This window comes from Anser brachyrhynchus, assembly GCF_964034855.1.
Source record: "Anser brachyrhynchus genome assembly, chromosome: 8".
Taxonomy (NCBI): Eukaryota; Metazoa; Chordata; class Aves; order Anseriformes; family Anatidae; genus Anser; species Anser brachyrhynchus.
The window spans coordinates 6,814,950-6,923,800 of NC_137702.1; the positions used below are offsets into that span (position 1 = coordinate 6,814,950).

The 108,851-nt window shown below is 39.1% G+C and overlaps 2 protein-coding genes across 9 annotated transcripts; both read left to right on the forward strand.

The window, feature by feature from the left end:
• The first annotated feature begins 5,715 nt into the window (after positions 1 to 5,715).
• On the forward strand, positions 5,716 to 53,378 carry EPS15 (epidermal growth factor receptor pathway substrate 15). Of its 7 annotated transcripts, none has more exons than XM_080603276.1 (26): positions 5,716 to 5,964; positions 13,550 to 13,591; positions 17,255 to 17,344; positions 17,691 to 17,738; positions 18,735 to 18,830; positions 19,247 to 19,312; positions 19,765 to 19,890; positions 20,322 to 20,381; positions 21,434 to 21,634; positions 23,038 to 23,183; positions 24,033 to 24,192; positions 27,802 to 27,887; positions 32,892 to 32,964; positions 37,713 to 37,874; positions 38,485 to 38,682; positions 40,570 to 40,767; positions 41,327 to 41,404; positions 41,767 to 41,857; positions 43,833 to 43,868; positions 44,374 to 44,510; positions 45,562 to 45,631; positions 46,281 to 46,357; positions 46,880 to 47,042; positions 49,421 to 49,521; positions 50,091 to 50,141; positions 51,429 to 53,378. In XM_080603276.1, exons 1-26 carry the CDS (start codon positions 5,938 to 5,940, stop codon positions 51,573 to 51,575), a joined length of 2,730 nt encoding a protein of 909 aa, XP_080459402.1. In that variant the 5' UTR covers positions 5,716 to 5,937; the 3' UTR covers positions 51,576 to 53,378. The 7 variants fall into 7 exon arrangements, with proteins under 7 accessions (XP_080459402.1, XP_080459400.1, XP_080459405.1 ...); XM_080603274.1 differs by having other exon boundaries at positions 5,719 to 5,964; positions 49,343 to 49,521; XM_080603279.1 differs by having other exon boundaries at positions 5,719 to 5,964; positions 50,105 to 50,141.
• A 5,033-nt stretch (positions 53,379 to 58,411) lies between these two features.
• On the forward strand, positions 58,412 to 104,640 carry TTC39A (tetratricopeptide repeat domain 39A). 2 transcript variants are annotated; one of them, XM_080603306.1, is made up of 18 exons: positions 58,412 to 58,651; positions 69,166 to 69,270; positions 75,461 to 75,592; positions 76,261 to 76,337; positions 76,831 to 76,898; positions 79,844 to 79,908; positions 82,318 to 82,417; positions 83,166 to 83,231; positions 89,559 to 89,667; positions 90,326 to 90,393; positions 90,524 to 90,583; positions 91,357 to 91,518; positions 93,230 to 93,321; positions 94,363 to 94,483; positions 96,791 to 96,902; positions 98,822 to 98,936; positions 99,625 to 99,741; positions 102,736 to 104,640. In XM_080603306.1, the coding sequence occupies exons 1-18, from the start codon at positions 58,626 to 58,628 to the stop codon at positions 102,854 to 102,856; spliced, it is 1,716 nt and encodes a 571-aa protein (XP_080459432.1). In that variant the 5' UTR covers positions 58,412 to 58,625; the 3' UTR covers positions 102,857 to 104,640. The 2 variants fall into 2 exon arrangements, with proteins under 2 accessions (XP_080459432.1, XP_080459433.1); XM_080603307.1 differs by lacking the exon at positions 58,412 to 58,651 and adding an exon at positions 58,768 to 58,876.
• Positions 104,641 to 108,851: the final 4,211 nt, after the last annotated feature.

Consider the following 108,851-nt stretch of genomic DNA (forward strand, 5'->3'; position numbering starts at 1 on the left):
ATAATTCTGAAATGAAATAATTATCTTTCTGATGTGCAGAGTGAATTAGTTTTATGTTAGGAGAATGCTGGGAATTCAGTGTGTAGATTTTAAGAAGATACTTCATATTTATTTAAACATAATAGACTTGTAATTGTTTTAGAAAGGCAACTCATGCATTCCCTGGACTTACAGTATAGACAATATGCCTCAGGAAAAAGAGAACAAAAGAAACTGTTGGCACAAGCCTTTCTGCTTGTTACTTTGTAAACATATTAGTTTTCAATCCTCATTTTTGTTGAATATACAATACACATTACAATATTGATGTGTTTAATTTATAATGAAGACTGTTGCTGTTTCATCAGTGGTATTGCTTTTTCTATTTTTGTCTGAGCATATATTAAGCTGTACAAGGAGTGGCTACATCTCCAACTGCTATACTAGCTGGGCATCATGTCAAATTAATACTTGTTGGAGATTTTTCTGGTGTTCAAATATGATCTTGAATGAAAAACTAAATCTTGTGTGAAAAATGTCATTCTGCTCTGTGTCATCCATCTAGTTTATAAGAGAACAAATTAACCTCTTTTATATATCCACATTTTGTTTAATTTTCTGGGAGCATGAGGTATAGCCCCATAAGATTGACTCACACAAATTAGAGAAAATATGCCTACAGTCTTAATGAAAAGATAACTTGTGTATATTTTTAATGGTGTAGATGAGTCTGTAGTGTTGCTGCATTTTAAGTTTGCTGATTTTCCCATCAAACATAATTGTTTTGAAGAGATTCACTCAGGCCTTATTTGGGTTTTTATCAACTGTAACATTCCTGTCTCTTAATAAAAATTCTAGTTCAAAAATAATTTTTTTTTGGGGGGGGGGGGGGAGATACTGAATATTTGCAATACAAATTACATCATTTTCCAAAAACAAAGAGGTAAAAACAATCATTCCATCCTGTACTCTATTCCTATGTGACATAAAACTACCAGTTCAGAAAACACTGTCTGGATGAGTACATTTGCAAAGATATAAATTTGCAAAGATACCTTAACATCGTAGTCTGTGCTTCTTTAATATGCCATGGTTTTGTATAAATTTGATCATCCCACAACCCCTTTTAAAACATTTTCGAAGCAGCTATGAGTTTGAAAGCCTGCAAACTGCCACGAGGAATCAAGAGCACAGCACAAGAGGAATTAGCAGATTAGTCATTTGTATGCAGTTTTCATAATGATTGCTGTACCTTTGCTAGTAACTAGGCATCTCCCTAGAAGATACACTGAAGGACTCATGAGCTTTGTACAAAAAATTAACAGATACCCGTGGAAAATCTTATAAAGAAGGACAAACCAGCTATTTTAATGGTTCCCTGTAGACTTAAAACATACCAGCCTATCAGAAATCCTACGTCCAGGAAACTTGTAGCTGCATATAATGTAAAGAGCACATAAAGCTGGGGCGTATTACTAGTTAGAGACACACCTGTAGCTGGGATTTCCTAAAGCAACTTGTGTCACTAGTCCTGGAAAGTACTTGAGATTTCTGATAAAAGATACCTTCAGTCCAAAAGGTCACTGAAGTTCTGTGCTGATCTTCCTCATTTCTCAGGAGGGAACTCTTGATACCAGAAGTGTGGTTAACTGCTGGTGTGTGTCAGGAGTCCAGCTGTGGCTTGGCTTTCTGAAACCTGGTCAACCTAAGGCAGTTTTTGCTTACCTATAAGTAGTTCTCTTTCATTTCCACTCTTTGATATGAGGATTGTAATACTCTTTTTGCCAGGATGCTGTGTGTTTGTGCATATGGTTCCTTTTGCCCTGTGAAAATCCAAATGGTTTAAACCTTCTGCTAGTTAGATCCTTCATTTGGTATTTGCAATACTGGAGCTAATCTGCTTTGCACTGAAATTCCAGAAAGCTGGCTAAGTCATTTCATGTTTGGGTATGCAGGAGGCAGGAGTGAGTCACTCCTCTAGTCAGCCTCCTGAGTGTTCATGGGCTGTAATAATACTTTTCCTGGAACAAGCAGAACAGGTCACACTGAATACCTATGTGTTGTTTTGAAAGAAAAAAAAATAAAAAGTGCTTCCTGTGTACTGAGCCATAAAATAAACAAAGCTATGATAAAGGAAGATAAAGGAAGGCATGGCCACTTAAGATGTTATTTCCAGGAGACCAGTGGATCTGATTAAAATGTTATTAGCCTTACTAAAAGTATTTGGTGACTGTAAGAGGTGCATAAAACACAGAGGTCATTAGTGTCTGATTCTCACTTGTGTAAAAGCCTTTTTAAACTGTCTAGCTCGGGTTTCAAATTCAAGTCAACTGTTCTAGAACAAGTCACTTTATATACATACACTGTGTCTTACAAAAAGGGATTTGCACTGAAGCAGTTATGCTGTTGCTATTGTAGCTATGTTGGTGCAAGGCCCATCCTCCACAAACCATTTGCCTGGTTTTGATTTATTAGTAGTCACTTGTTTGTCCCATGTAGATTTAACCTTGGGCATTTTGCTTTTAAAGAAACAATAAAGAACACTGAGATCTGGTATCCATTTGCCAAAATGTCAATACCTACAATACCCATACAAAATCCTGTTATACTTACAAATAACAGCATGCTAATACTGTTTGTCGTGTTCTTTTGATATCAAGTGTCCTATACTAGGGGATCTTATGGCAAGTAGATCAACATTTAGCAGTTATTACATTTATTACAGAGCAGATTACACATAAACAGATTTCCTGCAGCAGAATTCTTATTGAAGGTGACAATGTATAAAATGAAACAGTTAATTTTAGTTTTTACATTGTTCATTGGCCTTTTGACTTTCTGACGTTCTTTACAAGCTTTCCCCAAAACCCAGCACAATCTCACCACCCCCTTCCACACTACACAATTCTCAGAGTAGGAGATACTGCAAAAGGCTGTAAGATTCATGGGGTCAGCAAAGGGAGAAACAGGAAAACAGGGTTTCCATGTTTAGAAACTCTCCCAGCCCCAGATTTCCACCCTAGCCAAGCCCTGGTGAGCTGCTCTTGGTTCAGCCAAAGAAGTAGTCGGAATGTGTTGTTTTGCAAACCTGCAAAAGGTTTGGGATAGATTTTAATAATTGTTCTCTCTATAGAAAATAATCAGTAACAAGTTACTACTACTTTCACAGTATGAAGTCTGTTTTTATGAGCCTGTATCAGGACATGAAATTTTTATTACAGCATAGAAACAGATAGCTGTTTCCTCCCGAGAGCTGTCATTCCAGGTTCACAAATATCTGCCATACAGCGGTGGATTGGCATCAAGCTGCCAAGTGCTGTAGCAATTGTTACAGAGATGTCTGAGGCCATGAGCGAGCTGCTTTAACTCAGGTGCTTGGAGGCCTCCAGGACAGTATTTGCCTGCAGGAGGCACACAACATTCAACACCAGCAAAGACCTACGTGACCGCACCAATCCGGTGTTGACTGAATGGAACTCATTATTATTTTAATTTGCAGAGGCCACAGTGATTACCTTGAGCAATTCTCGCACTCTGACTCTGGACAGAACAGCCATGAGTGATCACTGTGTGTTTTGAAAGGCTGTCCACCCCTCAGAAGAACCAAACGTGCCATATACATGGCCAGGGCGCGAAGGGCCGTAGGCACGTCCCCAGCACTGCCCGCTAGCTCCTATCCTCACTGGGGGAGCAGCGAGGGCAGCCCGTATTGCTGATGCTGCCCAGGAGAGCTCAGCAGCAGTATGAAAACCCTCGCTGGATCAGCAGGCTGCCGTGCTTGCCTAACGTAGAGGTTTCTGGAAGGTCAGGCCCTCACAGACGTACCTGCTGGACAGCATGTTGTGCCCAGAGGGGACCTGTGACTTTTAATTGTGCTCTGGGTGAGGCTGCTCTGCGTGAAGGGCTGTGCAGGGAGAGCTGAGTGCCCGTGCAAGTCCCCGGTGTTCCTTCCCAACCCACCCTGCACCCTCATTTCGACAGCAGCAGTGGGTCTAGGCCTGCACCAGCTGGGAGACTCCTGATGCAGGACCCAGTAAAGAGCCGGGGACCAGCAGCAGGGACACATCTGCCGAGTCAGACAGCCTGCCCACAGAGTCCTACTGGCAACAGCCTCCAACGTTAAGCCTGTAACCCCAGTGCCAGCTCCCGTTACCCTGTTTTACGCTTTCCTTCCATTTGCAGTGACAAGATGTCAGCCTCAGCATGACTGGCCCCCTCCTGAGGGGCTGCCAGTCCGCTGCTGAGTTGTAGCCGCTCTCAGGTGGGGAGAGGAGACCAAGATGGGGAAAACAACACAGAGAGCAAAGGGCATCCACAAGAGGTTGTGGCAATTAACAGGAACCCAGGCCCTCTGGTTCTCTTCTGTGGGCCCCTCAAAAATGCTGACAGGCTCCAATGCTGCTGTCCCCTGGAGACACAGCTGTGGTTTGTAATCTCCTGATTTAATTTCCAGATAATATTATTGTGGGATAGTATTCCTATTTTAATCAAAGAAGAAAAAAAAATCAACCTAGAGAGGTAATAGCCTCTGCTGTTTTCTAGGGTTTTTCTTTAGGAGGAAATGAGTGTGAGGTGGAGTAGAGGTGTGACCGTCAGTGTGAATGGTGTGAATATTTTTATTTTTATACTATTTGCTTTCTGTATTCTTCTCTTTTGTATCTTTTTTTCTTGCAGAAATGATGACTGAGAAAGAGGTCAGTAACGTAGAGCTTCTAGAAAACCTTTGTTAGAGAATAGGTGGGTGAGATCCCACATGTATCATGACAGATGTGAATAGCAGCTAACAATGACTGCTGGCTGAGGAATGACGGGATGCAGAGGTGGGGCGTGAACATCAGCATAAGCATGAAACTGAGCTGAAGATTAAAAAAAACAGCAGTGGTAGGAGAGAATGAAGAAAGGAAGAAGAAAACAACGCACGCTGTGAAACCTTTCCAGTCAGCGTGACTCCTGATAATTTATTGGTCTGAATGTGTAATGCAAGGTTAGATTCATGCCTGGTCCACCTTTGGCTAAAGCACAGAAACAGGGATGTTTTCCCTCCACCCTTGGTGGCTGATGTATAAGGTGGTAGGGCAAAGCGGTGAGGGAAGCAGCCGAAATAGCCAGCGTGTGGGAGCGAGCAGGTACAGGAGGGGCAGCTCCCGCTCGCTGCTGCCTGGCTGTTCTGTGCCAGGGCCAGAAGGGCCACAGGCAGTGACAACCGGTGACATAAATGTTGCTTTCAGCCAGTTTGCATGCAGGTGTTTCTTGAAGGTTCGATCGTGGTGCTGTTGGCTCTCCACTCCCGCCTGCTCCTCTTTGTCTTGCTGTGATGTTTCCTCACCATTTTTTTCTCCCGTGAGGATTTTTCGCCCCCCTGCTTGTGCTTTCTCCCCCGTAGGAGAAAGCATGGAGAGCCTCAGGGAGCGACAGGCTCCTTGGCCGGCATTTCCCTTCCTGCAGGACCAGAGGCAGGAGGCCGGGGCTGACCCTGGCCATGTGGAGCCATGAGAGGACGCGTTGGCTCAGCTCATCCTGCCGGCCTCACGCGGCTTCCTCTGGGCCCCGTTCCCAATTCTGTCACAACCAAAGCCCCACAGCCATATAGTTTGGGAGCTCCCCACCTGGCTGATGACTAAACCAGGGGGATGTAACACTTCGGCATGCGCGAAGCACCCGCAAGACCCCACACGGGAAAGGCAGGCAGCCTCCGATCCGTACCAAACCCCCACCCGGCTCCGCCTTTTCACTGCAGCTTCCTCCCGCGCGCTCCGGCTCCAGCCAGCCGCCTCCACCGCCCGGTTTTCCTCTCGGGGCGGGCTCCGGCTCCGACGACTCCGGGCGGGCGGGCGCGGATCCGGCGCCGGGTTTTGACCGGGGCCCGGCCGGGGAAGTTGCCGAAGTTGGGCAGCGGGCGGCGGGCGGCGGCGGCGGCGCGTCCTTCCTGCGGCCCGGCCGGTGCATGATGGAAGCAGCATGGCCGCCCACCTCTCCCTCACGCAGGTACCGCCCGCCTCCCTCCGCCCCGGGCCGGAGGGTGAAGGCCAGGGGCAGGGCCCCGGGGGAGCGGGGAGCGGAGCGGCTCGCTGCTGCCCCGGCCGCCCCTCAGCCTGCCCCGCCGCCTAACGGGCGCCTAACGGCCGCCGGCGCTGTCAGGTGGCGGCTGGGGGGGGTGTGGGGGAGGTTGGGACCCCCCGTGTGAGGGAGGGAAGGCAGGGGGAGGTCCCCCGGGATCGCCGCGATCCCCGCCCGGCCGCAGGTGCCTCTGCCCCGGGGACAGCCCGCAGAGCTCGGGGCCGCGGCTGGCAGCGCCCTCGGTCTTTTGTCTCGGGGAAAGGCAGCGGGCGCCGGGCTCAGATAAAACAAAACAACAGGAAAAAAAAAACCCAAAACCTGCCCCGCGCGTGTGGGAGGCGGGTGGTGAAGTGGGTGTGGGGGGCGCCGTGGCTGTGCCCGAGGAGCTTTCGGGCAGGAGCCGGGGTTAGGGGGTGCTGGGGTTGCTCTGGGTGCAGAAGAGCTGCGAGGATGTCGCTCAAAGGCCTGTTGCAGCGGTGTCTTAGCTCCAGAGATACCGCCTTGGAAGTCATTTTACTTCTTTTTTTGTTAGCTGTGTGATGTGGGGGTACCCCTTTCACCCACTGGCTTTACAGGTGCCTGATGATGAAGGACTTTGCAGGCCCTTACGATGAAGGACCTTGCATGGTCTTAAAGCTTGGACAATTTTGGCATCTTTAGTGTCCAGGTGATCTCTTTGCCTAAACCTCTTTGTTGCTTGAATTTTTTTCCTTGATGGCAGTAGAATTCCTCCATACGTGTGCTCGTACACTGTTGAGGCTGCTTCGTGTTCCCTAGAGATTTGGTAGGTAATGAACTGTACTTCTGGTACTGTTTTGTTTCATGTAGCAGGAACATGAGAAGTTTTCATTCCTACCTGACATGAGCCTGAGGCAGGCCTGTCAGTGCACATGCTCCTTGCTTGGAATGCTTCAATCTGATCGTCAGGTGTCACACGTATGTAAAAGCTGGTAAAGAAGTGTGACTCACTTACGCATGCATGAGGAAACCAAAAAGTTCGGAGCCAGACTACTCAGTTGGCAGTTATTCCGTTCTGTAGTTGACTTGTGAGGAAATCCTCAACCATTTTAAGGAAAGAAAGGGTGGTTCATTAAAAACATGAACTCCAAATACGTGGAGAAAACGTGTCTTTAAAGGTCTAAAGAAATAAAAGGAATATACTTGTGAAGGTAATAGTACCCTCTGTGAAAGCATGCTTTGATAGTCAAAAATGTTAGGTTAGCATTTTCTGTGTCTCTTTCAACAGTCTTCAAGCAAAAGAAAAACGTTTAAAGCATGCCTTTGTTGAAGGACAAAGTTTTCCTAGACCAGTGATTTAATTCTATGGGCTATTCTGTGGGCATGGGCTCTTCTGGCCCTTTTATGGGGAGAGGGGAGGAGTGCCTGCTACAGTATGTTCTGCAGGCGTACAGGCTGTGTAATCCTTTCATTGTAGAGTTTACGTACTTTTTTTTTTGGTCACATGGAACAGGGACTAAATAGAAATGTGATAACGTTGACAGGAGCAGAAAAACTGCCAGTGTCCTTAAAACCGCTGTGACTACAACTTGCACCAGTGGTTAAATTGAGGAAGCTAGTTCTGTTGTTGTTGACCATTTGTGTGGGGAGTTCTTTTTTGGGGAGTGGGGACAGGAGGAGCGTGCTTTGAATAAAAATAATCTTAGAAAGTCAAGCAAGCCTAAAGATCATTTCTTCAACGTAGGCTCTAATTTCAGGCATTTTAGAGTTATGGAAAGTCCGAAGTGTTCTGAATCCATTCTGATGTAGTGTGAGGAAGTGAAAGTGAGTACGGTGGTGGGAGGGGATGGTTGCTGGCTGCAGTTAGATTGATTACTAACACCAGCGAGACAAACTGTGCAGGCTGGTGCTTTCTGCTGTAAACATGCAGAGAATAAGAGGCAGTTCTGCTTGACCTGCAGTCGAGCTCACAGTTGTCTCAGATTTTCTTTTTCCCCTTCTTATGTGGTTGTGACCGATTTAACACAATGAGGAAGTTGGGTGTTTCCAAAATCGGACTGGGGTATTTTCAGATGGCTTTGCAGCTGCGGTATCTGCGAGGGCTGAGCATTGTTTATTTGAATATTAAAGCTTCATTTAAGTAACGTGGAACTTTCTGTTGGTTGATAAGTAAAAATATTTTGGGCCTGTGTAGCTGTAGTGAAATTTATTACACCAAGTGTGCTTGAAGAGCGTTGCAAAATGAATATACTTAATCTGAAGTGTCCTGTTCTCCTAATTTTGAACCCCTTAAGCAATATCTTGTTGCCACTTGCATTTGCTCGGTAAGTGTCATGGTCTGAGCATAACTGAATTAAGTGTGGAACTTCTAAGAAAACTTGTACCAAGTGAATGTTTTGTTGTGGTTGCCTTCAGCTTGAAAACAGCATCGGTAAGAAGGAACTGTTCATATCTAGCAGTCTGTTGTTGGAAAACTCTAATAAAGCTATAGCCAATGAGAAGAATTTTATTTTTGATCTTCCAAATATGGCTGCTTAGCTGGTTTAATTAATTTACAGAGGAAGGAAATGAAGACAGAAGATGCAGAAAATACATGTTAAGAGTGTGGGCGATGTTTGAAGGCTCGTGCAATGTGGACATTCAAAAACTTCCTGTCGCCACTGAAAATTAAGGTGGTAGTTCAGTAAGAGAAACTGCTCATGTGTGTTTGAAGGTTCGGGGAAATTAAGATGGGAGCGTCCAGAAGTATTCAGGGAGAATAGTAAGATACCTTCTTGTTTTCCTGATATTATGAAATACATCTTTTGTGAAAAAGTGGTTGTCATCTTAAAAAGTAGCTTTGAGCTGCTTTAATAAACGAGACGGTCACGTAACAAGATTGTACCCCATGTCTCAGTTCAGACTTCAATATCTTGTCACAGGTCCAGAGCGCTGTGTTTTGTTGACTAAGGGATTCGCTGAATTACAGCTGACGCTAAGGTGGACACCTGTCTGATGCGTACATTGCCAGTTACTGGAGTATATAGGATGTAAACACAGTATGAATGAGTCTTGTAGTAACAGGTATGTTGTAATGCAGAGCCAAAAAGCAAAGCTCAGCAGTTACTTAATTCTTTTTCACCTGAGGTTTGTGGCAATCTTCAGACTTCTGTTAGGGATCAACACAATGGTAAAATCAGGATTTTAGTTTATTATAATTTTACAGGAGTGAGAAATGTGTCCTTCTGCATTGTCCTCTGTAAAAGATAAAGAAACCTGACTGTGTGTGTGCACGTGTATGTGTGTGTGTGTTTAAGCTTGTGCACGACCAGTCAGCCTCCCCTATAAAGCAGGTAGAACTAAATTTTTGATTGGTATTGCACCAGCCATGTTAGACAGTAGCTGAAAGGCGGTGGAGCTGCTTTTTCACATTTTACAGACTTTGTTCAGTACTGATTATAAGATGGTAGAGGCTTCCTGTAGTGATTTGAAAATGGAATTGAACCATATTTAATTACGCAGTGACAGCCATCTGCGCAAAGAGAAGGTGGCAGAGCCTCTGCGCATGCTTCAGCTGTTCAAGGGGAATGAAGGTTCTGACTCTGAAGTGCATGGCAATATATGTGCATATAAATTTGCTATAAATACTTTCTTATCTTGTGTTATTGCTGTAGGGGAAAACTTTAATCTCAAGGAAGCTTTCGCTCAAGAGCTCTGTTTAATGTCCTCAACATAAATGTAAGGGAAACAGTGTGATTGCACCAACGAATAGACCTCTTAAAGTACAAGCAAATAAATCTGGAGAGGGATGTCTGCTCTTGTTTAACAGTTTTGGGATATCTAACACTGTGTCATCAAATGATTGTAGAGGAGCAGCATGGATTTTTTTTCACCTAGGTGGGACGAAATTTCAGAAGACTGGATGGAAACAAGTGAATGTGCAGGATGTGCACCAATACTTGTCATTTTGGTCCTGTGTTGTACAGCCTGGAACAGTGACTCTGTAGCTCCCTCTGTCTGTGAGACTAATAGTGCTAATGTCAGTGTAGTAATAAAAAGACAGTACTTGGAGGAAGTTTTATAGTGTGTGTGGGGGGGGGGAAATAATACACAAAGGCTGGATTCAGATCCTTCTTTCAAGGGACGCATTGTGTGTGTGTGTATGTCCTATAACCAAGCGCATCAACTCCAAGCTGATGTTGAGTTGTTCTTGGTCATGGAACAGAAAGTGGTAGAAAGCTTTGCTGTGAGGCACTTCAAATAAGAGAGAAAAACAGTAGGAAAACATTTTGTTGTCCTTTGGAAAGGGCATCATAATAAAAACCAGCTTGCCTTAAACTTACCTGCTGTTTGGCCTTGTGCTCTTTTTTTTTTTTTCCTTACTTGTTTAGCTCTTGCTTGTATTCCTGCCAGTGCCGTGCCCAGGCTACACGCTGCTGTAGAAGGGATTCCAGGCAGAATGATCCCTGGATGTTACATTTGTCTTTTGGGGTTAATTTCATGCCATTCTCAGACTTGGAGGGAGCTGCATTTAGTGGTGGAAGAGTGCTGAGAGGAACTACTTGGAACTACTTGTACTTTATCCTTCCTTCCTTTTTTTTTTTTTCGGAAGTGGAGAGCTAGGCTCTGTGCTGCGTTTCAGAGGAACAGTTCTTTGCCACCCTGAGTCTGCCCGGGACCCAGGAAAGAGCAAGAGGACAGCTACGTGCAGGACACTTACTGCCAGATGGTGTCATTTGGCCTGGAAGCTGTTTTTCTCTGTAGACAGCCTCCCACCCTGGGCTCTTTAACTTTTTCTGCGCAAAGGAAGGCTGTGGATGGCGGGGTGGCCAGCCTGGCAGTAGTGTTGTGTTACATCTAAATGTGAGCGTGCCGGGGGTGAGAACCTGGGGGCACTGACACCTTGATTGGCACCACAAGATGAAAAGGCAGGTGTCCCTGAAGGTGGCTTCTGTTTCCTGGGTTAGCATTCTGAAGTTGGTTTTGTCACAAAGGCTGTAATTACTAGAGCAGGCATGACTCTTGTGAAGTGATTAACTTCTGAAGGGAATCGTAATAACGTAATTCTATTTTTGTGTGCAGTGGAATCTGACCTTTTCTCCCTCCTTCCTTTCTGCATTGAAAACAAGTTGAATTTACTCTCTGCAATTGCACATTATAAATCCCACAAAAAGAACGCTGACAAGAAAATTTTACAACAGCGCTTCAGAGGGTGTAGAACAGTGTTTTTCTTCTTCTCTCAGAAGATCAAGAATATCCCAGACATTTATATCTTTTATTTTATACTTCACGGGAAAAACAAGTCTGTTACTAGTAAAAAATAGTCTGGGAATTTTTTTGTTACTATTATTCTATTTGTCGTCACAGGAAATTCCAGTTATTGCAGCGATACTGATGGTCAAATGGGTATTGGAAACATTAATGAAATAAACAAGAATTACTGGCCTGCGCTCCAAGCGCTGAATGAAGAGATTGTTTTGCACTTAGTGTTTTCATGGCAGGACTCGATATTTCCAGGAGTGACAGTGATAGGTCTGGCTGTAAGAATGAAACTTTTGGCTGAACAAAGGGGGATATTGGGCAAGAGGGATGATGGATTGATGCTTCGAGAGTGCGCGCTGGCCAACGTTGTTCCAGTTATTTTGCTTGTAGCTTTAATTTGATTCTGTGTCTGTGCTGTTACATTACAATGAATTAATGAATTTTGGAAATATTTGAATGTTCGGGAGAGTTGCTCCTCTAGACTGCCACTGAAATTGTAGCCGAGTCAGTAAGCAGAGCACTTGTAGTTAAGAAAATGTAAGTATGCTTTGGGGCACGTTGAAAAGTGACAGAAAGTGGCGTTGGGTTGGCGCTGCGGTGGTCAGGTCTGGCAAAGCGTGAATGTATTTCGTCAGGCTGGTTTGAGGGATATGCAAATGCCCGCCTAGGTAGTGGCTGAAATAATAAACCTTCGTGTACTGACGGAGGTTTCCCAGCACGTGGAATTTTGTTACCACCACGACCCCAAAGAAGTAAACAAAAACCCCGAAAAGTAGAGACTGAGCAATGCTGTGAGGCTCTTAGAAACTGAGTGCCTCAGGGGCAGTGTTCTTGGTGAATATTCGGGTTTAAAGATCTGAAAGCAGGTGCTCCTGTTACCTCTGGCTGTTCTCTGTCATCTGCCTTGTGGGGTGCTCTGTTAATACAGCATGCTTTCTGTACTTGAACGGGATCATGCTAAAACCCCAATTTCTAAATAGTTTCTAAAACCAAACTTTCCCAGTAAACATTCTTCAATAATCGGCATGTGTGGAAGTCTGGCAACTTTATTAGCTGTTGCTGTAGGAAAATATGTGTTTTTTTTTAAATAGTCACTATTTACATGTGCTGTAGTGAAGTCTTTTCTCTAACTCTGTGATTGATGACAGCCTAGCATACTGTTGGTTTCTGTCTTTCAATGCAAATTTCTAAACTTTAAATCAGGAAAAAACTACCTTGTTTGGATTTAGTTCGTGCGAAGGTCTGTGTGTGCGACCCAGAAATTTAAGATCACATTCATCTTAAGGGGGAGGAAAATTCTAGTTTCTGGATCATATTCAAAATTAGTTTTTTATGACATGGAACTCACTTTAACTTCTGTTGTGCTTACGTTTTCCAACTGGGGTTGCAAAGGCACCCCATTGCAATGATTCTAGGCTTATCCTCCGCATAAATGCGCCCAGTCACGCACACAATCTTTGCTTCATGCAACGTGCGCTTCATGAAAACAGCATCTAATTTTGTGCCTCTTCTAACTTCAGGGAAAGTGAGGGAACCCTATCAGTACATTTTTGGGGAATCTCTTGACCAAAGGTCCTTGGTACAGGAACAGATACTAGTTTACTAGCTTCTGTGTGATTTCAGGCTTGTTTTTTTGTTTGGCTGAATAGAGTTTCTAAGAACGGTTCAATTTAAGAAAAAAAAAAAGCCTTTTCCAATGATGGCGTTTTATCCTTGCTCACCTAAGTTTAGGTGAGTACTAAGTGTCTGGTAAATGGCAGTGGAATTAAGGCAGAAGTGATGTCTGGCAATGATTCAAGTTGAAAAAAACTAACTTAAAATATTACTTTTTCTTGCATCATTGCTTTGGATTTAGTTGTCCATCCACAAACTAATTTGGATGTCTGCGAGTTTTGCAGACTAGTTGTGTATGGCACTAAATTCTAAGGAACAAGGCAGTAGATAATGAAATAAAACTGTCTGGCTTTGTATTCGTAAGTGAGCACTTCCTAGACTGTGTCACTTCAGGTTTCTTCTCGTTTGTCTGTATTTGATCTTGCTCAGGAATTGTTGTCTCATACTGCCCAGCCTGCTGACCCCCCTGATAGTAATCTGATAGCGGTTAGTATCGCTGCCTTCAAAAAAGAAGTCGTCTAAAAGTTACTGTATAAAGAGCTGTCGTAGTCCTAATTGTTTTGCCGAATAAATAGAATTATATAAATGCTTAATGTTTCTCTGAAGACCAGAAAAAGTGTTTTCTAGCTTTAGCTATATAGGCAGAAGACAGTTGAAATATGGATTTTGTTTAATTCTATCTTTTTTTCTTCTTGTATAGCTGTCAAGTGCAAATCCAGTGTATGAGAAATTCTACCGACAGGTATGTATATTCTTGTTGAGAAAATAAAATTTATTTTGTATAAAATAATATTATTTTGCTCTAGACTTCAGCGTGGCTAGCAATGTGTAAATGACTGAATTTCAAGGCAAACACTTCTACTTTACAATATATTTTTGTAGTCACTAACACTTGGGTCTGAGCTATATCAGAATAAATTTAGTTATAAGATGACTTATTTAATTTTCTAGCAAACTGTCGTATGTGTAACATACATTACTTTACAATTATACCAGACCGTTAGCTGTTGGAATGGAGTATACCCTTGCTAAATACTGTGGGGATATGTTTTTTTTCTTTTCCTTTTTACAAATGAAGCTGGTTTTCTTGTGTTTGTGGTCCAAGGTTCTTACCAGCTGCTGTAAGGAGTGAAATCTGGTTGGAAGGCCACTGAACGCTGAAAGAATATGTGTAGTTCTTGCAGCTCCCCTCAACAGATAAATCTTTTGACTTTGGAATTTTATACATAACTTATCTTTTATAGTTAGATCCAGCAACAGTAAGGTGTATTAATTTCTATAAATACAGCTTTTTTTCCGAAAAAAAGCTGTTTAAACTACTGTATTATATCAATATTTTGTATTTTGCATATCTGATTATGTAATGACAGATATATGATAACATTTAAAGAAACATCTAAATGAATTGTATAAAAAAAATGCCTATATATACATATATACAAAGACTTGTGAATAACTGTTGAACCTCTGAAGCAACCTAATAGGATGTTTTTCTCCTGTTGTGCAACTGTTAATGTTCCTGTTGGTTTGTTGTAAGACAGGATATCGTGTATACGATGACATTTTTATTTAGGAACTTCTTTTGGTTTTGGTTATCAACGTTAGAATGCAAGCTGCCCTGCTAGGGAAGAGAGAAGATCATGATTTCTATCAACACTCTCTTTTTGGTTTGTGCTTAGAGGATTAATCCCTTTCTCAAGTGCATAAAACAGTGTATCAGCCTGTGACGTCTCAAAAGTTTGAGCTCGCTCTTCTACTTTAAGAAGGCTTTTTCTCCACTGAAGGGGAGTAGCAGTTTGCTGAGCAGTAAGAGAGAGTTTGCCTTGATCAAAGTTAGGATGGCTCCTGAAGGTGGAAGGAGATAGTATCACCCTCACAAAATTGTCTTTCAATCTGATGAACAAGTCTGCTGTGCATCTGTCCCTAGGAATTAGATTTGAAGTCCTTAAGAGAATCCCTTATTGTGGTGAATGTTACAAGGTCACAAGGCAAGGAACTCACCTTTCTCCATGTTAGGTTTCCTAGCCCAATACTACTGACTCTTGTCACTGACTCGCATAATCTTTGTCAGGTACTTGTCCGTCTCTTCCTCTCAATTGTAATTGTTTAACCATTGAAGTGTGAAACCAAAAGGTGGGTACAGAAAGTGAATTTCCGCACAAGTGTGATCCTGGTTCTGAAGTCCCTTAACATCTTGCATTCATTGGCTTACGCAGCCTAGTGAAATCGGAGCACTGTTTGTTGTCTGGCAGTGTACAGTCACGGGGATTCCTTGAACCTGATGTTACTGCGAGTTATATTGTGCCAGTGGATTTGTTTTCCACAGGATTAGTCTTCTGACTTGCTCGGCCAAATGCTTTTTCTGCAAGCGTTTTTCCTAAAGAGTAGCTTTGGAATGTACTATGTCTAAATGCTTTCAGTTGCACTAGATAACTTTTTCCTTCTCCCTCTTTTATAAGGATATGTCAGCTTTTCAGAGTAGCTATGTGAGAAAGACATTTCCCTTTGTCTTCCAGTGCTAGTAGAGCATGTCTTGCTTCTTTCATACCAGAAACACTTAAGAGCATTCCATACAAATTGAGAATAAATTCATCACCTGAAATAGCTCTGATGCTTAGTACTCTGCCAGTTCTATCACAGAGTTAGTCATTCATTTTACATAATGTGTATTGTGAAATGGCAATTAAATCCCGCGCTTTGTACTTAGAATGCAGTTGAAACCTTAACCTGTCAATAGGGATGTTTCTCTTTGAATAAGTTTTTGTTTTTTCTTTTTTTGCTTGACCATACTTAGACTGACTCTCAAAGCAGCATGAGGTTAAAGGATACATTTAAATATGTATGATAAATTAGCAGGCGGTTACTTGTGCTGCATTGTAACAGGTAAGCAGTATGCCTGAGCTGCTGATGAATTCTTGATGAATCTGAATTGAAATTCACTGTTACCTTGTGACCTAAAGAGGTCACGTACATTTTAAAGTTTTAATCATTTCTGGCCCTATAAAAGACAACTTGCAGCAAGGTAGTTGTTGTCTGATACAGTTATGAAAAAAAAACCTGCTTTTTGCACACTGGGGTGGGAGGAGAGCTGTGTCAAGCTGATGATAAATACCAGCAATCTGCTCAGTGCAATGGTCAAACATAAGCCAATTTTCTGCATTGTTTTAATGCTTCGTAAGTACCTCCATCCCAGCATACAAGAGTCAAATAGTTTGTAAAGAAATTGAAATCAGACCTTTTTTTGAAAACAAACCAAAAAAAAAAAGAAAAAAACCCACCATCTTCATTTTCATTTTAGGGAATTATTTGCACAGAAAAGAAACTGTATCCGTATCAGATTAAGTAAGAAGCTTGCTTAAATCCCTCAAAATCTCCTTCCTCTGGGTTGGAAGTGAGGAAATTAAAAATAAACACAGCTGATATTGTATTGCTCTGACTTTCTTGAAAGCTAAGAAAAATCCTAGGTTAAAGGCTTTCTGAGTGGATGCTAAGAGTACTTGGCTTATGTAAAAGATGGGCTCCTCTAACTGAAAAGGGGACTTGTTGCAGTGACTTGGCAACTCCTTGCCTATATTATGAACAGCTCTCCCACACAAACTGAAATAGATGACTGGAAAATAATTAACAACCTCTCCTAATCAGTCATATTAGCTGTAAAAGTGAAAACATCTTTTGTTTTCAACCTATTAAATAATGTTTTCAGGATTGCTTTTGGAGTTTTTTGATGTATTTTAGAAGCAGAAGCAGGGAAGACAATCTTCAATCTTCATCCACTTCAGCATACTTTGCAAATAATAAATTCTCTGCAAGTCTTTTGCTTTCTAGTTCTAAACATGTCTTTGGGAGGTGTTTGCTTTGAGCACCTCATGTCTGCTGCGTGTGTGAACTTTGAAGGTTGGTTTTATGTTTGAAACATAATATTGAATATAGGCTTTGTTTAAAGAAAGCTGTGGGACTGTAGGTGTTGGCTTTGCATCACCACCAAGTGTTCTGCTGTATGTACCCGGTCTTGCTGTTCTGTGTGAAGCGTCTTTCACGCTAGTCATTCGCAGGCTAATCCAAAGACAGCCATGATGACTCAGTGGTCAGCAAGCATTCAGAAACCAATGGGCTTCACAAGGGGATACCGGCAAATCTAATGCTAGTATTAAGTTACTAGCATGTCCTTCAGTTTTCCATGCACGTTGATTTATTGGTACAATTTCAATTTTGGTTCTGTTTCTTCCTCTTTAGGAAGTGTAGAGAACATTCTCTCTTGCCTCTTTTCTGTCCTTTGAAGTGTTTATCATGTCTCAAATTCTACATAGTTTCAGTTCTTCGTGGGTAGAAAGACTGATTTTGAAGATTATATATATTTTTAATCTACAAAGCTGTTTTGTGACGTGAATTTTTTTTCTGCTCCCAGGTTGATTCTGCCAATACTGGAAGAGTGTTAGCTTCTGATGCAGCTGTTTTCTTGAAGAAGTCCGGATTGACAGATTTGGTACTTGGAAAGGTATTTAACAATTGTTTAACTCTATTGTCTCTTGCTTTAGTTAGTATCCTCTATAAATTAAAATACTTAGAATAGTAGTACAGGATACATGAATTTCCCTAATGCATTTTCAGTTGTGCTATCTAACGCTTTCACATTTCAGCAGCTATGCTTATTCTAACATGTACGTTGTTTGTGATGGAAATAAAAGCAATATGTAAATTTGTCACCATAAGTAACTACTATCATGAAAGTTAAGAACTAAACTTTCATCCAAGAATTATATCATTGTTAAATTGAGTGAGAACTTGCCAGATTCCTTTCAGTGTTGTGAAACACCTTTGTGAATATTGTTTTTATGTTTTAGATTTGGGACTTAGCTGATACTGATGGCAAAGGAATCCTGAACAAACAGGTATGGTTGTATGATGAATGAAGTTACTCTAACCATTAGCAAATCTTGAAAAAGGTAAACATTAACATTTCTGTTTCAGGAAAGCAGTTTTTATAGTGGGATTCTTTTCTGGTATGTACTCGCCATTTCATTGTAAGCTACAATAAATTAAGCAGCCTTCAGCTACTTCATTCGTTTCTCTTGAAGTCATAAAATGAGCTGCTATGTAGCTGTGCAGTACCACTGAGGAGTAATTTAAGGTCTAATGGTCTGTATTAAGGTAACTTTTCCTCTGAATCTTCGGGGGAAATGTAATGCAGAAATTAAAATTCTAGTAAAATCTTTAAAATTCCTCTTTATCTAATTTTGGTGGGTTTCACATCAGTTCATTCTGTTTGGAGTTGTTCTTTCAAAGCTGCAGCTATGAGCAGTATGTCAGTCAGACTTCCATATCAGTGGTGCATGTGGTGTGATCTGCTGAAAAGCTCTGATATGATGTTGCTGTTTGATGGTTTGAAGCAGTTACTTAAATAATGGCCTGCAGAGAGCTAGCTGCTTTATTCCATGGTAGGAAAAGATGATTGTAGGATCTATTAAACAAATCTTTCATCAGCCTTCTACTTCAGTTCACCTTTCTTGTACGCTGTATGTTTCTTTCCTCCTCCTCTGTCAACTGTCACCTTTGGGATTAGCTCAGTTCCTTCAAGATAAACAGCTGTAATTGCTACTTCAAATTTCACTGCTCTGTCATAGAAGAAGTTAGTGTGGAGAGCTGATTACACTAGCCAGGAAGCTACCAAATGCTTGGAGCTAGTAATTACAAGCTTTACTTCGCTGGAAGAATTAAGCAGTTTTTGACTGTTGCTTACTGTCGTCTTGTGACACATGCCACTCCTTCTCCCCCCCCAGCCATTTGTGGCCCTTGTTTACATAACAATACTAGAAAAACTCTTAACTCTTCATAAATTGGAGTATTTTCATGTAACAAAATTTTCACAATTTTTTTTTTTCCTGTAGGAGTTCTTTGTGGCTTTACGACTTGTAGCATGCGCACAGAATGGATTGGATGTTTCCCTGAGTAGTCTTAATTTGCCCGTTCCTCCACCAAGATTTGTAAGACTGATTTATTTATTTTAATTGAACATACCAACTCATTAATAAGAACTGCTTTGAAGATAACAATTAGGGTTTGGTATAAATACCAAATATTTTTGGAAGTGATGTTGTAGGGGAGGGGAAAACAGGACAATGCAGAATTAGAATAAGGTGCTACATATTCTGGTCAGGGACTTAAATATAAAATTTTGTAAAATTAGAATATATATATAGTATTTGTTCTATTGGTGTTGTCCTTAATGGAAGAAACACTTTAAATTTCTTATTCTAAATTTTGGTATCCTTCACATAAGATATGGATGACTAAAATGCAGTACAGACTTTGAGAAGCAGTCACTTCTCAAATAGGGGAGTTACTTTGAAAGGTCAGAACCAGTTCTCTTCTGATGTTTTTTTTCCTGTTTTTTCATTAGACTGATACTGGTAGTCCTTTGCTACTCAGTGGAACAGCATCAAGTGATGTACCATGGGCTGTTAAGGTAAACACAATATTGGGCTGTGATCTAGAACTATGATGTCATTTGCAAGGAAACAAAAATCTTGAAAAAAATATGATACTGATAACTAGAGTTCACTAAGTATGACAAATTGCTATTTCTGTCAAATCTGTAATTGGCCTAGTAGACCTAACTTGATTGGATGAGAGGGAGGGAATGGCACTTGGGAAACCCTGGGAAAAAATTCATTTATTTGGAATAGTTACCTGAAGCCATGAAAATAAATGAAAGACTAAATCTCAGTGGGTTTTGTGTGAGCCTATGAGTCAAAAGAAAATATGGAAAAAAAATCTGTACATCACGAACTTCAGTGTGTGTTTTTTCACTGTAACAAAAAAACAAAAAAAAAAAGCTTAATACTTTGGAAATAACGAGTGCTTCTTAAACTGTGAGTGGTTGTTTCCATAATTAGTATTTTTGTTCTGCTCCTGCAGCTGGAAGACAAGGCCAAGTACGATGCTATTTTTGACAGCCTAAACCCCATTAACGGACTATTGTCAGGGGATAAGGTGAAACCTGTACTCCTTAACTCAAAACTGCCAGTGGATATCTTAGGACGAGTAAGAATCTTTTTAATTAATCAATAATTTGAACATGATAACTGTGAAACACTCAGCATTGTCTGTTTCTCAGAGTGTTTGTAGTAATGCGCCTAACTTGTAACTACTGTCTTACAGAGTGAGAAAATGCAAAAATAATCTTTGATATTCTGATAGAGATCGCATCTTACTGTTAATGTACCAGTTTTGTGTATGCTTTAACACTTTGTTTAGGACAGGGTGTCATTAGTGCACTCTGTTTCCATCTTCAGATTCTCTTCCTTTGCATGGTTTATATGAATGTATATTGCTTACTGAGAACTAATGCTTTTAGGTTAATAGAACTTTGGATATACTCGGGGGAAGCTCTCACATTTGTTTTTAGTGAGGTTGTAAATAGGCAAACGCTACAGTTCAGGTAAAAATCCCTGTATTCTGCTTTTGATTGGTAGGTGTGGGAATTGAGTGATATTGACCGAGATGGAATGTTGGATCGTGATGAGTTTGCAGTGGTAAGTATGTCTCGGGATTTTGGAAGTCTAATGACGAGTTTAAAGTGGATGAGTTGTATGTTAACTTTTGCCTGTATGGTTTCATTTATTGCCTTTATTTAGGACCTTAATCAAGTCATAGTATTAAATTAATGTTTCTGTCGTTACTCAACACTAACTTCTCTCTGGGCTAAATGAACCATTAAAAACTTATACTTGTGATATGCGGTCCCACAAAGGACTGAGCCGTTTTCAACTGAATAATAAGTTTTAACTTAACCTTCAGTGTTCGTGGTACTTGATGCCTCAAGATACATTTGAGGATGTTTTTAAAAAAAAAATGTGTAGAAATTCTGTCAAGGTTCACAGCAAATTTAGAGTTTTAACACTATTAATGCCAGGACTGATGAAATAATGTAAGAAGCAGTAAATAAAGTTCGCTTCTTCCAGGAGATGGCAAGTGAGAAGTGGTCAATATCTTCTGAAACCAGTTCCTTTTAAAGCCTAGTAGTTAACTATTACTGTACTTGATTTTCCTGTACTTACGCTATAATTCTGCAGACTTTTAGCTTTGAGATCGGAGAATCAATATGATGTTCTAGGGAAGTGCTGGAGATTCACTTGACAGTCTGTAAAATACGGTATTTAAAATCTCTTTAAGATGCAGTTCTGTGTTGAACGGTAGTCACAAAATTATTAAAACATACAACCACAACAAAAGAGTAGTCATTAAGCAAAGTGACTCCTGGAAAAGCAATTAATACTTTAAAATTAAGAGCTTAAAGTATTTGATCAAATACAATTCTACCAGTGGTGGTTATAAGCTGGGTAATACCTGGGAGAATCATTTTACTGTTCTAAAAGATACTGAACTTCATTTGCTAAGCAGTGACACTCAAAAATAAGTAGTAATAAAAAACGCAGGTCGGAAGGCAATAAGCTGCAACTCAGTTCAAGGGGCTTGTAAAGGAGGAACATAACAGAAAACATAATGGAAAAGATGCTACAAATGTATTTCTTAACTAGTGTCCCCCCCCTTCCCCAGTATTCACACGGTTTGTTTTTGTGTTCAGGCGATGTTTTTGGTGTACTGTGCGTTGGAGAAAGAACCAGTGCCAATGTCCTTGCCTGCAGCTTTGGTGCCACTATCCAAGAGAAAACCTATTAGTGTTCCAGGAGCAATGCCATTAATTCCATCTTCAACGTCAACCAAAGATTCACATCAGTCCTTGCCACCTGTAGGCATTTTAGCTGCCAAAACACCATTATCACAGGTATAATTCTGAAGTGAATTGGGGTTAAAAGATTTGTTCTTAATGCTGTGCTTTGAGGTCTGCCTGTATGAAGTGTCTTGATATACGTTTTTAATTTCCTTCTCCTTGTCCTATTGATTTGTTGATAAAGTTGAGAAGGCCGATGGGAAAACCAGGTTAAGAGAAAAGCTAGCACAAAATTTATCTTGTTCTACTGCTTTTAGATGTCTTCAAATATAAATGATTGGATAAAAGAATATTATTTAGTAAAGATTTTGAAGATATTTAAAAAGTAAATTATTTCAAAACATAAAGCTCAACCCAAAGGTCAGAATACTAAGCAAACAGTTTTAAAACATAGTCCAGGTACACGTAGGCAGAACATACGTGTTCTGGCTGAAGACTGATTTGAATATGGACACTTTTTAAAACAAATGTGTCTTTACAAGTGGATTATAATTTACTGGTTATATTCAGAAGATGAAATTATTGAGAAGGGAATCTGAGGTAAGAACTGTAGTACTTTAATGCATAAGATGCTGTCTGGATATTTAGACACCTGTATTTGAGCGATCAATAAAAAAAATTAGCACTTTAATTCTGGAGGTTCCAAGGTTTTCATCTGTCAGGTTGCTTGACTGACTTAAGCCTGTGTACAATATGTATTACAAAGGAGTGCCATTCTGGATCAGTGTCTTGGTGTATGTTTTTTGTACAGTACCATTTGGGATTCATATATTAAGTGTGTTTATACACTGAAATTAATTAGCGTCCACGAGCATGCACGTAAGCAGAAGATGTAGTCATTTTCACTCAAAAAAAAAAAAAAAAAAAACAAAAAAAACCCCACACAACAAAACCAACCACCCTATCTTTATATAATAAATAGTATGGTATTTGGAAAAATTGCTTAAGTAAGATTTGTGGCTCTAGTTCCCATCTTTACCTTGTTGAGAGCTTCAGACCTACAATTTAGAATGTCCCAACTGTTAACTCCATGCTTGACCAGTTCTTCAGTCCCTCCAGCTAAAGCTCTCCAGCTGTAAAGAGGAATAAAATTGATGGAGCCAGACAGTAAGCAGGGCTGTGATACAGTGATGAGGGCACAACTCAGTGCTATGAGGAGATCTGGGCCTCAAGGAATACTTCTAATGCGTAGGCAAAGAGGTGGAGCAGTATCAACCAGCCATGGTGTTTCACTGATATAAATACTGCTTTCGGAGTTGCATGTGGATTTCTGTACAGGACTATTTGGGGCAGTAAAACTGGTTCATAAACTAGGCACCTATATCACTTTTAAAATCTGTGCTGTAGTCCTTGAATTATGTAACTTTGAAAGCAAATAACTATCTGAGAGAGCTGTCTTTATCTTAGCATTTTTTATTTTTTTTTCCCCTCTTCTACCCCCCCTCCCCTCCCCTCAGTGGGTTGTATCGCCTGCAGACAAAATTAAGTACGATGAGATCTTTGTGAAAACTGACAAGGACATGGATGGATTTGTGTCAGGTGTGGAAGCCAGAGAACTATTCTTGAAGACAGGACTGCCTTCTGCTCTCCTTGCACATATCTGGTAGGGATTATTTTTCCTTGACAGCTGTTTAGGCGACGGCATGGTTCTTGCTCTTTCCTAGCACTTTTCGTGAAAAGTGAAAGCTGTTATTTTTGTATATGATAGCGTGGCCTCTTTATTAACAGTGGTAACTTACGTGCTTCTAGTAATGGACAGAAATGGTGGGTGAGGAACAGGTTTATGCTATGAGTTATTTCCTAGCTGGAGGAGGTAAAGAGCCTGAACAGATGGTTACAAACAAATACTACGCTTTAGCTGAATACCTGATTTAAGGAGGCATAATGTTGCTGTGTATCTGAACGGTGATACTAGGCATCTGAGGATTATCTGTGTAAAATTCTTAGCATGTAATATTTATGGCCCATCTAATTCTGTGACTCGTTTGTCTTTCATTACAGTCAGTAATGACACCCGCTGTGTGGTGGTGTGTTTTCCTAAATTTTTCCCCACTATAAGCTATTGCATGGCACTCTGGTAGGAAAAATGTCATTTTTTTCAAGGTATGATTAGCATAACAATTTAGGAAAGTCAGAGAAATGAGATAAACTTGTGTTGGCTGTGAGAAGTGCTTCAGCTCAGCAGTAACTTCAGTTACAAATATTCAGGTGTTGTGACTCAGGCCTGATTCTGCTTTTTACGAGATGCAAAATTGCTCTAACAGAGCTGTGGAAATTGCACAACCACTTTCTCTTTTCATTCTATGTTTGCGTAATGTTTTCTATTTATTTCCGTGCCTTACTTATGTATTGCACTTTTTTAGGAGAGGAGATATACACTAGCAATTTTTACGTTTCTAAATAACAGCAAGTACAGGAAACCGTGATTTATTTCATGTGCATCTCTGTACAGGGCTCTCTGTGACACAAAGGACTGCGGGAAGCTTTCAAAGGAACAGTTTGCTTTGGCTTTCTATTTAATCAATCAGAAATTAACAAAGGGCATTGATCCACCTCAGGCTCTGACTCCAGAGATGATTCCACCTTCAGACAGAAGTGTCAGTTTACAGAAGGTAAGGATGGCTTTGGCACACTTGGTATACATTTCAAACAAAAAAGGTTAATTTCAAACACTACACAGGAAACAGCTCAAGTACTGGCAAACCTTAAGTATATCATAATATCAGGAAGAAAACAAGTCTTGATTGCAAAGAAGTGACAAAACACTGCTCCATTCATGTTTCGAAATGAAGCTGTCATTTATTACACCTGCCAACCAAGCGGAGAGATCTTATGTTGAGAAAGCATTATTTTCTATTTTGAAAGAATAATCCTTTTCCTGTCTAAAGAATCTTAGTTCGCATCTGAAGTAACATGCACAAGTTTAATGTTTTTGTCGTAATGTGTTCTCAATTACCTCTTTTGCGTTTCTCTTTCAAAAAGTCTCAAAACAATGTGAACTGAATAAAGTTTAAATATTTAAACTTTTAAAACTAAATGATCCACCATTTTATTCTTCACAGATAGTTTAAATGTCTTCATAGCCTGTTGATTGCCATCTATCTTAATCCAACAGTAGACTATACCTCAGCAGTTCAAGTTATATTTATCTGAATGGCAGAGGTTATTGCAAATTCTTACTTGTTTTACACATCATAAAGTCTTATGTTCGTTACCTTTTCTTGGTTGTGCAAAACATTGACCTAATTCTACAACTCTCTTGAACAGAATGAAAAATTTGCGCCTGAAAAAATTTAGAAACTCAAAATTTGGCACTACTTTTGAGTTTCTGTAACTGGTATCTTATTTCTTTTTACATTCTGTTTTTAAAAAGTAATTGCTTTATTTGCAACTCTACTAATCTTTTTTGTATGTTTGCTTTCCTTTCTATGTCTCTTTTCTAGTTTGGACTGTTTTTTCCATTCTGCACCACTCTGCTTTTCATCCTTATTATTCTGTCAGTTTGTTAACTCTGCTTTCTCAAGGTTAGAGAATCTTTGCTTTTCTAATATTTACTGTCTGTTGGTTTAATAATGAGCATCCTTCTAAGACTCTTAAATAATCACTGAAATAGCACAGCACTTTTCTGAAGTGTCACAACATGTTGCTGTCTCAGATTATTGCTGGTTTTCCAGTTTTCTTCATCTGGAAGAATCCCAAGGTGTTTTGCAAATCTGAACTGCCATATTGTACTTAATTCACTCCTGTGCAGAAAATGATTTGTGGGGTGGACCTCTGTGGCTGTTACGTGTTGGCAATGTGTGCTGCTTAAACTTAAGAGAAAACACTTTGTATTACTCTGTTGAAATTGCTGGGGAAGTGATGATGGAGTAGTAGCCCAATGTGACAGTTGACAGTTTCCATTAGGACCGATACCCATGTTTTTGCTGATTATGTTTCAGAAAATGTAGTGGTCAGAACACATTGGATGAGATCAGCATTGTTTACTGCTACTCTGTGTACATTGTCTTCACAGAACTCTTAGACGTCAGTTGAATTTTGCAGGGGTTTTGCGTTGCTAACATAAAAAAATAAGAGTAAGAATATTATGAAAGAAGGTAAGAGGTGTCTTTTAGCTTTGTAAATCCTTAGCAAGAATTCATTTTACTAGATTGAGCTGGAGGTTTAGCTCATTTTGAGATTTTTCCAAAGAGATGTTGCCTTCTTGGTTGATATGAAAGAACTTTTTTTGCAAGATTGTTGTTCAAGAACTGAACCAAAAGATAAGAGCAGTGTGCAGAAATAGGCTTTTTGCTTGTTTCCTTGAAGTGCTGTGGCTTAAATAGTAAAAACACTTAGGCTTTCTCTTCTGACTCGCCCATATAAGAGTAGTAGCAGAAATATCAGTAACTATGATGGTAATCCATTATATTTTTGAAGTATGGAAAGTTAACTTGCTATCCTTCTTGGTAGATATTCAACAGTATACATGCACATGAATTCTGTTCTCTGATGTTTGGTTTATTTACAGAATTTCATTACCCCAATAATGTAACTTTTATTTCAGTTCTGAAGCTTGAATGCAAATCCCATAAATGGGAAACAGAGCAGCAGTCTAGTATTTGTTGCTGTTTCTTTACCTAAAACTGTTTGTAGTCACAAAACATGAACTGGCATTACTAGCCATAAAACATAACTTTATGTGCAATTTCCTTTTCTGGAATTTTGACAGGAATTGACTTTTATTGCTATTTTGAGTTAAAAACTGAAGTGTTGCTTGCATGTATGTTGCAGTGTGGTAAATGGCAGCAAATAATTCCAATTCCTGTCTTTTTTTCACTTGTAAAATTAAAGCTAAAAATGGCTTTTGTGGACTGCCTCTCTCCCTGAAGTTCTTATGAAGAATTGAAAATGAGATTGTACTACATTTAGCTGAAGTTTGATGCTAGAATTATCGCGCAAGATTTCTTCAATTGACTAGAGAGAAAAGCCCAGAAAGAATTTGTACTTGTAGCTGATACCACCAAGTTTTCCTTCCTTATTCTTAGGAGAAAGAAAAACTTCCTCATTAGAACACCATGAGCAAATCAGCAAAACTCCTCTAATTTCTTCAGGATAGAATTGAACTTCATAGCTTTTTTGCCATTTTGAGAAGCTGTGCACTAACCAGCTTAAGAATAGCTGTATTTTTTCTTAACTCTCAACTCATGCCATTTGCTCTAGTAAAATATGCATGAATAATCTCTAGTTCTGCTGAATAATATTCTCTGCCACTATGTGCTCAGATTTACTGGTTAGGTCTTTCGTTGACTAAAGCTTTACTTTTTTCCCCAGTATAGGCTTGAATAAATATATAGTTAATAGCATCTTGATTTATCTTCAGAGAAATTTCAGAATTTAAAGACTTTTATTTGTGTTTTTCTTTCTTTTTGCGGTATCACCTGCCTCTTAACTGTATGTATATGCCTTTCCTCTGAACTTTGTGTTTGTCCCAGATAACTTTATTCAAAGCTTCAAGGAATGAATGTATTATAGAACACAGTTACAGTGACTATGGCTTCCTAAATATGTTCATGTTGTAGCAAGGCAGACTAGAACAATTACAGTATTTGCTAATTTGTGTCTTCAGAACTTGTTCTCTAGTCTTTTATATATACTTTTTTGAAATGGAAATAATTTGTATCATAGTAGTTGTCTTATTATAAAGATATTAAGGAAATAAGAACTCACGGGCTATGACTTTGTATTATTGATGTTTCAGTCAGTACTCTGGAGATTTGTGTTAACCTACATAGATACGACTTAAAGTATTGCAAATGAAGTGTCTATGCTCTGCAACAGGAGAATCACCAGGGTGAAGAAATATGTATATTAGTAGTAAACAAACCCGAACTGTTTTAAATGAATGGTAGTAAGCCACTGTTCTAAAATGAAATGTATTTTACAGTTAAGACCTTTTTGTATGATTAAATGTCCTTTTGTGGAAGACATGCTTTCAAGAGTTTACAGGAGACAAACTGTTTGAATTACTAGATGCGTTTGATGTATGGTGTTTTCTGTTAATTTAGCAATTTTTCTGTTAATTTAGACTTTTTAAACATTTTTTTGAAGATTAAAGATTTGCAAATTAATACTACGAACAGTTGCTACTTCTTGTGATAGTGCAAGCTATCTTTTAAAGTGCAGATAGCTGTCAAACTGCATAAACTATAAACTAACAGTATGTTTTCTTTATCTTTCAGGGTACTCAAGGACTCAATTCTGTAGCAGATTTTTCTGCAATTAAAGAACTTGATACTTTAAACAACGAAATAGTAGACCTGCAGAGGTAGGTAAAGGAGGGATAGTTATAGTTGCCTCAGATTTAGTTGTTATACTTACTGTTTTTTTTGTTTGTATTTGTTCTTGTTAAGCCAATTAAATACAGAAGAGAAAAAACGGAAGGTGATGTAGTCTGTTTTGCTAAAATCAGTGGTAAGCAGGTCTGTAAAATTATTCTAATATTGTTTAACACCTCAATTCTTTGTTAACTCAGATGGGTGCATTTATTAACAGCAAGACTGTGAAAGATCTGTCCATCATGCATTCTGGGCGTTTCAGGAAGCTGCATATCCTAGCATCCTGAGATCAAAATACTCTTTTGCTCATCTTTATTAGCAGATGAGCATACGGCAGATCTGTAGGGCATGGGAGCCATGATACAAATCGGCATTAGCTGTCTTGATTTATAGAGGGAATCTTAAGGGCTTTTTCCTAATGGAGGCAGGGAAGTGAGACAGGAAGGCTCAAGAAGGATACAGATACAGAGTGGCAAGATGAGAGTTTGCATGTGGACCTCAGCTAGGATTTCGATGGTGATAAAGATGGAAATCCTTCCCTTCTGTATGGTGAAAGGAATGGTTGCACTGAGAAAAATTGTTTTAATTAGAGGTCTGCAGATCTTTGGTTTCTAAAAATTATTTCTAATGTAATTAGGATAATGATTTCAAGTGACTAAGAAAATCAAGTTCATATATGCTGTATAGTCTTTGTCATATTCTCAAGACAGCAGATATTTTTCTTCAGTGATTTTTTGGTACTATTGTAAATTTACTGTAAATTCCTTCTGTCAAGAACAGTCAGTTAAGGCGCTTTGTCATGATGAAATCTGAGTGTCTTATTCATGTCACTTGTAGGAATGAATTAATTGTGCGATGTGTCAAAGCACAATCTGTTTCTAAATAGATAAATGTTTTTTTGCTTCAACTGCTTTTTACTCCCACTGCCTCCTTGCTTGTCCCTGCTCTGGCTTCCTCTGTTCTTCCTCGGGTAGTATTAATACTAATTTTGGACTCATACATTTATTAACCTAAAATTTGATTTACAACTATATATATTTGCTGGCAGTATCTTAGAGAGAGAATTTTCACTAGTGTCAATTTTTAAATTAAGTTGTTTTTACCATGTGTGTTTGCAGCCTAACATGCAAGCCAATGCATTTCTGAGAGACAGTAATAGAACTTGTCTATTTTTGAAGTGCGCATTTAAAACAAACAAAAAAAAAACAACCAGAGGATTTTCTTCAAAAGAATGACAATGTTTTGAAAATTTAGTTTTTTGAGAGACTGAACAACAAAATATAGAAGTGATGTGTTTGTGGCTCATCAGTGTGTGTGGGAAAATTTCTGGTGGCCAATAGCTTTTTAATCTAATGCAATAAAAACATAATATGTGGAAGACTGAGGTTTAGGATTAGATGAGGAAAAAATGCAGAATACTTATTAGTGAGGGTAAATCCCCTCTGGTACAGGGAATGACTTGTTTAGGGAAGTTGTGGAATCTGCATCGTTTTGAACCTGTCAGCAGTTCTGTTTTCTTCGGAAGGCCTCTAAGTTCCGTTTCAGTTGCACTATATTTTTGGAAGGCTATTTGTGAAGCTTTTTTGATCAGCATTGTGGGAGGCCAGACCAGATGTTCTTAATATTCTTTTTTGAACCATAGATCCTTTTTCTTCCCTCAGCAAAGCCTGCTTTGTTTTTGTGCTTTAAAGTTAGCTACAGCCCACAAACGAGTGGGATTCTTTCAAGCTTTACCAGTACCACATTGCTCTAAAAGTGTGAATAGTTGAACCTAACTTGGTGTGCCTCACCAGAGGTGCCATCCTCTGCACATTTTGGACAGCAGCAATTACATTGTCTTGAATACAAATCAGGTTAGAAGGACTGTATAGCTGGTAAGCTGGCCCCTCATAAGTGTGGAAATGGCAAAATGTCCCCAGAAAAACGGGGCAACCCCTCCCTTCCATATGTTCACATCAAGTCTTTGTTTTAAAGTTCAGAGATCTACAGCTTCATAGCAAATCAGTGGTAAGAATTTTAGGGTAGGCTAGATACTTTCTGCTGACCTCTGGTTTGGAAGTAAGTGAATTGTTATAGCTGAAAAGCTTGGGGAAAACAAAGGAGAGGAGAAACAAACACTGTGTTTTTTCTAGCATTCCTAAAATGAAATACTACTACTCTAGGAATTCCCAAAATTATGGATATACGTGAAAATAAGAAACGTAGGGCAACTGAGTGTAGATAATACTATCAACTCTATGAGCAGTCATCTATCACTTTTTATGAAAAAGAACTGATCTTTTTTCTGCATTTTTAACTAATGTGGGTTCTAATCAGTAGCCTCCAAGAAGCCTGGCCAGGGTGGTTTCTTATGTAGCTTAAAAATGCCTCTACTGACAAGGACTTCCTCAGTTGTCAGCTATCACAAATGTTTCCAATAGGCTGGCTCCCATTCATAAATACTCCTCCATTCACAAATTGTTATAAAGCTTCTGGATTTACTGACATTATTTGTTTTGTAAATCATGGAGTATGTGCATTAGAGAAACCATGTTTTTTTGTTTTTGTTTTTTGTTTTTTTTTTTTTTAAATAATTGCTTTTAATTTATTTGATAAAAGGGCCTCCTGACCTGGCTGCAATTAAGATATGTAGGGAAATTGTATTGCTTTCGTAAATTGACTTTAAGTTGGTTACAAATGTTATTGTCAAGACCACAGGTATTTTTGTTTGTTTTCAAGTGCTGCGGTATGGGACTTTAAGATCCAGGAAATCTTACATGTCCAATAAATCAATTTTGTTACTTGCTTTTGGTTCTTTCAGTTGCTGGGCGTTCCTACAGGCATATAGTAGATAATTTGGAAAAGAAACAGAGGCATTCAGAAGAATTAGTAAATTAAGTAGGTCTGTGGTATTATTTTTGAAACAAAGACACATTACTCCAAGTGGGAATGGGGAGGGTAGACACTCTTTTTTTAGACTATATACGCTCAATTTGTTTTGCTTTGCCTGAGGCTACTGCCTAAGCTTTTCTTATGCTGACTGACAATAGTTCTTCCACTTGATTTTTTTTTTTCCGATTCATTGTTTGTGTTATGATTTGGCCAGTGTAAGCTGGCTGTGAGTGGGTGTCATGGTCTGTTGCTTGCTTAGGGTCATCCAGATAGCAAGATGTAGGTACCTGAATTCCCTTGAAATAGAAGGGAAGTGAGCTTTATTTCTGGCAGTCTCCTCAGACAGATGAGTGACAGTGTATATTAAGGCATGCTCACCTGCTGGCATTTATTTCCTGCTCAGTTTTCATACCCAGGCTGGAAAAACAACCCAACAACTATTTGTTGTTTGTTTTTACCTAATCAATTATTCCATCTTTTATCTTTAATTAGCAATAATCTGCCTGAATGCCTGCTGTGCTTGATAAGCGTCTGAGGGCTCGATGGCATTTTTCAACTTGACTTGTGTTTAGATCTGTGGAAGTGCTCTGAGATTGAGCCCTTTTGTTTATGGAAAGTTACAGAAGGCAAAAATCAACAGAACTTTTTTCAACTCTGCGATGCTTCAAATATCTAAGTAAAACTACGCAATAAATACTGGTTTGTTTAGCTAGAGAGATGTGCTATAGCTTTGATGGAAATGGTAGATCTGTGTAGTATTTACATGATGCTTTCATTCTGATGAATTGGAGTGAGAAGTTATGTGAAACTTGAAGGTTCACGCTTAACAAAATAACTAGCCTTGTTCTTCAACGTCTCTCTTTCTGCAACTTGCATTTTCTCATCCGTGTAAGCCTTCCCTCTAGGCACAGTCATCAAATTAATCAGATACTGAGACAAACAGTAGTAGAACATAATATACAATAATAATCTTTTCAGAGCAAATGCTTATTTAAGATCTGTGACACCTGTTTTTTCATCTTCCATTGCGTATGGTTTGGCAGCAAACAACTATGGCTTAGCCTGAGTGAAGACAACTTTCTCAGAGCAGATACCCCCTTTACTTGGTGGACAAAAATATTTTATCCCTTATTGGAGAAGAGTAAACGATAAAATTAACTGTTTTGGATTGTTTACCAATCTGCTGCTATTAACAGATGAAGTTACCTTAATTTTAATATGCATTAGTAATATCATTTGATAGCTTTTCCATGTGGTAATTCATTTAGAGATGTTAGGTCTGTCATCGGTGCTCAAATTCTAACTTCAATATATGTCAGAATTTAATAACAATCTATAAAAGTGAGTATCTGTATAGAAAAGCTATTGTTAAATCTGTAAAGCCTAATGCTTTATTCTCTTAATTCTCTTAAACTTTTTTTTTAAACAAGCACTTCTGAGTTGTGTGGCTTTTTCCTTTATAAAGCTATTGTTATCTGACTGCCAAGAATTTATTGATGATAATTCCCCTGTCATCACCAGTCACTTTTAAGCTTGCATAAATGTCTGTAGGGACAGACTTGATATGACACAGCAAATAACTATACGGAGTCTCCTAAGCATACATGGATTACGGCAAGCTAACTTTTCTTCTTCTGACTGAGTTTACCAACAGATACATCTAAAATTTGATAGTCAAGGTTAATAATCCACCAGGTTGGCCTCCTGGAAATGTTTTCTAGCTGCTGTTAGTATAGGAATTACTGTGGTTGCAGGGGTTAACAGATGGAATCTGATGCAATCCCTCCCACTTTTCCCAGCAGTTTTCATTAGACAAGTGCTCCATAGCAACAGTGAGATCACTGAAGACAGTATTTCATTGATTTCTCCCTCCCGCCCCCTTCCGTTTTTGAGCCATTCTTATCACTAAAGTGCAGTTGGCTGAAAAGACATCTTTTTTTATGCAAAACGCTTATGTGGGCTTCTGTCTTGTAAATAATTTGGAAAGCAGAAATCCCTTGCATCTTTTGTGTTTAATGTTTCACTATGTATTTAAAGAGAGATACAGGTTTAGGAGGCTGGATAACTGTACCTGCTGTAGCTGATGTTCTTAAGTATTCTTGCATTGTTTGCTGGTCTTCTAGGGAAAAGAATAATGTAGAGCAAGACCTGAAGGAGAAAGAAGATACCATCAAACAGAGGACGAGTGAGGTCCAGGTAAGTAAGGCACAGAATTATTGCTCAGATATCTGTTAATGGCAATGGAATTACTGAATCTTTAGATCACATCACTTATTGAGTGGTGGCTAAGAAAATAAATGTACTTTGAAGTGTATTTGATATATGAATGATATGAATGTGGATTGGTGGGGGTCTGTGTATTTATATAAATGTGTATGCTTCTGGGATATATAGGCTACATGGAGTTTTAAATGAAAAATATTTCAAAAATAATACATATTTTAAAGCAGGACTATCTAATGTCTAATTAAAACTGAAGAACATGTTGTAGTACTGCAAATTAGTAAACTTAAGTAGCTGAATTAAAAGGACTTGTATAAGGGGCTGCTACTTAAGAGTCGTAATAATTACCGGCTCAAGAGGAATGTTGCCACAAGTTAATTTTGCCTAACATAATTGAATTCTAAAAAAATGTATTTGATTTTTATTTAAAAGAATTATATTGAACTTTTCATAATTGAATAGAAAATTTGATTTTTACAAGTGTTTTACGAATTAAAAATTACATAGTCAACATCAGTGTATAGGGTGCTAACAGTGTAAGCCCTGAATTAAATGCTGCAAAGCATATTTCAATTAATCATGAGATGCAAAAGCAGCTGGATTAGCTGCATTAAGAAAAAAACTTCAGTGTTATATCTGATCATTTACATTTATTTGTGCGTTTGTTTGAGGAATCTTTATTAGTTCAAATACTCGTTATTTGATTAAGACTAAATAATGCAAATTTTTGCATTTTACTTTGCCTTGGGGGTTGGGAGGTCAGGGAAGAAAGCCAATGTGTTACAACCATTGTGACTTTTGTGCTTGGCTATTTAATATCCTTAAAGCCTGGGTGATAATTAATAGTCTGACCTCTCAGAAGATGATCAGATTCTGGCCTGTTTGTCACAATGGCATCCAGATTCAGCAGCTGCTGGAATGCATGCAGAAGTTGACCCTGTCTGTGATTCTGTCTGTGCGTGCACTCATCATTCCTCTCTTCACCATGCAGATTACCTTTTCACAATGTTAAAAATTCTTATGGGCATTTCTGTTTGAGCACACAGGGTGATTTTGTTAGTTTGTTGTAGAACGTTTACCTTCATGTGAAGGTTGAGCTCTGTGGTGCCTTTGTACAAAGCTAAATTAAATCCCCACTTTTAATGTTAGAAGGCCTAAAGTGTAACAATATTAGTGTGATCTGCTTGTTTATTGTGTAGTGTTTGACAATCAGCAACATCACAGAATGAATGAAATCATTGTATCCAGAGCAGTCCTGTTGGAAGCAACTGTCTTAAGTCTTTAACCTCTTAGTGATCACATAAGCTATTTATATCTGGTTAAATGTAGAGCTAGAGTTCTGTCAGTCTGCAGAGGAGGAACGATCTATTACTGGCTTGTCAGAAAAATGGGAAACCATCAGGATCAAATGGGATGTGGCTGCAGCATTTATTCGAGCTGGTGGCCCCCTACCTCTGGTCTCCTCCTTGTTTCTGAATGCTGGAGAACCTGCATATTTCATGAAACTTTCTAGAACTTCACAGAATAGTGGTGACAGACTAAGAATATCTTTACATCATGTTCTCTTTACATCATGTTCTTCTGCTTTTATTCTAATGGTGATGTTTCTCAGATGGTGTTCACAAACACAGTGTTCCACAGTGTTCCAATCTGCCATCTTTGATAAAGCTAATTTAGTGGCATCACACTCTGGGTTTCATGATACCAGGGTTGTGTTCACATACATAAATTATAAGCTCACGAATAGCCAAGGTTTGTGACGGATTGAACAGATTTGTATGGGAGGAAGGAAATGTTAACTGTTTTTCTCTATTAAGTAGTTTAGACACTATGTAAATAGAGGCTAAGAGGCAAAAACGGAAAAAGAGTTGGAGGGAAATTAATTTTATTTTATTAAAATATCAGTTGTCTCTTAGCAAGGATTAATGGATGTGTTTTTTATAAGAAGCTATGGGCAGAGTAGCAAAGATCGTGAGAAACTGAGGCATTTCCCTCATTTATTCTGTGGTGTAGTTTATAACAAATAACATTTCAAATAACATTTGAAAGCGTCCCCTTGCAATCTGATCACCAAGCTGCTCTTCTAGACCCAGGTATTGGTTGGAGCACTGGGCACTGCCTCAAGCCATGGGCTTTTGGCCGCCTTCACAAGACTCAGATCCTCTGTCGAGCACTTCACATGTGTATGGTTTACCAGTCTACCTGCAAGGACTCTGAAATAAGTGGTGATTCTCCTGGCTTTCGCAACAATGTTTGTGTTCCTTAGAATTTTATTGACATGAAGTCAAAAGGTTTGTTTCCCATTTTAAATGGAACACTGAAACTTTGTAAAGAGATTTTTAGAACAAATGCATGCAACTCCTGAACAAAGGTTAGTTAATACAAGTTCACATCTATGGAGGAAAGAAAATGTATCTGCATGTGCAATGCTGTTTCTAGACGAAAAAAGGTAAAAGTATTTTGGGACTTCCAAGCAGTCTGGAATGTTTCTGGCCTTTTCTTTTAGCCTTTTGATTTCTTTGTTGGCCTGAGTTTTCATAAACAGATTTTTTTTTTTCTCTGAGTATCCCCCCCCAGCATTGGATTTTCCTTATTCTTGTTAAGTACAAGACTGGCAAGCTATTAAATCTGTTGTCTGCCTGTGGAAATACAGATCTCTACTCATTTCCTTGTCCGCCACTACAATGGAGAGTTACAAGGATCATAAACCTAACACAAGGATTACCAATAAAAATACCAGTTTGTACTCAAAAATGTGTTATGCTATGGGTAATACCCAGATCTTCATGAAGTAAACTGGGCTTCAATTAAACTTCAAAAAACACCTTCAATAGGAGAAACATCAAGCACTGAATGAGGTCCTACATTAAAACATTTGTTAAATTAAAACAGTGTGTGCAAAATTCAGTGCTTGGGTTGGGGCCTAGTTTACTTCATGAAGATGTTTGAGAATCACACCAGTTCTGTGTGTCGTGTCCACTCCGCCTTTACTTTTGGAGTGGCCATGTGATTGTGGTTTTGTTTATTATTTGTTTTTTTATTTTTTTTCTCCCACTTCTGGGAGGTAACAGCCTTAGTCAGGCCTTTTCAGAGCTGCTCCTCTCCTGCTATGGCTAGGACAGATACTGGGATTCAAGAAGCAGTAGCAAGGTTGGAGGTGATCTATATTTAGCTTGTGTGTATGTGAGTGTTTGCTTCCTTTAGAGGAAAAGAGACTGAAATCTCTTTAAGGTGTTACCTCCACCTCCAGATCCACCCCCTCTCGCCCTGGTTGCTTATGTTGTGTGTCAGCTGCTATTTGCTTTTCAAAGTGATGTGAAAAACAAATGCATCAGAACAGTTTGCCAATTATCCAAGTTGCTAGCTGCTGTCAGAGCCTTTTGTGCGTGTTGGTATGTCTTCCATAAATCAGAAATAACTAGTAAGTCATCTACTCTGACTGCTGTACATCAGTTGTGTAGCTATTAATCCTTTTACTTAACTTGAGACATTGATTTTTGAACTTTTTTTTGTAAATGCATCTATGAAGCTTCTTTAGGTAGTCTTCCAGTTGTCTTGAGGTTCCCCATTTGTCTAGCATCTGACTGCCTTTCTGTTCCTCTCAGTTTTTTGGTTTTTTTTTGTCCTGATTATCTGGAGGTGTTAACACATGTGGATTAACTGTCTCATCCACAGAATAAAAATAAATAAATAAAAATCACCTGAAAATGACAACGGGATCTGAGCTTAGAACAGCACACACATGCATGATCTAATCAGAAATTCATGTCAGCTTGTTTTCTTAGTGTCATTGATTTTCCTTCATCTCTGTTCTTTCTTTAGTGTTGTATACAATTCTTCTTTCAATTACCATATTTTCTTGGAAAGGCTGCAATCTTTTCATCTAATACTTTTGTATTAATCTTTTTTTGATCTCCCTGTATTACCTCTTCCTCTTGACTTTGACAGTTCTTTCTTCTTTCAAAATTCTTGTCTTGATTTTTCTTTTCAATGTTATCTCTGCAGTTTAACCATTAAATAACCAAGTCTAAACATTGCTGTTGCTCAAAAGTGAACTAATTATCGTATGATGCTACTTAATGTATTTGAAATGCAAGATACATAACTACAGCTGTTTCTTAAATTAAAAGATATCATATTTTCACATGTGGAATGTTCATTTCTTACAAGTACTGTTACCTGAAAACAAAATTTTGGTTGATTTGTGCAAAAAATAGGAGTTTGGGAAGATACTGAAGGAAGTGCATTTGAGTTAATAAGGCACTGGTTTTCTTCTTTACCATGCTAATAAAGCGAGTTTGTATTTTGGAATGGGTATTTCAAAGGGGAGAGGAGCAGAATAAAGGATTTCTGTTGTTAAGGAACTTGTTAAAATATATTCCTAAGATACCAGAGAGAGATAACATAGGCTAAACAAATACAACTTACAGATTTGAAATAGAACCCTCCCTCCCTGGGAGTAAAACACTTAATCTCTGTGTGGAGGTGTGGTCTTCAATATTGCAGTGAGATTATTTTTACAAAGAAAAAAAAAGCAAATAACGTGGTTATTTTTGTCTTAGAATTAAAACGAGAATATTTGCTTGCCTGAATACTAGTCTTTGAAAGATAACTTATTGATACTCTGAAATCTGACCAATCATTACCTCAATTTACACTTTAGAATTTAGTGGTAAGAAGGAGTGGGGAACAAATACAGAGCAAATCTTTTTTTATTACAGGATCTACAAGACGAAGTAAAGCGGGAGAGCAATAATCTGCAGAAGCTGCAAGCTCAGAAGCAGGAAGCCCAGGAAATCCTTAATGACCTTGATGAGCAGAAGGCCAAGTTGGAAGAGCAACTTAATGATATCAGGCAGAAGTGTGCAGAGGAGGCCCATTTGGTAAGGTCTAGTGGCCAAGGCCCTTGACAGAGAAAATGCCTCTTTTTGAAGAACGTAGCCATGCAGTGTGTTGCAGCTGTTGGGGAAGGAGAAAAAAATTTAAAGAATAATCAGCATGAGTTTCAGGATTTTGTGAACAATAGAGAATAGGAGATACATCTCTGATTTCAGCAATGTTTGTGATATTTGGTGGCACACCGATGCTACATGTATCTCACTAAAATAAGGCTGTGTGCAAACAAATGCTGCAAATTTATAATGCAATATAAGTGAAATTAGAAGGAGTAATTAATGGGACTGATTTCTTGAGAGTTTGAAAAAAAAAGTGGATTTTTTCTAATATAAATCTTTAGTATTTCTTTGCTGTCTAAAATGTTGTCTTCAATATTAGAAATACTGGTGTTGGGTAGGAGAACAGCTTGAATAGTACGATCTCATTGAGACCAATGGTGAGTTAACCTCTTGTTCAGGTATGATCTATAATATCTGCAATAGAGGTTTCATACCTTTTCTGGTCATAAATAATATTTGCTGGACATGTTTGGAGGTGTGTGGGTGTTTTTTTTTGTTTTGTTTTAATTTGGCTTTGAAATACTTGTTTATGCATTAGATTGCCATGCTGAAGGCTGAAATAACGAGCCAGGAGTCAAAGATTTCAGCGTATGAAGATGAACTGACCAAAGCTCAAGAGGAGCTGAGTCGTCTGCAGCAAGAAACTGCAGAGCTTGAGCATTGCATAGAGTCTGGGAAAGCACAGCTGGGACCTCTTCAGCAACATCTGCAGGATTCACAACAGGAAATCAATTCAGTAAGGCAGTGTGAAAAGATGAGGGGGAAAAAAAAAAAACAAAGGAACAAAACCCAAAATGTTTCAGCTGACAACCTTTAGTGTTTTTTCATAAGGGGAAGGCACTTGTTTTTTTTTTTTTTTCTTCACTGTTTGCTCATGTCTTTCCACTGCTTGCACAGGCTACGTCTGTATGGTAGTTAGGATTCTTAGAGGCTGACTCAAGTTGCTCAAGGTATTTAATGATATTTCTCCAAGTTTTGATAATAAAAGGGGAATTTATTATACTTCATGAATAATTTCTCTTAATGTAATGAATAACAAATGGCTAGTGCCTCTTTAGATTCCCTACTAGATGTGTAGGGAATTTAAGTTTTTGTCTTTAGCCATGGCCTGGGGCATGGTCTTGCTATTCTTTAATTGATGCGATGCTGGTATAACATTATTAATGACATAGTGTATTTTTGAAGGAGGAAAGTAAAGTGAACGTAAGAAAAAATTGTATTGAGACTAGATACTGAGAAACAGAGAGGTTGCTGTACTGATTTTGAGCACAGAACTGCGCTTTGTATGTGCGATCAATAATTTATTACTTCAGTGATGTTTAGCTTGAGCACCCTTTCGTTACCATTCTTCTCTCACATGCCCGCAGTCTGCTAATGTGAGCCAGAGCCATGTCATTATCAAGTTGAAAACAAAGCCTTTCTATTAACTTTGAACCCTAGATATGGCTGACTTCTGGATCAGTTCCTTCACGTGCTTCATGTCTAACTTCTTAAGTCTTTTTTTTTTTTTAAGACTTCCACTGCTAGGACACTTTCTTCTGTTGAAGGGGCTTATGACATACAGAAAACCAAGTATAAAAATTATGAATGACTTTTAGAAACTGAGGAGTAAAAAATGGATGTTGTTTTATCAGAGGTAGAAAGAAGGTAGTGCTATTTCAATATTATTAACTAATAATCATAGCAAGAGATGATTGTGATTAATGGATATGATGCGATTATGTAAGTGACTGGTTATGCCTGACTGTACTAAAAACCTGTATTTGTTGTAGGCTTGTTTTATATAAATACTCCTAAGTTCATTGCTCTTAGCTCAGAAAAAATGAACAAGAGGTCCTCTGATGCTTTAGGCAAGGGTATCTAATGGTTGATCTGAGATCAGTGTATTTGAAAGACGCCTTGGTGTTGTCATTGCTGCCACCTGATTTGTGATGTGCAAAGCAAGGAAAACACTATTAGGTGATTGACCTAGTAGAAATCAGTGGGATTTAGATACCTACATATCTGAACTGTGTTCATCCTTCTGCGTAATCTGCCACATTCAATAATTTCTTCAGAACTTGCAGATTGTTTGTAGATGTTTACTGTGAGGCACTGCATTATGCACGTTGTAGAAATAATGACATGGATGTAGCTGTCTGCTTAGGAAGATATATTATGGATTCTGTAGACGTCAAAAGTCATGTGAGAGAAGATAATGAATTTGTAATTTTCTTTGGAAGATGAGAATTCTTTTTAAGCAGCCTTTTTAATTTATGGAGTTTAAGGCAATTTCAAATGAGTAATTTAAAAGGAAAAAAAAAAAAGCTTTGCAACTCTTCTTGTGAGTTTGAGTGGGAAAAAAAGGAACAAGTCTTGATGTTTCCAGTGATTGCCAGCAATATGGTCTGCTTCCTCGGCAGAAGGTTCTCAGGTCTCTTTCAACCGTGTTATATATCTTCTAGATCTGATTTGTACTGCTTTCTCAAATATCACCCTTTGAAATAACATGATTTTATTATACTTGCTTAAGGAAAGTAAGAATTTTAGATACGTCCTTCCATTTTATATTTAAGAAGGTATGGTTATATTCTAGCTTTTGTAGGCTGCTGTACAATACATGTACATTTATTTCTGTTTACAGGTGCAAACAAAACTTCTTGAGCTAAAAGAATTGGAAAATAACCAATTTAGCTGGCACTCTCAGACACATAATGTACTTGTTAATGGAACTGCGGATCATTCTAGTCTTAGCAACAGCAGCAGTGAAACTGCGAACCTTAATGAGAATGCTGAAAGGGAGAGTATAGCAGAAGAAGAACAAATAAACAATGCATCTCCAGTGAGTAAAGTGTTTTGCCTGCTTGATCGTAATGCAATGCAGCTGTGAAGTTAAAATAAATGTAAATATATATTAAGATTGATTATGTTTTGTTTTTAAACACTTGTACAAGTGAACTTTCAGGATGTTATTCTGAGAGAGTATTTCAGGGATCTGAAAGTTGATAAGCAGAAAAAGAGGCAATGTTAGCTTGGCTGGAAAGTAGCAACAAAAATTTTTGTGCATTTGTTTCCAAAGCAAAATGTCTTAAATTGAAGAAGAGAATTAATGTTAAAGAAGAGCAGCTGTTTTCCAGTGGCGCAGCAGAAATGGAATGAGGAATAGGACAGAATATCTAAAGATCTCTTGCTTTCTAAATGTCCGTCTTTGTCTCAGTAGTTTTCTGATTTTTTTTTAATAACTTTCACAGGGTTTATGGAACACTTCAGTATGTTCTGTTATAGCTATGAACCTACTGAGGTATCTTTTAACATATTCTTACAGCTATGTGATACTTAAAATAGTACATGTAGTGTAGTCTTCCATTTATTTATACTGAATTGCTTTTATCCTTACATAGGCAAGGAATAGTCCTGAAACAACAGCTGCTGTTGTGGAAGAAGAGAAAGAGATCCCAGCTGCAACTATTACCAAAAAAGTGAGTTTGTTCAAATCTGAGGGAGGAAAAAATGAATGTAAAAAAAAAAACCACCAACAACAAAACAAACAACAAAACATAACCTAGTTAAATTGTTTGAGGTTTGCATCATGTCACTTACGTGATGGCTATGCAACAGTAGAGAAATAAAAAATGTCACTTGTTACTGTTTTTATTTAGAGTATGATGTCATGAAAGCATTCATCTTACATAGCAGGTTGATTTTTACTGAGGAATACTTTGAATCTGTTGATTAATTCTATAGAATTCAAACTCTCAGCTTGAAGAAACTAATAAATGGTAACAGAAGACAAGATAAGTGTCTTGAACTTCATACCTCTCTCTTCTTTCATGTTCTTCAGGAGGATCCATTTGATGCTGAGTCTCATCCATTGCCTGATCTAGTTTCTGAAGCCAGCTTAGAGTTCTTCCAGTCTGACCCTTTTGTTGGCAGTAAGTAAACTTCTTTCCAAGTGCAGATTTGCAGAAATGGGTTTTGTGTGAACACGTCTCGTCCAAATTCATCCTGCACTTTCTCGTTAATTGTGAAAATTGTAACTTTCCCTCACTGGTCTTCCTGAGGGCCTTTTTTTTTTTTTTCCTTTCCTGGGGGTTGCATTTTGGTATTAAAGGTGTGGGTGTACTTGTGATACGTGTGATGTCACTGATCTAGTTTGCAGTGCAGAGCCACAAACAGATCAACTGAGGGTTCAGCGAGCTGTAGTGTGGGGGGCGTGTGGGTGGCTGAGAGTGAATGGCTGTGGCCTACTTACGGTGAGTTTGGCACTCAAAAAAAGGTAATGTGGAACTGCACCATCTGTTCATCTTATGGAAGTGCCATGCTTTATTTTAAGAAGTTGCCACTTATGAATGCTGTTGCTCCGATTTTTTTCGTGTTGGAAAGAGTGATCTGTCTGTGATCTATGGAGACACTTGGAGTATGGGAGAAGGGGAGCTAATTTGGATTAGCAGTTGAAGCAGATGCTTTCAGCTACGTTAATATGATTTGACAGGCTTTTGGAGTCAACATGGTCTAACCAATTTAGTTCAGATTGCTTTGGAAGGAGAATAAACTAAATTTATTTCATATCGCTTGGCTTCTAAAAGAATATCAGTGCAGATTTTAATACATTTAAATGAGTAAATTAAACTAATTTAAAACAGCTTCAATGTTGCCTTGTAGATATAATTTCTTTTTTTGTTTATACTGAAGTGGTCTTACTTACAGGATATGACAACCTTTCTTTCAGAGGAGAAGGTATGTCTGCTGGTAGTCAACCTTTTGGACTTTGTGTGATCAGTATGTTTAGGGGTAGTTACCTGCAGCTAAGAGACCGTACATACATGAAATGAGGGAGTAAATTGATGCAATTGGAACCGTGCATCTAGTACAGAAAGGAACGCTTAAGAGCGGCCATCCATGGTGCTGTGAGAATTACCAAAACTAAGACTAAGCTGCTGTCAGTAGTTAGCTTGGATTACTGTGGCGGTAAATACTGCACAATGTGGATAACTCATAATAGCCAACAAAGAGGCATCTTTGAGAGACGGCTGCTTTTGTGTGCTTCATGTTGGTAATAAGCTACGTGATGAATATTTGCTTTGTCTATTACCAGCTCCTGTAGCTCCTCTGAAAACAATGAAATTATTCTTCTGAGTGTGAGAAATGGATAGAATGGATTGAGAGCAGCCCTGAGGAGAAGGACTTGGGGTTGTTGGTTGATGAGAAGCTCAACATGAGCAGAGTGCGCTTGCAGCCCAGAAAGCCAACCATATTCTGGGCTGCATAAAAGGGAGGTGATTCTCCCCCTCACTCCCCTCTCGCCCCTATATCCAGCTCCCCAACACAAGAAGAACACTGACCTATTGGAGTGAGCCCAGATCATCATCCAAGGATGATCAGAGGGCTGGAGCACCTCTCCTATATGAGGACAGGCTGCGGGAATTGGGGTTGTTCAGCCCAGAGAAGACAAGGCTCCAGGGAGACCTCATCGTGGCCTCTCAGTACCTAACGGGGACCTATTAGACAGCTAGAGAGGGACTTTTTACGAGGGCATGTAGTGATAAGACAAGGGATAATGGCTTTAAACTGCAAGAGTGTAGATTCAGATTAGATGTTAGGAAGAAATTCTTTCCCATGAGGGTGGTGAGGCCCTGGAACAGGCTGCCTGGAGCAGCTGTGGATACCCTATCCCTGGAGGTGTTCAAGGCCAGGTTGGATGGGACTTTGAGCAACCTGGTCTGGTGGAAGGTGTCCCTACTCATGGCAGGGGGCTTGGAATTAGATGATCTTTAAGGTCCCTTCCAACCCAAACCATTCTGTGATTGTGAAATTTTAGCTCTAGAAGTGATGTTGTATCCAGAAGACTGTGACTCAGGACATGCTTTCTGATTAAAAAGCTACAAGTCACTTTTTTTCTTTAAACAGGTGATCCCTTCAAAGATGATCCCTTTGGGAAAATTGGTAAGCAACTTTGTAACTTCTAATATGTCTTGTTTTTTTTTTTTTTTGTTAAGGATTCCTAGTAGAACAGTATGTGGGGAAAAGTGTTACCACTTTTAGGCTGAAAAAGGCCATGGGTAGTCTCTATTGAGACTGGCTGTATAGGCAATGTGCCTTGGGGAGTGATAAACTGTGCTTGGGGAGGAAGGTAGGAGAGTGGTAAAAAACATTATATTTTGTAAAATTCTTTTTAAGGGAGTTTGGTTAAAGAAACTATATACTTAAGTGATTCTGGAGCTGAACCATTGGTACGGTCCAGTTTTCATCATGTGCGGAAGATGTTGGCTTGTCTAATTTTTGAACCACAGAATGCAAATTATTCACAAATAAATTTGATGCTTCAGAAATCCTTAGACTTAAATGTGTCACCTTCTTGCAGTATGAAAGCAGCAATATAATGTTTCATTTTTAAAACACCAAGCTAAATAAAGCTAGCAGAAATGGTAACGAGATGTTTACTTTTTAGATCCCTTTGGTGGTGATCCCTTCAAAGGCTCAGATCCTTTTGCAGCTGACTGTTTTTTCAAACAATCCTCCACTGATCCTTTTGTGACTGCAGGCACTGATCCATTTACCACTGCTGGCAACAGTAATAATACCACAGTAAGTTTTGATAGCATACCTTTTACTTCTGTATATAATTTGGACAAAATGAACTATTTTGCGTGTTTGGACGTGCCTTCAAATGCTGATATTCAGAAGTGATGTAGGCTAAAGGTACCTCTCACCCCATGGCTCTGTCTTGTCTCTTTTTTTGTCCTGCTTTCTAGAAATAGGAACAGATAAAAATAAATAAAGAAAAAAAGTAAATGTTTCAGTGTGGAGCTTCATTTCTACACAAATTAGAACCTTTTGAGAATAGTGACCTAAGCTCCACTGCTAGCTGGTGAAACTTAATAAACATTGAAGGAAACCCAAGATTAATCTGACCAGGTTATATTGAGACATTTGACTACTTTGCTTCCAAAGCTTATAGGATCAGTATGTATGTTATAGCTTATTTAAAATCTGATGTGGTATAGGATTTTCCCCTCTGAGAAGTCAGCTTGTGCTTGATGTATGTTGCTTTGGGTTTTGTGGTCTTTTTTTTAATAAGACTCACTGAAACCTTGCCATAATGTGGAGATTATTACTGAATTGTGTGCTCTTCCAGAGGTATCTAGGTGTGACTTCTAGCTGTTCACAAGGTCATGTTACACACTACAGGCTACCCCTCCAACCTAAAAAAAAAAAAAAAAAATCTACAACCTTCAATACTTACTCTGCACACTATTGTTTCCCAAGTCACGATATTCTAATATAACTAATTCTTGGTCATACTACAATCTGACAATGAGAAGTATAGAGGAGCAAAAAAAAAAAAAAGTGGTCAGAGCTGTAGTGTGGGATTCACAGTCTGTAGCAGTCGGTTCTTGAGAGAATTGTATTTCTGTAGTTGCATTCATCCTAAATGCTTTACTGCACCTTTGTGTTACTGACATCCTGTAGTAATATCTTTATGAAGAAAACGGTATATTTCACTTTTTTTTGACTAACTTTTTTTGATGCTGGATTAACGTTTTAACTGAAATAAATTTTGATTGTATTCTTAGTATGAGGACTTCTTTAAGCTGAAAACCACATTTCCTTCTAAAGTTAGTTTTTTTTATTTTAGACGGAGACATTGAAGAAAAATGATCCTTTTGCTCCTGGTGGAACAACTGTTACTACATCAAATGATCTAGGTAAAAGTAGACTATACACATCAAACTTACTTTACTTGCTTTTGCTTATTTTTGTTTCTAGTCTCTCTTCCCAAGTTTTACCGAGAAATACTTAAATCCAAGAGACAAATCCATGTACTTCTGTATTGTAAACATATTTAATTTTAGGAAGAAAAACACACTTCTCTGGAGACACAGAAGTGAGTATTGGTAAAGATGGTGTATTTCTTGCTTTACAATAGAACAGCACTTTTTACTTGTTTTGTGGCACATAAGAATGAATTGTACTGTTGAATTACAGATTGAGATCATACAAGGTTTAAAAAATTTATTCCGCAAATGGGCTTACAGTTGGAAGTGAGCTCTTGTTTGTGGTCATATTCATGTGTGTACACAGCCACAGATGCACACACAAAATACATGTCTGTGTATATAGATATATCTCAGCTAAACCTGTTCAGGAAAATTACTATTCTTAGTCAGTTGTTAATATTTAGTTCTTGTAAAAACTTCTTAAATAGTAAGTGTCCCCCTCATTAAATATTTCACTTGACTTAGTCTATACTGCAAGATAAGTAACAGCTGCTTTTTTTGTTGTGGGATCTTTCGATGTTCTTTTCAATGTTTAATTTATAATCCCGTTCTGTTTGCTTGATTTGTGTGTATTTAGCTACAGACCCCTTTGCCTCTCTGTTTGGAAACGAATCCTTTGGAAGCGGTTTTGCTGACTTCAGCACACTGTCAAAGGTAATGTGGAACAACTGTCACTCAGAAAATGCATAGAACTCTACGGTGACAAGACAAAACATACTCTCTCTTCTGATGCTTTTATTGTTACAGTTTTGCCACTAGTAATAATTTATAATGGCTAACTTCCTTGAAAAAGAGTTTTTAACAGTAAAATATCTTGCAGTGTCACTGTGAAGAATGCAAAGTTTTGTGTTTTGTGTTTTCTCTGTATTTGAAGTGATTTTTTTTTCTTGAAAATCTGCTGAATGTAACAGCAAAAATGTTACTCTTGCACCTATAACTGTACTCAACTTCTTATTGCTGTACACACTAACCATTCCTGATTTTTCTGTAATTTTCATCAGTGTGGGGTTTTAGCATCTCCTGGAATAGTTGGATTATGTTTTTAAAACAAACAAAAGTATTTTTGTATTAGTCCAAACTTTCACTTCTAAATAAATATTGTAGTATTGGAAAAAAAAAAGGAAAGGATTAGTAGAATTGCACTGAAAGTGTCTGTTACTGTTTTCTTTGTTGAAGGCCAGCACCGAGGATCCTTTTAGCTCTTCCACATCAGGTTCCGGCAACAATGTGGTCATAACTAAAAACTTATTTGAAGAACCACCATCCAAAAATGAGGATGTTCCTCCTGCATTGCCCCCTAAAACAGGAACTCCCACGAGGCCCTGTCCACCACCACCTGGTAAGAGCTGAAACTGAGATGCTGTTAACAATTAGATTCTTCATACACAATTACAAGTACGACAATTGCGAGGGGATGGTGAAATACACTGAACTAAGAATGAATGAGGAAGGTATAGAACAAGTCTGTTCCTGATCTGTTGTTGTTTTCCTCAGAGTTAAATTTTGTGTGGCATTTAGGATCAGACCTTTAGTTTTTTGGTGGTTGTTTTGATTTTTGAAGGGGGGATGAGAAAAAGGATTTAGAAAATGGGAGAATATAGAGTTGTTACGCATATCTGCAAGAACACAGAGTGGCTACAGATTAAATGGTTGCTAATGTGACAGACCGAATAGTGCACTAAATTATGTTTCAAGTGAGAATTCATTGTATTTTACCCATTGCAAAACCTCTGGTTTTAATTCTGTCTTTAAAGAAATATTAAAACTATTTAGTGCTTACATGGCTGGAGTAAAATGAATTAACTAGGGATAACATGACTGCCTCAGATGTTCAGATTAAATGTTTTCCAGATGGCCTTGCGAGGTCCGTAGTAGTGAATCTAGCCAATGTAATAGTAATAAACCCAGGCTGTTTTCTGTTCAGTGATAACTGAATCCTCTGGTCTGATCCATGACACAAACCATTCTTTTCCAGAAAACACCATGATTGTCAAAGATAACACCTTCTTCTTATGGTTACAACAAGTTATGGTTATAACAAGGTTAAAACACACTACGTACTTTCAATAGGAAATTGGAAAATACATCAGTGTTCTTTTTTAACTTTACATCCTTTGTTTCATTCTCTTTAAAAAAATCTACTGCATCATATTTTTTTTCACTATTACATTATATGGTTGAATCTTAAGGTATTCGGAAAAATTAAATATGTATTCATCTTTTTCCCTCAAAAGTAGGGAGCACAGTAATTGTAGGAGTATTTAATAATAAGTTTAAAAACAGGTCTTAATTTCTAATGTTGCCATTAGGAGATCTGGCTCGTGCCTTGTAAATAATCAGTTGAATTGTAAATAATGTTAGAACAGTTGACTAGTCGTTATAATTTGGATGTTTTATAGTGTTTTGTTTTATGGAGGCCCCTCAAAAGGGGGTGTGGAGACTTCTGACTTCACTCTTTGGGAAGTGCCTACAAAGTGGCGTAGAGATGTGCTTTTAGAATGCAAGCACCGAGTGGCAGAGCAACAGCACCATTATTGATAGATGACTAGAAAAATAGCCTGTTTTGGTTTGCATATACTAAAAATGATACTGTGGGTACCTTGATAACCATTCCCAATAACTTTCTTTACGTAAGTCATAAATTGAGATAGTAAAGTGTATTTGTTTTTCGTAAATCTCTTGGTCTAATACAAAACAAGAAAATGCTTTTAGAGGAACTGCCTGTCCTTTTAATTCTACATGATACTGGGAAGTGTGCAGAAGGGTTATTTGCTTGTCTCTGAAATCTGCCGGCTTTCCAGATACTGATAAGTGCTCCCATTTCATGATTTTTTGGGTGGGTTTGGAGGTAGGATTAACATTTGTAAGAATATGAAGTATACTTTCGCTACAGAAATATTTTTTCTGGATGTTCAAAAATTCAAAAAAACTGCAATGAAACCTTTTCTGTAAGTAGTAACATCTGGAAAGAATGGTGGGAAGAAATTTAGCTCAACTGGTCTTGGAAGGATTTGGGTTAATGACCTGAAAGGTGTTGTAAGTTGACTGGGGTTAAGATGAAAAAAGAAAAAGGGGGGGCTCATGTCTGGTTCTGTTCTATCTGCAGCTACTTAGGCAAGGATTAACAAAATAGCTTGTGATTGCTGTATGGCTTCATTTTCTTAGTTTAAAAACTACAGAAATTCTAGGTGTTAGCATAGTGAGAACACGTATTTGCTGTTTTGAAGACATACAAGTATACTTCTGTCCTGAATCAAATTGTGTTATTTTGATCCAAACAAATAATAAAAAGAAGCTGGAATTAACATGGACAGTTTATAAACAGAAGAATAATAACTGTGCTAAGAGAATAGGGCTTCAAGACTTAAAAATTCACTTCCCCAAATACTGTTACATCAGTACATAATTGTGCTTTTGAATCATTAACATATATGTGTTCCGTTTTGATCAGATAATGCTTTAACAAACTGTGGACCGTACCCTCATTTTTTAAACTGGCAACCCTTCCTCTGAATTCATTACAACTCCACTAATTTTCCAGAAGAGGTTGCATTCCAAGTAGCTTTGGATTTTTTTAACTATTTTTGGCATGTTATTACCTGCTATCTTAAATTCATTTCAAATTCATTTTAATCTAAGGGAAAAGACCTATCAATCAAATAGACTCTTCAGATTCCTTTAAACCGAGCGATCCATTTCAGCCTTTCCCCACCCCAGACATTCCCAAAGAACAAGAAGCAGATCTATTCTGTGATCCATTTGCTCCCACCAGCGTCAGTAAAGAGGCTGACCCCAACAATTTTGCAAACTTCAGTACTGTGAGTAAACAATTTTTACATTTGTTTCAGTATACTGACAGCTTTGAATTGTTCACACTGAAGTCTTCAGTCTAATTAAAAAGATTGAAACATATCCCACATACAAAGGGGATATCGCTTCCAGTTAAAACTGTATTTATTTTTACTTTATAACTGAGGCTGTCCTAAAGTAAAACACTGCAGAATGATGTAGTTAATGTTTAAGTTGTATTGCCTTTGTGAGTTTATGAGGCTTTTCTCATGAAGGCCTCGTAACCTTTAGAAGATAGGACATTTTAAATACATGTTCTCAGAATTACTAGTTTTATCAATGCATGTAGCAGATATAAAATATAAATCTATATAAAGCACACTGTTATTTATCTTGTTAAAGATACAACCAAAGGTGTGACTTCAATTTTGTCACTGAACTGTTTAGTCATAATATTGAAATATGACTGAAATATTGATAAACAGCCTCGTAGTGGTGTATGTTAATGAGATCTAACTGGGCGAGTTTTGAATGGCTGCTGAATTCCAGACCTTATGTATGATGCAGTGAAAAGTAGTAAGTGTCTCTTTATAACCAGAATCCATTTCATAGAAGTCGTGGTGTCCAAGCAGTAGAAGCAAATCTAAAGGTTTGTGCATGCCTTTATTTATTTATTTATTTAGAGTTTTTGCAAATAGGAGTTTTGGAAGGCATTATTTCACTTTCAAGCTTGATACCTGTTAAATGCAATTTGCATTCACAGTAATGGAATTGCTTTTATTATTTTCAGGCATAATAAACTATTTGCTTAATTGAAGTAAACTGAGGATTGACAGGCTCTCAAAATTGTCTTGCACTGGTTGATGTGTCTTATAGCATGACAATTTCTGACATATTATTGATCACTTTAACTAGCTAAAGGGATTGAGAAGCTAGTTCAGAGGAGAGAATGTGAAATGTGGAGGGGAAAGACAAATGGTCATTATTTTCATAGAGGAAAAAGCATTCTTTTCCATCTGCAATTACCGAAAACACTAAGTAACCTATGGAGAAAACTCGAGCTTTTCTATGTTTATTCCTTAAAGAAGCAGTGCAAAAGCAGAAACTAACTGTAGTATATAGTGATAACCTTTTAGGACTTAACACTGGGACATTCATGAAGACGCCGGCTTCACCTACCTCTTAGCTTTCCTGCATGCTGAATAGAAACAAACTTTAGCATAATCTTTTGTGTTTTATGATAATACCCTAACTGTTTCTGACTTACAATCATTGTACCACAGCGATTCAATTCACATACTGTTCTCGTCTAAGTATGTAGAATGAATCTGATTTTTCTTTTCCTTGCGTCACACTCACCTTTCTCTGTGTTATTGCTAGGCTTCTAACTGTACAGTTACCTTAATATTCTGCTGCTTCTTGGCAGAAGTGTTTTTCAGCTGCACAAATAAAGAGTCGTTCTACAGCTAACTTTTACAGTCACTGTCATCTGGAATAATCATCCCTAATGAAAGTAGGATTCATCAGGATGTTCCATAGTGCTGGGATATGGGTTTATTTTGCAATATGTTCTCCTAATTTATTCAAATTTTTTTCTTGTATAGGCTGGCTTTTATCCAAATCGGTTTGCATTTAAATTATAGCACTTGTTTCTCCAGTAACTGTTTAGAAACTTAATACTGAATTTTGAAACACAGTGTATTTCGTTTTAAAAAAAAATATAATAAAATAATACAGCAATAGGATATCTTCAGTGCATTTCTTGATGGTTAAACCTTGAGCTAAGCTAATAGTAATAGCATGCTGAGAATAAAACACAAATAATTTGAGGACTAGAGTGTGTCCAGTATTTTGAAAAACTGTAACTGTCACTTAAACCAAGAACAGGATTTGTTATTGTATTATTAATCTGGTTATTTTGTCTTTTAAAATGCAGTATTCTACTGAGGAAGACATGATTGAATGGGCTAAGAGGGAAAGTGAGAGAGAAGAGAAAGAAAGATTGGCAAGACTAAAACAGCAAGAGCAAGAAGACTTGGAACTGGCTATTGCACTCAGTAAATCTGAAATATCAGAAGCATGAAGCTTAGAATAAGATTTGTCTTATGTCAACTGTTTTTGTCCCTATTCCTGAATACCTAACCTATTTAAATGTTAATCAGAAGATACGTATATACAGGAAAATAAGGAAGGTTTTAAACTTCTGAAAGTGGTGTGAATGTTTCTGCTAAATTCAATCCTTTTGTTTGTTTGTTTTTGTTTGAATAACTTGATTTTAGCATTCAATTCCGCTCAAGTTTTCAGGAGAACAAGGAACTTTTCCCAGTTGTAAGCAAATCAGTTTTAAATGCAGCAAATGAGATTGTAGTTTGACTGTAATCTGTCAGCAGTTGGTAATTGAGCATAAAGTGAACATAGCAATTATTTTGCCATGGCTGGCTGTCTCCCGTCAAGCAGTTAGCCATTTGAAACCTTTTATCCTTCTTCTAAAGATATTAGTAATGCCAGAGTTGTGGAGTGCTTCATTTTATATGTATGCATATAGATTTTTCTCTTCATTGAAGATTCTATGTTTGGACTTGCAATAACAATCTTCATAGAGTCTAAGTTTAAAAAAAAAAAAACGTGTGTGTCTTACTGAAACCTTTAATGCTTTTCTTGCATGGCCATAGGTTTTAAGACCAGTTATTTTGTTTTATAAAGAAATTAACGGAAGATTCATGTGCATTTGCTGTTGGCCAAGATGACTGTCAAATTACAAGAACCCACAGCTATTTGAGCCAGTTTTGCCTGTGAAATATGCAGCTGAACTGGCAAGGTGATAAATTGAAATGGGATTGAGAATAGAAAGAAAACATGTAGTCTGATTTTTTTTTTTTTAAACCACATTTTTTTTTCCTGTATGTATAATTTATTGAATGCCAACTGATAGTTGCACCTTAAACTGAATTTCTTTGTGGTCACTGAGTAGGATTGATAGAATGTTAATGGAAATAACTTAATGAAAATAACTTATTGTTCACTTTGGAAAGAACTCCATTCTGGAGAATCAATTTCATTAAAATTCCAAAAAGAATAATCTTTTGCCCTATCTTAGACAAATGGATGACAACAGCATAAGCATCAAGAGATTTTTTTTTTTTTGCACTTTTAACTTGTGGTATTTCTGTTGAGAAAATGGAGAAGTTTCAACGCACAGCACTGAGTAGGAGGGGAGAACTCAGCCATGCTTCAGTATATTTAAGCTCTTCCTATTACCTATCAATGCTGCTGTTGAAAGAGTTTGGTAGTTTTCAATTTTTCAGGAAAATGAGTAACCAGACTGAGATGTTTTTTCTTTTGCACTGGGAAATGAGCATTTAACCACCTGCTCAAAAAGGTAACTTAAAATTTTGCAAGGATTAAATCGTTATAACTTATCTATACATCTTTGTAATGAGTGTACACTAATCTTGCAAATCATATGCTTAACTGGATTACATAGTTTCTTATCTTTTGTTAAAAATGTATACTCAGTGGACCAACTCAATATTATTATGTATATATTATATATATATATTCCTGCTTTCCTTTATGGAATTTAAAGTTTTGAGTCATTTGATGTTACATTTCATGTTACTGACTCTGACTATAGTACTTTTACTCAGACTACCAACAAACCACTGCTGTGAGCTAAATGGCATTACTTATGAAGTTTTATCTGTTTTTTTTAAAAGAAACTTGTTCAGGTGGGATTAGCCTCTATTTATAGACTTTTGTTTAAAAATTCTAACAATAGCCTGTAATTATGAAGAAATAAAATTTAAGTACATAAGTGTGAAATGTTGGCCTGTTTTTTCAAAAGGGTGCTGTGAGCTGTAAAATAAAATGTAAATGTAATGTGAACGATACAAGGTGTTCTGTTTGTAGTCTGATGGGAGGTGGTTAATTTTCAGAGAAACAAATTGCTTGAATCTGGTGGTTAGCTGAAGTGCACATTAATCCCATCTGTCACTTGCTTCGTTAGGAGTTGAGGCAGCTTCAAAGAAAAATTCAGGCTACTTTTGCCCAAGGATTTTTGCCTGCACAAAGCTTGCAGTGCCCAAATGTTTACGTGTCTAGGATTCATTTGTGATGATATGTATGCATCTCCTACTGGCTGCTGGCAACATAAAGCAGATTCGTATGGTTTGGCAGATCTTTAGTTTGACCCAGAGTGTATCCTTTTCAATATGTCTGTCAGCATAAGGCCTCCTTCATGTCAAGGTCTGGACATAGACTGCTTGGTCAGAGGTTCTGGAGTTCCAGCAACTGTTTTACATCTGTCTTTGATTCTTTGATTTTTTTTTTTTTTTTGCTACAGCAATGATAGATTTAAATATTACTCATCTAAGTGGACCTAAATCTTTTTTTCTTGTTGTCTTTTAATGGTGTATCAGTTGGATTAGGTAATATAATACCTTCATTAATTTAATCAGGTTAATACATATTCTTGAGGCCATTTGACAACCTCTGCAGAATGTCCTTTTTTTTCCAAGTCCCTGTCCATTTGATTCTATCATGAAACTGAAAACAATTGCTATTCATCTTGAATAACTTGATATCCTCACCATCTTTGTCTAATTTACTGTATTATGAGGTTATGTCATGTAAAAGTTCATTGAGTTCACAGCAGACTGTTGCACTCTTTATGTAAGAGATTATCTAACGTCTAGCAGACAAATTGGCCATTTCCAATGCAAGGTAACTTTTAATTAGAAATTGTATCAGTGGCATGTGCTGGTGATTAATGTTAAAGATCTGTTACATCACTGCCAAGTATTGACATGGAATAAAGTGGTGATAAAAGTGCTTAATAAAGGACCTGACATACTGAGTTGAGTTGAGTTGTCTAGAAAGCTGTATGCTTCAGCACCGAGGACTTTAAGCCAGGAAATCTTATGTGACAAAGAATGCTAACCCTTCTGCTTAATAATTACAATCTGTTGTTAGATCTCAGTATTGGGCATAACGTTTTTTTTTGGTTTGTGGACTTCCATGCCATCCTTTGCCACCTGCCACTCCAGCTGTATGTCACTTCTTTGCATAAATAACATCAGCTTGCAGAACGATGTTGCCTACTGTTGTTTCCCCACTAGATTCTCAACAGTTTCATTTAGCTACTGAAATTTAAAATTCAGTTTCAGAATTTGAATTTTTAGCAAAACTACAACTTCAGTATTGGAATGCTTTAGTCAAGCTTTAGCCTGAATCTTCAAATGCATGGCATGGGCTACCTCATGTTTTGCTATACCGATAGAGTGGTATTTTTAGATGATTAGATGATGATATAGAGGGAACAGGGCTAATATACAAAAGGATAAAATGAGAAAAGTAACTTATGTGTTCAAAACATTGGCAATTCAAGACATGTCTTTTTGGAATTCCATAACATGTCAATGAATACTCTTGAATTCCATTGTTAGGGTAATGGCTGGCATTCCAATGTATCCATTCATTACTGTAAAATGGGAGAGGATTTACCTTGTGCAATTGTAAAAACACAGGAAAAAGCCAAAGCAAATTGTCAACAGTTAGTACACAAAGTAGACAGTAATCTTCCGCAAGTCTGAAATAGACTTCTTTGGTAAGTAGAGTGGAACTTTACCTATATGGGTGTTACTGACCTGTTGAACTCTGTGCTGGATAACTTGCATGTTGTCTTCCTTGTTGGCAGCATGATGTAAGTGTTAAAATTAAAAGGGCAGTGAGGGGAGGGCAAAACAAATCTTTTGAAGCAGAGGCTAAGGGCGCAATTTCCAGCTGGGCAGATACAGGTTTTCCAAGCTGTAACACCTAATGTTTGTGCAAACAAAGTCTTCACATCTTTCTGCCCTGGGGATATGTCTGGCATTTGATCTAGTCTAACTCTTAAGCTATCAAGAGAGGTAGAGAGCTCCTGTTTCCAGGGAGCTTTGCAGTTAGAGGACAGCCGCTGTCTGCATTCACTGCTCTGTACGAATGGAAACTCAAGCAGGGAGAGAGGACAGCACAATGTAAGGAATTCTATGTGCAGAAAAATCAGGGAGACAGACAAAGAAAAAAAAAAACACTACTTTTGTGTTTATATATTAATAGTTAAGCATGAGAATTGCTAATTCTGAATTTTTGTGAGAAGCCTCACAAAGAATTTTGGCTTGTATCTGTTATATCCCAGAAAGATGGGAACTTCCCATCTTCCCTGTTACTCATTCCCATCAGGAATTTGTCAAGCGATGGGCCATCAATAACAGCTGCATTGCCATTTCTTGCTCAGAACAGAAATCCTCTTGTGCAAAAATGAGACACATTGAACTGGCAGGACCTGACATGGGAAATGAAAAGCATTAGTTTTTAAAGAAGGTGATCAAGGAACTGATAGGGAAAATGCTGCGTTGTTTGGATGTGTATTTAAGAGGTCAGGATGTTGTTTCTACTTATCTCACTGAATTATTGAACGGTTTTGGACAAACCACTTTTTAATTTTAATCTCCTTCCTGTTTTCTAATTGACAAAGGGTCTGATAGTGTATTTATGTAACTGCTGGAATTAAGAAAGACATTCTTGTGCAGAGCAGAAACAATATAAACCTATTTTATTTCTGCGTATTCTACAGTTAAGAGAGATGGCATTTATTTTCTCTGTTAGTATATCAGCCAGTTGCACTCCAGGACTATACAAGCAAGTGGAATTAGATTAAGAATTTGGCAGAAATGCTTCTCTGAGCAAGATATTCTTGCTTGAGGATTTAGGTCGCTGATAATTCATGTTGAAATTCTTACCTTCACTTCAGAGGTCTGTCCCAGCTGCCATTGGCCAGCAAGAGATCCTTGTAAGGCCATTTACATACTGTCAGCTTTCTCACTTTTGTATCTGACAGTGCCCAAGTCAATAAAAGAATTAATTCTGATCCACTTATTCAGACTGATTTTCCTGTATGGACAGACTCAGTATTTATTCCTTTGAGACTGTAGCGTAAAACTTCTTGTATGCAACTTTGTCATTAAAAATGTACTACTTAAAGCCAAGAGGTCTTTAGGGTCACTTTCCACAGACTGCAGTCACACTTGAGATGTGACCACACCTGGTTTACGTAACTCGTAAACTAATTTTGAAAAGTTCAAAGGATCTTTAGGTAAAATCCATCTTGTAAGTGTTAAGAAAAACTACCCGAAGCTCTATCAACACCTCCTTGTTCTTAAATGCTCTTCTGAACGATAGATTCACGTCTCTGAGTTCTAAACTGTTCTGAGAAATTTGCAGTATGAAATCCCATTTTTAGGCCCACATTTAGTATTTATTTACTGAAAAAATAACTTGTTAGAGGCCTGAAAATTGTATGTAAAATATGTGCTGAATATTAGAGTTGGAGATGAAAAATCTCTATTTTTCTTTAATATGCTCTTCATTTTTGTGAAAATATATTCGTGTCAGATAATAATAAAAGCATAAATAAAAGCATAACTGGTCTGTTCGTGAACATACAACAATACACTCAGGAAAATAACTCATTTGAACTGCAGTTAATTTATTGATGCAACCTTGTTTTACTGTTTTAGCTTTTTTAACTTTGTCCCTACAACAATGAATTCCTAAAAGTTGGGGGAAAAATGTAATTACATGCTGGGGTGACTATTGATTTAAAAAAAAAAAAAAGTTTTTAGTTAAACGCAACTAGCTATTGAAAATGGGCTGTATCTACACAGTGCAGAACTGCTAGGGAATTGTCATTTATAGGAAAGCTGTGAGCTGCAATGTACTATTTTCACAATTCCAAAAACTTTGTGTGTGTTACAAGTATCCTATGCTGAAAAATGTGTTTTGTGCGTCTGTGCCAAATAGCTGTGAAGGTGTTTACCACCACTCCTTATAATATCCCTCATTTGTTTAAAGTGATTGATTTAGCTAAGTCTATTTTTTTCCCTGCTGTCGTCAGACTAAAGAATCATGTTCAAATTGATCAAATGCATTCTCTTCAATTTTCTTCTCTCAAAAATCTGTACCCTGTGCAATGGAGCTTGAGGCAGGGGTGCCACCTACCTCGTGTTTCACACATCATGAACCACATTGTCAGTGTTCAGCTAACAAACTCTTTTTCCTTTTAACCTTATACGCCCCCTGTTCTTATTAATGTGCCCATTGTTTCACTATGTCAACCACGTCCTTTCTGTTTGTCCTGCCACTCCCTCTTCTGCGTGCACCTTTCCCTTCTTTCCCCTGTTCATTTCCTTCCACAGACTGTTACCGCTGTGATTGCTGATTATAATATATGCAATTAATGGTAACAGTTGTGTCAGTATTCCATACTGGGCTGTAGTTTGTTGTCTTTTTTTTTCTTTTCACTTTGTTCTTGAAATTACTCTTAACTTGTTCATTAACTGATAAATTTGAGCTGTATGCGCTGCTGGGTGTTACTCGTTTTGTACAACCTGCTCACCTTGTGTTGGGGGCAGGAGGGCTACACCTTTACGAGAGCTCCCAGGGGTGCACGCTAACACGGTGTTGGTTGATTCAAAACTCTGGGAAATACGGATTATATTTTGCTCCCGTTTCTTCACAACAGGAATTAATGACTCCACTTCCACCATGGAATCAATAATGCAAGAACAAACTTAAAACCACTCTTTTAATTAGCCAAGAGTGTATTAAGTAATAGTGCATGATTTCTTAGCAGTTTGTGCTTGGAAATGCTTCATAACTTAGAGCTGAATTGAAAAGCTGGTAACGTGCCCTTGGGGGGAAGGGGCCGGTGCCACGTTCGCTCACCTGCCCACCTTCCCCCTTCCCAGCACTCAGAGCTCCCCCTGCCCCGCATTCACTCCTGCACCCTCCCGAGACCTCCCTCGGCTCCCCCAGCCCCTCAGCGGGAGGACGGCGCCTCCCCGGGGCGGGCGCTGCCTCAGCCGCTCACCTGCGGGGGCGGCCCCGCGACGGGGCCCGGCCCGGCCCGGCCCTGCCCGAACATGCGCCGAGCCTCCCGCCCGCCGCCGCTCCACACCATGCCAGCTGCCTGCGGCGGCCGCCCGCGCCGGGGAGCAGCAGCACCAGCGGGAGCAGCAGCACCAGCGGCGGCCGCCCTCGGCTCCGGCCTCCCTCTCTTACCATAGCGGCTGCAGCCGGGGCCGCCGCCGCCTCCATGGAGCCCCGCGCGGCGGGCGGCAGGTGCGGGGCTGAGGCGGGGCGCGGGAGCCGCCTTCACCGCGGCGCTGAGGGGGCCGGGGGGCGGCCGGGGGCGGCGCTGCGGGCTCGGGACGGCCCCGTGCCGGCTTAGGGGGGGGGATAAGGGGCGGCCGGGACGGGCTGTGGCATGGTTGGGGAATGAAGTTCTCCCTGCTGCTGCCCCCCTTCGAAGGGGACCACCGAAGGGGCAGAAGGCGGTTTGCTCTTGTAGGTACTTTTTTTTTTTTCTGCGTAGGAGGTCTAAGCAAATTACATACCTGCGCTTGCAGTCCTGCAGTAGCTGCATGCAAATTTAACTTTGTCTTCGCCGTCTTACTCAAGAGCGGGGCGATTTCGGCCTCTGAAGTCTGTGGGAGAGCCCGGAGGACCGAGTCACCCCGAGCCACCACAGAGCCCCCTGCCACCAACCCGCAGGAGCCAGCCGCAGGTGGATCCCTTCCCTCGGCCCTTCCACGTGTGCACTCCCGCTGCCCCTAAAACACATAAACTTCCATTGTGTGCCTTTGAGGGAGTTGTTCCTACACGGGCTGAATCAGTGTGCAAATAACGTTCTTCCTTGATGGTGACGACACGTTGAATTTTACAGGCAGGTGCATTAAGGCCTGTTCATGGCTTCCCTGTTTGACATGACTTCTGAAGCGATCTGCTTTATGGTCTGCGTGGGGTAAAACTTGAAGGGCTGCGGTTCTTGGAGAGCCTTTCTCTGCTCAGAAGGGCAGTAGAGGGTCCATTTGTGGCTCTTGGAGAAGTGTCGAAGAGGTCTTGTGCTCTGTCTCTTCCTGGGTGCTTTTCTCGTGTTTTAATGTTGCAAACAGCATCAGTCTGAGACTTTAATTGGTCTGCAGAAACCATGGCAGAAAACATTTCCTGCATTTTAGATTATATAAGCTATACAGTTGCGCTCGTTTTTTGTTGGCGTCCGTATTAACGTTAGTCAGAATTACTGCTGAGAGTGGCGGTAGCTGGTCTGCTGGCCCTTAGAGCAGCAAACTCCTGTAGGATTAAAAGCCACAGGCCGTCTTGGACCTGCTGTTGACCCAAAGTTGTACGTGTATGTATAAAAAGCTTTCTACAGCATTGGTGTCACGTTCTATCTCAACAACTCTTTAAAGGACCAATATTTATTTTTTTTTTATTCTCTGTGAGGAAAGCTAGGTCATACATATGGTTGCAGCGATGATATTAAATGACATTGTTGAAAGACTGCTGTGCTTCCAGGTCTTGTGCTTGTACTGATAATAGCAGGAGCAAAGACTGAGAGATTGCGACCCTGTCTTCATGGCACTTCAGGATGTTTTGAACGTGCAGAAGGATGTTTGCAAAAGTGCTCAGAAGCAGCAGCAGCTTGTTGAGTGGTGTTGGTTTGGGCAGGTTGTCCCAAAAGTCAGTCTGTGCTGGTGAAGCTGTGGAGAACTTGGTGCTGGGTCCTCATCTCCTTTCTGTAGCTCCATCTACTGGAATCAGCTGTCGTGTTCCAGCCTGGAATTGCACTGGGATGTCGAGTACTTCAGATGTTTCAGTTACTGTACTACAAAGTGCTGAAAACAAGTTGTATTACGTTTCAGGCATTTGCTAATTATTGGAAAAACATATTGCTATTTTCATATTATACTTCCCATTTTACTCAAAACTGCTCCTTTAAAACCACTCTGAAGATCCTAGAAAATACTTTTGTAGGGCTGAGCTTGTGGTTTCTTAGGTTTTGGACATGTTTTGGGAACAGAGTGAAATTATTAGGTCATGTTTGGAGGACGTGATGGTCTAGTGGACTGCTTGGAACTTAAAACAAAATGCCTTTTTTTTTTATAGGGGTGATGGAAAATGACCTCCCATTTGGCAAATTTTCAGCTTTTGTCTTCACTTTGATAATAAGCAAAATTTCGGTTGTCTTTTGTGGACAAGCAATAGTGAAAAGATAATCTGAATATCAGGGTGGCCATTCAGATATACCTGGCTTAATGGCTTAAATCTTGAATTTAAATCAGAACACGCTACAGACCTTGCACATGCTTTTTACTTTCTTTCTCTTTGGCTCTGAATAAAATTGTTTTCCTGAATTGGTGAAATCTTCTCACTACATCTGTGTCAATTTTTTTTTTTTTATTTTGACCAGTGTCTGTTTCCTGTCAGAAATGGAAAAAATGCCAGAAAGTTCCCAGACTGCTCTGATTCCGAGTCCCAAATCATCCCTGCTTTTGATTTTTTCAATCCTCGTGTAACTTTCTCAGTTGTTTCTGCACTCTGTGAAATGGGGAGAATAATAACTGTCTGCCTCTTGAGGCAGTTGTGCCTAAGAATAATGTTCAAAATGGCTTTAGAAGCACTGAGTGCCAAGAAAACTTGCTACTAGTGCTTTTTTTTTCTGTTCTTGGGTATTGATTCAATTCTCAGGTTCAAGAGAATTATAAAAGGGTTGTATTGAAGTACTGTGCTTGAATTTTTATTTAATTGGAGAGAATGTGGCATTGTTATTGGCCAAGGTACCATGAAGTATGCTTTGCAGATAACTTCTCAAACACAAAGTCAGTTTATTGGAAGCTTTCAGGGAAATATGCCCTGAAATTTCATGTAAAGCAATGATGAAAGGCTAAGCAAAAATCCCCTATTTGTCCGAATTTTTTTTTGTGTCATTCCTATACATAATTTTGATGAGAGCATAAAGCAGTTCAGCAATGGAATTGGAACAAAAACATGGTTTCTTTTTTTAAGTTGCAATAAAACATGACTGGGTAGTTCATTTTGAAAAAGATTTGCATATTTTTAACACAAAACAAACAAAACATTGCAGCTCAGAATAAATACTGCCGGAAGAATGCGTTTTGGGCCAAAATGTGTATTTTATCCCTTCCATATATTTCATCTCATTGAAGTCTGAAAGAGCTGGAGCGTAAGCCAACATGAAAAAGTACAAACCAGACTTTGCAAAATGCTAAAATAGGATGTATGGGTAACTATTTTGGGACCCACCAATCACTCTTTATTCAGTTGGTTATTGTTAGGCAGTGGAGAATTCAACCAAAAGTGAATATTCTCCAATATCGCTCCCTCACTTCCTGCTGGATCTTATGTCAGTAACATCACAGACCTCTAGCCTGATCTTGCACTGCAAAAACCGAAATTAATGGATATTTCCTGGCTTCTTATGATGAACGTGGCAGATGTGAACTTGCATTTTACAAAAGCTTTTTTGTGTGTGTGTGTGTGCGGTGTGTACCTAGATGTGCTCAACACTATTGCAAGACAGGGGTCTAGTGCAGCTCTTGTTGAATTCTCATCAGTTTTGATATGAACAGGATTGGGCCTTTAAAAATTCAGAATAAGTACATCAGAGGTGTAGGGTGACCACAGCCAGTAAAACTGAGACATTAGAGGATTTGGGGAAATAAGTAAATGGGTATTATAAGGTTGTCGAAATACCTTAAAACACTTGGAAAAAAAAAAGCCATAATGTGAATTGCATTTGTGCTTCAAAGTGTCAACAATTGTAGAGTATTTGAATTGATAAAAAGGAGCTGGTAAAAGTTGTTAAGCATTAACACAGACTGATTTACAGGTGAAAATTCACTCTTAGTTGCAGTGTTCCTGTAAATTCCTGTAATGCTGCATGTATTTGTTTTCTTTTAATGTTGACCCTGTGTGAGCTGATTTTTCTTTGTGCATTCCAGCCGGTTAGTGCAGCTTTAGGAGGCTGGGTTGATGATCTTAATTTTTTCTCGTTGTGTTTGGTGCAGGCAGTTCGACTAACTGGGACTCATCTCCCCCAGCGCTGCCTTTAGCCCTCCGTAAGCAGCTGTGGCAGTAAAACACTCCTGCTCACGGAAGGGGAGCCGCAAAAGTGACACCAATCCTTTTCATTTGTCTGAACAAATCTATCTAAATGAATTTACTGCATTGTTTGCCTGTTCAAATACAGGATGAGAACTGTCAACGTAATGCAACCTAGATCCTGCTCGGTGCAAGTTAAACAGTGGTGGGACCGAGGGCACAACAGAAGTCTGCCGATCTGCTGGACTTTGTTCCTCTCCCGGGACTGCTTTGCCACATCCCATTGTTCCGTGAGCTTTTTCTGAAACGTGAGAGCCAAAAGCACGAGTGTATTTTTAACAGAAGGCTTCCAATGTTGCTGAGGCACCAGCAGCCTGGCGCTTTCAGAGCTGAGTTAGCCTCGGAAAAGAACTGTGTCATGGTCCGTGCGCAGCTTGGAGTACTGACTAAGGTCTCTCGAATTGCAGAATTGCATTGTGTTTGTGTTTCCATACAAAATATTTGGAGAACATGAATATTCAAACCTTTCCAATCGCTGTGCTGTTGGTAGAAGCAGTGACATTTCTGCAGCACCCGGGAGTGTTAGTCACAGGCCAGAAATGTGTTCAGGAGCACAAAGATGAACGCTGAGGTATTTCTCGCTTGGCACACAGATCAGGAAGGGGTATGGTAGAATTAATTTTCTTGCATAAACTTATTTGCTTTCAAATTATGAAAAAGTTTGTGCATTGTCTGAAAACTGAATGCTAACAAATTATTAACCAGACCTGCATACTGGTTCTTGTTTTCATGGTAATGGAGCAGATTGTTTCTGATCTCGTGTGGTTTTGGAGCTGTTTGCAAAACAGAAAAAGGATTCTTCCCGAGTGATGTGCTTTTTGTTTTCTTTGCATGGAGAGGCTTTTTCAGTCTCGGGATCAAAACATTTGTCACACAGTGCTGCTTGAAGAAGTCATCCATTTGGAAAAGACGAGGCAAACGCGGACAGGCAAGAGAAAGTGACCCCAAGTGTCCTCTGTTACCTCCTAACTTCTTTATGGTTATCCAGCACGCCAGCAATGGGAAGTGGTGTCGTGGCAGTAATCCTACAGTCAGCGGTGGTGTTTCTGAAGGCGTGCAGTGGAAGGGTACCCGGCGTGTCAGTAAGCCAAGCTGTGTTCTTGTGTTGGAGGTGTCTTAAATCAGATCCGAGCACATACATCACAGTTGCTTGAACAAACTTGTGAGCTGAATCTGTAGCCCTTCAGATGAACGGCGACGTGCTCCTTGCCTTCGGCGCAGCAAGGCCGTGTGCCGAGCAGTCCCTGCTGGCTGCAGAAATACTTTGGTGGAAGAGCAGCAGCAGAAGGCAGCTGTGCTGCACCGCGGAGTTACCGCAGCAGTCAAGGCAGAACCCAGGCTGGTGTTTGCTGGAGTCGCCCTGCTGATGTTTCCGGCTGAGATTAAGGCGGTGCTCAGTTACTGAGCACAATTGTGCTAATGCTGTGCAAGCCCTGCGACAGAAGGTCCCCAGTATGATTACAGAGGTTTTGCTCTGACGTTCCTTTGGAACTGGAAGATAATCTTTCCCTCGTATGCTTTTGTCTGATCTTGCCTCTCACTTGTTTTTTGTGTTAGTGACTTCATTTGTTTGTGAAAAGAGGGGGCGCTTCCACTGCTCCCTGGGTCAGAGTCTCCTGGTCGTGGGGAGAAGAGGTGGCTACCGAGTCGCTGGCACTTGGTCCTCTCTGGGGTGGTTTCCATCAAGGACCGGGCAGTTCAGTTGTGCTCAACTCTATTTCTTATTCTCCCCCTCCAAATTAAGGCATCCATGCACATAACCTAAACTGACGTGCACAGATAATGTAGATTTGGCAGAGAAATGTGCCCGTGTTTTTGGGTATGATTGATTTAACTTGCTTTCGGCGTTTCGCAATATTGAAGGAGCTCTTGAATTATTATCAAAAGCATTATTATAAAGGTTTGTAGGCACAAACCTCAGACTTAACTTTTTTTTTTTTAATTCCAAAGGTCGGATAAATACTGAGTTCAGATGGGTCAGTAGTTCAGCGTTTTGTAGAACACGAGTTTCAAGATTCTTTTTATTAAAGAAATCCATAAAGCCAATGACAAGTCATATCAGCATATGTGCTGAAAACCTACAGTAAGAAATGAGTGAACATCACACACAGTAAAATAAAACCTGTGCAGAAACACCATAACCCCCATGCTCCAAAAAATCTCCCCCTCTCTTGTTTTGTCTATGCAAAACATCCTGGTTCTTGTACTTTGGAGAACACGTTACTTTTCATTAAGATTCAGGGATTTAATTTTGCTTAGTTTGCTTATATATTTCATTCAGTGTTGCTGTTAGTGTCAGAAGGATTTGATGTTTAAGCAAAAAGAGCGTTGCCTAAGATGTCCTGAGTAATTGTGCTTCTGAGTAGAGGCGGTGGGGATGCAGTGCAGTGGGACCAGGTCTTACATTAAGCCACGGGATATACTGGAATTGTGATTCGTGAAGCACCCCAGCTGTGGTCCCTAGGGCAGAGAACGATGATTTCACAAATAGTCAGGCCACAATGAGAACCATATGATTGTCCTTACAAGACCTGCAGCCAAAAAATCAGGAAATGGAAAGAAGCTTTTAAAACCAAGGAGAAAAGAGCCTAAACGTGGAGATGTTCCTGATCTTAATTTCTTCGGTTTGTTTCCTTTAGTTTAAAGAAAACATGGATATGTGTGGCGGAAGAGTTGCACGCTGAAGGTCTGTAATTGTTACCAGACAAGTGATGCTCAGAGGAAAACCAGCCAGCTCAAGTCCTGAAGACCTTGGCAGGGACAGGCAGAGCCCTCACCATACAAAGCTCTAAAGGACAATTTTGGCCATACAACATCAGCTAGATAGTGGATCAACAGCTAGTGAAAATGATGAACAGTCCTCGTAGAGTAGCTCAGGATCATGGCGTAGAAGCACCTTGGTTAATTGTGAGTGGTAATTAGTAGTTATTCCCAAGTGGAGAAAAAAGCAGCGATGTCTTTTATCTCCGGCTGTAGCCCAGGTATGTGCTGCTGTTACAGACTTGTAAGGAGCCATTAAAGGGGCAGCCTGTGGCTCTATTAGGATAATTTTTATACCAAATGCAGCACAGGCTTTTCCTGTACAGGATGTCATAAAACAGCAAGAGATTTAATCAGGTGTGTTAATGTCTCAGAGTACCTTCCTGAAACTATCATCTGCTTGTTTATCGTTTTTTGGGTCTTCCTTCAGCAGCTGACATCTTCAGTATTGCTGCGTGTAATCTAACAAATAGGACCGTGTACAGGAGGGAGGACATATAATTTTTAACATTAGGTAATATGCTCTTGGAGAAACTAACTTAGATAAATTAGATCATAACTGAACAACTTGTCCAGTCCAGCTGTCTTGGTGAGCGAGCTCGGCGCTGCTGCCGATTGCAGCTGCTGCCCTCGGGTCCAGGACCAGCGCTGCCGATGTGCCAGCAAAGCAGCTGGGGAGCATACACTGCTTTATTTTGGACAAAATCAGCCAGATGAGCTCACTCCACCGGTTCAATTGTTTATGCCAACCCATTTTGCATGACTCTAAAGAGAGAATTTTACAAAGACTGTGTAAAAAAACGTATTGCATTAAAAGCAGCGTGGGCAGCAGGGTGAGGGAGGGGATTGTGCCCCTCTGCTGTGCTCTCGTGAGACCCCACGTGGAGCCTGCGTTCAGCTCTGGGCCCCCAGCACCAGAAGGACATGGACGTATTAGAGCAAGTCCAGAGGAGGCCGTAAGGGTGATCAAGGGCCTGGAGCACCTCTGCTATGAACACAGGCTGAGGGAGCAGGCTCTCGGGAGACGTCACAGCGGCCTGCCAGTACCTAAAGGGGGCTGCAGGAAAGCTGGGGAGGGACTCTGTCAGGGGGTGTAGTGTTAGGACAAGGAGGAATGGCTTTAAACTAAGAAAGGGTAGGTTTAGATTAGCTACAAGGAGGAAATTCTTTACTCAGAGGGTGGTGAGGCCCTGGCACAGGCTGCCCAGAGAAGCCGTGGATGCCCCATCCCTTGGAGGTGTTCAAGGCCAGGCTGGATGGGGCTTTGGGCAACCTGGGCTGCTGGGAGGCATCCCTGCCCATGGCCAGGGGTTGGAACTAGGTGATCTTTAAGGTCCCTTCCAACCCAAACCACTCTGTGATTCCATGAAAACCTCCGTGCCTCCCAAAGCTCTGGGAGCCCCCAGCAGCCCGCAGTTTGGCTGTGGACTCAAGCCCGTTTTGTGGAGACTCCTTGCCGGGAAGAAGCACTTTCTTGTCTCTCTCACCTGTCTGCTCCTTGCGTTCGCAGCAATCCATGCCTCAGTTCTCCTGCGTTTCGCCCGGCCTCATTTGACTCTCCCTCCTGGCTCACAGGCTTCCGGTGTGGTCCTCTGCTGTGTGCAGTAATTGTCATTGATTTGGATCCCTGATTACAGGGATGCTCGACTTCTGCCTCGCTTGCGTTGAGTGACAGACAGCCGCTGCAGCCGCTCGTTTCAGACAGCTCTGCAGACCACAGCGAAGGCTGGCAGCTACCAGCACCTTCCAGAGCAGCGGTGCCCGGCGGTGCCTGCCCCTCGCGTGGGGCAGGGTGGCTTCCGCGCGGGGAGCAGCGAGATGCTCGGCGCCCTGCCCTGCCCTGCGCGCGCGGAGCAGCGCCCGGTGCCTGCCGCTGCTGGGTGCTGCTGCCCGGCCGCCCCGCGGGCGCAGTGCGGGTGAGGATGTCAGAGCACACCGGAGGGCTGATGGAAAGGTAGGTGGCCGGGCTCCCGGCTTCCCCTCTGGGGTAGGGGTGGTTCTGGTCTTACAGTGGAAAGCAGGAGAGGATCCGCAGCCCGCTCGCTGAAGCATGACTAATCACTTTGCTAAAAGGCTCGGCGTTTTCGAGTTGGAAGTCTGTCTTTTTTTTCCCTCTTTACAGCTATAAGCGATAAGTTGTAGCACTGATGGGAGGTGTGTGCCCTAGTCCAGGTCAGGAGCCCTTTACCTGGGAGCTACATCAAATGTCTGCTTTCCCTGGAGCACCGGGGAGGTGCACAACTTGGGTTTTGATGCTGCTGGGGGTGGCACTGTGCTAATAATTCTTATACTGCAAAGATGCCAAGTAATCAGTGCATCTTGTTTGTGCTTTGAGCTTCCACAGCGTGTTGTGGTTTTTTGGTTTTTGTTTTAATCATCTTTCTGTTTTAAAAGGAGTACCGTGAAAAGGTTTGTTTGTATTGAGTGGGGTTTGATTTGTAATTCCCTGCTGGAGGCAAACACATCAAAACAAAAACAGATAAAAATATTGCTAGTCTAAATATTTTAAAGCAGAAGAAATTACATGTTATGCACTTCTAAATACGCTGTTTGTTTCAGGGCCACAGGTTTAAAAAGGCATGCAAAAACTGCAATACACGCAAGCAATAATTGGCAAAGTTTTAGTTATTACGGTAAGCGAGGCTCAGAATAGCTTCCAGAAGATGGGCAGACGTGATATTGCATTTTGCGCGAGGCGGATGCCAAGACTTGGTTAATCAATGTTTGCAAAGCACTTGGGGAGTCTCCTGGGTGCAGGTCGATTTGCAGCATATCTCAAGTGTGAAGACAGCAGCCACTGTGAACGGCGTCGTGTGATGTTCCGCTCAAATTTATGATCCTGATTTTCCTGTGTATAATTTTGCCCTTTCTTCTTTGCAGTCGTTATTCATAAAGTCAAAACTGAAACGCAGCTGAAGCGGTTATTACTGATGCTATCTGTTTGTTCTGTGCTCCCCTATCTTTTTTTCCTTAAGAGGATACCAGGATTTTGCTTTCTGGTGTTCCTTTCAGCAGGCTGTCTGTTTTGCCATTTTTCAATAAAGTAACGTAGTTTTCAGGTCACAAGACAGTTCCAATCAGAGCTGGTGGAGTCAGAAACCCAATGAGGATTTTTTTTTTTTTTAATTTTGTTGGGGTAATTTTGTGTACAGACTTGGATATGACATATTAATGCAATATAGCTCTTTGATCATTAGATGCAGATGTTTCAGCTGTCCTGACACTGACCAGGTTACTTTAACTTTGTTAGTGCAAGGTCTAATTTGTTTTTTTCTGTGGTTTTTTGTCCAGCAGTTCTGATGGTGAGGAAGTTGGGCCAATTTTTTTCAGCTGGCCTGTCTTATCCCATTGCCAGTAACCCAAAGATCAGCTGAGAACCCCCGTGAAAGGTCAGGCTGACATCTGAATGCTGTGAAGGAGAAAAGTACGGTCAGACTAAGCCACAAAGATAATCTTCCGAATTCTTAGATGCAGCAGCAGTTTTTTGTTTGAGTGCAGCATCACTTTGTAAGGACAGTGACGTTCCCGGGAGCATGCACAATGTGAAATTTTAGCCAACCTGTGAGTCTGTAGCAGTCTGTGGGGCAGGAACCAAGCTGAACGTGAGCTGAACTAAAGCAGCTGTTCCAGCAGCAGGCAATATAATAATTTGATGCAGTTTGGAAACATCTCATCCTTAAGAAAGCGTCAGTCAAAGTAACTAACCTCTCGTCTCTGTGAGCCTTACACCCAGTCAAAGCGTGTGTTGTCACCCATTGCTTCTGTGTTCATGCGAAATGAGCTCATAAAATTGCAAGAATTAGGAAGGCAATGGGAAGGCTAGCACTGAGGATGGGAAGTTGAGATATAGAAGTAATGCGCTGGTAGAAGGAGAACAGATGTGCTGAGTTTATTCTCTCTTCTTCTGGCAGGTCACCAACATCAGACCTCAACACGGCATTGCATGAGTGCATGGCAGCTCTGGATTTATTTCTTAGCAACAAGTTCTCAGATGCTTTGGCTTCATTACAAGCAAAGTAAGTTGGTTACTTATACCAGTTTTCCTTTTTTTATTTTTCTTTGCTTCACCATCTCACAAGAATTGCCTAGACGGCTAGTTCTCTATCAATAATTGATAAGGCTGTATGGTTTTGGTTCAGAAAGGGGATGGTAAATAATATATTAAGTTTTTGGCAAGACAGAATAAATGCTTTACACGTGGTTGAGTAAGTAACGTGATTGATCAAAGGTAACTACAAAAAGTACTGAATTGCTGTCTAGAGAAGTAACCATTTAGCTGTAGCACAGTATGTGAGATTCTAAACTCCGGAAAGAATTAAGTCTGACTTCTGTCAACCCCCCCGTTCCCATATTTTCTCACATACAGCCAGAGTTTGTAGTTTTGTGCCTAAATCAGCAACTGACAGTGTGTGAACAGGCTTGGGATGTGTTACTGTAGGTCTGAATTTAACTTTATAAGTTTACTTTGTGACCGGATTATTTATTTATCTTCAAATACCTAACTGCTTGCAGGAACTTTCTCACAGCTTATTTTACAGTTCAGTGTTATGGTCGTGCATTCTGCTTCCTAATTACATGTTGCCCAGCTGCAAGCAGTGAGGTCAAAAAATAACTTCTAAAAATTATCTCGTCAGTTTCTGTGATTTTTTTTTCATACCCTGGCCTGAAGTTACCTGTGCTGTTGGATTCTTGAAGTCTGTGGTTAATTTGCATTTTTTTCCCTCAGTTTGCACCATGTATTTTTGAGCTAGCAGGACATTGTGTGTTCTTCCAGGTCACTGGATTATCAAACAAGTAAAATTCACAGGTGATGCAGGTCCTCTCTTTTGCCAGTTCGGTTTGTCTTTTCCTTTATCCTTGACTGCATGACTTCAGAAGTGTTTGGGGGTTACCAGTGATCTAATGGGTCATGTAATAGAGCTCTGGGTGCTCACATGCAGAAGTTCAGAGAAAGCACATGCAAACGCTTTTCAGTAAGCATTATGACCCTTTACATTTGCTACAGACCAGGACGAGGCCTCAGATGTCCTCAGCAGGAGCAGCAGGTCGGTCAGGTTGCATCAGCTTCCTTTCCACCCAATTACCTTTGACTCGCCTCACTCGTGTTATACACGAGTGTAGCTGTCAGTGTTCTGCATCTCCTTCTCTTCCCAAGTCCTCCCCAAGTTGTGACTGCTCTGGCAGGAGCGTGTGTTAGAAATGCATCAGGGATAAATCTGCCTTGCTTTGCTGGGCTGTCGGCCTCAGTCTTTGGTACCGGAATCTGTAGCTTACCCATTTCAGTACACAGTGCGAAAGGCATCCATAATAAATGGTAGGCTCAGGCATATTACTAACACTGGTTTTATTCACAGCAGTGTTGTTTTGTGTTTACGTATCATCAGAAGATATCATTGAAATGGCAAGAATAATTGTTGTCGTTCTGATGGTAAAGCCCCTGTGCTCATATGGAAATGCTTACTCAGTGCTTAGCACAGAATAGGGAGATACTCTTGGAGATCCCAAAACACTGCAAAAGCTAGTGTGGCTGTGGTGTTTTTTTTACCCTATAAATCCATTTTTCTTGTATTGCATATGGTTTCCATTCAGCTTTTGTCAGGCCCTGCAGAATACATTTCATGAGCTGCCATTCTGTTTTTGTACCTGAGCGTGTTGCATATTGCAAAACCATTTTGAAACAGGTTTTTCATGTTAGCCTGTTACGAGGAGGCCTTATTCCTGTTGTCCTTTGGCAGCCGGGAAATACAGGCTTATGATCTTTGCAAGCGTAATGCAGAAACAGGATGCTAAATTTCCCCACAGATGATATCCATTATGAACACACTCCATCTCTTCAGGGAATGACAAGAGCTGTGGAGTGGGCACATGTGGTAATACTGAGTATTTTCTTTGGGAGTCATCAGTTCCTCAGTGCTGCCTTTTAGCATGCTGAGATTTGAAATTGGTTTTCACAGTCCATAAACATACTATCTTTGTTTAAAGAAATACTTTTCAGTTTTTACACGCTTGTAAAGAATATCTTATCCTAAATTTTGCAGCTTTGCCACTTATGTTGTAGGACATACTCAGCTCTGTATTACATTACTGCAGATTCACTAAATTACTCACATTTGGCTTCCACAATAAATGTATTTCCAACTGATTTGTACCATGTGTAGCTGAGAACAGATTTTGGCAATGGATGAGAATTAAAATCGGAAGATCTCTCTTAGCAGCTTAAAAAGAAATATCTAAGGATATTGTCTAGACTTGTGTTGAGATAAAGCTCCTTTTTCCTGTTTATAAAAAAAACATATGGTCCATAAAGATGAGGACTTGTTTCATAAAAATTTTAATCTGGTGTTTTTGCTTCATGTTACGTAACATTTTGTTTCCTCAGCTACCTTGTAAGTTTTAGAGTTAGTTTTCTTTCTTATCATTAAAACTCTGGTTGCTTGACAGTGGGCTCCAGTTCTCTTGTGGTTTGTGCAGTAGGCTTAATTAGTTTAATCTCTTATATGGAATATTCATATTCAGACTAAGAACACCAAGAAAATCCTTAAATTTAGTTCCCAAACAAAATGTTTATTTTTAATATACACCCTGGTAACTGTGACAGTGAGTAACACTAAAACTGACTTGTCACTGGGGTGGGGACAAATCTCATGTTCCTCCTCAACCCCAAGATACAGCAAATCAATTAAAAGCTGACTAGGTTTTCATTCTCTTGTAATTGCAAGCAGATAATTAGCACTGAAAGAGTTGATTACAGTGAGATTTTCCCCTTCCCTTCTGTGAAACAAATGTTTAATATTTTAACAATCATCTTGAAGGAAAGCATGACATAATCACCTGATGGTTCGCTGATGTCAGATCGCTTGGGAGAATAGTAAATAATAAAGATAAATTCATGACGCAGAGCAATCTGGATCATTGGGTAAGCTGCAACACATCTGTCTTGCTGCTTGCAATATTATAAATATGAGAATGATTCATTCTGGGCAGTTGACTTTATCCTGGAAATAGTCTCCCCAAAGCCCCTGGAGATGCCGGTAGAAAGTTAATTCCAGAGTGACTGCGTCTGAAAGGTAAGTTCAGTCCTTTGATGTATGAATATGTCAGGTGGGTACGAAGACATTCTGGTACTGCTTTGCTGGCTACTTGTACAACTGCTCTTGGCATAGCGGAGTTCTGTAATACTTACTTACCATCACTGGAATTTTTTTAATCCAAATTACAATATTCAATGTTATTTTTTGTATTCTGAGTTTTTAAAAGTTTTTAAAGGTTATTAAGGTTTGAATGGGGACCTTTTAATGTCTGCCTTCATTGTGGGGTGAAATGTTCTTGTTCTGTCGAGCAAAAGCAAATATGATGCTGTTCAGTGAGGTGTCGGGGCGTTCCTTGAGAACTAGCCAAGAAGGTGTGTGACTGTCGTACTGAGCAGTACAAGAGTAAGGGGGAAGCACATGGAGGTAGCTTGAAGCTCTAGAAAGTGTTTGGATAATGATGATGTCCTCCAACAATGTCTTGAGGAAAAAAAAGGCTGTTATATTTCATTCTGAATCCATCCATATAAAATGCAGGTCTTAAAACGAAACATAACTGGCAGTTCCAGTTATTCATTTAGTATAAATAGCATAGATAACTGCTACATTTGTTTACAAATGGTTGCATTGCTGTCTATCTCCCAGCTGCAGAAAAAAATACTAAGTTTTGATGCTGATAAATACCAATTGCCTAATGAGAAACATTAACCTACTTTAATCTCCTGTAAAATACTATAAGCAAGATAGATGAAACCATTGATTAGGGAAGGAGTGATTTTGCATCAGAAGCAAATTGTTGGAGAGAAAAATCCCTCTTCACCATTGTCTATTTTAAAGTATAAATTTTCCTTTCAGTACAGTGGATTTAATGTTTATCTGCTTTGATTTTGAAAGCAAATTTCTAAAGTTTTGGAAGAGGTCTATTTTAGTGCCTTTGTTGTGCTTTGAATATGAAACTTGGAAAGGGTTTTATTTTAATAAAGGTGAGATGAATTGTGTTTCTTTGCGCCCACTGAGGCTGATGACTAATCAAGTGAACAGGAACACTTCATCAGGTTGGCATATTATATGGTTTTTTTTTCTGCTTTGCATTGTCAGTCTACTGAAAGAATCTTGATCCAGGAGGCCAAGACAGAGCTGTCATGACTCCGCTGGACTTTAAGCTAATTTCTCCGTTATTAGTTTGTTCTTTTTCACATTGGAAACGAGATGGCTGTCAGTATAGTCCAGGGGCTCACAGTACTTACAGCAGTAGGTGATTTCCCCACATGGCTTTTCTGCTAGATTGGTTTAGAGGTTGGTTAGAGCAGCTTGTTACCTGTGGACATGGTGCGGGCAACGAGGAATTAAGGACAGTCACAAAACACTGACTGCTCTGTGGCTTAAAGATGTGCACTGCACATTTCTTCAGTACAGCCCGCTTGCTCTGTGCCATGTGTGTTGGAAAAAATAACCCTTCGGCATCGTTATGGAGGGTGGCGAGGGAAGCACCAGGTGTCTGTGTAATGCTGTCAGTGCTGGTACCAGGTATTATTTTAATCCCTAGATCTCAAAACATACATATAACGAGGCAAGTCAGGATCATATAATCACTGGGATTTCTCTTTGGTGATTTTATTGCGTAATGTCATTGAGTGGGGGTTACTTTAGATATAGAAAAGGTTATTTTTTTTGTCTCTGGAAAATATTAACCAAACATCAGGGACTCCTGAGGACACTTTAGGGTGTTTCACTCCACCCGGCAATAGAATCAGTGCATGGATTCAGACCAGCACCGTGAGTTACCAGATCACTGTTGGGGACACTGTCCAGATCAGTGCAGGGTTGTCTAAGGCTACCATAACATTATCTTTCAGTACAATCCAGGTATCAAAACCTGGGGAGGCAAATGTCTTCCTGGGAGAGGAAGTGGGAGAGCTGAGGTGTCTTCAGAGTTTCGCTTTTCTCCTTAAAATAAGATCACATAATCACAGAGTGGCCAAGGTGGGAAGGGACCTCTGGAGGTCTTCTTGTCCATCTGCCTGCTCAAGCAGGCTATCAGCCCAGATTACTGTTAGCTCTCGTGGCCTCAAGGGAATGTTGCTGGCACATCACTTTCTGCTTGGAAAAAAAAAGACAACGAAGTCGCTCAGTTTGAAAAACAAACACCTGAAGTGCATGTATGGAGAACAGGCGTACTGTTCGATTGCAGGTATTTGTGTATATTCCCTGCAATAGGGAACTATCTGATCCATTCTAAAAGTGTAAACAATGGAAATAACAAATGTAGCTCTTTAGCAGTGTTTGTCTAAGTCATGGAGTTTGTCATGGGTGAATTAGCAAGGCCCACAGAGAGTTCCTGTGGCAGGAATTCATCTGAGCTTTCTCTTCAGCCTGTTTCCCTAGTCTTCTTTATTGGACCTCTAGGCCTGAAGATATTTTGATTCATTTGCAGCTGGTTATAACATATGTGGCTACTGCATAAATGCTGTAAATGCATGCAATATGTAAAGCCTTCCCACCAGAGGAAAGGTGCTGGCAATGGCTGCAGTTGGAATTCACTTGTCTTCCTTGCATTCTTGTAGAAGTTTTTACGCTTTCTGTAAAAGAAGCATCATCTGACGTCCTGCAGGAACGCATGGGGCGGAAGGTTAGCAGAAGAGGAGAGGAGGAAAAAGCTATAATGTTTGGTTTAGACTGGAATGCTTCTGGTAGAAAGATGTGTTTGAAAAAAGATGCTATTTTGGCCAGGGTTATAGTATTGTGTTACATATCTCCTTGAGTCTGTCCTGAGTAACTGTCCTAAAATAGAAGAACGATGTCTGGATTTGTGTCACGTGCTGTAGAGTTCATTTAGGTAATCTATTAAAAAAAAAAAAAGTGATTTGATTTCCCTGAATGGTTAGCCATGCAGGTAATTCCTGTACTTCAGGTATGTTAAATACCTATCTTTAGCTCAGAACTAGAACATTTTAGCACAGTTTTTGAAACTGGAGATGCAGTCATGTTTTCCTGCACGAATCTGAATCTGTTAGCATTTCTTGATTATAGTGACTGTTTGTGTGTCCTTTGTGTTTGATTTCTAGTTCATTTGGACCTAGTTTTCCCATCAGACTGATTTCTTTCTGGAGTTGGATTTTTTTTTAAAGTAATTATAAAATCAAAACAGCTGTTCTTTGAATCTTGTGTTTTCCTGCAGAACTAAAGACAGTATGTATCATGCACTGACTTATGCCACCATACTGGAAATGCAAGCTATGATGACATTTGATCCTCAGGACATAATGAATGCAGGAAACACAATGAAAGAAGCTCAAGCCACCTGTCAAAAGTAAGTGTGGGGCAATTCAGTCAGTAAATAGTCCATTCATGGAAAAGTCTTGAAAGACATGCAGTTAGAAAAAGAGATGTAATTTCATAGGAATTATAGGAAAACAGAGATTGGCAGGGACATCCAGAGGTCATCTAGTCCAGCCTCCTGCTCAAAGGAGGGTCAATAATGAGGTTAGGCTACATCACTTCAGGTTTTCAGCGTTCTTGTCCTGAAAACTTTTGTTTACTGCAGTATCTGATTTTTCTTGTCAATTAGTTTTTTCGTCCTATCTGTTGCCCTGGTTCTGCAGTGTCTGGAGGCTATTTACCATTTACAGATGCAGCACAGTTCTTCCCTTTGGTGATGGTTGTGCTGTAGCCATCTGTCTTTTAGCCAGCAGTGCTCCCACTGCTGTACACACATGCACACGCACAGTGAATCAAAAAGCCTCCTTATCCCCTTCCACCATCAAAATGGATTTCTATGCACAAAGGATAAAAGACAGATCTCAGGAGGATCATGTTGACAAAGTTCTACATGGAATATGCTCAGGTTTGCATACATAGTGAGATGGCAGAGGGTTGGCGAATACTAGAGGTATGTTGGTGACTATATGGATGGCCAGCTGAAAGATAGGGTTCTCATCTTGCTTCATGTTCAGAATGACCAAACTGACTTTTCTGCAGATTTAGGAAGAAATCTACAGTAGCTGATTCCATCAACAACCTTGTGCATAGACAAAGCCTTGAACACTTCACTGAAGGTAACATTATCTCTAATTTTACTCTTTTTTGTTGGAAGTGGAATTGTATATAATTGTTCACACAACATGTTCTTAACAGTTTGCTGACTCATTGACAAAATTTCTGATTTGTCCTTTACAACATCACTAGATCAGCGTTTTAGTAATTGATGTGTCACCATGTCCAAAATCTCTGACTGTTTTATATTGGTTGCTGATTCAGTATTTCCAAAAATTGCTGTGTAAGGAAATACCTAGAAAGAAGTGGGGAAATGCCTAGAAAGTTTCTAGATCCAAGAATTCCTGGAAGTCATCATTCCTGCAAAATTTCTCTAACCGTGTATCATTATTGTTTGGAGTTCCTTTGATAGTCTAGAACTGAAACACTGCAGCCAATTTGGAAAAAGTTTTTCTCAGTTTGAGATTTGTGAGTTTATTCCTTTATTAATGGTCTAAGTATTTTTAAATTATTTTTCATCTGATTTTTGTTTTCTCCTGCTCCACGTGACACTAGAGGAAATCCATGCAGAAATTTGCTATGCTGAATGTTTACTTCAGAGAGCAGCACTCACATTCCTCCAGGTATGGTTTTTTTTGCATGGCTCATTACAAAATAATATACACTGTACAGATTTCCTTTGTTAAAATTAATAGAAGTCTGTGGTTTCACCTAATGATCTACGACTCTTTCATCTGGATTAAATCTGGATTTTATCTGAATTATTTGCTGGTGAGATAGTGACATGTTTGGTTATGCCCAATAATTATCTGAAAAGGCTTATCTCATTACAAATTGGACTGAGTCCCTTATGATGCCCTTCTCCATTCCCCTTTGGATGTGTGAAATGTTGCTGCACTAAACACTGATTTTCAAATACTGTGTGTTGGGATATCAGATCTTAAAAAAAAAAAAAAAAAAAAAAAAAGAGAGAGAGAGTAGTCACTGAAGCTAGGCTAGGCTGGAATGCAAGGGAGATTTTGTTTCAGTCAGACTGGTGTTTGCTTTCCCAAGACTTCTTTCTCACTTGTTTGTTTTTGAACGCTATTATGGTCTGCACAGCTATTAAGCTCCACACATGTTTTTTGCTGAATAGTGCTGCATGTCTTTAAAAGAATGGGAACTCTCCCTCTGCTTTGAATTTTATCTGTCTAGACTAATGAAGCTTGATTTGTTTGAGAAATCAGCATTAGCAACACTTATTCCAGCTATCATTAACAATGTAAGCTGCAAGCTGGAGCCTGGGTAACTGATTTTTCTTTTTGATCTGCCTCGACTTGCTCAGTAACACAGGCCTCTTCATCTGTGCAGAGGGGATAATAGAAGTCAGTCACATTTACAAAGAGCTTCTGCTTCTTAGGTCAGAGATGCTGATAGAGAATGAAATGCAGGCGGTGGTTTTATAATGACTGGGAGTTGCCAGATGGGCTCTGATTTGTGTTGCTTGTGGTTTAGTGTATGAAACATCACCTTTTTCAGCTATCTGCCTTGCCCTTCTGCTAGAAACTATTGCTTCATGGCAAAGCCAGTAATCAAAATAGCTTCTTCTGAAGGTTTTCAGGGTGCTGATAACAGTGTCTTTATGGTAAGATGCTTGAATTTGAAATGGCTGAGGTGTATCTACCTATTTTCATATTCTTACTTTTTGGGACGAGTGGCTGGTAGCACTGGGGACAGTTCAGGTAATATCTGAAGCTATGGCAGCAATGTTTTCCAGAACTTCTGCATTATGCCTGTAAGAAAAATGTGTTTAATACAGTGCCTCTTGGTTTTAAGCACTGTTTTCACAGTTTTCTATTTTAAAAAATGTTTATAAATACATAAGAAATGTAAGAGTAAGAAAATAATTTATTGTCTTCTTCTGCATGAAAAATAACTGGTTTTTGCTTCCTCTTTTTCGCTGTGTTTAATTTTTCATGAACCCATGAACTGGTTTTAAAAATTAAACAAAGGCACTTGTCTCCAACAGCTACTGCAGTCAGTTAATTTTGATGCTTAATGTAAATGACCAAACCAGATTGAAAAAACGTAGAAATTAGCATCAGGATTTTGAGGGGGAGGCTGAACTATTCTTGTATTGGTTACCTCTGTTGCTGGTATCTTGAATATTGATTTAAATATTTTGCTTTAAACATTTTGAAATCATCTTCTTTCATCTTCCATTTTCTGTTCAAAGGAAAATGTACTTTTTTTTCTATTCAGAGGAAAATACAACTGAACCTTTACATGTGGATAGGTATGCCCAGCCCCTCCCCAGTTGCTAACACAATTTGTTCTACAGAACAAAGAAAAACAGGGTCACATCCTTCTGTGATTATTTTGTCTGCATGTTACTGGGATTCAAGGCTCTGGGGATATATCAGGAATTACACGTTCTCTTATGGGGTTTTCTGTCCTCATTTATCACTCTTGACAACTCTGCTTAAGGATGGCTGTCAAAGACCTGTCAGTGGTGATGTTGCAGTCTGCAGAAGTAAGCCCCTGCCCTTCAGTTCAGGCCATTAGGCTTCCTACACTGATTCATAATTAATTTTTTTCCAGACTTTACAGTTTTCTGTAACTTTGATTGGGTTATCTTCCCGACTGTCAGAAAGATGGAAAGCTCTTTGGGGCAGGTTCTGTCTCTTTGTTTACATATTGATGAGCAGAATTGGGCCCCATTTTCTTGATAATAACAGCAAACAACCAAACTTTCATCTAATCTATGCTGTTTTCACCTAATCTATGCTATTTTCTCCACAATGGGTTATACAGCCTCTCAAAATACCATCACAGAAAAATCATTTGCTAAAACGCATGTAGCCTTCCTATTCCAAAGTAATAGCAGATACCAAAACAAACCAGAATGACAGATTAGATGTGATGAATGAAGCAAGAAACTACCACCAGAAACTTATGGGACTAAAGAGTTTTCTCTTTGGGATGCAGCTGTTAACTAAAGGTCCCCCAGATACACTTTTTTGTAAGTTCTCAGTTCATTATAACTAGTAAAGCAACACGCTACCACACTAGTATGGGTCTCGGAGGCACTTAATTCAGACCAGAAAGAGCATATCCTGCATAACTTTACTTACCCTGCTTCCTTTTTAGGATGTGAAACTATATTCTGTAGACTCCTGAGGACAGGCAGTTATTTGTATCTGGTGCTGAGCCAGGAAACGTTCAGATCTTAACCATGCTGAAGGACAAATGAAAGAAAGCTATTTTTTGAAACAGCCACAAGTGCATGTACCGTAGATGCTATTCATTAGTTTAGTTCCCTGTGTCCATTAGGGAGATTCAAATGGTCCAGAGGTCACAGGAGCTATACAAATCACAGAATGCATCAAAGTAAAGTCTGTAGATAATATGAACAGAGTAAAACTATTTTAATATAGAAAGGAAGTCATAAATGCATGTATTGTTTCTTAGAGAATTATACTGTCACTGTAATGATGGTTATGTTCATGGCATGTGTTCATCTCCAGAACACAGAAGCTGTTTATAATGCTTATAAATTCATATTGCTAACATTTTTCCTTTCCAACAGGATGAGAATATGGTTAGCTTCATAAAAGGAGGCATCAAAGTCAGGAACAGTTACCAAACATACAGGTATGTCAGAGTGATGACAAGATTATGTGTACTCTTTCCATAAAAAGTGCTGCTGGTCAAATTCTCCAATTCACAAATTACTTTCTGATATATTTATTGCAGCCTTTATTATGGGCCTCACATCTAGAGCCTTTCTCAGCCCACACAAATTTCTTCTTTGCAAAACAAAAGGCATTGATGTTATGGTTGATTTGGATTTTAAATTTACATCAGGTAGACAGGGAATAGAAGAAGTGGTAGCGGACCCTTCCCTTGTTAACTGCCAAAGTTTGCCTACTTGAGATATGATCAGGCATGAAACAGGTCATCAGGCTTATGAATTGGCATTTCTTTGTAGTTCCTACTGCAGCTTTTTGGAACATTCAAATCCAGTAGCTGAAGCACAAGTAATTCCATAATAAAGACATGAAACTAAAAATCAAGAGAATATAAAATGAAGAGCTTGCAATGGAAAATATAAATGGCTTCAAAGAAAGATTTAAGCAAATGTACAGGAAATAGATTTATCAGGGCTAATTAGCATGATAGAACAGATGCAGTCTCTCTACATCATGAAGTCCCCGAACAGACAATTCATAGAGGATGTTTTTCCACGCATATGCCACTGTCTGTGTGAAATATTGGGTTAGCTGGACCTTTAATCTGGTTAAGTATGGCAGCTATTCTACTCTAAAGAGAAGGTGCATGCTATTAAAAATGATAAGCAGGGTTGCTTATCTAAACTCACAATATGTCCATTACTTAGCGTCTAGAAGCCAAAAACATCTGCCTAAGCATATTTCTTTTTGGGAGGTAATGGAGAGAGATTTTCAACATGTGCAAAGTGTTTTGAAGTGCAGTAGTAAATTCTGCAAAGGTAAATTAAAATGTACACCATGGGAAGCATACTCTATTGTGCCTCAATAAATTAAGAACAGCTCTGGTATATGTAAAAACAAAGTGTAATAAATCTAGTAGGACTCAGGTGGTCTCCCTCAAAAGAATGCTAATAACAACTTCAATATTACTAAGACATACTTTAACAAAGGGGAAGTTTGTATGTGAGATTGGCAATTATGATTTTTGTACTGTACCTTTGATGTGGCAAGAAATAATTGTTTGCAGCCCTGGTGAGAGTGTGGTGCAGAAGGTTACAGCAAAAATGTGGAAATGAGCCTTTGTTTGCTTTGATTGATTAATATTTATCACAATAATTTCTGATATAAAAAAGTGATCTTTGCTTTCCCTGCTGTCAACAGAACAGGTTGGTAATCCACAACAACAGCAACCCTGACAAAGACAGTAGGGGTAAATATTGCAAAGATATGAAACTCTCAAGGAGGAAAGGTTACCATAAAAAAAGGTGGAGTGAAATAATATAGTAATTTAGAATGAAACATTTGCTTGCTGTCAGTGCATAAAAAAAGAGAAAACTTTCATGGTAGAGACTAATGAATAATTTTAAAAGGTGAAAATTAAATTTGCATCATATTTTGTTTTATTTTAGGACTTTAAATTTGGGCTCAGAAAAGCCACAAAAAGTCACGTATATCAGACACAAAACAGTATCCATTCCAGGTTCCACAGAAGTGTACTGAAGGGGAGAAAGATGACAGTGTCCATATTTGTGTGGGTTGAAGGTGACTAAATGCAGGTCCACTGTAAAGGCTGCAATTACAGTGAAGTGTCTTAGATCTATTAGCAACAACCACCAGATAAAAACATGACAGCCTGCATACAAATATGTGGCTGCCATTGAAAGAGTGTTGTTTTTTTTCCCTAGTCATAAGCAAATTGAACTAAAACAATAATGTGAAAAATACATAGCTGTGGAAAGCTTGGGGAAAAAGCAGCTTCAAATCCAGTTGGCTTACATAGGTAAATAAAGGGACACTACCAAGTTGAGATCTACAAAGATTAGAAATACAAATAATTTCCAATATACCTGCTCACTTTTTAAAATTTCTTACAATCGTCTTTTCCTATATATAACACAATGTTCTTTTGGTTGAACATACACAAAATGGAATACATAATCCAGAAATTAGTGAAATGCAAATCAAATTAATTAAAAAATTGCTAAGTCCTCTCTCCTGCACTGCCCCATCGTCTCTTTTTGTAACAGTAAATCCCAACAGCCATTCGTGAAACATTTTCAGGCAGAAATGTGGTTGCAAGTTGACTATGTCTGTTTGACAGGAATTCATCTCCAGGACTCCATATTTTTGAGTTGATAGTAATGTGACAGAAATGATTTGTTGATAAATCCAACAAAATGTTGTAGGTGTTGTTCACCTGGGTGTTATGACAAATTCACCTTTTTTGAACTACTGTATAGGTCAAGGTAATTGGATTACTTTCTTACTGATTTGTAATTAGTGTTAATCATTTTCTTTACTGACAATATGACACAATCTTGTGCTTTTTCAGGGAGCTGGACAGTCTCATACAGTCTCCACATTATGTCAAAGGAGAGAACCATCTTCATTTTGAGGGAGGTGTAAAGCTTGGGGTTGGAGCATTTAATTTGGTATGTACCAGCAGTTCTTCTCTTGAGCTCAAGGTCTGCAAACTCCTGAAAATGTTCTTAACTACCTGAGAAGTTCCATGGACATCGGTGTTACTAGTCATGGGGTTAAAATTAGGTGTGTGCGCTGATACTTGCAGGATCCCAGTCTCTGGTCTAACAGCAGCAGATAGTTATACACTATAGAAATAAAGAGACTGCTACCCATAATGTGCCAATACTGCTGTGTGTGTGCAGGCCCACGTGCACGTCCTGATGGAGAAATTATAAATTGAGCAATTTTTTCGTCTGACACAGCCTAAGGACACGTTCTGTGATGATACAGCAGAGTACCTGCGCCCAGCTGCCAGTGGTGGTGACCTAGGTTAGCCCAGTGGGCAGTGCTTGGGAGGCACACGGGAGCAGGTTGTAGCTTCATGAGACGGGACCCACTGGGACACGCTGGAAGAAGCCTCGCTCAGGAGCAGCAAATGCCTGTGCTTGTTGACTTCCATTTCCTATTTAATTGGCACTGAGGGAGCAACCAAGGACAGGGAGTTGGCTGTTGGCAGGACAGCTGGTGGGGCAGGATGCGTGAGTGAAGCCTGGGATGCTGTTCCGGACACCATTTGCTGCCGTTGCTTGTGTTCTGGTCAGAAAAACAAGGGGTCAGATGTGGTGACATGGCACAGGATGTCCTCTGTAGCAAACCACAGGGTGGCTGATGGTATGAAAGTCTGTAACTGCATAACTGTTGTATTTCTTTCTGTAGACATTGTCCATGTTTCCTGCACGGATTCTGAGATTGCTGGAGTTTGTTGGATTTTCTGGAAACAAGGTAAAGGTGAAATAAATATTGTTGGTACATTTCCTTCAGGCTGAGAGAGAGAGAAAGAGAGAAAGGAGTTTCTTCCTCCTCTCATTAACTGTAACTCTCTGAAACACACTGATTAGTATCACAGCATGTACATTGCTGACACTGTTTTCATGCAGTCCAGTATTCCTTTATATTTTTGTCTGAACTATTACACTTTAAAGGTTGTGATATCATTTTTCAATGATAATACACTTTTGAAACATGATACAAGACAATGGCTAATACAGTGGTGTTGACAAAGTCAGGTTTTGTTTTGCTTTTAATTATTTTTAGTTACTGGTCTTTTGATATATGCTTCTGCTTAGAAGGTCATAGCCAAGATCGTATTCTTAGCCTTTTATAAATTATCTTACTTAATAGTTGCGGTTATTAGAGTATCTGAATGACCCTGAGAGGTTCCTGCATGACATCCAGTTGGAAAAAAAAGACTTTCAGTTTCATTTGATTTATTTTTCTCCATGTCTTTAATGATTTCTGTGGCACCTAAATTTTCTTTGCCTAAAGAGTAAGTGCTTTTTTTGCCCAAAGAGTTACAAGTCTGACCTACGTTGTTTGTGCATGCAGTTTAGGGCCAGTTGTTTAGCAATGAAGCAGCAGTAAGCTTACACAAACCTGACTTACTCTGTAGGGCAGAGGCACAGAAAGTGCCCAGAAAGTACTCTCTCTGTGTTAGTATTTTGTGGTTATGTTGTTTCAAAATAGGATAACAAACTGATGGGAATTAATTAGTTTTATGTTTCTTTTTTTGTTTTTATCTTGGCCTTGATACCTTGTACCTGTCCTTATTTCCCATTCCACCACCAGAGTATGAAATTCAATCAAAAATTGGGTTCTTGGATTAAAAAAAAATTAAGGTTCACTTAACCTGAACTACTAGTTATGTTTATTTCATAAATTCTGGGTAAGGTAAATGTTTGATGTCCCACAAACACAGCAAAAGTATAAACAAGTTAAAACTCAACTTTTTTTTGTAATGTTTTCTATTTTCAAAACAAGTTTCAAGGAGAAAAATGTTTCTTTAATCAGAGCTGTACTCGTAAGTGACATGTGGGTGAATGTCATTGCCATTTTATTAGTTTATTGGAGGGATGTTAGATCTGAAAATAAAATGTCATGTTTAAAAGCAAGGATCTATTGGCAGAGCATGGATTAGAACTTGGAAATGTCTGGGAGCTTGACCAGGAGCTGTTTCACAGGCAGTAGAGGCAAAAATCAAATAGTTCCACCAGTCAGTTATGAAAACAAAATGCATCTAAAGCAAAATACTCTCCTAGAAAATGTAAGGGCAATTCGCGTACCAGCAGAATTTTGAGAATACTGTATTGAACACTCATTCTATTACTGCAGATGAAAATTTTCCCTCTAATTGAATTTCTGTTCTTTTCCATGGGCCCTGGGGTTTGTTGTATGGCTATGAGTGGGCTGCTATTTGTGTTGATGAGTCAGCTCCTGTTCCAGTTTTTCAATAACTGACTGAAGCATGACCTAGATTAGCATAAATTTAAGCAAAAACGTGGTATCTGCACACCATAAAAAAGGTGCATCTTAAGCATTTTGATCAAAGTTCATTGATGGTCATTTATTTTAACATCCCAGAAAAGTCTTTCTGCATTTGACAGTTTGAAACTAGATGCCCAAGGTGAAAAGCAAGATTGCAATTGCATTCATAATCCCTTCCAGTGGTGGTTTTCCAAAGCTTGCAAGAGGAATCTGTCCTCTGTCAAGAGGCTTGAAGGTGAAAGAAACAGTAACAAAAGAAGAGAGAAAGTGTGTGTGTCATATGCTGCACCCCATCCAGAGGAAAAGGAATTTTGAGTACATCAGTGTTTGACCATGCAGTCTTTTCATTTAAATGCTCATGGTGAGCATCAGGCTGTGCAGAAGCCAAGAGAGCCTTGAGCTGCTTATGGTTTGCCCGAAAGAGTTATATTTCACTCGAAGACAGTTTGCTTTTGGAGTGGATCATGCGTGTATTAGAAGTGGATATACAATTGTATTAAGATATCTTCCACAAAACTAATCTGCCTTGAAGCTGGCAGACTTGCCCCTAGCAACTCTCCTCTCAGACATGTCATGTCTGCTAGTTATTGAAGAGGTGCCCAAAGCTGCATTACTTCCTCAGCCATTCATGGGCACTGGGGACAGCATGATCAACTTAACAGCAGTCTGGCATCCCAGAATAGTAGGTAGGATAAGATCAAGAAAGTATAAAAGTAGCCTGAGGCCACCCTCGTTCCCTTCTGCTCCGAGAACTGCCAGTTGTGCCACGCTCACTGTCTGAGCTCCTTTCTCCTGGTATCATTGGTCAAACTAAGGGTTTATTTGTGTTTCATGGCATAGACCCTGCATCTGAATATTGAAATTCAAGGCACAGGAATGCAGTTTCACCTGATTTCATAAGAAATTCTTGGTGGGTTGAGGTATATATCATGTGTTGGCTAGGCCACTGTTCTGTAACAGGGGAGGCAGGCCTTACCCACTCTGGGCAGCAGGTGCAGAATGTGGCCCATCCGGACATTTTGTGCTAAATGGTGACTAACTGCTGGGGTGAGATCACAAGACTCCTCAGGCTGACATGTACTGTCATTCTTACTTTACAGAATGCTACAGATACTGTGTTGCTAAGCTGTAGAAAAGTTTGACACCGGTCCACCATAAGTTAAGTGCAGCTTGTCAGAGGGTCAGCTGGCAGCATGACTTCAGGGGAAGGCAGAAGAATTTTCGGATAGAACCAATTTCTTTCAAATTATACTTTCTGAAACGGGAGGATGCTTTTTCCCAAAGCAGCTGAGCTGAGGAATATTTTTGATGTCTCAATTTGTAATAAATTGAATTTCATTTTCCCAGGAAGCATCTTTTTGATTTGCATTTTGGTCTCCTGCAAATTTTAAACTGAAGTTACTTAATGCATTCAAGCGCCCAGGCTACCAGTTTAATTAGTTCTTCATAAAAGCTATCATTCATCCTACTTGCTACACCTGCAGTAATGTGATCAAGTCATGGGACATGAACAGTGACCTTGTTTTGCTTCCTTTGTAAAGATCTGTGATTAAACAAGAATGATTTAAAATATAATTGAAGAGCTTTCACTTCAGGAAATGACATGGATTTTAGTCAGCCACAGCTGAAATAGATAGGAACCAGCCTGTATGCTGTCTCATGATGGTTTTGAGCATTGTCCTTGTTTGTGCCACATTCACTGTGGGAATCCCCCACTGCTTGTGTGGGACGCCTGAATGAGAGAATATTGGATGTCTCGGAACAAGGATCACATCAATGGGATACTGCTTTTCCTTGTCATGTAGCGACAGTATAGGGAATTAAAAGAGTATGGAATGTTCTGAGCAACTTGCATAGAAGGGTAAGGGATACTGCATTGGATCATGACATTTGTCTGTAAGAAAAATGTGTTGCTTTCTCCTCTGTGTTGTACCTTACGCCCTTCATGGTAACCTGCATCTTGTGTTACTGTTGTTTAAGTATTTTAGAGAAATTATTAATACTTGCTGCCTTGACATCTGTTTTACATTGTAGCAATAGACTTTGTTTGGAAGAACATCCTGGTGGTTTGGCATTGCTCCTGTCACCAGTGGCATAGGTGTGGGAGGTATTTACAGGTGTTAAAAGGTGCGTCCTAACAATTAGGTGTAATGTACTCGATTATACTGACTGGCTCCAGTGAGTATAATTTGTTCAGAGTAACTCCTTAGGCTTAAATAGAAGCAGCCTGTGATTTGGTGCTGAGATCCTGAGGATCATGTGGGTGTAATAGCATTGCCCAGCTCGTGACACCTCACCTACCTGATTAGGTTTGCTGGCTAATTTCTGTAGGCTCCCTGTGGAATACGAGTAGGTGCTTAAAAAGGTGATTCAGCGTGTCTGACTTGGGCTTCTGTGCTGAATCATTCTTTCCAGTACATCTATCTCTACCAGCCCCAAAGGGTGCCTGGGGAGTCTGGCTCGCTGGACATGGTAGCTAAAATGTGCTTCTCAGGAACACCCTTCGTCATCCCGCTTTGGAGATCTTGCCATAACAAAAGCAGTTTGCAAGAGTGTTTTTGGAGAAGCAGCTTTGTTTCAGCCTTCTCTACAAGCAAGCATTGCAATAGTAGTAATAACCACTTCTAGATTTCTTTTTTTTTAACTGTTTACTGATTATATTGTTATTTTAGTATAGAAAGTTTGGGGTATTCCAGTAGCAGAGTGAAATGTAAGCAGTCTTTAATTACCTGTGTGGGACAAAATAGGGCTATAGACATGACAGTGAACTAACTTGCTCAGTGAGCTTCCCATACCTGCGTAACCACTCAGTTTAAGAATTTAGGCTGATGTATGCCAGATTTTCAGCTGTCTTTTCTAAAGCATGGGCAATTTCTTAATAGATTTTCTTCACAGTTAAAACTTTCCCAGATGCTGTCCCAGATGGGGTGGATATGGGCTTCCTTCCTTGTTCATACAGACGATAATATTGGTTTTGGCTATCTTAAAATACATTTTTTGGACTAAAATACATGAGTGAGATCAACTTGACAAGTAAATTGTTTTATATAATTAATATAGTTTGTTTCTCTGTCATTCTTAGTGCTATTCACAAATATGAGCAGCAGCCATTTTACATGTATTTTTATATTATATGAAAGATATCTAACACTGTAAGGCCTTTTACTGATGTCTGTAAAGACTCAGTAAAACATCCGTCCTGAAGATTTTTCACTTAAAAAAATCTACTTTGGAAGTCTACTTTGGATTTTTTTTTTTCTGCCAAATTCATTCCACAAAATGTTTTGTCTTCTACCTTGCAGTACAACAGTGTTACTTTTTAAAAAAAATCCAAATATTCGTGGTTTTCATCTGAGCAGGTGGAAGAAGCTGAGTGTATCATATTTTGTTAGTTATTTGTATCAATCAAACTTCTGCTTTCAGCGGAAAATGAAGTTGGCTTTATTTCAAGAGTGCTTGCTTTCCATAAAGTCATTGATTTTCAGTAATGATTTTCCTGTCTTTTAAATTTCTTCTGAAGTGATGTACAAGTCAGTATTTTCATTATTTTATCCAGACTAGATGTCATACTAATTCTCTTGCAGGTGTGTTAATGGTACCCATTACTTTCCTCATAACAGTAATAAATAAATAAATATTTATTAAAACTCAAAACAACTGTATTTACATTTAAAAAAATAACCACACTAGTTAAGTGAAAACATAAATTTATGATCAAAATAAGAATATGGTTACAGGCTTCAGGGTTTGTCCAGTAAATGGTAAAGGTCATGTAGTGTAACACCTTTCCACGGGCAAGGACACACAAAAGATGAAAATCTGTGTTGAGATCATGCGCTGAGTATTCCCTGTGACACCTTCTGCAGTGGCTCCAGAGACATCCCTCAGGGTCCCTATTTATAGTGTAGCTGGTTTGAATGGATGTCTTTATAGTTGTATACATCATGTTCCAGTAATTTTCCATTGCAGTCATAGTGCAACTTTTAAACAGAATTTTCCCCAGCATAAAGCGAACGTCTTACTGTGTGTGTTTACTAGGAAGCAAATCTCATGGTTAATATGTTTGTATATTTATATTCTTGCCATTGATACCAGGGAACCAGTCCTAGAAAGGGATTGGTAAATACTGTTGTCTCAGGAGCTTGAATCCTTAGTGCTCCCTTTGAATATGAATACAGCACGATACTTGATCGCTGTAGTTCTTCCCAAAGAGAACAGGAATGTTCTTCTTTCCATGATATTTTTCCCACCTCTGGTAGAGGGCCAGCACCATTGCAAGGCTTCTTTTGTTGACATACTTACAGACATCCTTTTGCACTGTTATCCTTTGCCCTGCTAGTTGCAGATATTGTTTCCTTGATGTCTTTAACTTGCTCCTGCAGTGAATAACAACAAACACGGACACACTGCACAAAGACAATCAATATTACTTGCCAGGCATTTTAAAACTGTGCTTTTTTCATTATTGAAATGTTGTTTAGCAGCACTTGGGTGATGGTGATAAGTTGTTTCACATTCTCTTACCTTAACCGAGTAATAAATCACAAATTGCTGCTCTGTCACAGGATGTTTTCCAGAGATTAAGCAGTTACTCCATAAAAAACTGTTAGTATAATCTCTCTGATTGCTATATAAGTAATTTACATCAGTGTATTTTGGGAATTTGAGAGTGAGCAATCTATAGATGACATTGCAAAAGGTAAATATATATATATATATATATATATATATATAAAATAACTTTGGTTCTTTTCTAATACTTTGTCCTCCTCACCTTTGTTTGCACAGGAGCATGGTCTGCTGCAGCTTCAAGAAGGAGCGTCATCATACAGCTTTAGGTCGGTGCTGTGTACCATGCTGTTGCTTTGCTATCATACTTTCATGACCTTTGTGTTAGGTAAGATTGTTTATAATAACTCTTGGATTTGATTAGTTCTTGTGGGAGACAAAGGGGAAAAAGATGATTTCAACACCTATTTGTTGGCGAAATATTTGTTCACACTCAGATGAAATATACATCATTTTGGGGTGATTTTACAGTAGTGATCATAACCAGAGAGTATCTTAATCTTCAAGATGGAGGTTTGTGTAATGCATAACAAAGGAGAAAATGGGGGTAGCAAAAGAAGTCATGAGAATTAAATCTTTCTTCTCTAATCAGGTGTATTAACTGGGAAGCTGAAATTGTGGCTATAAGTGAGATGAGTTCCTGAATACTTTGTTTGTGTTTGTATATCATCGGTCTTTTTTGAGAGTTGATAGCTTCTCACTGAAAGAATACACTTCCGAGTTATCTACTGTTAGACCTTTTTCAAAGTGTGTTTGTCTACTCATAAATGAGTTTTCAAGTCACTGAGCACAATATTGTTTGAATCTTCCTGCTTGCTGGCTTAGTGAAACTGCATTTATACCTAACTTAACAGACAGAGGAACTTCTGTATCAGCCAGATGAGGATGGCTAATCAGTACCTTGCCCTCCTGTTTTTTGTGTTTTTGTGTGTGTGTGTGTTTTTTTTTCTTACTGTTTTTATTATTTGCATTATTATGCATTTTAGGGACAGGAAAAGGAAATGTTGAGGAGGCAGAAAGGCTACTTAAACCTTACTTGGCTCGCTATCCAAAGGTAAAATGAATCATAATTCAGATTGGTATGATTGTTTAATGTTTCCCTGCCAAATAACAAAGATCTAGAATGTATGGTCAGCTTGAAAACTGTTAAAGAATACTTGTATTTTTATTATTATTTATTACAGGGAGCCATATTCCTGTTTTTTGCAGGCAGGATAGAAACACTGAAGGGTAATATTGATGCGGTAAGTAATCCACTTGCTCTTGGAAAAAATAAGCCTCAAAAGCTTCAGAAAAACTCCTACAGGAACAATGTTTCCATTTTGGTTAATGTTTCCTGTTTCTTTGGCCTGTATGTAATTTATAGCTCATGAATACAAGTAGGAATTTTGAAAACTATTTTGACCAGCTTGTTTCACCAGCTCATATCATTACCCTTGATTTCTGGTGATAACCTAATCCACCACTATTAATGACACAGTTTTGTCATTGTCTTTCCTATCCCAAAGTGAGTTGTACCTTTAGAAACATCCCATGGTAATCATTTGCCTTAAGTCTGAACGGAGAGTCATACAAGACTTGCAAGAATTAGGGTGTTGCAGAATGCACGTCAAAAATATTCTGAGACACAGTATCAGCTGATGTGCAGTGCTGTAGCTCCCTTGAAGTCTTTGGAGTTATGACAAATGTCAGCTGAGTATCTGTCCTCTGACTTTAGTTTCCCAGTTTCCCTAGGGACATCCATTCATTTTGCGTGTACTTAGGACTGAATATAAAACTTCCAAGAATGGGGAGCTCTATTGCAAGGGTAAACTTGCTAACCCCAGGATGCCTGTGGAGCCAAGGATCTCTTATGTGAAGCCAGCAGACATGATCTTGGGGGGAATACTAGGCTGTTTTTAATTTGGAAACTGCAGGAGCTATGGAAGCAGATCATGAAGACCAAATGTCTATTACAGCTCTGGTGTACATGCATTTACATGTGATTAAGGCAGTGTTTGGAAATCTCTATGTTCAGGCAGTTAATAGGTATGAAGAATGCTGCGAGGCTCAGCAGTACTGGAAGCAGTTTCATCACATGTGTTACTGGGAGCTCATGTGGTGCTTCACCTACAAGCGCCAGTGGAAGATGGCGTTCTTTTATGCAGATCTGCTAAGCAAAGAAAACACTTGGTCAAAGGTAAGTTAAGCAGAACAAGAAGGAAACATTTAGTGACAGGTGTAAGGCCCTGTATTATCTATTAACTTTTAATCAAGTCGAGTTGACTTTTTGTACCTTTGAGCTGGGTGAAAATTGTAAAACAAATCCTGGTCTGCTGTGGCTTTTTCAAAACAATGTGAGTTGTGAACATTCAAATCTGAACAGACTGTGGGCAAATGGAAACCTTTTGGGCCACATTTTGCAGATGAAAAACAGCCTGTTAAAGATGTTCTGCTGTGGATTAACTGGTTGTTTTGTCAACACATTGCAGTTAGTGGCAAGTTGTCATTTCTTTCTTAACATTATAAGCTCTTTTGGTGATGAGTGAGATTAGCCGTGATGGTGCCTCTAGGATAATAAATGCAACTAGAAGAAGCACCTTGCCCTATGCATCTGAAAATGAGAAGTTTTCAAGTACAGAACCTTGGTAAACTTCCTCTCTCCTTCCACCTGAATCATAGGGAAATCTGTCAGAAGGTTTTTAAGTCTTGTGGGTGGGTGGGTGGGGTTAACTGGTGTTCACCGGTTTGTTTCTCCTCAGTGTGATGACACAGTGTGTATATTGAAGCATATCTCTGGTTTTTTTTCTACTACACATGTTGGTAGAGTTGCACATGTTGGCCGAGTGCAACCAAAACTGACATAAGATCCAAACAACCAGATGAGAGCAGCTCTCACAGTGCTTCCAGTTGGATAAAATCTGGAGCAGGGATTCGTGCCCCTGGGTATTCCAGCAACGCTCTCAGCCAGATGCATTGGTCTGAATAGCTCCCACAGGACTTCTGTTTAGTGGTGGACCACTACCTGACTAGAAGCTTTAATATCCTGAAATGCTGTAGGATTAATATTAATGTATGTTCTTTTAAACTGTGCGAAGAGTTCTTTAGTTTATTGCACGGGCCTTAAGGCAGCAAAGATGCTTCTTATCAATAGGTAACCTATAGTAAGTACAACATGATAGGAGCAAAGTATTAACTACATGAACTAAGTAAATAATGGTCACATAAATGGACTGTTATATTCTGCTACAAATAGATACTCAAAGCTTAAAATATTTTTCCTGAAAACTCCTGAAACTTACGGTTAATGTAGACTCCTTAAAGCAGTCTTCGAGACTGCTCAAGAACTCACAACTGTCATTCTCTGCTGTTCCAAATATTGAAATGTCCTCTGCTGCTTTGCTTTCCTTGGTTGCTGAATATATAATTGCTCACAAGTCCCTATGAAATCAGTACATTTCATAATCTGAAATAATGAAACCTTTTAAAAAACTGTTGTGCTTTTTCTAGAACTTAATATTTGAGATATGCTACCAAGTTGTGGCTGGACACACAAACCATATGGTTTGTTTATTTTTTTTTCTCCAAGCATAACCTTTTCATAAGGTTTCTAGTGTGTATTCATGAGAGAAATACAAAAATTTATTTCATACGAGCATGATATGTAGTTGTACACTTGTTCTTGGAATGTGAACATGAGCTGATAAAGAAAACAAAGGCATACAAGATTTTTTAAAAATTACCTTACTTTTGAAAATATTTATCTCCTGATTAAAATTTCTTAAGATTATTTCTATTTGTGAGCAAAAGCAGCAAGTTCTTCCTCTTTGTTGCTGTTTTATTCTTTAAATCAATAATGGTGATGCTGTAAATTCATTTTTCTGTACAGATATTCTTGATTGCATTTGCAGGCTACCTATATTTATATGAAAGCTGCTTATCTCAGTATGTTTGGACCTGATGACTGCAGTCCTTTTGGAGACAACGAAGTTGAATTATTTAGGTAAAATTTGCTAACTCTGTTACAACAGTTTCATATCAAGTCACAGTATATATGGAAAAGAGGCAAAATTACTCATTGTGCAGTTTGGAAGATAAGCACAAATAGCATTGGAATTGGTAAGAAATTGAAGAATGAAACATTACCCTTAGACTAAAGAAGACCCTGAATTCAGACAGCAGATTTCTACTGGCCTGGAAATACTTTAGAGACAGGTATTAGTTCTGTCAGCCATACAGTAGCTACTATAGTTGCATGTACCATTCACATTCTTTTTCAGTTGTTTCTTTTAATCAAAATGGCATGTAAGATCTGAAAGCCTTAATGGATTATGCTACAAGATAGATGCCTGTAACAGCTAATGGAGACAAAATCAGTACAATTAGATTTTTGGGCTTTGAGACTGAGACCAATATTAAATAGTTACATGTGCAAGAAAATATTTGCATTATTGACCCAGTAATTTAATATATTTCTAATGATTAAGCTTAAAAAAGCCTAAATTCTGCTGTACCAAACAAAATTAATTACTTTGTTTTTCTGAGAATGTGTCTATAAAATTTCAGTATCACTTTTTAATGTGCTTAAAATATATTGATACTTCTCAGGCATTCCGTATCTTATATAATTATTAAAAGCAGATTTCATTGGATTTGGGATCCATTGCAAAGGGAATCAGTTTGGTCTTTGGGAGAATGGGAGGAACACTGACAAAAGCCAAGCTTGCCTCTTTCTCAGTCTGTGAAGATGGGCCATTTATAAGTTAGGTGCCTCACCTAATTTATTCTTTTGGGTGGGGAAGAGTCCTTCTTTCTGCTGCTTGATTAAAGTGGAAGCTTAAAAGAGATATGTATGTCCTGCATAAAGACAGCTTTTGTGAATATGTATTGCTCTGCTTCCCTAGAGACAGCAATAGCTGGTGTGTAGCAGCTTTTTAATGTTCTCTCCACTTAGATTTTTTTTTAAAGTTTGAATATTGTTTTCCCAGAGGTTCATAGAGGAAAAATTCCTTACTTTTTTTTAAAAAAAAAAAAAAACTTTCAGGATTGTTCCCAGCTTGAAACTGAAAATCGCAGGGAAATCACTGCCTACAGAAAAGTTTGCCATTCGGAAAGCTCGACGATATCTTTCTTCAAACCCCGTTCCTTTACCTGTTCCACCTTTGGTAAGTTAGAAATATTCTGCCCCCCTGCCCCTCACCCATTACATTTTTTTTTAATTTATTGAAATAAAACCAAGATAATTAGAATACTATCTTTCCGTGTTTCTAAGGTAAAACCTCTGCAAGAGACTGGAATGTTCCCAAAACAAAGCCAAATGAATGCAAGGAATGCTGTAAAACTGGGGCATGCAGCAGCCACAGGGAACTAAGCCAGTTGTTTGTGACACATAAATGTGTTGCATGTGTAACTCATTATTCTAGCTATGGACTAGCATGCTCCTATCAGCTTTCTTTTAATTACCTTTTGAGGAACTTTGCCCTTGGTCTCTTCTGTCATGTGTCAATTACTAAGACTATTAAAAGAAGACTGTAAGGTACAAGAGAGCGGAAAAAATCAAGAAACCAATGCTAGAACTGGGGGCTCCGTGTAAGCAATTCCTTAATGTGCCCCTGAATGTTTGCAGTGTGGTGCTCTCCAAAGCACCTCAAGGGTGGTAGGATGAAACACAGCCAAGTTTCTTTAGCCATTCCAGAGAGCTATTGCATACAGTTAATTTTTTTTTTTTTTTGCCTGTAGTGCTGGCTAGTTCCCCATGGCCAGGTAAGATCAACTGCGTAAGGCACCCATTGCCTAGCACATGGTGCACTTACAAAAATCTGTCTGGAAAGACCAAGTAAAAGAACATAAAAGATTTTGACTCCACAGGTTTGCCAAGTTCAGTGGCATTAACATTACAGTGCCTTGAGCTGTTTTATTTGAGAAACAGATGGATAATTAGTAAATACTCTTTAAGAAAATGCCTGAGCAAGGAGATCCTCTTGGAGACACCAGTGAGTAGTCATTTCTCAGCCTACCAGCTGGTTATGTGACACACTGCTGCTTGAACAAACATAGTCTCCTGCAGATAAGGTACAGCACAGCATGGGTATTCACTAGTGGCCGCTTTCAACCAAGTCATGAGTCTGAAATGAGAGGAAATGATGAGATTACTTTGATTTGCCTTTCAGGTTTCAGAGATTGTAGAGAATAAATAAATATACACACCTGGAGTTTGGTTGGGCTATTCTAATGGAGTTTTAACAAAATGGGTTTCTGTGCTAAAGGCTTTCCCTGGGGTGGTGGGGACACTGCAGTCTTTGTTTCTGCTGCAGTTGCATTTCTGAGGCAGCAGATGCCGCAGCTGAACAGTTGAAAGCACTCAGGATGTGGAATGGGTGCAGAATCCCATTTTAAGATTTTTCTTTTCAATGTGAAGGGACTTGCTGAGAGGAGAGGAGTCCTAAATATTTAGTCTAGAATAAATATAGTTCGAGTATTTCTGAATCTAAACCACGGTAATAAATCTACGCTAGATACAGTAAGTTCAACACCAGTTTTCAGTGTTGTAACATGGAAAGCAACGCTGAAACAACAGTGACCAGACTTAACATCATTTCATCTATTGTAGCCTGACATCTTGTTGTACAGTAGCTCCAGAAGTCAGTTATTCTGTACAGAAACTTTAAAGAAAAGCTCTAAATTATCATATTCAGCTTAGGTCATAAAAATAAAATAAAATAAACTTGTCATGAGGACCACTGGGAAATACTACAGAAACTTATATAATTAGCTTTGTGATTGCTCTTGGCAGTTGCCACTTCAATACATTTGGTCTGGTGATGTACTCTAAGGGAGAACCCTAATAACAACCAGGAATTAAAACAATAGTTTTTAGTTAAAGTTACCCTAAGAACAGTTGAATTATGAAAGAAGTTACTGTTTGTGGGAATGTCAAACAAACCTGAAGAATTTAAGGGGTTTATGGTTCAGCTCTAGAATTCTGTTGGTTTGTTTGAAGCTTGGCTTAAAGGTTGGGGGTTTTGGTTTTGTTTGGTTTCTTGAGATTTCTTACTTTTCTCTGGAAGCAATACATTATAACTACTTACTATTATCACCGCCTTGGCTAGGCTAGAACTGAAAAGCAAGAGGAGACCTTAATAAAAGGATAGATAGTCATGTGCTGTTAAAGTTATGTTTGTCTGTTTTGTTAGTACTTGCCTTCATCTATAAGTGCGATTGTGCTGGCATTCTCTTCAAGCATCTTCCTTGGCATCAAGTGCAGTAAATGGCTCTTCAGTTGTTTTCCAGGACTAATTTGCTCTGAAAAGCAATGTAACTAGCTTCCATTTGCAATGAAAATGTGTTTTGATGAACTGAGTTTTTAGCTAAGAAATCTGTAACTTTTTCATCATACAGAGATAACAAGTATTTGATAGCTGTGTTTATCCAGTACTGTAATTAACAATGCTGTCTTCTCTCCCTGACCTTAGGAAATGATGTATATCTGGAATGGCTATGCTGTAATTGGACAATGTCCCAACTTAACAGAAGGCATGTTAGAGACTTTAATTGAAGCAGAAGAAGCATTGGCAAGAAGTCCAGGTAATCAGTGATATGGTTTAAGCAGGTATTTTACGGCGCAATAGCTAAAGATATTATCTGTGAATAAAGAGAGACACTTGTTAGTAAAGTTAATCTGATCATAGGAGGAAGGTAGATTATGAAACCATAAACTGTTTGCGCAGATAGGACTAATTTTCCTCGTTTATCATAGCAATAACTTACAATAGTAGCAAGCTATTTTCCGCCCACAGATGTGTATTAGGAATAGTTTATGACATGTATTAAGGACTGTTTATTTTGGTAGATCAAAATCAGCATATGAATTGACTTGATTACTTAGATCATGAAGCTTTGTTATCCTTAGATACCGTATTTCAGTTTTGAAGGATAAATAGGAATGGACGAGTGTCAGTCTTCTGTTCTAAAAGTGCTGTCAACTTATGACATGACCTTGGAGTGATATTTGGAGTGTCCTTGGAGTGGACTTGAATGATATTTGTGTGTTGAAAACTGAGATATCAGGGATTGGCTTCCTTTGCACTATAAAGGAGCATAAGAAAGGGGATAATATTGACCTGGAACAGGCTCTGCTACCACATCTTTTGTCAGTCTGTTAATTAGCCATCCATGAGAAAGTTGAATTGCCATTTATTTCTCGGCAACCTTCCCCAACTCTTACAGAAGTGCAGCCAGTCTGCAATCACAAAGTCTCCCCTTACTAAATAGTTGATCTTATTACATACCACCTTCCTGCAAAAGTATCGATCCCATCTTGACAAAGGAATGTGGTTACGTCACTGCACTGCAGTCTTTTCTAGGACCTTGGTCTTCCTGTGCACATTGTTACACAAGTATTCTTCTAGAGTTGAAAGAGTTGCTTGAAAAAATGGCTAAAGCTGTCTCCTTTTTAATTATTTGAGAACAAACAAAAATATTTTCACTGAAGGTGACATCTTGCTAGAAGTCATTTGTCTGTTTCACCTTTTGTCACACATTTTGCTACTTTATTTTGGATAAATGAATTATTTTGCTATTCCTTTTTTTCTTAGTTGGTAAATAGTGAGTAAGGCTGACGTTTTGCAGGGATTTGTGGAAGCTGATTCATGTTTGTAGTACACTCTAAGGACACATAATTGAAAAGTGCGATATATTTTAAACGCACCAACAATACCACGTGACAGAGTTACACCAATAAGATGTAAATCTGTTAACGGAAATAACATCTCGAAATGCAAATCTGGTATGCACAGTTGTGTCTAGGGTAGGTTCATAAATGTTTTGGATTTTTTTATACAGTTGGGGGCAGTTTGTAGGCTGTATTATAAGTAGAGGAGATGTGTGCATATGAACATGTTCATGGAACAGATGTCCAGGAGAGATAACTGATCTGCTTTTTGTTTTTCTTATGCAATAACTCTTCTGAGGCCCTGAGACATCTGACCGGGCACATACTTAATGTGTCACCTTTTGCCCTCTTTCCTGTTCCTTCTAAGTTAGTGTGCTGTATAGTCTTTGGGCATCTTCCCTCAGTTTTGCTTTGGTGATATATTGTATATAGATGTTTCTTTTGGATTTAGCAATACAAGTGACTGCAATTGGATCAAGACCTCCAAAGGGGAACAACTGTTCCATGTAGAATGCGTCAGCATTTTATCAGCTGGGGTGGCAGAGGAAGAACTAGATAAAAGACTACAGTAGTAGACATAAGGTGAAATTCAATAGCTCAGGATGTGGTATCACACATTTTGCAGAAATTCCTATTAGTATTTCGTGATACAAGTTTGTCTGTGATAGCAGGAAACTGCACTGAATGAACTTAATGGATCATTCAGTTCCTTCTGTCCTGTGTTCCAGTAAAGAGATTTTACTTACACCTACCTGTGCAAGTTTCCCCGCAGGGAGGAAAGTCTCCAGTGCTCTAAAGTTTTCTAAAATGTGCCATTTGCTTCATCTTGCAGCTACGGAATTGCTAGCAGATGACCAGTGCGTGATAAAACTGTTAAAGGGTTTATGCCTCAAGCATTTGGGCAAGATTGCAGAGGCAGAAGGCCATTTTAATTACATCTACTTAAAGTAAGTTGTCATACCTGCTGTGCAGGAGAACTCTTGAATCTCTCAGTAACTGTCAAGTAACTGCAACCTGAATGTGAATAGAAAGGGGAGGACTACAGTATCTCTAGTATTTATTTCACTTGTTTCGATATCACAATTTTGATTGCCAGTATTGTTAGCTATGTAAGGAGGAAGAACTGCAATTCTGTACTTTTTACTAAGATATTTTTTTCCTCTTTGGAGGCTATACATGCATAAAATTTTTGAGATACTGCTGCTTTTTCTCCCTCTTTTCCTCTCACCAGTCATGAAGAAGCCATGCTCAAAGAACCAAATGCAGTCTGCAGAGACAGATGGCAGCACAATTGTACTTGGAACTTCTATACATCGTGCAGTGAATGGGATCTCTTTTTCTCAGTTCACACAGACAGAGCTCATATTATTGTCACCTTTTCTAATAATTCCCTTATAATAAAGGGAATATTTTTTAAATCCCAAGATATAACATATTGTATAGGATAGTTATGTAAAGTACGCTTTTAATAACCCAGAAGGTAGCTTTGGGTAGAGAACACAACAAGTGTTGTAATGAAGATAGATTGCTCTTTCTGATCTTAGCTGATCTCCTATTTATTTGTGTTTGGAGCTCTTAAATGAAGGAAATAATATATCATTTCAAGATATTGAGGCTATTTCTTTTCCAATGCAGTGAGAAGAAGATAAAATATGACCATTATCTAATTCCAAATGCCTTGTTGGAGCTGGCCTTACTGTATCTGGACCAGGATAGAAGAGAAGAAGCAATAAAACTACTGGAAAGAGCAAAGTAAGCAATTCAAAAGTCTTTGCTGATGGGTCAGTATGTTATTTTACTGATGGGTAGGAAGCAGACACATTAATACTACAGAAACTCATTGTTTCCTTTGTTCAGCAGAAGCAGACATGCCCTAGTTTTGGCTGGGGCCTTTTCAGGTAGTAGACACTATCTGATCGTTCAGTCTGTGAGTTACCAATCCATTCTGATAAGAGCAAAAATAATTTTAAAGATCTTAATATGAATGTCAAGGGCTTCCATAAGGAATAATCCATGTGTAACTAAATGTAATTATCTTTGTAGTCTATTTATTTATCCATAGAAGATGTATTAAATGAAATCAAAGCTCTGTGTTAGGGCTGAAATAATATTACTCAGACTGATGGCTAGCAGTGCTGTTTTTTTTTTCCTTGATGAAATACATTGAAGATGATGTTTCAGTTTTCATTTATCTTTGTGTTCTTTCGTCTGCATCTGAAAGACAGCTGAAACACCTGCCATTGCTATTTTTGTTGTGATTGATGTTTCTATCCAAGTAGGTTTATCAGGAATAGTTGGACTGGATCATGTATGTTCTTTATTATACAATCAACAAAATAGAATTTTGACTCTGTCCCAGTCTTTGCTTCTCTGCTGAGCCAAGATTTCTATTGGGGGGAAGAAAAAGAAAAGGAAAAAAAAAAGGCAGTCCAAGCCAAACAACCCTCATCTCCCTCAGGCATCCTTCCGCAGGGCAGTTCACCTCTCTGCCTGGATGCTGAATGAGGCCAGATGTTGCACGTTTCCAAGTGCACAGAATCACACCAGCCGCTGCTGCAGGTGTGTTGCTACAAAACTGATCTCTGGCCCCAACTTTCAAAGAAGTCGCAGAGAGCTCTTCTCTTGAGCTTTTGTCCAAGTCAGTCCAACATGTAAGAGTGGTGAATCAGTCTGCTGAAGATGATGCCAAAAGCCTGTCAACACAAAAATTAAAATATTGCAGCTCTTAATCTCCTGTGCTCATGAGCCTGATTCTCTGTGGGCTCATGGAAGTTATTAGGAATAGCAAAAATTGCATTAGCAAAACGCAATGGAAATTGTTTCAGTCAATTTCACATTCCTCAAAGCACGCCTTGCCTCAAATCCTCAGTTTCTTTGCTCAAATCTTAAAAAGAAGCCTAGAAATTACTGCTTCAGAGCTTCTCACTCTGTCTGGTACAGCTGTCAGTCCCTGCTCAGCCTTCCCACCTCTCACCTGGCAGCTTGTGTAGCTCAGGTCCCCTCAAGGGAAGATGTTGGCTTAAAGAAGGGCACAGCAGATAGCAGCTCTTAAAAATCTCGTTACCTAGTGTTTGAAAGGCTAATACTCGGGCTTGTTATGCTCGAAACACTCATGGAATCGTGGAGAAAAAAAAAGGGTGTCTGTCTTATTTCAGTCGATCACTAAAAACTTCAACCTTTAAGTTACCACCTGTAGCATTATATACACTTGATCAGAATGCACAGGTTTTATAAGCGTTCAGCTAAAAATGCTGAGTGTCTTTTCAGCCACTAGGGGGAGAACGCATTGTCTGTGGTGGATTTCAGGATTGCAAAATTATGCTTGCTGTTGGCAGGAGTGGAGATGAGTGCTCTGCTTGTGCGTGATGCTTGATTTACTTGACCTAAATCCACGTACTGCTGCTGGCTTGAATGTTTCAACTCTAGGAGAAAGAGTGGAATGAGATAATAAACAGTTTTGGCTTGATCTTGCATGGAAATATTTCTATTTTTATTACCATAAGCAATAAGCAAGAATATCATCCTGCTGATGAGAAATACAAGAGGCATTTTTTAATGTCTGCATGACAAAATCTACTTAGTTTTCAGCAAAATCTCCAAAGCGTTTCAGATCAGCATGCAGCACAACCCATTCACTTCCGCGTTTCAATCAGCCTCTTGAGTGCTGCATACGTAAAATTATAAGCTGGTGTAGGATGGGTGAGGAGTCCTTTGTTTTCGCAGAGACTGCCACTGCCACAGTGGCAGATGCTTGCCTCCATGATTGATTTGAATTATGAATTCTGAGCTGAAATGCTTTTAAAATATACAGACTGCTTAATACTTGATGAAACATTTCTGTAAAGGTGACAGTATCTGCTAAAAGAATATTAGATGGTCTAATCCTCATTGGTGTCTAGATTCTGTTTCCATTCTTCAGGAGTTGAAATGGTAGTTCCTGGTAAGGTCTGCATTTTCCCTGTGGTCCTGGGAACAGCAGATACCACCTCTGTTGCTTTGGAAGTCTTGGAAGTCTCAGTTTTTTTTCTCCTGGATGTTATTTCTATTATGTTTCTTAAATTGTTTTACTATGATTTGGCAAGTAGCTTGTAGACAACTACAGGTATCCAGAATAAACTGTATCACTGAAACATACATCTTCTTTTTACCATTGTACCAAATGTAGGCAATTTAAAACTTCATCTTTGAATTACGAATTTATTCAGCTTTTTAATAATCTAGAAATGCAATGTTCATTGTACATTGCCTAGCAGTTATCAGTGGTTGTTGGTCTCATTCCTGTCATTACCATACCTAGCAAAGGTTCGTATCGCTGCTGCAAAATGTTTAAATCCTTGCTGTTAGCACATGTTCCTCATCTTAGTAAAATGAGGAAAAAAATCATGAAAATAGGTGTTCAAATTCATCAGTCATACTTTGGGACCTAATTTCTGAATGTAAACTAAGTGGATGTTATGGATATTTAATATGGACTCAATATTTTGATTGAGTGGAACAGATTCAATTTCTTATTAAGCTATATTTTTCTGGTAATTGCCAGACAGTAGAACTACAAATAAAGAACAAAGAGCTACATTGTTTGGCCAGAAACACATGCCTTGTATTTTACAGTAGGCAACAAAGGAGCTTGTGAAGAAAAGGCTTTTTGCTGTCTACAGTTGTTTTACTTCGAACAATAATATAAAGATAACTTGAAAATATTTAAATATATATATATTCATCAGAGTGGATCTGCTTTTGTTTTAGACATAACTACAAGAATTACTCCATGGAAACGAGAACACATTTCAGAATTCAAGCTGCCCTGCATCAAGCCAAATCCTCCCCAGAAAATGGAATGCACTCTGGAGCCTCAGCAGTGTCGTAACTTTTTCTTCTTTGATGTGCTGTTTGTTGCAAACTTTGGTGCAGACAATTACTGACACTTTAGAATTATTTTTCCTTCTCTTTCAAGTCACTGAGAAACCAAATCATTTAAAATTTTAAAGGTGATGCATAAAACATTAATCCAATGTGATAACATGGCAAAAAAAAAACCTCAAACCAACTATAACCCATAAAAATATTGTTTTTTCAGCGGTGGCTTTTTGAATACTTACATCTGTGTAGTTCTCTTTTCAATCATGTGCCTTTTCTTTCTTGTATTCACAACATCTGCTAAGCAAGATAGAACGTAAAGTGGAACAAGTGGAAAAAAAAGCAACACTAAACTTTTCATGGTTCACAGATTTAATCAGAGTGAGCTTTAAACATTCATTTGAATTCATACTGCTAGCAGTTGAGAAGGAAGCTTCTCTTTTTCCAAGTCTCTACTTGAAATGATGTGAGAAAATCTCAGTGCACAAGAAACACAGCAGGGAGGAGCTCTCAATCCTGGGCATTTTCAATTGTGCATAGAATGTCTCTTTACTAGCTTTTAGTAGTTGCTTTTTTGCTGCTGTAAGAAACTTGCTGGTGAAGAAAATGTTCTCCCTTATGCAAGTATCTTGACATTTTCTTTAATCTTGTCTTCATGTCAAGTCTGCTGCTTGTAGTGCCTGAATGATTTACCAAGGATTTTAGAGAGGGGGGGAAAAAAAGGTGGTAGCAGTATAAAACTGCATCTCTTCTTTGACAAGTTTAAAAATGGGAGGACCTTAGGAAACAGCTCTGCCGTCAGAACAAATATGATTTGAAGTTTATATCGTATTCAAAGCACAAGTCCTTGAAGGTCACTTAAGAAACAGCAATATTCCACTGGCTGCACAGCCATACAGAGTTACTGTGACAGTCAATTTCTTCTTAAAATGATTGTTCTTAGAGATGTCCTACTTGAGATGTCCATGTTTAAAGAGACCATATGGCAATGTTTCCTGCGTTGAGAAGCTTGGGTTGGAGCAGAAGCAGGCTCTCTTGGCAGGGTGCTCTGCCATTTACAAATGAGATCTTTTTTCTTTTTGCTCTTTATTATGTTTTTTGAGAACCTGTGAGGAAGTAGGGCATTGAGAATAGAGCGACAGGCTAGCTCTTCTTTCCATTGCTGTCTGCCATATAATTGCTGCTTTTCTGCAAAACTGGTGAAGTCACACGTAAAACAAATTTGCACTGTACTTACTGTTCTCCAGGCTAGCTCTTTGCTTGTACACCTGTGTTTTTTGAGGGCACAGTTCTACCTCCCTTTTGAAGGAGATTCTTCTCCATGAGCTGTTCTGGTATGTGGCAACGGGAGGTCTTCTGACAGCCCTTTTTCTCCAATGGAGATGCTTGTCAGGAAGATTCATATATAAGTACCTCACAGTGAATATGCCTTCTGAAGTGATTGTTCCCAGCAGAAGAGAAAATTGACAGTTTGTAGCTCTGCTTTTACCTCCTCTAAAGAAATGACATTGTTTTATAATGCAAATTAATATGCAAGGAGACAGAACCACCAGTTCCTCAACAGTGAGAACTTGCATTGTATTAAAAATAGACACCCTTTATAAAAGTCTTCCCAAGTTAAAATTATAGGTGAAGAATGCATTTTTTAAAGTGACTTTCTCAGATAAATTCTCAATTCAGATACAATTCAATACGAACAGTTATGCTATTTACATATTGCACATCAAAACTTAAGTGTAAAAACTCAGTCATTCTTTGTATAGAATAAAAAAGATTCTTGTTCTATTTCATGCATATAACGCCTCTTCTTCCAGTTGTGTCCTTTTCAAACATTTTGGCAGTCTTAGCATCTTTTGAGCAAGCAATGCCATGAAAATTAGCATAATTTGTACTTTGCAGAAAGTGAACAATCCTTGTGACTGTAGATTCATCTCAAGGCCACGGAAATGCTCTTTGAAACTTCACCCACAACCGAGTTGTGCCTGTGCTCTTAGATGCGTTGCACAAAGGCCGTATTGTGCAACATGCAGTCAACTTCCCTGGTTCTTTGCAGCGATGAAAATCCAGAGATTTTCATAGTCACCTTTGGTCGAACATAAACACCCATCGTATCGTACACATAATCTCCAGCTTCAGTTGGGGACCTTGTAGTTGGTCATTACCAAGTAGTCTGTGCTGTCACTCTGACTTTTTCGCTCCCAACCAGGAGGAAACATCACCTTCCTCATGCAGCAAGGTCTTACGGATTGTACTATTCTGAACTCACTAAAGGAGAATAAAACCTTGCTTGCTAAAGGATGCATGGAGGATCTGGTATGTTACTGCTGTATGTCAGACTTGATTTTTAGATACATTTTGAATTGCCTGCTTTTACCCTTTGTTCGTGAGTATACTTCATTTTGTTTCTTTTCTGTGGCTAGTGATCAGAAACTCAGTGGTCTCAGTGTGGGCTGCAGCTAATACATCGATATCTGGAACATCTGTAATGGGATTGTCTTTCAGGCTAGAGAACCTTTCCATTGCTTCTACTGAAGCTGTTGCATTCCTCCTGAAGGAGCCCTCCAGAATGGCAAATTGCTTTAAGTACAATGAATTAGGGAAAGCACAATTGGCGTGAGAAGTTCTCAAGCAGCTTTAGAATTCAGTGTATTCACCTACAAGAAAATAGTGGACACCTAATGGAATCACAGATCTTCAAGGATCTTCACCATGGCCTAAGATTTAGGAAACATTAGGTACTGCTTCAGATGGATATAGTCAACGCCTCATTTGCGGAAGAAGCAGTTCCTTCTGCTTTCAAATACTGCATAGCCTGACTGATGTTCAAGAAACCCTCTCTATGTAATAAGCTTTAGCCAACAAGTGCTGGTATCAGCTCTCAATTCTCAGCAAAGCCAGAGAAGTTAACCAAACGGAAACTACTAACTCGCGTAGCAGAAAGTAGTGTTCTGCACTTAGTAGGACTTTTATCATAAAACTTACATACTGTATTTTTTTTATATATATATTTTATTTAGTAGCACTGATAAGTGATTTCCTGTCAGTAGCCAAGGAGAAATTCATATTTGGTCTCCTGGATGTCTGCAGAAATTGCCGTGGTTCGCCTTGTGCTATCAGTGTCTTCTGAACGTAGTGGCAAGGGAGGGAAAAGCAGTAAAATGAAGATAACCGTCATCATTAGATTTGATATGTGGAGTCACGCATATGTGCTCTCTCATTGAACCGAAGGGAGGATATGGGTTAAAAAGCTAGCAGCAAGCAGCTTATACTGAGGTCTAACAAAGTCTAACTGTACATGAACAGCTCCTAAAATAACATGAGATGAGATAACCTGTTGGATAAAGAACAGTGGGGTGAAGCTGAACCTGGTTATAGGTTTTCTTGATGATAGAGAAGTGTTTGATGAATTCACAAACGTGATACAACTACTGCTATTTAGAAATCCTCATTTATGGTTGCTCAGCTAAAGCACAGGAGCACACTTTATTACTGATACGCAGTCCTATTATGACCTACAATTAATGCATTCTGTCACGGGTGGTTAGTTTAAAGCCTGCCCCATTCTAGCGCTGCCCTCATTTACACTGCAGTGATAGAGCGTTCAAAACTTTGCTTTGGAAATTTTGCCTTTTATAAAATATAGCAGCATAGAACAGGATCATATCAAACATTTCCCCCCATTTCACACTGGTTTTGGCATTAAATTCTATATTAAGTTCAGTGCCTTAGTACTCTAGTTGATCTGTGGCCTGGGTCCAAGATAGCTAAAAGATCCTGGGGCGATAGATTTGACAGCTTGCATATCTCGGGCCCAACAGCAGCAACTGCAGTAAAATAATGGTTCTGTTTGTGAAACAAGGCTTTCCTAGAGGTCAGCCCAGAATGCAAAAGGCACTCCCAAGAGCTTAAATACAGCGCCCTCAGCCTCCTGTTCCACCTGCAAGATGTGTTTCTTTGCCTTCTCTAGCATAAAAACACAGTTGCAATGTGCATGTATATGAAATGACCAAAACAATGCGTTCCACAGTTCCCCCTCTGGGAGGAAGAGAAGAAGATAAAGAGGTGAGTCATGTTGTTTACTGCCGTACAGGAAAACGGTTAATGGTTGGAAACGTCACTGATGAACAAGATCGGAAAACCTGAACAGACTAGAAATGAACTTGCTTCTTTTCTCATTATGTTCTGCAAATACCCTTTTGTGATAGATAACATGCAGAGTGTGTATTGGCAAGTATTATAATGGAATGATTTATCATTATAAAATATTTTTAAAAGATACTCTCCAGGTTTGCTTCAGGTGCTTTAAAAAAAAAAAAGACAAATACTTTAAGTCCAATCCTTGTCTCAAAGATTTATGAACAGCAAGAGAACTAATAAATATCTGCATTGCACTGTGGTAAAATTCTGCATGGTGTTTGCTCCAAATTCAACATTTTTGTAGGACCAGGCTTTGTTCTATTGTTTTCTGTGTTTTGTTGTTTTTTTTTTTTAAATCTCTGGACCTACTTTCTTTCATTGCTGGCTGAACACAAGCAAAATGTTTATTTAGAATTATGTATGGTGTTGAATTCCACTTGCTTTCACTCTCCTTGACTACATTACAGAAAGAATACAAACCAAAGCAGTCACAAACCACCCAGCACACTGGCTTCTAAAATTCAAAAAAAAATAAAAGAGGGAAAAAAATCATTTATCTCATGTTAGTCAAGTACTGTAACAACATTTTCAGGTCTGTGGCTGAAAAGTAACATCTCTTTTTTTTATATCTTTTACGTAAGACAGTTTCTTATCAATTCATCCAAATAGTAATCAGACTCAAAAAGGGGCCATAATATTCAGCTATTTTAGAGGAAACAGCTGTTCAAATGTTGTGTTCACATTCTGTACTTGTGCGACAGCCAGTAATAGTTAAAGATTATGACTTCCCTCTAAATAAGTCGTCTAGGCTCTGTCTTTCTGACTTTCGTTAAAATAAGTGAGGTGACTACAAAAATGCTGATTTGGATATCATAGCTACTGACTTCTTTCAATACCTATCAGAAATGGTACTTAAACTTCTGTGCAGGCTTGCTGCTGGAATACAGGTGGTAGGGGGCTCCTGGATTAAGGCACGTTAACGAAAACGTAGTTGTGGCTGTTTGGAGTCCATTGTTCCACTTGTCTGTGCCTGCCAGTGGTTGCGTGCCAACGTTTCGTGGACTCTGCTTTCTGCAGAGGGCCAGTGCAAGAAGCCAGTAAATGCAGTCTCTGATCCCAGTAATATGGTATGAAGGTTGTTTGCATTAGTGAGGGGGAGTGTGGAGGGTGCGCAGAGAGCAGAGCCCCAACATGTACGTGTGCTTCAGAGCATGAGTTTGTTATTTGATCAAGCGCTTGCTAACAAAAAGTCCAGTTTTAGTGGTGTGGGCCTGAGATGGATGATCACAGACCACAGGTCTCCTTGTGGCATCAAGGTTGCGTTCATCCTGGAAGCCAACAGGGAAATAAAAGATATTTTATGGCTGTCCATCTGCCTTCATATGAGTTTTGCTTTTGTGAACCCTTTTTGGTGGAAGAACTTGCTGATCTCATGTTATCCCCACCCAAAATGTCCAGAAATGGACAGGGCAGTTAGCAGAAGTGAAGGAGAAAGACAGGTGCAACTGTTAGGTCTAGTAAGGACTTGGATTTGGATTTTTTAAACAGCAAGCAAACGAAAAACCAGGCAGACTGAGTTCTGTGGGATTCAGACTAGTAGTCTCTGATTTGACTTTGCTCACTCACTTCTCAGTTCTTTCATAGAAGAAATGTGCAGAATCTCCTGTTATTTTGCTCTTTCTCCCAGGTCATTTCAAGCAAGATGAGCAGTGCGTGCGTCCTGGACACAAGTAGGTCCGTCAGGACTTCAGGTCCTCTGCTGAGGCAGGTAACTTGGATCTGAGCCTTTTATCTGTCGAGAAAGAGAAGATAAGTAGAAGCTGCAGTTTTCTGGATGTTTTTCACCTCTCACTGTTCCTCTTACCCAG

What these genes read in the sequence shown, in the direction of transcription:
- EPS15 (XM_080603274.1), top strand. Translation starts at nt 5,938, where the DNA reads ATGGCCGCCCACCTCTCCCTCACGCAG. An exon ending in GAAATAGTAGACCTGCAGAG is followed by an intron (nt 27,888 to 32,891) that starts GTAGGTAAAGGA and finishes CTGGTCTTCTAG; the next exon opens with GGAAAAGAATAATGTAGAGC. An exon ending in ATTTTGCAAACTTCAGTACT is followed by an intron (nt 49,522 to 50,090) that starts GTGAGTAAACAA and finishes CTTTATAACCAG; the next exon opens with AATCCATTTCATAGAAGTCG.
- TTC39A (XM_080603306.1), top strand. Translation starts at nt 58,626, where the DNA reads ATGGAGCCCCGCGCGGCGGGCGGCAG. An exon ending in AGCATTGGCAAGAAGTCCAG is followed by an intron (nt 96,903 to 98,821) that starts GTAATCAGTGAT and finishes TTCATCTTGCAG; the next exon opens with CTACGGAATTGCTAGCAGAT. An exon ending in AAACTACTGGAAAGAGCAAA is followed by an intron (nt 99,742 to 102,735) that starts GTAAGCAATTCA and finishes CTTTTGTTTTAG; the next exon opens with ACATAACTACAAGAATTACT.